Consider the following 144,179-nt stretch of genomic DNA (forward strand, 5'->3'; position numbering starts at 1 on the left):
TTTGCCTCAACACCAAGGAAACTCATGCTTTAATACATTATACATGACACATACATTATACACCATTCTAATATTGAGTTGCACCCCTGGTTTGCCCTCAGAACAGCCTCAATTAGTCGGGCTTGGTTTCAAGGTTTCGCAGGGATGCTGGGATGCTGGCCCATGTTGACTCCAATGCTTCCCACAGTTGTGTCAAGTTGGCTGGATGTCCTTTGGGTGGTGGACAATTCTTGACACACACGGGAAACTGTTGAACGTGGAAAACCCAGCAGCGGTGCAGATCTTGACGCACTCAAACCGGTGCACCTAGCACCTACTATCAAATACTGTTCAAAAGCACTGGAATCTTTTGTCTTGCCCATTCACAAACTGAATGGCACACGCACACACGTCTCAATTGGCTCAAGGCATAAAAATCCTTCTTTAACCTGTCTCCTTCCCTTCATCTACACTGATTGAAGTGGATCTCTCTGTACTTCGCTCCGTTCATCTTTCCCTCAATCCTGACTAGTCACCCAGTCTCTGCCACAAAAAAAAACACAGTATGATGCTGCCACCACCATGCTTCACCATAGGGATGGTGCCAGGTTTCCTCCAGACATGACGCTTGGCATTCAGGACAAATTGTTCAATTTTGGTTTCATCAGACCAGAGAATCTTGTTTATCTTGGTCTGAGAGGTGCCTTTTGGCACTCCACCATAGGTGCCTTTTGGAACTCCAAGCGGGCTGTCATGTGCCTTTTACTGAGGAGTGGCTTCTGTCTGGCCACTCCACCATAAATGTCTGATTGGTGGCGTGTTGCAAAAAATGGTTGTTCTTCTGGAAGGTTGTTCTATCTCCACAGAGGAACTCTAGAGCTCTGTCAGAGCGACCAGCGGGTCCTTTCTCCTGATGATCCAACGGCATGGGAGGGTGGAGCGGGCACGCGGGGGAGCAGAGGCGGACGCCTACCTCGGGGGCGAGGTCCGGGATGCTGGTTCGACGAGGTCATGGACTGACCCGACGTTCTGTGTCGAGGCTGATTTCCAGTCGGTCTGTTTGGGGGTCGACCCTGAGGTCGGGGAGCGGGGCGATCCGGACGGTTATGGTGAAATGGGTCATTTTTGGGTCGAGGATGTCTTGGTCGGGGACCCAGGACCGGTCTTCAGGCCCATAACCTTCCCAGTCCACCAGGTAGTGGATGCGACCTCTCAGGTGTTTGGAATCAAGGATGGCCCATATGGCGTAGGCAGGTTCCCCTCCGACGTCGAACGGTGGGGGCGCACTGTGGGTAGAGACTGGAGGATGAAGAGGACTGTAGGTGACTGGTTTTAACAGAGACACATTGAAAGACGAGTATTCCATTCACCCAGCTCAATGTAGCGTCAATTGGTTTAGGCTGCTACATGATACTCAGATTTTCCCTTTACCCCATCATGAGGTTATTACAAACTAGCCTATGAATGAAAGCTTACAACGTAGGTGCATAGGTCAAGAGAAAAATGTGAATAATCAAGATGACAGACAGTGACACATTCAATACCGCCTTGAACGCTCTTGCCTGCATCTAGCTGATCTAGGGTGTAATTATTAGTCCAACATTTGCAAACGAGTTTCTCTTGGACAAATTCAGGTATGTTTATCCCCGTTTCGATCCATTTACTTCCATTTAAGGAACGTTTTTCAATAGAATCGTCGGAATGAATACACCCCTGATCACACACAAACACAATTCACTTCAGCATGGTCATTTTTCTCATTGTATAATTCCTTATTGCATCTATGTGCTCTCCTCCTCTCACCTTTTCCCTTAGCCTGTGGACTTCAGAGCACAATACACATCAGTTGTCTGTAATCAGGCCTTTCCAAGCCAAACCTTCATATCATGACCGCTAACCGCTACACACAGCCTACATCATTGTCACCATAGTAGTTAACGTCATAGTCAACAAAGATACTAGAACTAAGAGGTTAGTAAAGCTGCTACAATCATGCAGTACAGTGTACAATCAGCAAGCAGTTTAGCAGCAGGTCCCGGTGGCAATGAATTAATAAAACCAAAAGCTTACCTTGACTTGGAAGAGTTCCAGTGTTGAATAGCCATAGCCAGCTAGCTAACATGGCATCCCTCTCTGTTTGAGCCAGGTGTTTGAGTAGGATAAACTAGCTAGCTGCATTCGCTAGCTAAGTTAAAGTGAAAGTGAAAAAAATACAAAATATCTCTCTCTCTTGCTTGTCATTCATTTTTAAAGAAATTAATTTATTCAAAACTGTTGTCTTTCTCTCTCTTTGAGTCAACTACTCACCACATGTCATGCACAGCAGTGCTAGCTAGCTGTAGCTTATGCTTTCAGAACTGGATTCATTCTCTGATCCTTTCATTCAGTGGACAACATGTCAGTTCATGCTGCAAGAGCTCTGATAGGTTGGAGGACATCCTCCAGAAGTTGTCATAATTATTGTGCAAGTCTATGAAAGGGGGTGAGAACCATGGGCCTTCTAGGCTTTCTATTGAAGTCAATGTACCCAGAGGAGGGTGGAAATCAGCTGTCCTCCGGCTACACGATGGTGCTACATGATGCTGTAGACCTTCATTCCAAAACAATGTGTTTTGATTAATTATTTGGTAACCTGAATATATTTTGTATAGTCTTATCTAAAAAAAGATAACTTTTGTTATGCTTCACTACTTTTATTTGTATGAAATTCACTGAGGAGGATGTTCCTCCCCTTCCTCCTCTGAGGAGTTTTCACTGAGTGAGTAGTAAGTATATGGTAATTGCTCATAGGTAACTATTTACAGTATTTCGGTAACGTACTATGTACTGTAGGTACACAATTATTACAAAAAGCCCTCAAGATACACTTCATTACAACTAGCTAAATCCTGTGTAACACCTAGTATTTGCATTTTACTTAGGCAGTTATAACATATACTCTGTGTTGTACTAGTGTTTTTTTCCTCCCACTAGTGCTTCCAGAAACTTTCAAATAAGGGCCAGGAAATTAGGATGGTTAATGTACATATAAGTACGCATTAATTACAAATAAGCACCACTCAAGATACACTTCATTTTAGCAAGTTTAATCCTGTGTACCTAGAAATTGCATTGTACTTAGGCAGATATTACATGTTCTCTGTGTTGTTCATCCTCCCACTTGGATGGTACTTTCGGAAACCTTCAAATGAGGACCAGGTTGTCAGCATGGGTAATGTACTATATATAAGTACACATTAATTACAAGTAATTGTGCCACTTGGATGGCAAGGAGGTTCAGGTTGTCATAATGGGTAAGGTACACGTTAATTCCTATATCTATATCCTATCTATATCCTATATCCTATATCTAAACTGTTTCTGTACACTCAACCAAGTTAACCCAGATGGTACACTTTTTTGGGGGCAAGTGCTAGTTACAACATTGAGGGGAGATTTTGAAGAGTGCATTCACAAGGAGGTAATTAGAGTCTATTGAGACTCCAACCTTTGTAATCTTGAACCCCGCACATCTGTCCACGAGAGATGACAAGCTTGTGACAGTTGGTTACTGTATCGAATGCAGCTGAGAAGAAACAGAACACTAAATTAGTGGAAACTTGCAGATTTACAACAAGTATGGTAACAAGCATTCGTTACTTGGTAACTTTGAGTTATTACAATCAACTTCAATAGTTATTAAATGAAGTGTTACCCATGTCACTTATGAAACCAGCTCCTCCTCACAAGGAGATATTGCTACCGTATGCTGAGCTATGAGCTTATAGTATCTCTGTGAATTGTTAGTGCTAGAAGTAGAATGTCTGAATAAGGGGATTTTTTTCATTCCTGTTTTCATCTTTCTGTTTGGATTTGTGTTTTACAAACTGTCAATGGCTCTTTTAATTTAATGCAAAAAAACATGTCCATATGGCCAATGGGTGCCATTTAACTGTTTAAACAACTCAGTGCCAGGATTGGCCGAAACCAGTTAGTGATAACACAGCCATGAAATTACGAATGGACTTTATCAATGATATGTCTCACATCACAATAGGACCCCAGATCCTATATGGGTCAACAAAATGCCTGTTATCCGTTGGCTGGTTAATGATCAATCTGAGTGAAACCAACTGTGCCATAGACAAACAACCGAGAGACAATGAAAATAAGTCATGTGACTCTCCATAAACTACAGCCACTCAATGATCACAACACAAGGCCATGTTAATTCTTCAAACCACTATCTTGAGAGCTGATTTCACCTTTATGTTATCCCCCGTGACGTCATCCACCTTTTCTATCTATTTAACTATCCAGGTGATAGGTTGAGACCTAAAAGGAATTAAGGCCAGGCACCACAGACAAAAATTACATTTTTGCATGTACTTTGGGGTATTTTGTTCCATTAATATTATTATTTTCAAAAAGTAAAAATGAAAATGTCAAAAGGGTAATGAAAATGTATATTTTCATTAGTTCATCATACTACATTCATCCAAATATTATACATTTTAATCCCTTTTAAATGGACATACATCCATAATTTCAAAACTCACTACAATGAACCACACATTTCATAGATAATGTTACAAACTGGACTATATGTAGTAACTCACTTTGAAGAGATGGTGATTGGGTCTAAATAGGTGTTTGAAGTTTGGTAGTCTAAAATTCAGTGTCCTTGTCTTTAACTGCCATTTCCTGAAAGTCAGACTCTTCCCACATGCCAACTAATTTTTCTCAGCCTCAGAAGCATCTGCATTCATCAAATTGCATGTGGTTGTCCTTAGACGTATTCTCCAAAATTGTTGTTATGTTTTAATTAGTATTTTACAGATAGAAAGATGGGGAAAAAAGTCTTTATCCACAATCGGCTATTTGTAAGTTTGGAATATCTTAACAAAATCAAACCAAAATATTTAGGCTGACTTTATCCAGCTTCCAGAAAAAAGTATTTGTGTGATTTGCAAATATGCACCTATTTAATGAGATCACCTAATTTTTATATTTTCTAATTGTATATATTTCAAATATATATATATATATATATATATATATACAGTTACTAGTCAAAAGTTTGGACACTCCTACTCATTCAAGGGTTTTTCTTTATTTTCTACATTGTAGAATAATAGTGAAGACATCAAAACTATAAAATAACATATGCCATCGTGTAGTTACCAAAAAAGTGCTCAACAAATCAAAATATATTTTATATTTGAGATTCTTCAAAGTAGTCTCCCTTTGCTTTGATGACAGCTTTGCACAATCTTGGCATTCTCTCAACCAGCTTCATGAGGTAGTCACCTGGAAAGCATTTCAATTAACAGGTTTGCCTTTTTAAAAGTTAATATGCGGAATCTCTTTCCTTTTTACTGCATTTGAGCAAATCAGTTGTGTTGTGACAAGATAGGGGTGGTATACAGAAGATAGACTAATTTGGTAAAAGACCAAGTCCATATTATGGCAAGAACAGCTCAAATAAGCAAAGAGAAATGACAGTTCCATAAAATAACTTTGAAAGTTTCTTCATGTGCAGTTTCAAAAACCATCAAGCACTCAGAGGAAATTGGCTCTCATGAGAACCGCCACAGGAAAGGTAGACCCATAGTTACCTCTGCTGCAGAGGATAAGTTCAAGTTCATTAGAGCCTCAGAAATTGCAGCCCAAATAAATGCTTCACACATCTCAACATCAACTGTTCAGAGGAGACTGAGGGAATCAGGCCTTCATGGTTAAATTGCTGCAAAGAAACCATTACTAAAGGACATCAATAATAAGAAGAGACTTGCTTAGGAAATCTGTCTGTTGGTCTGATGAGTCTAAATTTGAGATTATTGGTTCCAACCGCCGTGTATTTGTGAGACGCAGAGTGTGATCTCCACATGTGTGGTTCCCACCATGAAGCATGAAGGAGGAGGTGTGATGGTGTGGGGGTGCTTTTCTGGTGACACTGTCTGTGATTTATTTAGAATTCAAGCCACACTTAACCAGCATGGCTACCACAGCATTCTGCAGTGATACGCCATCCAATCTGGTTTGCGCTATGTGGGACAACAGGACAATGACCCAACACACTTTCAGGCCATGTAAGGTCTATTTGACCAAGAAAGAGAGTGATGGAGTGCTGCATCAGATGACCTGGCTTCCACAATCACTCAACTTCAACCCAACTGAGATGGTTTGGGATGAGTTGGACCACAGAGTGATGGAAAAGCATTCCAGGTGAAGCTGGTTGAGAGAATTCCAAAAGTGTACAAAGCTGTCATCAAGGCAAAGGGTGGCTACTTTGAAGAATCTCACATTTAAAATATATTTAGATTTGTTTAACACTTTTTTTGTTACTACATGACTCCTTATGTGTTATTTCATGGTTTTGATGTCTTCACTATTATTCTACAATGTGGAAAATAGTACAAATAAAGGAAATCCTTGAATGAGTAGGTGTGTCCAAACTTTTGACTGGTACTGTATATACAGTAAATATATAAAACATGTTTTAACTATTATATTCATTTAGGTAAAAGTTTATTGTGATATGATTAAGGGGAGGGTAGGAAGCATGAGTTTTTACTCACCAATTTAACAACACAGTGTGGCCACAGACTTAGTAACTTAGTTGTAGTCTGGTTACCTATAAGTACAAACATAGTTATGTTTTTGGTTATTAAAAATGTATTAAATTATTTCCCGGTTAACTTCTAAACTACCTCTAATGCACTCAACGTCATATGGAGGATCTACTCTGTGCTACCGAGTTCATATGCTAGCTCGGTAGCTATCTCAAGCTGGCTACCATTAGCCATACCTCAGCTGTGTTATCTAGTGAGAACCCATTAGCCGTCGGCTCAAAATGAAAGAGAAAATCATACCTACTTGCTCTAATTGTGTACTGTAGTACCTCGTCTGTTCTTTTTGTTTTGTTAACTTTTTGTCATGTTCTCTGTGAAGTAGGCTATGGGAGTTATGTAACCTTTTCCACCTTCGCTTAGTGCTAGCACGCTTAGGGTCCAACCTCTTGAATCTATTTATTTTGGATTACAGCCCTGTGAAGTGCCACCCCGTCACTTTGGTACTGTAGCTAACTCAGTCTGCACTGTCTTTGCTTTTGATCTGCGGTTATGTTTAAGTTGTGTTTTGTTAGTTGTGTTGTCGCTGGTCTCCTGTAGTTAGGCTCTAGCTTGCTGACCATAACCGTGATAGTTGGCTAATCTTGCTAGGTTAATAGTGTGTTGGCTAAATAATTCACGTTAACTGGCTGGATAGCTTGCTGGCTAGAATAACTGCATATAGGTAACATTCCTTTGTAACTGGTTAGATGGCATTATACATTTCCAAAACTTTGGTTTACTTTAATGTAGCTGTAAGCTAGGTGTTGATAGCAGGCTGGTAGGGCTAATGGTATCATGCTCGTAGGGCTAGTTAGCTAGAAACATTGCAAGTTGATTTGTAACAATACATTCTTAAAGTATTTACTTGTAAGTTGGCTGACAATGTCATTGAAACCAGCAGTCATGACTGCAAACTATTTCAAATCAAATCAAATCAAAATCTAATTTTATTTGTCACATACACATGGTTAGCAGATGTTAATGCGAGTGTAGCGAAATGCTTGTGCTTCTAGTTCCGACAATGCAGTAATAACCAACAAATAATCTAACTAACAATTCCAAAACTACTGTCTTATACACAAAAGTGTAAGGGGATAAAGAATATGTACATAAAGATATATGAATGAGTGATGGTACAGAGCGGCATAGGCAAGATACAGTAGATGGCATCGAGTACAGTATATACATATGAGATGAGTATGTAAACAAAGTGGCATAGTTAAAGTGGCTAGTGATACATGTATTACATAAAGATGCAGTAGATGATATAGAGTACAGTATATACGTATACATATGAGATGAATAATATAGGGTATGTAGACATTATATTAGGTAACATTGTTTAAAGTGGCTAGTGATATATTTTATATCATTTCCCATCAATTCCCATTATTAAAGTGGCTGGAGTTGAGTCAGTGTGTTGGCAGCAGCCACTCAATGTTAGTGGTGGCTGTTTAACAGTCTGATGGCCTTGAGATAGAAGCTGTTTTTCAGTCTCCCAGTCCCAGCTTTGATGCTTTGAAGGAGGGTGGGGCAGGGCCTTATATGCGTCGCGGAAGTTAGAATAGCAGTGATCCAAGGTTTTGCCAGCCCTGGTTGCGCAATCGATATGCTGATACAATTTAGGGAGTCTTGTTTTCAGATTAGCCTTGTTAAAATCCCCAGCTAAAATGAATGCAGCCTCAGGATGTATGGATTCCAGTTTGCAAAGAGTCAAATAAAGTTTGTTCAGAGCCATCGATGTGTCTGCTTGGGGGGGAATATATACGGCTGTGATTATAATCGAAGAGAATTCCCTTGGTAGATAATGCGGTCGACATTTGATTGTGAGGAATTCTAAATCAGGTGAACAGAAGGACTTTGGTTTAATTTATACATTAAGATATTTCTGTTCTAGTTTAGATTATAGAGAATAGGCTGTCTTGCCAGGTCCTCCATATTACATCACACCCCGGAAAAACATTTTCTGACATGACTTCAGCATTCTTTGAAATGCTGATTGGTTTTCTAATAACTACAAAAATAGAAAAGTGAGGTGTAACTATTGCACTATTGTAATTAAAGATGGATCGGCAATGGCTAGAAGACCGGTGACTTCAACCGCTGAACGCCAGCCGAACAAGGAGAGGAACTGACTTCGGCGGAAGTCGTGACAACTATTGCAAAAACCTACCCTTTAATTGTAGAGCACTGGGTCAAACATTACATTTTTGTGATGTAGGGAGTGATGCAATAAATGAGTTGCATACTGTATACTGAACAAAAATATAAACCCAAACATGTGAAGTACTGGTCCAATGTTTCATGAGCTGAAGTAAAAGATCTCAGAACTTTTCCATACGCACAAAAAAACGTATATTTCAGATTTTGTGCACAAACTTGTTTATAACCCTGTTAGTGAGCATTTCTCCTTTGACAAGATAATCAATCCACCTGACAAGTGTGGCTGATTAAACAGCATGATCATTACACAGGTGCACCTTGTGCTGGGGACAATAAAAGGTCACTCTAACATGTGCAGCTTTGTCACACAACACAATGCCACAGATGTTTAAAATGTTGAGGGAGCATGCAATTGCCATGCTGACTGCAGGAATGTCCACCAGAGCTGTTGCCAGATAATTAAAAGTTTATTTCTCTACCATAAGCCGCCTCCAATGTTGTTTTAGAGAATTTGGCAGTACGTTCAACTGGCCTCACAACCACAGACCACGTGTAACCATGCCAGCACAGGACCGCCACCTCCGGCTTCTTCTCCTGCGGGATCCTCTGAGACCAGCCACCCAGCCATACCGATAAAACCTAGCGGTCAAACAAGGAAACTGTGTTTTTCCACCGTTCATTTTTCCCATAAGGGATTTTAGAAACACTTCAAATAAGGTCTGTGTTTTGTGTAGGCTTACCCTGTCGTGACATTTTGATAACCGTATAAGTCTCTCTGGGACAAGGGGACTTTTATCAATATATTCGACTCTATCTACTCTCAGATTCAAAAATGTATTTACCCCCAAAATGAAATGCTAATCAGCTGCTAATGTTGCCATCATAAAGAACTACAAATGCCATGATCTGGACGAGACTGCCGAATTGAGGCAAAGGTAAGAATCTCTGGATTAACTATCTAATGTTAGCTATATTTAGTAATTAATAAATTGACTACATTTCTTTAAATTGACAATTCTGTGAACTCTCTTGTGCAAGTTTTAAATTGACACCATACCGGTTATCAAAGGTGTCAGCTAAAGATGACATGCAGGGACTTGTAGTCTTGCAGGATGTCTACTTTGATGCTAATTTGCATTTTTGAGTCTGAGAGTAAATAGAGTCGAATATATTGATAAAAGCCACCTTGTCCGAGAGAGATTTAGATGGTTATCAAAATGTCATGCCAGGGTAAGCCTACATTTCCGTGTTTGATCGCTAGCTTTTATGGGTATTATGACACCTCCACTGTGGGGCTCTATAAAGCACTTTTGTGGGGAAAATGTATTCTGATTGGCTGGGACTGGCTCCCCAGTGGGTGGGCCTATGCCCTTGCCCAGTCATGTGAAATCCATAGATTAGGGCCTCATTTATTTATTTTAATTGACTGATTATATAAATTGCACCTCAGTAAAACCATTGAAATTGTTGAATGTTGCATTTATATTTTTGTTCAGTAGAGCTATACTAACCAACCACATTAAGGATTTCCTTGGCCAACATGGGAAGATACTATTGCAGGCAATTTCTGGCCTTATTTACCAGAAGAAAATGTATTCTCCACTTACCCAGTCCTGCACATTATGTTCCTCTGGTGGCCTGAGCAGTGACTGGTCCCAGATCATGTTGGGTTTGCCATGGCGCCTGATCTTACTGCGGGTTTTGTAGGCATAATACGCAGCTACACACAGTGCCTCCACTACAAAGAACCCAAGCAACAAGCTGTTTGGGGAGTGCATGCTCCTGTTGGTGTAGAATCCATTGGAGGTAGTAGCGTAGGGAGGGCTACAGATGGGTGGGCTGTCATAGTGCCGCAGCTCATTCATGATTAAGAGAAAAGGGAGGCTTGCAAAACAAGAGAAATTCATCATATCATGCCATCCTAATATAGTATCATAATAAATCACATCTTATCACAAATTATATAAATCACATCATGACATCACATACTATTACAACCAATTGGAATGACACATAGGCTAGATCTAGAATGTCTCTCTTCTCTCCATGTGTTCGCCCAATCTAGGTTTGTTGCCAACGACGCTCCCTCTCTCTCAGTGAGCCACACAACTTATCAGTCCACTACAACTCAACCCAGTGGACCTCAATAATTCAGACAGACACCAGAAGCCAGCTGGAGCAGGTGCAATCATGCATGCACAGCGAATTGGCCATTGTTGATTTTTCAGTGTAACATTTCTAGTGTTGATTCAGGAGTTCCATTCACTCTGTAAGAGTGAAATTAACACGGTGGTGTAAAGAACCACCACTGTTGGTGTTAATAACCAGAGTTATTGTTTTACAAATTGGAGAGTAAAATGGTCCAATCAAAACCACACCCATCTCTATAGTATTTCCTAGCATGCCCTACTGCAGGTCGATTTTTTAGGATTGTTTTTAATATTTGTATTTATGCATGTGCATTGACTGATTGTGTCGTGGAAATTCTTACACAGGAACACTCAAAGTCAATCTTAATGAATAATTGTTTATTGTCAGCACGCTGGAGAGGTCCCAACCAACTCAATGCACCATAGTACACGTCAATCAGGAGCTCTGCCTGGGCAGACCAAGCAGTTGTCTTATATATGGCTATACACAGACAAGTTATATTTGCATGATTTAGCATAATTAATTAATCATTACCGGTTTGTTTCATTCATGTTACCGACTTATACTGGTTCATAGCATGTGACAGACCAATCAATACCTCAAGAGGCTTCTTTCTCTTTAAGCTGAGACCTTGAAACGGAGATATCTTTTGTTCGTTCTCAAAACACGGTCTGTGCGTACTGTCAAATTGCAGCTACTGATAGTGAGGATTTGTACAGTCAGCCACTTGCATGAACACATAAATGTGTTATTAGAACAGCACATGAATAGAAGACAGGCATTAGTTATAAGAAAAGCACAAACATTAAAATCCCCATTACAATTTATTAATCTAATGCAACACAAAGATAAATCATGTACATTTTTCTAAACTATGCAAATCAGTTAGTTAGATTTATTGCAACCGTTACTGAAATGGTTAAAGTAGTCTTCCTAACCCTGACAGTCACTCTGAATGCAGGTTGCGGATTAATAAAAATTATAATTGTTGGTCATCGTAACTCTGGCTGGATTCCAATAGGAATTACACCGCACTTTGCATGCCAGCATAATGTGACTTGCAGGCCTGAGGTGGCCTATAAACCAGGTGTTCCTTAAAACTTCTTATGGCTGGGTGTCACGCCCTGGTCTTAGTATTCTGTGTTCTCTTTATTATTTTGGTTAGGCCAGGGTGTGACATGGGTGATTTATGTGGTGTGTTTTGTCTAGGGGTTTGGTAGTTTATGGGATTGTGTTTAGTTAAGTATTCTAGGTAAGTCTATGGTTGCCTGGAGTGGTTCTCAATCAGAGGCAGGTGTTTATCGTTGTCTTTGATTGGGAACCATATTTAGGCAGCCATATTCTTTAGGTCTCTTGTGGGTGATTGTTTCCGGTCTTTGTGTTTGTTGCACCAGATAGGGCTGTTTCGGTTTGCCACATTTATTGTTTTGTATTATGTTCATGTTGAGTTTACCTATTAAAAAACATGAACTATAACCACGCTGCATTTTGGTCCACCTCTCCATCCCAGGAGGAAAGCCTTTACACTGGGGGGTAGTATTGAGTAGCTTGGATGAATAAGGTGCCCAAAGTAAACGGCCTGCTCCTCAGTCTCAGTTGCTAATATATGCATATTATTATTACTATTGGATAGAAAACACTCTGTAGTTTCTAACACTGTTTGAATGATGTCTGTGAGTATAACAGAACTCAGGCAAACCTGAGGAGAAATCAAAACAGGAAGTGAGAAATCTGAGGCTGGTATGTACTCAACACAGTTCCCATTGAAATCCCCTTGAGATATTAATGATGTTGCACTTCCTAGGGCTTCCACTAGATGTCAAGCGTCTATAGAAATTTGAATGAGGCTTCTTGTGGGACTGAACGACAGCATAATTAATCAGGTGTTTGGCAGTCAGCCATTTTCTGGTCACACACATTGCACATGATAGCGACCTGTGTTCCATGGCTCCTGAAGACACAAAGGAATACTCCGGTTGGAACTTTATTGAAGATTAATGTTAAAAACATCCTAATGATTGATTCTGTACTTAGTTTGAAATGTTTCTTTGACCTGTAATATAACTTTTTGAAGTTTTTGTGCGACGTAACGCTGACCAGAACGAGTGTTTGGATATGTATACCAAACGCGCTAACAAAAGTAGCTGATTGGACATAAATACCGGACATTATCGAACAAATCAAGCATTTATTGTGGACCTGGGATTCATTGGAGTGCATTCTGATGAAGATCATCAAAGGTAAGGGAATATTTAGCATGTAATTTATGGTTTATGGCGGCTATTTTGACTTGATTGTTCTGAGCACCGTCTCAGATTATTGCATGGTTTGCTTTTTGCGTAAAGTTTTTAAAAAATCTGACACAGCGGTTGCATTAATGACAGGTATATCTATAATTCCATGTGTATAACTTGCATTATTATCTACATTTATGATGAGTATTTCTGTTGAATCGATGTGGCTATGCAAAATCCCTGGATGTTTTTGGAACTAGTGAATGTAACGCGTCAATGTAAACTTTATCAAACAAAACATACATGTTTTGTGTAACATGAAGTCTATGAGTGTCATCGGATGAAGATCATCAAAGGTTAGTGATTCATTTTATCTCTATTTGTGCTTTTTGTGACTCCTCTCTTTGGCTGGGAAAATGGCTGTGTTTTTCTGTGGCTTGGTGGTGACCTAACATAATCGTTTGTGGTGCTTACGCCGTAAATCCTATTTGAAATCGGACACTGTGGTGGGATTAACAACAATAATACCTTTAAAACGGTATAAAATACATGTATGTTTGAGGAATTTTAATTATGAGATTTCTGTTGTTTTGAATTTGGCGCCCTGCACTTTCACTGGCTGTTGTCATATCATCCCGTTAACGGGATTGCAGCCCAAAGAGGTTTTAACACCACTGCATTTTATGATATAATTAGGTCATGTAAGTAAGGCCTTATGATTAACTGTATGTATTGTACTGTTATAGAGCTTACATTTAATGATAGCATTTACCTAGGTACTGACTTGGTGAAAGCCACAGGCCTTTAAAACAAATACAGTCATGGGTAGTAATTCTACAATTCAAAAGGCATGCTGGGAAATGTACAAATTAGGCTTTACACCATACAGTATTAAAACAACACCCAATTTTTTTTACTGAAACACTTCAGGTGTTCATTTCTTACACTCAGAAAGTCCCGTTAGCTCTAAGTGTTATGTTTTACACTGTAGGTGTTGAGCATTACGCTACAGTAGAGCTATGCAAACACCACAATCAAGTTAATTTGAACACTTTGAACGCTTTGAACACTTTGAAGTATTGAACGGTTTGGGATAGAGAGCCATTTTTCTACATTATATGGACACGGTACAGCAAAGCCAAGCCAGCCCATGTGTCACGTTCTGACCTTTATTTCCTTTGTTTTGTATTTATTTAGTATGGTCAGGGCGTGAGTTGGGTGGGCAGTCTATGTTTGATTTTCTATGATTTGGGGATTTCTATGTTTCGGCCTAGTATGGTTCTCAATCAGAGGCAGGTGTCATTAGTTGTCTCTGATTGAGAATCATACTTAGGTAGCCTGGGTTGCACTGTTTGTTTGTGGGTGATTGTCTATGTTGATTGCTTGTTTCAGCGCAGTTCGCATTAGCTTCACGGTTATTATTTTGTTTATTGTTTTTGTATAGTGTTTCAGTGTTCAGTGTTTTCTTTATTAAAATTCATGATGAACACATACCACGCCGCATTTTGGTCCTCCGATCCATCTCGCCTCTCCTCTTCAGATGAAGAGGAGGACGGCCGTGACACCATGCTTATGGTTCTCACAGGGCAAGTGAAATGATATGCTACAATGACTTTGCTCTATGGAGGACCAAATCTGCCATAATTATAAATAAATAAATGCACCAATACAGTGCATTCGGAAAGTATTCAGACCCCTTCCCTTTTTCCACATTTTATTACGTTACAGACTTGTTCTAAAATGCATAAAATACATTTTTTCCTATCAAAGTACACACAATAACCCATAATGACAAAGCTAAAACAGGTTTTTAGACATTTCTGCAAATGTATAAACTATTTCTTTTTTTTACATAAGTATTCAGCGGAGCCTTGTCTGGCAGCGAAACAATTTATTCAGCCTCATTTATTGCCTTTTTTAAAAACATAGCATATATTATTTTTATTTAACTAGGCAAGTCAGTCAAGAACAAATTCTTATTTTACAATTACGGTCTACTCTGGCCAAACCCTCCCCTAACCCGGACGGCGCTGGGCCAATTGTGCACCGCCCCTATGGGACTCTCGATCACGGCCGGTTGTGTTTCAGCCCGGGATTAAAGCAGATTCTGTAGTGACGCCTCTAGCACTGAGATGTAGTGCCTTAGACTGCTGTGCCACTTGTGAGCCCTGATATGGCTAACTTGCTTAAACAAATGTGGTTTCTACTGACAATTCAGATGTACAAACTACGGCATAAGGGGATGACAAGCGGATAAGAGGCAATCCGTAATTTTGATTAAGACATTAATGAGCGAGCTAGGGCGGACGTAGTCAATATAACTATTTGTACAGCACTTTTTAAATATACAGCGACAGAATTCAGAATATGGGCCGTTCTTACAGTGTTCTCCCTGTACGCCAAGTCAGAACCGTAGGATAAATAAAGGGGGCATATAAGCAGACAATGAAAGCTCTTATAACAGGTTATAGGCTACATGTGCACCACCAAGTCAGAACATTAGGCAAAATTAAGAGGGGAAAATATACCAAATTATTAGGGTGAGGCACATGGGCTACTAACAGCTTACTACACAACATACACTTAGTATTACTTTCTTAGCTACAGTATACATATCTCCCTGGCATATTACATAATTTATGCAACAGCATACAATACATTTTTGGACTCACCTTGTTGTGCTGTGCTCACTTGAACAGGAAGGTGGTGCGGCGGTCCTTCGTGGGTAAATTTTGCCAGCAAACTTTGTCATCAAAGTCTGGCATTCTCTGGATATATGGTACTTTCATGACAACTGAGAACTCTGAAAAAAACAAGGTCAAGTCATGATGATGTCAGTGATCTTCAGGTCGTAGAGCTAGAAAGAGGCCAGAGTTCTCGACTTACAATTTCGAGTTGGATGACTGTTCAAAATTTATTTTTCCAGTCGGAGATCGTTTTTTCCTGAGTACCCAGTTGTCTTGAACTAACTGAAGTCAGATATCCCAGTTCTGTGTTAACAGTTGTTTTGAGTGCAGCATACATCATGCTGGATTGACAGCATGGCCAATGTTGAATGTTTATAATTTTAAGCTTGGAAAGGTGATCCTATTCAACCAAGAATTGGGACCACACACCCACTTATTGTTGAATTTGCAATTTCCAACTTGTTGTGTAATGTTTATGTCCAATGGCCGATGAGCAGATACGTTTTATCTATAATTTCTCTTCATTATTTATCTTCATATGACAAGGATTAAAAAGGATTTGCCAGTAGATTGTCGGCTTGATTCATGATTATGACTGCTAGCTAAGATTTTGAAAGTGTGATGTTGACATGATCAGTCCAATCAAAGCTACTATAGATGTAACGTGATTTGACATCATTTTATTTGTGACCTTGAGCCTTCTTGGATGGGCACTGTATATATATACTGTATATCCCAGACAAGAGTGAATGGAATAAGTGAATGTGATAAGTGAATATAAGTCAGTGATTGTGTCCATAGCAGTTTGTATGAATTTGAGCGGTTACATACAATACATGTTAACAGCAGTTGAGGCTTCTGAGGGGAGAACGGCTCATAATAATGACTAGAATAGAGCGAATGGAATGGCATCAAAAACATGGAAACCATGTTTCACCTGTCTCACCCCCTCCAGGTGTCACCCATTTTACCCTGTGTATTTATACCTGTGTTCTCTGTATGTTTGTTGCCAGTTCGTCTTGTTTGTCAAGTCAACCAGCATTTTTCTCAGCTCCTGCTTTCCCCAGTCTCTCTTTTTCTCGCCCTCCTGGTTTTGACCCTTGCCTGTCTGGACTCTAAGCCTGCCTGCCTGACCACTCTGCCTGACCTGACCTTGAGCCTGCCTGCCATCCTGTACCTTTGCCCCACCACTCTGGATTATCGACCCCTGCCTGCATTGACCTGTCGTTTGCCTGCCCATGTTGCTGTAATAAACATTGTAACTTCAACACAGTCTGCACTTGGGTCTTACTTGAAACGTTATAGAAAATGGAAATTCACAAACAATATTAAGTTCATTAGCATTTACTAATAGGGGTAGGCAACCCTGGTCCTGGAGTGCTTCATGTTTTTAATTTAAGACTTGGAAGACCAGGTGTGCTGAATTTAGGCTATCACTGAACTGATCAATTAGCTCAGCAATAGAACGTTCAATTGAATGGAAGTGGTGCTGTACTGAATGACCACTTGGAAAATGGAGAAGTTGTGGGTTCAAAATGAACCAGTGCCTTTTAAAATATGTCACTCGTTGATTCAAGCCACACCCGACACACCCACTGAACGGAGCAAACGTAGCTAAAAGTCTGTTCAAGAAGAAGAAGTTCAAAATAAGTTTTGGGAAAACTGTCTGTTCAAAAGAAGTTTTGGGAAAGTGTGTCAATCAATATAAACCGTTCCGCAACATAGATAACATTCAAACGAATTGAATGCACCGCTGTTTTAGGGCCTGGTTGGAACAAAATCTTGCAGTACCTGCGCCATTCCAGGAACAGGGTTGCCCACTCCTCCTTGAGGGTCTTGTGGTGTCGCAACTGTTGTGAAAAGTATTGGGCAACAGCTTTCTTCCAGGGCCCATATTCACAAACTGTCTCAGAGTAGGGATAGTGATCTAGGATAACCTCCCCCTTGTCAATGTAATTGTACTCAGTGTGAAGGAAAAACAGATCTTAAAATCAGTACTTCTTTGTGAATATGGGCCTTGGCTTATCAGCATGCTGGCCTGTCAGCAATGCCACTCCACCTGAAATACAACAAAAACATTAATAAGAATTATCTTACTCGGTCACATAGATAATTAGGTAATGAAACACACATGTAAATGTGCACAAGCCTAATCAGCTAAATTGTCTGAAAACAACACAGCCTATTTGCAGTGAAATTAGGAGGGGCATTTCTCTTGCCAACGTTCAGTCACCAATAAACAGGCAGGGGAACAAAGTAGTTTGACTTAGACGGTTGAATATTCAGTAACTAGCTGGTCTTTAAACTATAGCTAAAATATCAACGCAACATGCAACAATTTAAAACATTTTTACTGAGTTTCAGTTCATAAAAGGAAATCAGTCAATTTAAATAAATTCATTAGGCCCTAATCTATGGATTTCACATTTTTGCACATTTATAAAAAAAATAATAATAATGATATTACATTTACATAAGTATTCAGACCCTTTACTCAGTACTTTGTTGAAGCACCTTTGGCAGCGATTACAGCTTCAAGTCTTTTTGGGTATGATGCTACAAGCTTGGGACACCTGTATTTCTCCCATTCGTCTCTCCAGATCCTTTTCAAGCTTTGTCAGGGTGGATGGGGAGCATCGCTGCACAGCTATTTTCATGTCTCTCCAGAGATGTTCAATCAGGTTTGGTCCTCCATATTGATCATGACGCATTGCAACAAATGATATCAACACCCCGAGGGCATTGAACACAAAATACGAATACAAATGTAACAACAGCACAACACAATAGATAAACAAGTTCCTTGAATTTCTTTTGCGGGTGCCTTTTCATTATAGGATAGACATTTGTGCTTTCTAGCTGCACCAGTCAAAGCATTGGAGCGTGTAGTGAAGCGAAACTTTAGTGGTTAAAAACATTAATGTCCCCCTCACATACTGAAATTGCATCTTTGTCCCGAGGCAACGAGGCAACGGCGTGCTTAAGGGCCATGCGGACGCCTCCGAGCAGTCGGGTAGGCTGTTTGGAGTGTTTATCCGACTGGATTTAAAAAAATAGTAATAATAATATTATGTCCCCCCCACTTCTAAAACCAAAGCTGCACTCCTGGTCAGATGTATATAGATTTTTAATAAAAAATGAAGTGAAACTTGACAAATTATCATGATGCAAAACGCATCATACTGGCTGTTTTCTATATTTTTTATGTTATATATCTTGAAAACTTGATTGTTGACATGCAAAACATTTTGGGACTATATCAAAAATCGACTAATGAAACAAATACCGGTCCTGCGTCATTTGAAGTGCATCTTATAAAGGCTTCATAAAGCTTTCAGTAAGGCTTCATAAACACTACATAGAAGCTTCACAAATCATCTATAACCGTATATCATGCTCTATAAAGATTCATAATGTGGCATAACTGTGTGAAATAACCATCCATTTATTTTTTTCACATTTATTAATCCTCTACAGAGCATTAAATACGGTTATAAATTATTGGTGGCCAATTTATGTAGTGCTTATGAAGTCAATCTCTAAAACTTATTACAGCAGAATTATAGCATTGAGGCAATTCCATGGTAACAGAGTGATGCTGAGACTCAGGTGTTTTTATTTAAAATGTATGTCAAACAAAAACCAATGATTGCAGGTAAACAAACCTTACATTTACACAAATAATAAAGATGTTTTACTGTCACATTCTCTGATAGGTGCAGTGAAATGTGTTGTTTTACAGGGTCAGCCATAATAGTATGGCACCCCTGGAGCAAACTAGAGTTAAGTACCTTGCTCAAGGGCACATACAGATTTTTCACCTTGTCGGCTCAAGTATTCAAACCAGTGACCTTTCTACTTTTATCAATTTCCACATACAGTGGGGAGAACAAGTATTTGATACACTGCCGATTTTGCAGGTTTTCCTACGTACAAAGCATGTAGAGGTCTGTAATTTTTATCATAGGTACACTTCAACTGTGAGAGACGGAATCTAAAATCCAGAAAATCACATGATTTTTAAGTAATTAATTTGCATTTTATTGCATGACATAAGTATTTGATACATCAGAAAAGCAGACCTTAATATTTGGTACAGAAACCTTTGTTTGCAATTACAGAGATCATACGTTTCCTGTAGTTCTTGACCAGGTTTGCACACACTTGCAGCAGGGATTTTGGCCCACTCCTCCATACAGACCTTCTCCAGATCCTTCAGGTTTCGGGGCTGTCGCTGGGCAATATGGACTTTCAGCTCCCTCCAAAGATTTTCTATTGAGTTCAGGTCTGAAGACTGGCTAGGCCACTCCAGGACCTTGAGATGCTTCTTACGAAGCCATTCCTTAGTTGCCGTGGCTGTGTGTTTCGGGTCGTTGTCATGCTAGAAGACCCAGCCATGACCCATCTTCAATGCTCTTACTGAGGGAAGGATGTTGTTGGCCAGGATCTCGTAATACATGGCCCCATCCATCCTCCCCTCAATAAGGTGCAGTCATCCTGACCCCTTGGCAGAAAAGCATCCCCAAAGAATGATGTTTCCACCTCCATGTTTCACGGTTGGAAAGGTGTTCTTGGGGTTGTACTCATCCTTCTTCTTCCTCCAAACACGGAGAGTGAAGTTTAGACCAAAAAGCTCTATTTTTGTCTCATCAGACCACATGACCTTCTCCCATTCCTCCTCTGGATCATCCAGATGGTCATTGGCAGACTTCAGACATGCAGGATTTTAATCCATGACGGCGTAGTGTGTTACTAATGTTTTTTTTGAGACTGTGGTCCCAGCTCTCTTCAGGTCATTGACCAAGTCCTGCCGTGTAGTTCTGGGCTGATCCCTCACCTTCCTCATGATCATTGATGCCCCACGAGGTGAGATCTTGCATGGAGCGTCAGACCGAGGGTGATTGACTGTCATCTTGAACTTCTTCCATTTTCTAATAATTGCGCCAACAGTTGTTGCCTTCTCACCAAGCTGCTTGCTTATTGTCCTGTAGCCCATCCCAGCCTTGTGCAGGTCTACAATGTTATCCCTGATGTCCTTACACCCTCTCTGGTCTTGGCCATTGTGGAGAGGTTGGAGTCTGTTTGATTGAGTGTGTGGACAGGTGTCTTTTATACAGGTAACGAGTTCAAACAGGTGCAGTTAATACAGGTGATGAGTGGAGAACCGGAGGGCTTCTTAAAGAAAAACGAACAGGTCTGTGAGAGCCGGAATTCTTACTGGTTGGTAGGTGATCAAATACTTATGTCATGCAATAAAATGCAAATTAATTACTTCAAAATCATACAATGTGATTTTCTGCAAAATCGACACTGTACCAAATACTTATTCTCCCCACTGTAAATGTTTTAATCTGAAAGCCCTTTATGCCAGGATCTGTTCTTATGGCCTCCGCCAGGGGTTCTATGGCTAGCACAAAAAGGAGCGGGGAAAGTGAACAGCCTTGTCTACAACCTCTAAAGACTGGGAAAGTGGCTGACATCATGACATTAGTGGTGAGCTTGGTTTGCAGTTTATAGTATAAAATCTTAACCCAGTTGACAAACGAAGGGCCAAAATTAAACTTAGCAAGGACCTTGAATAGGTATGGCCACTCCAGCCTATCAAAGGCTTTTTCAGCATCTAGAGATACTGCTGCTATACTGTATTAGGATCGCTCCTCACACTGGCCATGTGAATTACGTTGAATAATCTGCACAAATTATTGGTGGAGGATCTTTTCTGTATAAAGCCTGTTTAATTGGTGTTGGTCAAGTTTAGTCAACTATTGGCCTAATCTATTCGCAATCGCCTTAGAAATCGATTTATAGTCAGCATTGAGGACTAAGATCAGCCTATAAGAAGAGCATTGTAGGGGGTCTTTATGTTTCTTATTTATAACTTTTATAATAGCTGTGAAAAAGGAGTCCGGTAGGCTCTGTGTCACAGCAGCTAAATTTAGAACATCCATCAAGAGAGTAATAAGCAAATCCTTAAACTCCCTATAAAACTCTGGGGGAAAGCTATTATCTCCTGGTGGTTTGCCGGATTGTAGAGAGGAAATTGCCTTGTCGATTTCTGTTTTTGTTAAGGGATGATCTAGTTAGTTTTGGTCTTCCTGTGTGAGGTGCGGTAGTTCATTAGTAGACAGAAATGTGTCTATCATTGCTTGTTCCGTTCCATCAGAAGTGTATAGAATAGTATTGTTTAAATGACTCATTAATCTCTTCCGGGTTGTGAGTCACTTGACCGTTTTGAGTTTCGATAGAGTTGGTGGTTCTCAAATTCTCCTCAGTTTTGATCTGCTTCCTCTCCCAATTCAAAATATCTTTGCCTAGTTCTAAGAGTAGCCTTTTCAGTTTTGTAAGTACTTAGGGTATTATATTTTAGTTTTTTATTCACCAATGAGTGGTGTGTTTCTTTAGAGCCAGATTTATGGTGTTCCTTTTGTAGTAATAGGATTTTGTTCTCTAATTCATTCAATTCAGCAGTGTATTTATTTTTAAGACCTTTGCTATAGGAAATTATTTGACCATTAAGAAAGGCCTTCAATGTATCCCAGAGTACAAAACTATTACGAGAGGACAGACAGTTTGTTTCACAGAAAAACTACATTTGGTCTCTGATAAACTGACAAAATTCTGTCTGTTTCAAAAGAGTTTGGTTTAGGCACCATATACAGGTCCCTTGAACTCCATCCGGCATCCAAACAGAAAGCGTGAGGAGAGAATGATCTGAGATAGCTCTGGATAAATACTCAGTTTCCACAACTATGGGTTAACTGTGCTGATAGGAGAAAACGATCAATCCGGGTATGAGAATTATTAGGGCAGGAGTAGAATGAGTAATCTCTATCTTGCAGGTGGAGCTTTCTCCATGTGTCTATCAAATTGAAGCCTTTCATAAATTATAAAGTACATTTGGCTGACTTAGTCAATGAGGTTGCTTTAGGATCTATCCAGAATCGAAAATTAAAGTCGTCCCCAGCTAAGAGTGTTCCCTGAAATTCTGCTAATATATCTTGACTGAAAATATGCTCATCATAATTAGGTGCTTATAAATTTAGCAAGGTCAGAATACATTCTGCCATGGACCACTATATAACATCCCAGTGGATCAATAATTGTTTTCGGTACACAGAAGGGTACATTCTTATTGATAAACACAGCTACTCCCTGTGTCTTCGTGTTAAATGAAGAGGCAAAGACCTGTCCCACGCATTCCCTCTTTAACTTAACTAAATAAAATAAAATGTTATTGGTCACATACACATATTTGGCAGATGTTACTGCGGGTGTAGCGAAATGCTTGTGTTCCTAGCTCCAACAGTGCAGTGGTATCTAAAAATTCACAACAATACACACAAATCTAAAAGTAAAAGAATGGAATTAAGAAATATATAAATATTAGATAGAGCAATGTCGTAGTGACATTGACTAAAATACCGTAGAATAGAATACAGTATATACAGATGATAAGAGTATAGCAGTATGTAAACATTATTTCAACATCATTAAAGTGGAGGTGTTGTTTCCTACCTTCACCACCTGGGGGAGGCCCATCAGGTAGTCCAGGACCCAGTTGCACAGGACAGGGTTCAGACCCATGGTCCCAAGCTTAATGATGAGCTTGGAGGGTACTATGGTGGTGAATGCTGAGCTGTAGTCAATGAACAGCGTTCTTACATAGGTATTCCTCTTGTCCTGATGGGACAGGGTAGTGTGCAATGCAATGGTGATTGCATCGTCTGTGGATCTAATGAGGTGATAAGCAAATTGAAGTGGGTCTAGGGTGTCAGGTAAGGTAGAGGTGATATGATCCTTAACTAGCGTCTCAAAGCACTTTAAGATGACAGATGTGAGTGCTATGGGGCAATAGTCATTTAATAGTCACATTGGGTACAACATCTCCTACACACTTCCTGATGAACTCAGTCACGGTATCCGTGTATTCGTCTATGTTTTTCTAAGAGGCTACCCGGTCCACGTGATCAAAACAATCTTAAAGCATGGATTCCGATTGGTCAGATCAGCGTTGAATAGACCTTAGCACGGGTACTTCCTGTTTGAGTTTCTGCCTATAGGAAGGGAGGAGCAAAATAGAGTTCTGATTAGATTTGCCAAAGGGAGGGCGGGGAGGGCCTTGTAGGTATTTCAAAAAGTTGAGTAGCAGTTGTCCAATATTTTTCCAATGCGAGTACTACAGTCAATGTGTTGGTAGAACTTCGGTAGCGTTTTCCTCAAATTTGCTTTGTTAAAATCCCCAGCTACAATAAATGCGGCCTCAGGATATATGTTTTCCAGTTTGCATAAAGTCCAGTATAGTTAATTGAGGGCCATCGTGGTATCGGCTTGAGGGGGAATTTACATGGCTGTGACTATAACCGAAGATAATTATTTCAGGAGGTAATACAGTCGGCATTTGATTGTGAGGTATTCTAGGTCAGGTGAACAAAAGGACTTGATTTCCGGATGTTATCACAATCACACCATGAGTAGTTAATCATGAAACATACACCCTGCCTTTCTTCTTGCCAGAGAGTTATTTGTTCCTGTCTACACGATGTACTGAGAACCCAGCTGGCTTTATGGATGGGGACAGTATATCCCAAGAGTGCCATGTTTCCGTGAAACAATTCCTGATGTCTCTCTGGAAGGAGATCCTCACCTTGAGATCATCTACTTTAATATCCAGAGACTGAACATTAGCGAGTAATATACTCGGAAGCGGTGGAGGATGTGCACGCCTCCTGAGTCGGACTAGAAGTCCACTCTGAATACCTCTTCTCCACCGTCGTTGTTTTGGAGCAGCCTCTGGAATAAGTTGAATTGCCCTGGGGGGTACGAACAAAGGATCCAATTTGGGAAAGTCGTAGTCCTGGTTGTAATGCTGGTAAGTTCTCTCTGATATCCAAAAGTTATTTCCGGCTGTATGTAATAACACAAAAAAATAAATACTGCAAAGTTGCTTAGGAGCTAGAAGCAGAGCTGCCATATCTGTCGGCGCCATCTTACTCCATTATGTTCTACACCTGTTAAATGCGTTTCTTGTATAAACGCAACATCAGTCTTTAGCTTTTTCAAGTACATAAGCACTCATTTTCATTTAACAGGTCCATTCAGTCCATTGACTTTCAATGATGTATGATTTACTGTCTTAGCCACATTGTTCACTCATTACATGAATGCAAATTTCAGGAATATGTCCAATAAGGGTGTCGGATATTCTTTTGCCTATTTTCAGTGAGCCTGTAGTCAAGCACATAATATAAAGCAAACGTCTCTCAGAAAACATTACTGTAACATAATGAAAACAAAACAATCAGTTCCCTTCTTCCCCCCGGTGTTGTTCTTGAACGCGCCCAGCACAAATCTCACCTGTAGTGGAGCTACACTTCCTACGTCGCTATTCCTATATTCGATTTCTCACATGAAGGCAAACGTGAGCCTGGAGCTCAAAACCAGTAAATTAAAAAAACAGCATCCTTATGTGATACAAGTAAACATATCATGGCTCAGCCATACAAAAAGGTCTAGCACATCACAGTGATGCCTCTGAGGACCATGCCTGTCCCAAATAACAATGTAAAAACAAAGTGACACTCTCTGGTGAAAACGAATAGTTGTGATCTTACCTCATTGATCTGTCCTTAGCCTCTCTGTGATATTCGGAACGGTAGCGTCCCACCTCAACAACAGCAAGTGAAAGTGCAGAGTGCCAAATTCAAAACAACAGAAATCTCATAATTAACATTCCTCCAGCATACAAGTATTTTACACCATTTTAAAGACAAACTTCTCGTTAATCCCACCACAGTGTCCGATTTGAAATAGGCTTTACGGCGAAAGCACACCAAATTATTATGTTAGGTCAGCACTTAGTCACAGAAAAACACAGCCATTTTTCCGGCCAAAGAGAGGTGTCACAAAAAGCAGAAATAGAGATACAATGAATCACTAGCCTTTGATGATCTTCATCAGATGACACTCATAGGACTTCATGTTACACAATACATGTATGTTTTGTTCGATAAAGTTCATATTTATATCCAAAAATCTTAGTTTACATTGGCATGTTAGGTTCAGTAGTTCCAAAACATTCGGTGATTTTGCAGAGAGCCACATCAATTTACAGAAATACTCATCATAAATGTTGATGAAAATACAAGTGTTATACATGGAACTTTAGATAAACTTCTCCTTAATAACCTTAACCTTAACCTCCTTAAAACTTCTCCTTTTGTTGTCTCCTTGGGACAACAAAACAGCCAAACAGATATCTGCCATGTTGTGCAGTCAACAGAAGTCAGAAATAGCATTATATATAAATGTATAAATGTTTGATTTGTTCGATAAAGCCCCTAATTTATGTCCAAATACCTCCTGTTTCTTCCATGTTTAGTACACAATCCCAAATCACGATGCGCAGGCAAGTCCATGCGAAAGTTCAGACGAAAAGTTATATTACAGTTCGTAGAAACATGTCAAACGAAGTATAGAATCAATCTTTAGGATGTTTTTATCATATATCTTCAATAATGTTCCAACCGGAGAATTCCTTTGTCTGTAGAAAAGCAATGGAACGCAAGCTAACTATCACGTGAACGCGTGTGGTCAGCAAATGGCACTCTGCCAGACCTCTGTCTCATTCCCCTCTCATTCGCCCCCACTTCACAGTAGAAGCGTCAAACGAGGTTCTAAAGACTGTTGACATCTAGTGGAAGCCTTAGGAAGTGCAGTATGACCCCATAGATACTGTGGTTTCGATAGGGAATGAGTTGAAAAGCTACAAACCTCAGATTTCCCACTTCCTGGTTGGATTTTTTTCTCAGGTTTTCACCTGCCATATGAGTTCTGTTATACTCACAGACATCATTCAAACAGTTTTAGAAACTTCAGAGTGTTTTCTATCCAAATCTACCAATAATATGCATATATTAGCAACTGGGCATGAGTAGCAGGCATTTTACTCTGGGCACCTTATTCATCCAAGCTACTCAATACTGCCCCCCAGTCCCAAAGAAGTTATAGAATAATCCAGCAAAGCAGTCCTACCGGTTATAAAAGTAATAAGGCATGCTAGTGGGATACAGCCCAGCACAGGATGTTGGTGGCACTTAATTGGGGAAGATGGGCTCTTGGTAATGGTTGGAGTGAAATAAGTGGAATAGTATCAAATACATCAACCATTTCCTGAGCCGATCGCCTGCAGTCCACAGAGAAATGTTCCAACTTCTTTGGGCGTTTTGAAGAATCTTCTCTGTCCACCATGGTTGATTCTCATCGTTGCAGGTTGAAGCAGCGCAAAGGGAATGGTCTTGGAGGTAAATGATCTTTACACCTGGTAGAAGTCCTTCCTGCGTTTTACCATCCCGGGACTCATGTCTGGAAATTATTGAATTAACTCCCCATTGTATAGGATCAACCCCTTCTCTTTGAAATGTTTGGCCGACAACTGAGAACTTTCTCTCTGTCCTGGTACCTCAGGAACTGGACAAGGAAGGGTTGTGGGTTCTGATCAATGGATGGGCGAGTGACCTGTGTGCCCGTTTGATGATCAGGGGCTCAGCAAAATGTTCTTTGCCCAGAAGGAAGGGGATAATGGCAGCAGAGAAATCAATCGGGTCTATCCCTTCACAGCCCTTGCGGAGGCCGATAATTCTAATGTCGCTTCGCCTACTGTAGTTTTCAAAATGGTCGACCTTATTCATCAGGTATTTGTTGTTTTTTGCGCAGTTTCTGTAATTTCGTCTCCATGCCCTCTAGCTTGTCCTCAGCACTGCTGACACGCTCTTCAGCCTCTTCCATTCGTGACCCTAGCGTGATGATTGATGTTGTCAAACCTGAGATGGAGTTGTTGATTTCAGCCAGCTGTGCTGAGATGGAGCAGCTAATCTCAGCCGTTTTCAAGTTAAATTGTGTTGTGAGGGAGTTATTGCCTTCTGTGATCAGGATGGGGGCTAGCCTAGCTTCTTCCTGATGTGTAATGGCGCCATCTTGGGTTTCCCAGGAGGCTATTGTCAGAGGTTCTTTCTCCGTCGTTTTTTGGCCTGTTTTAGTGCTTTTCTTGCCTTTTTCTGTCTTGTAGGCATATCACCAGTTATCAAGTTTTAGGATAAATTTGTTAAAGATTCATCGGGAATTCTCAGTCAAGCTTCTTCCTAGCTTCTCTGCATCATGTGACCCCCCAGAGGTGTAGTTATTAAATTGCATTCCAAATTCCGTATCACCAAGCAAAAAAATGGTAGTTCCAACTGATAACGTTCACTTCCCTGAAAAGTCTGTAATGTCATGTTTCTTCTCGCATTATCGCATTGTTATATTTTAAAAGTTCCGAATGTATTTTAAGTTTAACATTACAGTTATTCTCGCTTGGAATATACTTTCCGAGGCTATCATCTATTTCTCCTGCATGTACATCTCCTCAAACTATCAAAAACATTAGCCATGTAAACACAAACCTCACCACAGAGCAGCAGAGCTGTCTGAGGTTGTGCCTAGGTTGCTATTTAGCTGTAATTAGGACATTTTCAGCTGACCTTTAAACTTGGCAATACTTTCTTTGTGTCTCTGTTTGGAATACACTTGTGTCTTATAAATGTCTGTGTGCAGTACTCCAAAAACAGGGAATATTCAGAAAAACATTGAATCCACATGTCCGAGGCCTCATCACATCGAAACGACTAGTTCCTGTAAAGATGCTCGGAAATGCTAGCTGTCACATGTGCAGCAGCTAAGAATGTACAAAACATTGATTTAATATACACTGCTCAAAAAAATAAAGGGAACACTAAAATAACACATCCTAGATCTGAATGAATTAAATATTCTTATTAAATACTTTTTTCTTGACATAGTTGAATGTGCTGACAACAAAATCACACAAAAATTATCAATGGAAATCAAATTTATCAACCCATGGAGGTCTGGATTTGGAGTCACACTCAAAATTAAAGTGGAAAACCACACTACAGGCTGATCCAACTTTGATGTAATGTCCTTAAAACAAGTCAAAATGAGTCTCAGTAGTGTTTATGGCCTCCACGTGCCTGTATGACCTCCCTACAACGCCTGGGCATGCTCCTGATGAGGTGGCGGATGGTCTCCTGAGGGATCTCCTCCCAGACCTGGACTAAAGCATCCGCCAACTCCTGGACAGTCTGTGGTGCAACGTGGCGTTGGTGGATGGAGCGAGACATGATGTCCCAGATGTGCTCAATTGGATTCAGGTCTAGGGAACGGGCGGGCCAGTCCATAGCATCAATGCCTTCCTCTTGCAGGAACTGCTGACACACTCCAGCCACATGAGGTCTAGCATTGTCTTGCATTAGGAGGAACCCAGGGTCAACCGCACCAGCATATGGTCTCACAAGGGGTCTGAGGATCTCATCTCGGTACCTAATGGCAGTCAGGCTACCTCTGGCGAGCACATGGAGGGCTGTGCGGCCCCCCAAAGAAATGCCACCCCACACCATGACTGACCCACCGCCAAACCGGTCATGCTGGAGGATGTTGCAGGCAGCAGAACGTTCTCCACGGCATCTCTCGACTGTCACGTCTGTCACATGTGCTCAGTGTGAACCTGCTTTCATCTGTGAAGAGCACAGGATGCCAGTGGCGAATTTGCCAATCTTGGTGTTCTCTGGCAAATGCCAAACGTCCTGCACGGTGTTGAGCTGTAAGCACAACCCCCACCTGTGGACGTCGGGCCCTCATACCACCCTCATGGAGTCTGTTTCTGACCGTTTGAGCAGACTCATGCACATTTGTGGCCTGCTGGAGGTCATGTTGCAGGGCTCTGGCAGTGCTCCTCCTGCTCCTCCTTGCACAAAGGCGGAGATAGCGGTCCTGCTGCTGGTTTGTTGCCCTCCTACGGCCTCCTCCACGTCTCCTGATGTACTGGCCTGTCTCCTGGTAGCGCCTCCATGCTCTGGACACTACACTGACAGACACAGCAAACCTTCTTGCCACAGCTCGTATTGATGTGCCATCCTGGATGAGCTGCACTACCTGAGCCATTTGTGTGGGTTGTAGACTCTGTCTCATGCTACCACTAGAGTGAAAGCACCGCCAGCATTCAAAAGTGACCAAAACATCCGCCAAGAAGCATAGGAACTGAGAAGTTGTCTGTGGTCACCACCAGCAGAACCACTCCTTTATTGGGGTATCTTGCTAATTGCCTATAATTTCCACCTGTTGTCTATTCCATTTGCACAACATTATATGCAATTTATTGGCAATCAGTGTTGCTTCCTAAGTGGACAGTTTGATTTCACAGAAATGTGATTGACTTGGAGTTACATTGTGTTGTTTAAGTGTTCCCTTTATTTTTTTGAGCAGTGTATTTAGGAATTTTCTCAGTTAAAAAAAAAATGTATCTGCAACTGGACAGGGACATTTATAAGATACACTTTTTTCACCAAATCGAGAATAAACAAAGTATCGCCAAGACCAGGTTAGTTGAAAAATTATATGGTGGTGTTTTACTTTAGCCAAGCCGTAATGTTGACTTTAGAGTCATCACATAACGACGTTACAAGTTGTAACTACAAGAATGTGCACCCTACCTTCTCTTGTGTCTGCTCCAAAACGACCGCTCTCTCCTTCAAAATGTGGAGGTATTTGGAAAGGTGGAAGAGATATGACACTTCTGGAAGATTTTGTAATTTGCACCTGCTGTATGGGCTAGCTGCATAATGCTTGACATTAGTACATTTTTATTCAACACAAAACAATGAAAATTGCTCAAATAAAATTCTTATTGCCCCAGCTAGCACATAATGTTATGAGAACCATATGTTTCTTAGAGCTTGGTGATAGCGTGGTGGTCCTGTAATTGTTTTGCATACAACCTTCCCCACACTTTCTGGGAATGGTGCAGGATAGTTGCTTGGCTTTGGAACATTCACAGCACATTTAAGGAACTTGACAAACAAACTTTATTTTCTTGATATTTTATTAATAGTATAAGTCATTTAGCAGATGCATTTACCCTAAGCGACTTACACTCACGCGTGCATTCATTTTATGTATGGTTGGTCCTGGGAATCAAACCCACTACCCTGGCATTAGAAGTGCTATGCGCTACCAACTGAGCTACAAATCAACATATTACTTATTACTTTAACATAACCTTTCCTGAAATGTCAAACATTAAATGTTGGTAATGTTCTAGGAATGTTTTCCAACTGGTTTGACATTGGGAATATTCTCAAATAGTTTAGAGAATATTAAGAAAAACAATTCTTCTGTGGGAATTTTAGTACTTCAGCATAACATTTTCTACGGGTTCCCTCATGGTTCTATTTAAAGTCATGTTCTCAAATTGTTCCAAGAACGTTAAGAAACAACATTCCTCTGTTAGAATTTCAGAACTTCTGCGGAACATTTTTTACATGTTTCTTCATGGTTCTATTTAAAGTTATGTTCTCAAATTGTTCAGAGAACGTTAAGAAAACATTCCATAAAAAACACAATAAAACTTTAGTAATGTTCAGAGAATATTCTAAGAATGTTATTTAAAAACATATATATTCCATTCTCAGCAGCAACAAAACTCTCTATCCTCGTTGTTAAGTGTGTTCAGGTGTTTTGGCCAATTAGTGGGGATGGCCAACACACCTGAACACACTTAACAAGATAGAGATTAGAGAGTTCTGTTGCTGCTGAGAATGGAATATATATATATATATATATGATCTTAATGAGTGCTTGTTTCCTTTGAAATAGGGTCTGTTTGAATAGACTAAAAGGGACAGCCTTTTATGAGTAAAAAAACACGTCATGCTATCTCCATCTTGGTGACTTAGTGGACTTATTCCAATGATCGAGAACAAAAGATTATAGGTTTGGATCTCACTGATACTGTGTCACAATACAAAATAAATGTATTTGCACGATTATTGCCTAAGGAAATACATTTCTATGTGTCTTATTTGTGCTTGGTGTTCAAAAAAGTTAACCCCAAAAAGCTAGTAGTGTTGTTAAAAGTCTTATTGAAACATTCAGTGAAAGATTTAAGGAAGTTAAAACCCTCCAGTTAACCTATAATTTCCATTATCAGAGCTGTAATAAAACCTCCCGGGAAAACATTCATGGAACCAGGGTAAAACGTTCTCAGAACCTCCCTGCAACCTAAAACTAAACGTTCCCAGAACAGGCGAAATTGTCACTTCTGTTCTCAGAGATTTCCTTTTTTTAAACGTTCAGTTTTACCGGTCAGAAAACGTATGGCTTCATCTCCACAACCAATGTGAAACCAAAAACATACATTCCCACAACTTCCAAGGAATCAAATGTGCTAGCTGGGGCATGTCATTAGCCTACTGTGTAACAGCTTCAAAATGATTGCTGGTTCTCGACTGCCCTTTTAGCATTTCATATTTTAAATTTCATATGAAAAACTCTCCAAGGATTTGATAGTGTATTGCCCTGTAAGCCTACAAGTGTAAATGCAATGCTTGCCGATGCAATCGGAATTGACCCTGTTAGCATTGTTCACAAAAGTCCAAAGGTATGTACACAACTGCGCTCCGTTTATGAGTTTACGAGGTCATTCACTTCATGACTGAAACTCACACACAATATTAGTGGGAAAGTCATCTTTACAGTAAGCACAAAAAGTGTTGCAGGCTATAATGTAACAACACACAGTTTACTGATTTGTACAGCCATTTACTGAAACCTACTTAAGTAACACGCCAAAAACACAATTAGTGCTGAAATAACAGTCTCACAGAGAAGACGTGACAGGAACAGAATAATAATGGCCCCTTTGTTTCCTCTGTGTACGTGCTATTTCTTCACGTCCGACCCTTTGCCATGGTGTCTTGGTCGAAATTGCGGATCCTGTTCTTGATGTGGCTTAATTTAGCTTTCAGATAGTCACATCGTTCCTTCTTCTCCAGGAAGGCAGGGTCCTGTGAAGTCACACAGAAACACACATCGTTTTGACTGCAGCTCTATCACTCCACAGCTTTCCCTCATAGCCCCAGATTTAGTTTGTGATGTATATGTGGTAAATTACAATTTCCAGAGGCCCCATTTCAAAGTGGCAGCAATATTATTCGCATGAACGGGCAGTTTTATTGAAAAAGATAATACTACCTGGGTGTTTACACAACAGTAACAATTCTAATAAATCTCAGTTGAATGTGAAAATGATTGCTGAATGATTTTTGGAATTGTCTCAGCGTGAGCGAGGAAACGTGAGAGGAATGTTAGGGACCTCTGCCCATCACTTACACTCTTTTTTTGCTCGTACTTCTTCAAAATCCGTTGGATTCTCTTCTGTTCCTACAGACAGAACAAACACCCGCAATTCAATTGGTTAAAAGGATGACAGATATTTATGTTTAAAAATAGTATCATCCAGTCACATGCTATTTTTAGTGGAAACCTTTGTTCAGAACATACCTCTTATTGATCAGTGGCCGTGACAGTGAGATAACAAAAATGCGACTTATACTGAGAAGTGCAGTTACACTTCCAGACAGAGGAAAGTTATCGTGGTGTATCTTATCATAGTGAGATCGAGAAAAAAACACCATCAAGCCTCCAGGCCCAGATTTAAAGTGGCAGATGAAATCACTCACCTCATGACTGTTGCCATCTTTGAGGAGTTTACTCATCATGGCATCCAGCTCTCTGAACTTCACGAGGGTCTCACTGATGTCTTTGTGAAGGTCCTTGTACTCCTGATACTGGTCGTTGAAGACAGCTTTGTATTTCTCCCTATCCTCCAAAGAGGAGATTTCTGGATACTTCCTTAAGGAATAAGACAAGACACAAGACTATGATAGATAACCTACCATACCTACCATACCTACCATACCATTATTACACCAAGCTTAATACATTTACACAAAATACGAGCGCTCTGTCATTTTAAAAGTCACTAATGACATTGAGTCTGTCTCTCCATATGCACCTCAGCTTAAGTGAGAGCCGGTCATCCTTGCTCAAAATCTGTCTCAGGATATTAGGCACAGGTCCTCTCACTCACATTACATAATCGGCGATGACTCTGGGCTTCTGGGCGTACCCTGTGGGGATGGCTCTGTTCCGGCTGCCTGGCTCCTCTTGCTGAAAGTCTGTGACGTGGAGGAGTTTGGTTGCCCTCATTGAGCTGTCCATCTCATCCTCAAACACAATCCTCTTGGTCTGCGGATTGGGAGATTTGGTCTGGGCCAAAGGGATGGGCCTCAGATTCTCCTGAAGCCAAAGTTGAAGCATAAGGTATCATTCAGCAACTCAGAGTATATTAGCTACCAGAGCATCCAAGGACACATGTACACTGTGCTGAAAGAGCGAAAGCAACCTGTTTCATTCTTACGCGATCACTCTACAGTAGGGATGGGCAACTGGCAGCTCGCTGACCCCTTTTGTAGGCCCGAGGATTTAAAAAAAAAAGGAATTCAGTTGGGGTTACAGTTGAGAGTTAGAATAGTACAATACAAAAGGTTAAATTGCGAAATGTTGTAGCGCATCAGCAGTTTTTCTCTTGTTATGTCAGTCACTGACTGACAGTCACTCAATTAGCCATGTCAGCTAACATTTTTTAGATTGGTAAATTAGTCTAGCCAGCTATCTAAACTAGTAGTAATTATGGTTGAATTACTGACCGGTGGACCCCCATTGATTTTGTTATAGTCACTCTCACTCTTAGATTATATCATATTAAAAACTGTGAGAGAAAGAATCTCCACCACAGGAGGTTGGTGGCACCTTAATTGGAGAGAACGGGCTTGTGGTAATGACTGGAGTGGAATCAGTGGAATGGTATCAAATACATCAAACACATGGTTTGATGCCATTCCATTTGCTCCGTTCCAGCCATTATTATGAGCCGTCCTCCCCTCAGCAGCCTCCTATAATCTTCACCCCGTAGCAAAATGTGTAGAATTGCAGGAAACTAGCTGTTAACTGCACATGTGGTTACTCAGACCCTCGAGCCACTTCGACCCTTCATGATGAGTTGAGATTTTTTTGTGGCCCCCACCCCCATCCCTGCTTTACAGTAACTGCAGCTGTGTGAAGTTATGTACAGTATGTAACTGTATGACATTGTTCAGCTTATCTAAATAAATCATTTTAACGGTCCAGAGATGCAACACGTATGGTAGAGAATCATATTGTTCCTATATGTTGTCTTCAGTTGGCAAACTAAGCATATTTGGTTACATTAGCTCAGCTGAATGACGCAATCGCCGTTTTCGCTCCTCACCTTCCGCCCGTGCTTATCTTATTAATGCATTATCTCTGTTGTTCTTTACCTATAGTTGGTTGCTGCGAGAACTGATATGCTGGACTATTTAAAAACAGTAATAAACTTGGGCTGTAACAGCCAGCTGCACTGCTATATGAAACAATGGTGTCCCCATACGTATCCACATGAGTAGTTTCACTGCTGTTGTTTTGAGACCCAAGGCATTGTTGGCTCATTCCCAGTAGTAACGGTACATTCCGTGACCTCTAAGTGCTGATTAATCTGACACCATTCCCACAACAACTTCCAGATGCCAATGGGCAAGAGAAATACCATGAGTCAGGTTCCTGCTGCAATAAGTGTCATACTCAAGTCAGAGAAAAGGGCAATGTAGAGAGTGTCAAATTAGATTAATACACTAAATGTACCTCACTTGAATGGTGAGATGCGTGTCTGCGAAATGACAACTCCAAAAAATAAAATAAAAAGATGATAAAGGATCAGTGAACACTGGGATTTAAACAAAAATCCAACCACCCACCTGGTTCTCAAAGAACTCCATCTCCCTGCGGGTGGCCTCGTGCCTCCACATCTTCAGACACACCAGGAAGCTGATGAGGTACATCAGCATGTTGATGAAGATGAAAGCCGTGCCAGCCATCTGGCCCCCGTCCACCCGACACAGGCTGGACGTTATGGGGTTAATACCTATAGTCATGTAACACAAACCCCCACGGTTGAGGTCATTCAGGTACACGATACCAGCAGCCATGTAGAGGAGGAACAGGGCGACGTTGATGACGCCTTCAGTGAGAGGCCACCAGGGTGAGTCCAGGAGGATGGTACGGTAGTACATAGTCAGCCCTATTACCAGTAGGAGGATGGTTACAATCCACGCCACCCCAACCACCGCTATCACGAATAGAGTCATAGGTCCCTTATAGGACTTCCCCGATGTGCCATATCCATTGTTATACGCACCATTGTACAGTCCATAGGAGTTCGACCACTCACTGTCCTTGTGGATGTAGGCACAGACACAGGCAAGGACCATACCGCCAAAGAGAAGTTCAAACCCAGCCAGGAGTCTCAGTAACCCAGGCCATGATTTCATATAGGAGTACTTCAGCTTGTAGACCTCCACCTTCTCAGCATAGTACTCAGCTGGATGGATACTGGTCAGCTCTGATTCCTCTGGAAGATAATGGAGTAGGTCATTGTCTATAGGAACGTCCCTCAACAAGGGCCTATGGGAACTCTTGCTGGAGGTCCCCAGTGAGTCCTGAGTGTCCCAGTACCTCCTCTCCAGTATAGGACTGACAGGTGGACTCACCCTGGTCCCATTGGGCACAATCTTGATCCCTGCGGAGCCCAGGTCAGAGTCAGCATCCCCATTGCTCCATTTCTGGAGAATACTGCCCCATGATTGGGGGAGGAGAGTTCTCAACCTGTCCTTAAGGGTCCCCTCGTCCCCACCACCCCCCACTCCTTGTACATATGGGGGAGTGCTGGATGAGTGGGCAGTGGAGTTTGCGTCATCTGAAAGGTCGTCATCTAAGGCCCTCTGAGGTGTTAGCTCTAGCGGGGCGTTGTTCAAGGAGTTTTTCTGCAAAGAGGAGTTCCCATCCACACTCTCCGGGTCTCCTCTCTTGAATATCTTCTTCCAGCTTTTCATACTACGGGCTGATATCCAGTAAGGGGGCTCTGGGTTTAGTTAATCATTGAGGATGGAAGAAAGATATAATTTCTTGTCATAGAGGAACTGTGTGAATCAAAGAGGAGCAAAAACACAACAGGGTTAGGCCTATCGTAATAAGGATTTTGCATTTTTGAATGCGTGTGCTGTGTATTTTTTTGCTTGTAATAATGGTTGATATTGACAAACTTTTCGACCAATTAATCCTATATGACATCATTTTCTACTCACTGCCCTTTATGCTGTAGCACAGATATGTTATATGTCAGCTGTAAATAGTGCTCCCTAAGAATCTTTGATCTTAAGAAAGAAAATGACCATGGTGGAATGGAGGAAAGCAGCATACAATAGCTTATCACAGGGTTCTGAGGAAAACTCATTTATCACATTGTACAGTCAAAGTCGCTCACAACTCAAAAAAGGAGAACACCAAATGGCTTTCTGGTCCAGACCCTGCATTTTTACAGTTGGCTACTCAACACACGAGACAGAAGAGACTTAAAACTGACCTTTGGCTCCTTCACAATAAATGTACACTTAGGCTTAACGTCTACACAAATGATCAACTTATAACTGTCAACATAAAACCTTCAAATAAAGTCTTAAATAAATCCCTTGAGGATTTTCTTTACAGTGAAAATCGGATTTATATAACATAATGTGGAAGTTAAAAATCTCCATTAAAATGTAGGCAGCTTACCTTGTTGTGGCTAAGGGCAAGCTCCACACTGGCCAGTTATGAGTTTAGCAGACATTTGAGTGCTGTGAGGCAAAAACCCTTCTCAAAATGGATGCCTCTACAGCAGGCCCAGCCAAACCTTCTTAGGTGACTCAGTTTTGTTATTGCAGGCTGTTGAGCTGAGAGGGAAGCAGAGCTTAAACATTAAACCTGAACAGCCTTCTGTTAATGCTGCTGATTGGCTGGCACCGCTAGGCTAATTTCTGTGGGAGAACAGCTATAAATATTTACATTCAAAAGCTAGAGCTTCCCAAACTTCTCTGACGCTCAGTGTATTTTACTTCAACAGGTGTTTGAATGTGTTTAAGAAGAGAACAGACGTCACATTTCCCTGTGAAAGAGTTACGTTTGTTCTGAAAAGGTTATCTCTGGTAATACAAAATACACGCTAAACATTTATCAGGGGCATCCCCTCAGTTTGATATCAATCAAATGGTATTAATCACATTACAACCACTATCTAAGATCTACAAAATAGCTTATCCCATTATCTATAATTCTATTATATTATCATAACCTAAACAGAGCCAAGTCTGGCACTAGAGGGCACCATACTCCAGTTCTGAGAGCACAACCTCAGCAGCCATGTTCCTGCCTCTCTTGCCTCTGTTTCCTCAGTCATGTACTGTGTAAAAAGGCTTTCAACTTTCTCCGTCTGATATGAACATGGCTGGACTACAGGTCTGTCTTTACCCACTTTCAGTTTTGTCAGGTGCGGTGCAGAGCCTGAATCCCTCCGTGCCTTGATCCAAACCAGCAGCTCGCCAGACCTCACCTGTAGTGAGGAGTTTCCCTCCAGGGTTGGAATGATTTAGGAAGTGCTGATGCTGAGCGAACTAGATTTTGCTTCCCCTGGAAAGCCTAGACTGATATATAAAGTAAGGCATGACATTTGGGCCCCATGCTCGCCTCTGTGTCTATGTTCTTCAGCATCTGCCGTGACTGTGACATTCGTCAAAACAATGGCCAGCGCCACCTGTATTGAGCCACCCATCAGTCAATCAATCCGATTCCACCCTGCACCACTCACAGAGGTTGATGTTACATTCCACACCATTTCTGTATGGAATAAGATTTTATTTTTATTTTTAAGTAATGATATCAAGATATTATCGTCTTCTCTCAACAATGCACATAGAGCAACTCCATTCCGTTGCACCTCACTGACACTCCAACTGGCACTATCATGAGTGTGGAGATGAGAGTGCGTTGCACAATGACATTGTTTTATCATCCAGCTAGCTTTTCCTCCATGGTCAACGGTATTGTACAATATTAAGAATGTACCCTAAGCTCACTCGACAGCTAGCTTGAAATGTCACGGGTGGAGCCACCTTCTGGTTTGAGCCAGGTATGAGCCGAATATAACGGGGAAGTGGTACTCGTTAAGCAAAGCAACGTGACGTTTGTTCCATGTGCACATTCATATGGGGAGAAACCTCAAGGCAAGGACATCTGAAGTGAATAGCCCAAACCCCCTCACATGCAACCTCCTACCCCCTCAGTGAGCACTGTATCCCCCCACGGTCTTACCCAGCCTCAAGCCACCTCATCTAGTCCTGTCCTCTGCTGTTCAGTTGGGAACACATAGACATGGAATGCATAGAATAGATATGAATCTCTTTTCCAGGTGGCAGTGGATCGTGTCTGTTATGTACATTGTACTTCTAGTCAGCTGCTGTTTATGTTGTGTTTTTGAGAAAGGTGAAGGTCACTTGTTCAGTTGAGAACAATGTTGAGAGCATTGCAGATAGAAATGTAACGTAGATAGAGAATGAACAGCTGGGAACTCTATTCCACATGACAGAGGATCAGATCTGTTCTTTACATTACGTTTCTCTGTAACTGATATTATGTTTTTGCTCTAAGTGACTTCCCTTGTTTATTAAACGGTATTGGTATCTCTGACTTTGATCACTGAGTAGAGGTTGTTGTAAGGGATGACAAAACACCAATTCAGATGGCTGCGGAGTGATGCAAGTGTTCGATGTTACTGTAAATGGACAATGAACAATATGCAACATTTTAAAATTGTGAGATATGATCATGGATCTGAATCACTGGCCTTGGTTGGAGTGATTGTGAGATATGATCATGGATCTGAATCACTGGCCTTGGTTGGAGCGATTGTGCCAGATGGAGGACATGTCCAACAAACATGCACACACAACTTCATGGCTCCGGCCCTGACGCATGGCTCATGGCACCGGAAATGGGCCTCTCCCTCTTCACAGCTAAAGGAAGCAGAGGAGCCACGGCAGCCTGCCACAGACAAGCTCATTTGTAGCGTTTCATCCTGTTTCCCTCAGATCTTCGAGTGAGCAGGATGATGGATACAGGAATGGGAGACGCTCGCTCAAAGAAACATCTCCACAGGAAGCCCCCTATACTTCTCCTCCTCCTCCTACTCCTCCTCTGACTCACCACTGTTTGTCTAAAAAAAGACAAATTCCTATCCTCTTTGATATCTCCAAGTGTATGCCCAACCATGTTAGTGGAAGGTGATTGGAGGAGTATTAGCATATTGCAGCTGGTAGTAGCCTCCAGGGCAGACAGGGAGTGGCAGTGGGCACATAATTCAATAAATGACTTCCTATGCCAGGGCTGATGTCCCAAACTGACCTTTTTACACTTCAAGGCCTCTGTGAGTGTTGCGTAATACCGAGGGGGGAGTGGCCACACTTATTGGAAAAAAAAGGTGTGTCATGACCTCTCCCATGATTGGCCACTCTGTATATAATTAGCGTCAGGGAATTGTTTTATATATGTAAACATAAATAGCCTCTTTAAGCCGGGCCTGTACATTAATGGGTGTGCCCCCGTAGCCTGTCCATTTGTGACGACAGCTCATAGTTCACCTTAGAATGGGGCCTAAGCAGCCAGATGTCCCCTGGAGGACTGTGTTTATGTTTCAATACAGACTCCGGTAATGTTTTAGGACATTCCCCTCCACAGGATTTATTTACAGGAGGAGCACACGTTTTCTGTGGCTGACACAGCACCATTCTGGCTCTCTGTCGGCACTTGGCACAGCAGGTTCCAGTTTCTCTGCTCCTGGGGGCTCCACTCAAAAACAAATGTGCTCATGAGAGGATGGAGGAAACTGTCAAATATGGATTTACAGAACTGATGCCAAACACACATTCCGTTACAATTACCACATGAAATGTGTTATGTTGATACCTTATTCTATCAAAAGGGAATCTGAGGTGCAGTATGTACTGTGGGTGTGGTTGTAGAGGTAGTGAGGGTGATCAGTACCACACACTTGTTTAACTTAGAAGTATTTACAGTACTATTTACACTGTCAAATGCTTTTCCTTCAAAATATTAGTTATCCCAATGTTTGTCAAAAATTGGAGAGCGAAATCATAGCTGAAGATAGTCTTTAATGACCAGATGTTCTCCTCATTGGGGTACAACTGTTACCTGCAAATGAAAGAACAACATACTGTATACAGAGCACATACTATCCCCGATTGCCATCCATTAAAGCTGGTTCATTCCGCTACTACAAATGCATTATGTGGCAGTGTACACATAATAATGGTATACTTTACTTTTCGGTGTTTTCATCCTGTTTAACCCAGTTTAAACATAGTCAGATGCCAGCTTTGAGAAGTAGCCTGTTATCTTTGAGAGACCTACCAATTCTTTATTATATTCAGATTATTAGCCCGAAACAGATATTATCAGCATATTAATATCAATTTCCGTCTCTCTCTTTGCAAATTTGTTGCATTTTTAGTGAGGGCTCCAATATCAGAAAACGAGGACTCTAGTTTGCTGTAACAGCTATTGTAATGGTGTTTCGGCAGTTAGCGTGTAGGAAAAACCCTGGGGCATGTCATAAGGAAATATACCATCTAGAACTGAGTTCTCTAGTATAATGTGAAATACAGAGAGCAATACCCTGTCTATACATTACTTTATTCTTTAGATTTCTGTAATGTTCTGAACATTGCGCCCCGCTGCATCTGCCCCTGCGTTATTACATTAGTCCCATTTGCTCTGTGACTTCCACAATGAGGTCATATTCACAGGACACCCACTCTCACTGCTTCCAAACCCCATGGGGCAAAACAGAAATCTGTCAGTAAATGAGGTACAGCTCTAATCTTTCTCTCTCTCTCTATTTGCTTCCTCTCTGCAAGCTGAAGCACCTCTACTCTCTGGAGAGGACATTCAAGCACCTCTGAGGTCTGTTTACTGGTGCTAAACTAAGTATCACATACTAAATGCAATGTGGAGAGGGACATGGGGGTTCCCCCATCTATTGACCAAATTTTCACGCCATCAAAACAGTTGTTGAAGCAAAAAAACATAATGAAAAATATCATTCATTGTGGAGCTTTTATTTTTGGTGATGACAGATGAAGGAGTTAAATCTCAAACATACAAGGAGGGTAACCCCGGTATGCTTGGAACAGGTGAGAGCACAATGGAGTAGCCCTCCAATCATCTTGAAGGTGCAACACTGATTTAAAGAGAGACTGTACGTAATGGAGTGATATCCCTCAGTTGGAGAGGATGGTTAGAGTGTTGGGGAGGGGGGGGGGGGGGGGGGGGGCAGAGAAGAGTCATGCTTGATTAAATCAAGTTTTTTTAAAAAAAGAAAGAAAGAAGAAGATTCACGCTTGATTAAGTCCAATTGACATCAACCTGAACATGTTATTAAACCAAGAGCTCTCTCTCTCTGGACAGCCTGACCGCTGGCGGACGCTTACAGGTACAAACTTGGTCAACTGGTCGGAGGAAGTCAGACTACAACGTCTAACAGACTTGCTGACATGGTTTTGTTCTCCTTACTAAAGCCATATCGTAATACAGTGTTCTCTTGAGTGATAATGTAAAAATATTTTTTTTTAAATGGGAGATCCATGACCTTTTTGAAGGAGGTCAAGGTAATGAGTATATTGGACACCTTGGTACTGTGAACCAATTTACTGTCTATAACCATCCAAGTATTTATTTAGTACTTGTTTATATATACAGTACCAGTCGAAAGTTTGGACACACCTACTCATTCAAGGGTTTTTATTGATTTTTACTATTTTCTACATTGTAGAACATTAGAAGATATCAAAACTATGAAATAACACATATGGAATCATGTAGCAACCAAAACATCAAAACGTATTTTAGATTGTTCGAAGTATCCACCCTTTGCCTTGATGACAGCTTTGCACACTCTTGGCATTCTCTCAACCAGCTTCATGAGGAATGCTTTTCCAACAGTCTTGAAAGAGTTCCCACATATGCTGAGCACTTGTTGGTTGCTTTTCCTTCACTCTGCAATTCAACTCATCCCAAACCATCTCAATTGGGTTGTGGTTGGGTGAAGGCCAGGTAATCTGATGCAGCACTCCATTACTCTCCTTCCTCGTGAAATAGCCCTTACATACCCTGGAGGTGTGTTTTGGATCATTGTCCTGTTGAAAAACAAATGATAGTCCCACTAAGCGCAAACCAGATGGGACGGCGTATCGCTGCTGAATGCTGTGGTAGCCATGCTGGTAAAGTGTGCCTTGAATTCTAGATACATCACAGACAGTGTCACCAGCAAAGCACTCCCACACCATCACACATGCAGAGATCATCCATTCACCTACTCTGCGTCTCACAAAGACACGGCGGTTGGAACCAAAAATCTCAAATTTGGACTCATCAGACCAAAGGACAGATTTTCACTGATATAATGTCTGTTGCTCGTGTTCCTTGGCCCAAGCAAGTCTCTTCTTCTTATTGGTGCCCTTTTGTAGTGGTTTCCTTGCAGTAATATTGGGGATCCCGAGTACCGCAGTGGTATAAGGCACTGCATCAGTGCATCAGTGCAAGAGGCATCACTGCAGTCCCTCGTTCGAAACCAGGCTGCATCATATCCTGCCGTGATTGGGAGTCCCATAGGGCGGCACACAATTGGCCCAGTGTCGTCCGGGTTTGGCCGGGGTAGGACGTCATTGTAAATAAGAATTTGTTCTTAACTGACTTGCCTGGTTAAATAATGGTAAAAAAATAAAAAATAATTGACCATAAATGATCTGAACAGGTGATGTCGAAATGTGTATCTTACTTGAACTCTGTGAAGCATTTATTTGGGCTGCAATCTGAGGTGCAGGTAACTTAAACTTATCCTCTGCAGCAGAGGTACAGTAACTCTGGGTCTTCCTTTCCTGTGGCCGTCCTCATGAGAGCCAGTTTCATCATAGTGCTTGATGATTTTTGCGAATGCACTTTCAAAGTTCTTGAACTTTTCCGGATTGACTGACCCTAAACTAATGATGGACTGTCGTTTCTCTTTGTTTATTTGAGCTGTTCTTGACAAAATATGGACTTGGTCTTTTCCCAAATAGGGCTATCTTCTGTATACCACCCCTACCTTGTCACAACACAACTGATTGATTCAAAAAGCACTAAGAACAAAATAAATTCCACAAATTAACTTTTAACAAGGCACATCTGTTAATTGAAATGCATTCCATTTGACTACCTTACGAAGCTGGTTGAGAGAATGCCAAGAGTGTGCAAAGCTGTCATCAAGGCAAAGGGTGGCTACTTTGAAGAATCTGAAATATAAAATATATTTGATTTATTTAACACTTTTTTGGTTACTACATGATTCCATATGTGTTATTTCATACTGTTGATGTCTTCACTATTATTCTACAATGTAGAAAATAGTAAAAATCAAGAAAAACCCTGCAATGAGTAGGTGTGTCCAAACTTTTGACTGGTACTGTATATATATATATATATATATTTCATTTTAAAACAGGGAATGCATTTGTTATACAGTAACACATTACTGAAACTCTCTAGATTTACAACTATAGAAATTCTAGTTTCCTAATAAAAAAGAAATCGCAGTAAAAAAAAAAAAAATACAACTAAAGTAGCATAAAATCTAAATGTAAATTTTCAAGCCATCCAAAAGGTTTTGCTCCATCGTCATTTTTGCACAGAACCATGCAAGGGGTGGGGTTGGTTTCTCAGTTCGGTCAGTGTAGTGTGCCTGTCGCTATTTACCAGCAGACTTCAAGCCATGCCATTGTCTGAAGACCTGTGGAAGCTCTGATTTGTAGTGATGGAAAAGGTAGACTACATTTCATAGTTTTGTGTGAGCATGAGTGCACAGCATCGAGCTTGAAGTGAACTCTCTCTCTCAGACACATTCTCACTCGTCTTTCTCTCTGACCTACTCAGATTTTAGTGGTTAGTATAAGTAGAAAAAGAGGGAAAAAAGTTTTCAAAACATTTAGAGATATTGTGTAATGGAGGCAATGTTATGCATTACATTAAGACAATTTCTTTGAGTTTTTGAAGAGGAATGTATCTGAAAAAGGAATGCAATGCTTGTATTCAGAGTGTTAACATCATTAAAAAAACTTGCTCTGAAATTAGTAATTAAATAACCCTCTACTATTTGTACATTCAGGCACTGAAAAATCATGTCAATATGTAACTAAAAAAGATAGTCACACTCAACTTTCCCTTGGTAAGAACAAGGAAACTGAAACTTTGAAATTGGCATTCGTGTAAATTTTCCTACTCAGTAGTAATGTCATGTGCATTCCCCTTGCTCTCCTTTTGTATGACCCCCCTCCCCTCCCCCTCCCTTTAAGTGCGTTTCAATACTGAACTGACGTCAGAGCTTTCAGAGGCCCTCTTAAACCGCCACCTTGACTTACGGGGAAAACAAAGGCAAATGTCCACCGTTTTTAAGTTTCCCTCCGTGCAGACGCAGGTGTCCTCTGTCCTCCAGGCAGCCCCCCCCCCCCCCCCCCCCCCCCCACCCCCACCCCCCACCCCACGCCACCCAGGTGTGATAGCCAGCTCTCACCCCAGCAAACCTGAACTCAGTCAGTTTAACTATATAAGGGCTTTTACAAAAAAAGCTAACTTGAACAGCCATACAATGGCTAAAAAATAAACCATATCTCTACTTGTCTCGGTTTAAGTCATTTAGGTTGTTGTTTAGAGGATGTGTCGAAGTTTTCGCTCATTCGCATTGGAGCAGTTTCCAGTTCAGTCCTGCCCTGGGAGTTCAGTCACAGCGGTGTTTGTTTTTGGATGCGAAGGCAGAGGGGGTTTAGGGGGGTTAGGGGAACGCTATGGGGCTCCAAAGGAGAAGTTGTAGTCGGGGGTGGTGCGGTTTAGGGCAGGTTCAAGGGCTAGCCGCTGTCAGAGGAGGTGTGTGGCGCCGTGGAGGGCGAGCGGCGTCGGCGGGCGGTGGAGGTCCAAGAGCGCTCTGAGCGTTCGGAGCGCTCTGAGCCCAGCGAGGCAGGCCGGAAGCGGTGCAGGAAACCGTCTAGAAATTCCTGCTGCTGCTGGGTTATGGCTTGGGAGATGAGGCAGGGCAGCGCCTGTAGGCTGCCCGTCACCGAGTCCAGCTTGTCCTCCAGCATGCCGATGCGCTTGTCTAGCTCCTCGCTGCGCTCCTGCAGCTCTGACACCAGGTCGTACATCACGTTCTGGGTCTGCAGGAGGAGGAGAGAGAGGTGGTGATGGATCTATTACGGTATACTGTATGCTAACTGAATTTACTGTGTATATAAAAATGTAGTTGTTTGACAGTTGTCATGAATTGCACTAAAAAGTTAATATTGTATTCTATCAGTATCATTGGTATGGTCCATAAATTGCACTCAAAGCATGTATATATAAATACTGTATTATATCAGTATTATTGTATGGTGCATCTTTCTGCCAAAGAGCCAAAGATAGAAATTAGCCTAGTAGCTTTGATCTCACATCAGTTGCGCATGACCCCTTACGAGGTAATAATGAACAAATGAATGAATAAATAAATACATAAATCATGTCAGGGTAAACAAGCAAACAACTAGAATCTGAATCTAAGGATCTCAATATCAGAGTTGACAGGAAAGAGAAATATATCTGGGGTAGAAGGGGTAGTAACTAGGGCAAGAACAAATTGATGGGGATCTTTTTTTTATCAGCAATTTCTAAACACTCAATCACTGGAAGTGTATTCATATACAGCAGGGTTCCCCAACTGGTGTGATTTTGTTTCAGTCAAATATGATATATGTTTGTGCTACAAGCGATCAATTTGCAGTCTACAAATGATCATGTTCCGGCACCCTAACCGTCCGCTCAAGAAAAGATCGTCTCGCAGATGAATCTAGTTGATGATCCCTGATATACATATGCATTTTGGAAGTGTTCTACATCTGTAAATTCCACCGGTCCTAGTTCTGGGACAATTCAGGATCAAGGATGTCTTGTCAAAACGTAGACTAATAGCCCTGCAGTTCAATTAATGAGAGAATACATATCTCTGAGCTAATTGGTCATTTTTCATCCTCATATATATCTGTCATTAACAGAATCATACGCTGAGGGAAAAATCTACAAACGACTTCACGGAAAAGCAAAGCCCTTCTGTGTGTTTAACTGAACGGGCTACTACCCAGCAAACAGGGGGCGTTCTAATGACATTAACTTCATATGGCTGCAGGGGCAGTATTGAGTAGCTTGGATGAAAAGGTGCCCATTGTAAAAGGCCAGCTCCTCAGTCTCAGTAGCTAATATATGCATATTAGTATTAGTATTGGATACAAAACACTCTAAAGTTTCCAAAACTGTCAAAATATTGTCTGTGAGTATAACAGAACTGATATTGCAGGCGAAACCCTGAGGAAAAACAAAACAGGAAGTTGCTACTATTTTGAAAACTCCATGTTCCATAGCCTCCCTTTGCTGGATTTAAAGGGATATGAACCATATTCCTTTTCCTATCGCTTCCTCAAGGTGTCAACAGTCTTCAGACATAGTTTCAGGCTTTTATTTTGAAAAATGAGCCAGAACGATAACATCGCGTCAAGTGGCCACATGAGTTTTGCTTGCGCAACAGAATTCGGACAGCCATTTCCTTTCCCTCTCCTACTGTGAAAGACATTTGCGGTTGATATATTATCGATTATATATTTTAAAAACAACCTGAGGATTGATTATAAAACACATTTGACATGTTTCTGTGGACATAATGGAAACTATTTGGAATTTTTGTCTGCGTTGTCATGACCGCTCTTTCCTGTGGATTTCTGAACATAACGCGACAAACAAACATTTTGGATATAAAAATCATCTTTATGGAACAAACAGAACATTTGTTGTGTAACTGGGAGTCTCGTGAGTGAAAACATCCAAAGATCATCAAAGGTAAACGATTAATCTGATTGCTTTTCTGATTTTCGTGACCGAATTACCTGATGCTAAGTGTACTTAATGTTTTATCGTGCGATCGATAAACTTACACAAACGCTTGGATTGCTTTTGCTGTAAAGCATAATTTCAAAATCTGACACGACGGGTGGATTAACAAAAGGCTAAGCTGTGTTTTCCTATATTGCACTTGTGATTTCATGAACATAAATATTTATAGTAATATTTATTGTATGTAGCGCTATGCTATTCAGCGGTTGTTGATGACACTTATCCCGATAGGGGGATTGCAGCCATAACAGGTTTTAAGCGACGTTCCTATAAGGTCCCTTTAAGGGTTTTTTTTGCGAGACATTATCCCACTGATGTTCTGTAAAGGTTCTAGGAACATTTGAACATGATGTTAACCTTGGGACTATAATAGGACGTTCAGTACAGGTTATTTTTATGTCCATTAGGGACTGTTACGTAAAGGTTCCTATTTGGTTCTGATAGGACGTTATCCATGGAACATTTAATGACCACAAGGGGACGTCGCATGATGGTCCCAAGGGAACCTTCTCTGGGGACCTTTGTCTAGTTCCCTGTAAGTTACCAGGACTTCCGTGAGGACCATGTCTCAGTTTTACTAGTATGTTCTCGGTACGTTGTGTCATGGTTCCCAAAAATCTCCAGGAGACCTTGACACAACATCCTAAGAATGTTCTAAAAATGGCCTCGGGGACATCCCCAGAACAAATCGGGAACTAGACAAAACCTCCAGGCGACCATGACACAACATCTCAAGAACATTTAGAACAAACTCGGGAACTAGATAAAACTGTTGTCACACCCTGATCTGTTTCACCTGTCCTTGTGCTTGTCTCCACCCCCCTCCAGGTGTCGCCCATTTTCCCCATTATCCCCTGGGTACTTATACCTGTGTTCTCTGTTTGTCTGTTTCCAGTTTGTTTTGTTTTGTCAAGCCTACCAGCATTTTCACCTCTGTTCCTGTCTATTGATTGTTCCTGTTTTTGACCTTTTCTGATAAACATCCTTGGGGACGTCCACGGAACAAACTGGGAACTAGACAATAACATCCACGAGTCAAAGATAAAAACATCCTAAAATCGTCCCTGGGGACGTTCCCGGAACAACCTAGGAACTAGACAAAACCTCCACAGGACCATGACACAACATCCCAAGAAAATCAAAAAATTGTCTTTGGGGATGTCCTGGGAATAAACCGGGAACTACACAAAACCTCCACATGACACAACGTCCTGATGACATAAGGCGACCATTTTGCGAGGTTCCGGGGACGTCCGAACAACTCATTTTTGTTTGCAGGGTAATGACTACTGATAAGTTTGAATAATGCACATACAGTTGCAGAGGTTACCTGTTATTTACATGGTTATCCAATGCTCTATCCCCTAGGACTAGACAGACTGCTTTAACCACATGTGTAGAGAGAGGGGTGGGGGTCCGGCAGTGCAAACACACATTAAAGCACTGTCTTCTGAACATTTTAGAACAGACACCTGGAGTGCAAATGCCACCCACATCAATGCAGTGGCTGGCGGCCAGCTGCGGCCCTTTGAAAAACCCCAGTCTTCTTACCTTCGCCAGGTCCACTAGCGTGTTGGCCTGATCGTTGAGTTTCCTCTGCTCCATCTTTACACTGCGTAGTCTGGGCAGAGGCAGGGGGGTTGGAGTGGGGAGAGAGTGGGGATAGAGGGCAGGGGTTGGTTGGTCGGTCATCAGGGTGAAGGTGGATGGGTGGAAGGGGGGGGGAAGAAGCAATACATCTTTGTCAGGAGAACGCTCTCTGGGAGCACGTTGAGGAGAGAGAGAGAGCCTGCATGCATATATAAGCATTCCCAGTCTTGATCATCGCCATACCAACACATGCAAAAAATGCAAAGAAATCTGAGTCAAAACAAAATAAGTCCCCCCCACACATTTCTGTCAATAAAAATGTATAAATAAAGCCTTTCATAAAGGTGACATGACTCTGTATGCTTCCAGCTGTCACACCTTTCCAGCTAGCTGAGTGGCAGGCCGTCAGAGAAACATCAGTCATTGGGTGAGCTTGCAATGACTTGTGAGTGACGTGCACTTATGGTGTGGAGGGTGCTAGTGGGGGAAGGGCCAGAGCCTGTGAATGTGACATACAATAATGCTTGCAGTGGCACTTTAAATTCAATCTATGGCACCGACCGATAAAACACAGTGGCTACCTTAAATGACTTTGTTGATTGATGATTTCGGCGTACTACTACTATAACACTGATCTTCTTGATCTGGTCGCCCTTGGAAATGAGATTCCTTGTCTAGGATAAGGTAAATAAAGGTTTGAGAATGGTGTCTCACTTTCAATGGCTACTGAAATACCTTTGAGATTTGTGCGTTGGTTTGGAGGGATGACGCCAGTCAATCAGTGGATCAACATTCTGGTGACTTGATCAGGTAGAAAGTCCTCTATGGGGCTAATTCTGATGCAATGACATTCAAGTACATTCATTCATGTGCAAATCGGGAGATCACAGCAAAGGCTCTGTTTTCGGGTTCATCTAATGAGAGAGGCTCAGTTTTGCGACTGTCCTTTCTAGCTTGTGCCCGTGAAGGAAAGGACCCGAGTGGGGTACAAAAAATATTCTAAAACTGTTTACCAGGGTACTACTATGGTGTGTAAAGATACCACTTGATTTGTGCTCTTTATTGTGAGTGTCTGATATGGCTGAGTGTTGATTTGCCGTTAAAAAAAAACAACACCCCAAAACAAAAACAGACTTTTTAAACTCTGAAGATATGTGTTTAATACAAAATCCGGAGCAAGGATGGGACTGCCAATGCAGGTTAATATAGCCTACATATTGTAGCTATATTAATCATGGTAACATCATAGATGGCGACTTCATTGATGAATGGACTCTGGCCAAGCCGACAAGCCCCAACAAGCTCATACTGCCAGATGCCTCTGACTTTCTTCAGACACCCCACTACCATGTCATCATCAGTGGTAATGTAGATGCTTTCTGTCATTCCATTCAGAGGATGAGGGTAAATGGAACATTAAAAGGAAACCAAAACAATCGGCATCCAGCATTTGAAGGTTCATGCATGTCAAACGTAGACATGGAGAGAGAGAATGTAGAGGAAACAGGAGGAACATAGAAGACTCAACTTACTTCTGAGCTCTGCAGTGATAGAGCAAAACAAAGACAGAACACAATACAAAGTTTTAAACCCCACAACATCCACGAAACAAGTGAACCATTACACTTCTCACTGTAAGCACAGGGTAAGGGTTGAGGAGAGGGGAAGGGAAGGGCAGGGCAGGGCAGGGCAGGGGAAGGAGAGCCATTAAAGTGCATTGTAGTTTAGACTGTGTGTGTGTGTGTGTGTGTGTGTGTGTGTGTGTGTGTGTGTGTGTGTGTGTGTGTGTGTGTGTGTGTGTGTGTGTGTGTGTGTGTGTGTGTGTGTGTGTGTCAGGTGCAGCTGCGTTTTATGTGTGTGTGTTATTATTTTTGTATACTATTGAATAACACAACTTGCTAACTGAACACATAGGATATCGTCACAGGAAATGGCAGCGAGAGTAGGAAAAGTAGGACATTATAACAAAGTGTGCTGCTGGCTAGGAGTGCTGTTAGGAATACACAAATACAGCTAAATACTGTTAGTATGATAGCAGTGCAACTAAAATCACTATTACTTCCTACTGCTTCAACAACAAATAACAATAAAGACAATAACATATATTTAACAACTTTGAACAGGTGGTAAAAAAAAACAACTAAGTGTTCACATAGGCTTCAGGCATGCCTACAAGGAAGTCATATTCTTTGGGAAATGGTACTTACTGATGGATGGCCTGTAGAAACTTCCGCTGGTGTTTGCGCACCTTAGCGTGATCTATCTTCTTGACCAGCTTAGTGTGTTTGTAGATGAGCCATGTTTCCCTGAGTACATTGGCAGCTGTGTTCTTTACCTGCGGAACAATGAGGAAACAAATGTGAATCCTTACAACATGGGCAAGGTGTCACGCAGTGTTGTGTTCGAGACCACCTAAAGCGAGACTGATTCAAGAACAAGACCGAAGCGAATTTAGTCTGAGTCAAGACCAAGACCGGAAGGAGGGCAAGGCTGAGTCGAGACCGAGACCAAAAAAATGCGAGTCCAATTCAAGACCATGATTGGAATTTTGTCAAATCGTCACCATAAGAGTTCAAAATGTCAAATATTTCTGTATTCATATTTCAGAACAACATATGGATTCTTTAGACATTCAGAATGGTGAAAAAAAGCATGCTGAGGGAAAATAAAGCCACTCTACACATTTTTACTAATGTAACAGTATAACTTTAGACCGTCCCCTCGCGCGAACCAGGGACCCTCTGCACACATCAACAACAGTCACCCACGAAGCATCGTTACCCATCGCTCCACAAAAGCCGCGGCCCTTGCAGAGCAAGGGGAACTACTACTTCAAGGTCTCAGAGCAAGTGACGTCACCGATTGAAACGCTATTTAGCACGCACCACCGCTAACTAAGCTAGCCGTTTCACATCCGTTACACTAACCCAAACACAGTGGGGAACAATTAGGGCCTTCTACACTTTAAGAGAAAGGCTAAGGATTTATAAAATAAAATATAGATATTTTCAATGATGTTCTGGTTTAATCTCTTATATTTTTGTTGGAAAGGAAAGGGTTAACACGGAATTTAAAAAATATCCAATCAGGATTTTACTTTGGTGGTCTCTGGGGAGATAATTCTAGCTAGCTAAGTCAGCCATTGGCTAGGCCATCAGAAGCTTGATAGAAGGCATCTGCCATTAACTGTATTAGGGCAAAATGTTGGAGTGACTGTGAAATCACTTCTCGAAGGCCAACAAGTCACTGTGCAAAAGCGAGCAGTAGCTTTCCCACGGTCTAGATGGCTAGCTTTTGTTGTAGGCTAGTTTGCAGCAGCTGCAGCAGGTGTTATCGAAGAGGATGTTGTTGCTAATTTGTTAGGTTCTCCCTTTTCAAGAATAACTTTCAACAAGAAGTTAAGTTTCAAATGATTATCATCTGGTGAATGGAACTGTGTTCTTTACTGCAACTCGCATGCTGTTAGCCATCTCTTTGAAAATAGCTTACGTGTGTAAAACATTTCTTACACTTTAGATCACTGGTTACTTTGTGTGCTATACATAAAAAAAAAAATTGCAATGGGAAGTAATAGTTGTCCATTTCGACTGGGAGATGCTTAGCCTAATGGTTGTGTTTTTGCATTATGATTGGGACCTACTGGCTTATTATGTCTCAGTGAATGGACTGCTTTCTTTCCATCGGCCCTATGCAGTGGTGTAGTGGTGCCTGGAGAAGTGTGTCCTGTGCTAAAAATCCTGTTTTCCTATGGAATTTTCTGATTTTCACTCTCAAAATCACACGTTTTGGGTGTCGTTGCCCTTTAATTCAATTGAGCAAAACAAATGTCCTCCCCATTGATACAAATCAGAGTTATATTATTCTGTCAGGTAGGCCTACATTGTATTCAACATTTAATTGGAGCGGTTTTTAGGGGAAAGCCTTTAGAAATATTCACGCTGTTGGATTCGGGGTGAAACTTTGAACATTGTTATACTCAGAGGTGGAGGAACATTAGTTACAAAAGAGACACGAGGGGAGCCATAATGAAGCTTGGGAGGGGCTGAGTGCAGGGAACACGATCGCATGTGGCAGTACTGATAAAGGGAGAAACCGTTGAAGGATCATGTCACTTAGCTCCCTGCTTAGCAAGAATGATGCAATGTCTAGCGATAAGGAGGAGACGCCACCCTTTGGGAAACATTTAACTTGGTTAAGCTTCTCTAGTGTCCGTGAGTTATTTACTCTGAAAATTAGAACCTAACAATGCAAACAGCCATGGTGACTGGATTACACATCACAAATAGCCTAATAACTAAGACTATGGCCCAAACCTTTTCAATATGTCTTTTACATACCCATTGTTGACTTAGTTAGCATTTACTGGTAAATATAAGTCAAAACGTCTTTCCTACCTACCGGCTAGAGATGTAATTCTTCTGTGAGCTGCTCCAGGGACAACCAGTTGAGAGCTGTGCGCTCTTGCTGCCTGCAGATGATATTCCGCTGAAACTTGGCTATGTGTGCTGAGCGCATGTAAATATATATTCTTTGCGATTGTGTAGGCTTAATAAATCGTATACCTCCACTACACTACTTTGATATGCAACAGTGGAGATGAACCTCTCTGGGATCGTTCGGGACGCTAGCGTCTCACCTCGCCAACAGCCAGTGACATTGCAGGGCGCCAAATTCAAAACAACAGAAATCTCATAATTAAAATTCCTCAACCATACAAGTATTTTACACCATTTAAAAGATACACTTCTCGTTTATCCAACCACAGGCTCCGATTTCAAAAAGGCTTTTCGGCGAAAGTGGAACATATTGTTAGGTCAGCAACTTGTCACAGAAAGCATTCAGCCATTTTCCAACCAAAGAGAGGTGTCACAAAAAGCAGAAATATAGATCAAATTAATCACTAACCTTTGACGAGCATTCAGCCATTTTCCAACCAAAGAGAGGTGTCACAAAAAGCAGAAATATAGATCAAATGAATCACTAACCTTTGACGATCTTCATCAGATGACACTCCCAGGACTCAATGTTGCACAATACATGCATGTTTTGTATGATCAAGTTCATATTTATATCCAAAAACCTCAGTTTACATTGGCGCCATGTTCAGAAATGCCTCCAAAACATCCGGAGAAATTGCAGAGAGCCACATCAAATAACATGAATACGCATCATAAACTTTGATGAAAGATACATGTTTTACATAGAATTAAAGATAAACTTGTTCTTAATGCAACCGCTGTGTCAGACTTCGAAAAATCTTTATGGCAAAAGCACAATATTCAATCATCTGAGAACAGCGTTCAGCCACAAAAGCAAGCCATACAGTTACCCGCCAAATTGTGGAGTCAACAAAAGTCATAAATAGCATTATAAATCTTCAATTACCTTTGCTGATCTTCATCGGAATGCACTCCCAGGACTCCCACTTCCACAAGAAATTTTTGTTTTGTTCGATTACGTCCATATTTATGTCCAAATACCTCCGTTTTGTTTGTGCGTTTAGTTCACTATTCCAAAGGCACAATGTGCGAGAGCAAAATCCAGACGAAAAGTCAAAAGAGTTCCATTACAGTTTGTAGAAACATGTCAAACGATGTTTACAAACAATCTTTAGAGTCTTATTATAATAACTCTTCAATAATATTCCAACCGGACGATAGCGTATTCATTACAGAGGAAAAAGAAGGAACGGCGCGCCCGCGTGACCGCGCAGTAAACAACTGATTGGCCTCAGCCTAGTCCACTTGTTGAAACAGCTCTTAATCGACACCCTTCCACAATAGAAGCCTCAAACAACTTTTGGAAGACTGTTAACATCTGCTGGAAGCCTTGGGAAGTGCAATCTGGCCCCATAGACACAGCATATTGGATAGGCAATCACTTAAATTAAACTACAAACCTCAGATTTCCCACTTCCTGGTTGGATTTGTCTCAGGTTTTAGAAAACACTCTGAAGTTTCTAAAACTGTTTGAATTATGTCTGTGAGTATAACAGAACTCATATGGCAGGCGAAAACCTGAGAGAAATCCAACCAGGAAGTGGGACATCTGAGGTTTGTATTTTTTCAAAGCTTGGCCTACCGAATACACATTGAGATATGGATAAAGTTGCACTTCCTACGGGTTCCACTAGATGTCAACCGTCTTTAAAAACTTGAATGAGGATTCTACTATAAAGGAGGGGCTCATGAGACCTCTTTGAGTCAGCGGTCTGGCAGAGAGCCTTGGTCTCATGACGCTCTCTCCCGACTTTCGTTCCAGTGCTTTTCTGAAGACAAAGGAATTCTCCGGTTGGAACATTATTGATGTTTTATGTAAAAAACCTCCTAAAGATTGATTCCATACATCGTTTGACATGTATCTAAAGGACTGTAACGGAACTTTTCCAGTTTCTGTCTGGATGAAGTGCCTGCGCCTCATGAAGATGGATTACTGGGCTGAACACGCTAACAACAAGTGGCTATTTGGACATAAATTATGGAACTTTATGGAAAAAATCTGTAATTTAGTGTCGAACTGACATTCCTGGGAGTGCCTTCTGATGAAGATCATCAAAGGTAAGTGGAATATTTATGGAGTTGTTTCTAACTTTGTTGATTTCAAAATGGCGGATATTCATCTGGCTGTTTTGGGTTCTGAGCGCTGTTCTCAGATTATGCTTTTTCCATAAAGTTTTTAAAAATCTGACACAGCGGTTGCATTAAGGAGAAGTCTATCTTTAATTCTGTGAATAACACTTGTATCTTTTATCAATGTTTATTATGGGTATTTCTGCAAAATCACCGGATGTTTTTGAATCAAAACATTACTGCACGTAAGGCACTAATGTAAACTGAGATTTTTGGATATAAATATGCACATTATCGAACAAAACATACATTTATTGTGTAACATGATGTCCTATGAGTGTCATCTGATGAAGATCATCAAAGGTTAGTGATTAATTTGATCTATATTTCTGCTTTTTGTGACTCCTATCTTTAGCTGGTAAAATGGCTGTGTGTTTTTTCGACTTGGCTATGACCTAACATAATCACATGTTGTGCTTTAGCTGCATTTTTGAAATCGGATACGATGGGTAGATTAACAAGATGTTTATCTTTCATTTGCTGTATTGGACTTGTTAATGTGTGAAAGTTACATATTTCAAAAAAATATTTTTGAATTTCGTGCACTGCCTTATCAGCGGAATGTTGTCAAGCACTAGAAAGGTTCATGGTTATATGTAGGAGCCAGATGGCTTTGGAATGTGCTGGGTGGATGTGAGGAAGTCACAGGATCCCTATAGGGGATACGGGTGGACATCTGTGGATTAGGCAAATGAGGGGTTGAGGCCAGGTCAGATCCCCTTAAATCTTATGGTTTATTACCCAATTACTTCGTCTTCCTGTCGGAGCATAATTGATGTAAGGATTGGAGAGAAGGAGGAGTGCCTAAATTGGAGTATAAATAATTGTTGTGGTGGAAACAACATGTTTTGTCTAATACAGCTATATTTATCCTCTGGTCAGAATAAACTTGGTTAAGCTTTCATAATGTCCGTAAAGTTTTTTTAACTCTGAGAATTAGAACCTAACAATACATTTTACGTATGGATTGTCCCAGCAATCAAACCCACTACCCTGGCATTAACAGTAGTGTAAAGTACTTAAGTAAAAATAATTTTGTCATTTTTTGGGGAATCTCTACTTTACTTTACTATTTATATTTTTGACAACTTTTACTTTTACTTCACTGCATTCCTAAAGAAAATAATGTACTTTTTACTGTGACACCCAAAAGTACTCGTTACATTTGGAATGATTAGTAGGACAGGAAAATGGTCCAATTCCTCCCTGGTCATCCCTACTGCCTCTGAGCTGACGGACTCACTAAACACACATGCTTCGTTTGTAAATTATGTCTGTGTGTCGGAGTGTGACCCTGGCTATCTGGAAATGTTTTAAACAATAATGGTGTCATCTGTTTTGCTTAATATATATTAATTTTTATAATTTTTATATATAATATATTTTTCTTTTTGATACTTAAGCATATTTTAGCAATTAAATTTACTTGTGATACTTTATAGAAATGTTTTGATTTACATATTTCATGACTACGATCATGTCTCATCACTGCAATTCCCCAACGGGCTCAGGAAAGGCGAAGGTCAAGTCATGCATCCTCCAAAACATGACCTACTTGTGATACTTAAGTATATTTAAAACCAAATACCTGTGAACTTTTTAAGTAGTATTTTACCTGGTGAGTTTTACTTGAGTCATTTTCTATTAAAGTAATTTATCTGTACTTTTACATGACAATTGGATACTTTTTTCACCACTGTTCATTACATGCGCCATGGTCTCCCAACTGAGCTACAAAGGACCACCAGGGACATAAATTTGTTTGTACTTTTTAACAGTTAGTAATACCGTGTTCCATCATGAACCATAAACGACAGTTCTTGTATTATTTTTAGACAACCTACCATACAGTAAGTGATGTGACATTTACTTTAGTGCGTGAGCGTGAGTGACTCACTCGTTTGCAGAGTTGTGTGTCCATCATGAAGTTGTGGACATGCTTCTCAGCCTTGGTCAACTCCAACTTCCTGGCTACCACGGCGACCACCAGCGCAGTGCAGCCCGCTCCCTATTGGTCAGAAACATAGTCAGGGCCATTAATCAGTTAATACTCTGAAAGGTGACTACTGAGTTGGGTCATTGTGTTAGTACTGTATGGGTGGTGACCGTTGGGAGGAAATGTTAAGTTGTTCTAGAATAAAGCAAGTTGAGGAAACACAAGTTTTCAGATTTCAAACGTGGCTGTTATGTGGAATAATATGTATATTAGTCATGAAATAGTGCATGAAACAAACACACAACCTCATTTCCAATGACCGATAACATACCATGATCCCTGTAAGCAGACATACGCCTTTCCCACAGTACGTGTTAGGTACCATGTCTCCGTAGCCAATGGAGAGGAAGGTAATAGAGATGAGCCACATGGCTCCCAGGAAGTTACTGGTCACTTCCTGTGTGTCATGATACCTAAAGTAAGGAAGAGAGAAACAGAGGAAGATACCCATCAGTGACACCCAATACTGTAAAGGGAACCTGAGCATGCTGGAGAGGCCATGAACTAACAGAGGTGGTTGCTGTTAAAGAAGCTATACAATATGTGCAAAGTGTTTCACCTTTCGTCATGCCTGCACTAAATATCTAAAAGGCACCCAATCCATGTTGGAAACAAAATGGTCAAACGTTATGACGTTGTGCCATTGCATTCCAAACTACCATAGTTTTTTTTTGTCAATTGCGCTGTGGTAAATGAAGTTCAACAGTCAATCATTCAATGAGTAGCCAAATGAAAATGAAATGGAAGAGAAAACATAATTGATTTCTAGAATCCTTTTAAAGAATCAGATCAAATGCCGATGGTGGTTTGAGAATTCTCCACAGCAAAACACTGAACATATACTATATGTATCAGTGTCTATCAATCAACATGAGAAGATAGATGATTTCAATTGAGAAGCATTTAAAAATGGACATCAATCCAGACGTACACCTGAAATTACAAGATGATTGGAATGAGGAAGTAACATACAGTAAGTTATGCAGCTATGCATTTAAGCGTTATGAGAACCGCAGGCAATTAACTTGATGTTTTACAGGAATTTAATACAAAACTAACCAGTGGCATTCTAAAATACTATAACCATTTTGATCAGCACTCATCTCCCAACAAATACAAAATCAATGCATCAAAATAAAATTGACCATCGACATAATTTTGGAGAGTCAATTCTCGTTTCTTCCAACATGATAGTGGAAAAAATACTTTGGATCGCTAATGTGAAGAGTTTTAACTACCCCAACAAAGGTTTGGTTATGAACATCATCCCTTCAAACTGTCATTTTTTGGTTTGTTCAAAATGGCAGACAACCATGCGATAGCCAAATGTTCCCAAAAACACAGCAGATATATCATTGATTGAACATTGATAAAGACATTCCCATTCCCTTGCATTGTGGAGAAAAGTCCCAAAATATGCATGTCCAGCCCAACCCTCCCTTTCTTTACATAACATTTCCCTGGCTAAGCAGCTGTCTAGGAGGAGTTAAAATACTGAGGCTCATTGTACAATTGGATTACTAACAACTCTCAAAAGTACACAGGGTGACTTTTAAGGATATAGAGCAAATGCCAAATGGGCTGGTCCATTTTTTATGTAGTGGACCTGTAAGTTTTTTTTGTGCAAAATAAGAATTATCTGGAGAATGATGGGAGCCTCAAGGAAATAAATGGGCCATAGTGGGGGCCTTAAGGGAAAAAAAGGGCCAATGTTTTGAAATGCCAGAGATGACTTCTGGTCTGAGTCCGCCCCTGATATAGAGGATGATGTTTTCTGCTCGCAGAGATTTTATCCGAAAGGGACCCTTGTTATACCAATTAGGAATATGCTAATGCATCGATTATGCAGTTGTGACCCAGCATGTGGAATTCAAATGGCCGGAACAATTCCACCTATTCAAGGCAGAAATAGAGTTTGGAACAGCTGGGGCAGATGAACTACGTTGGAACTCAAAGTTTCCTCAAAAGAAAGGCTTCTTAAAAAATCTCCTCCTAGACAGTTCACTTTCATTAACCAACTAGTCATGCCTTCAGCAGCTGTTAAACTCTTATCTGCTTAACTCAACTCTGGTTTCATGCCCAATGTCAGGAAAAACAACATGATCCTTTTTTCCTCAGAGTGAATAGTGTGGGTTCAAGCCACCGTATGGCATGCAAAAAAAGCAAGTCGATACAATACCATGCAGGCAATAAAAAGATGTCCGCATCCTGCATGCTGAAAAGCCAGTATATTGAGAGCAAAGAGAGCGAAAACAAAGCCTGAGATCTATTTAGAAATGAAAACCATCCTTGACAAATATCGCAATATTGTCAAGTTGGATTGGGGTTGAATATTTACTTAGACAGTGTTTTATCTGCAAGCAGCTGTAAAAACGCATTAAGAAGCTCAATGTTTTTGACGTCCCTGTCTCTTTCCCCTGGACTCTCCGCCTTCAGTAGCATGCCGTCTGACAAGGCTTTGGAGCAAGGAAGGGGGCCGCAATAGTGACTAATTTGCTCATTTTAGACAATCTACGATTTAAAACGGGCAGAGACATGAGTCATTCCAGGTCACAAATTATGTGACAGAACCTGATGGAAGTCGTCCGTCAACATAATACATGGATTCCTATTTTACCCTCTGATTAATGTGAAGTTAAGTAGCAAAGCAGAGGTGAAATGTGTCCTTTAAAAGTGACTTGCTTCTACGTCATGTTAATTGTCTAGTGAATCATGATGAGTTCCACTCAATCAGCTCGGTTCATCGGGGGTTGGGTCGATGTGTCGTTTGCACACAGGAACTGTCTCAAATTGCATGGATGCTCTTGACGGCACCAGTGACGCCTTTGTAGGAGGAGTATTTTAAATGCCGTAGTGTCCAAATGATTCCAGGCTGGTGAAAGTGGTTAGAGCATTACACAATGCGAGAGGTTGCTAGAGGGTTCTCAATTTCCGTAATGGTATAACATTGCACAGTGTATGTTTCTCTGTATCGGGATATGTTTGCTTTAAGAATACGTCTTATTGTGAATCTCTACATTTAAGGCTGGACTACGTTGGATGTGGAATTAGGTGGAATTAGGTTTTGGAATTAGGTGGAATTAGGTTTTCACAAAAAATCTATGAATCTTGAAAAGGACACAAATAGACAACTGTCCATAGACTACAGTGATGTGGGCACTAGAAGCTACGGAAGCAGAACCAATTGATGGCATTTTGAAGCTCTCAATATACTGTGTAGTGTTGGCATAGCATGGAGAAGAGCTGGCACCACTTTCGACCTAGTGCGAGACAATTGGAATTGTCTGAAACAAGATGTCTCCCACCCTTGCAAAATATCCCATAGAAGTAGGCTTTCAAAACATCCTTTTGTTATAGACCTTTCATTGTTTGTATGATCACTCCATCAAAAAATTCTGCATTTCCTTACTTCGTCAGCAACTCTATTTGCAAGTACACACAGCTGAGAAAACTAGATATAAATACACCTTCCAAAAAGGGCTTTAGAACATGTGAATATGGGAATATCACTTGATTCACACGGTTGAAAACAACCTAACCTGTGACATCATCATATATCTACCGCATCAGCCAACACAAAAGAGACCATTGAAGAACGTAACTGTCATAAACAACATCACTGTCCTGGGTGGTGTTGAAGTACCAGCCTGGTCTCATGGACTAGATGTAACATAATAAATGTAAATCCGGTACACTCAAATTAGTACAATATACAGTAAGTTACATTTGGTATGGTTACATACCTCAGAATTTTGGCAATGAAGTCCTTTACCATTTTTATGCCTCCGTGCACAGTTAGATGGAAGTTGCTAACTAGTGTTGGAATGGAAGTCTATTGGTACCTGCTAGCAAGATAGTAGATACCATAGACCTCCAGTCATTGTGCTAATGCTAGTTAGCATTGGCTTGGAAACTACCTCTAACGTCCTTCATACTGGATGCAGAGACATAAAATAGAAGTAGATAAAGGGCTTTATTGCCAAAATCCTGAAGTATCCCTTTAAGGCAAAAACAAAAGGAGGGTTGATGGGGGCATAAAACGTGAATGTCTAGCAACCCAAAGGTTATGTGTTCAAATCTCTTCAGAGACCACTTTAGCATTTTAGCTAATTAGCAACTTTGCAACTACTTACTACTTTTGAGCTACTTTGCAAATACTTATCATGTTAGCTAACCCTTGCCCTACCTCTAGCCTAGCTAACGTTAGCATTAGCCATTTAGCCACCTAACTAACGTTAGCCACAACAAATAGGGATTTGTAACATATCATACGTTTTGCAAATTCGTAACATATTGTACTAATTGCAATTCGTAACATATCATACGAATTGTGTTTCATAACATCTCATGAAATGGATGATGGACATCCATAAATGAATACATACCACACGTAACATATCATACTAAATGGAGGGAGACGGATTTAGGTATAGATCAGGTTGGAAGTACACAACTCATCCCTGATGGGAAAGGGTTAAAAATGGATGCAGTGATATGGCCGTGGGCTGCTTTTTCCTCTTTGTGTCATCTAGCCTTTTAACCTTGGCCATCTCCCCCAGCTTTCTTTATCTCCCTCTCTCACCATGTTTGGATGAGCTCATGCAAGAGACAGATGGTTTGTCCCGGGGATATACAGTAGCAATAACTGACAATGCGTCCTCTAAGCTATTGGAGGGATTTCATGAACAAGGGATAAAATCAAAAGGCCTCTCTCAGTCATGAGTATTCAAAACTTCCCAAAATCCTGTTGTCGGTTCTATGTAGTAATAAAATTTAACATATATACATTTACCAAAAAGATTGGTTGGAAAGAATTGTAACTGTTACATACAGTATAAAGACAACATTACACAGTAGACAATGATAATGCCAAATAAAGCATTATTTGTTGCTTGTATGGCATGCTGCATGCAAGTCTGATTAAACCTGAAATTGAGAAAAACGGGTTTAACCGGCAATTGTGGACACAATACTGTATATGGAGCAGCAAGCAGTATTTTTTGACACGTGTTATATTACAGACACTTTAATACATACTTTTAAATTAGATTATGTGGGCTAAAAATATAAATGTAATATAAAAAAGTATACTTTTTTAAATTACTAATGTTACTGTCCCCACTACAATTTTTTGGGGGGTTTGTAATTTTGTCTTTGAAACATTTAATTCATTTCTATGGAGGAATGCTTTTACTGGGGAGTGCCAATATGACCGACCTGTGGCTTCAAAGCCTCTCGGTGGCCAATACATAGCATCAGCGATCCATGGTTTATAAACATCATTGCAGGTAGGCCATATGATCCTACTTGCTCTGGACTTCATAGGAGTGACAACGTGACATGATATCCCCAGTTGATGTTAACTGCTAACATTAAAGACTTTCAGCTCAAAATGCAGATGTAAAACAGTTTATTTCTGTATCGTGCTTTTTGAAATCGCAATGACCGTTTATGGCTGAAATGACAGGCTACATTTGCATAGCGATTTTGCGCTGGAGTTTACCCTGTGTGCGCGTGCGTGGGCTGCAAGCTTTGAACCACGCCATTTTTGGGATCGAAGGTCAAACGTTTGAAAACCACTGAGCTAGTGAACAGATTGCTGATTTGCTGTACAGCTACAGTGGGGCAAAAAAGTATTTAGTCAGCCACCAATTGTGCAAGTTCTCCGACTTAAAGAGATGAGAAAGGCCTGTAATTTTCATCATAGGTAAACTTCACCTATGACAGACAAAATAAGAAAAAAAATCCAGAAAATCACATTGTAGGATTTTTAATGAATTTATTTGCAAATTATGGTGGAAAATAAGTATTTGGTCAATAACAAAAGTTTATCTCAATACTTTGTTATATACCCTTTGTTGGCAATGACAGAGGTCAAAAGTTTTCTGTAAGTCGTCACAAGGTTTTCACACACTGTTGCTGGTATTTTGGCCCATTCCTCCATGCAGATCTCCTCTAGAGCAGTGATGTTTTGGGGCTGTTGCTGGGCAACACAGACTTTCAACTCCCTCCAAAGATTTTCTATGGGGTTGAGATCTGGAGACTGGCTAGGCCACTCCAAGACCTTGAAATGCTTTTTACGAAGCCACTCCTTCGTTGCCCGGGCGGTGTGTTTGGGATCATTGTCATGCTGAAAGACCCAGCCACGTTTCATCTTCAATGCCCTTGCTGATGGAAGGAGGTTTTCACTCAAAATCTCACGATACATGGCCCCATTCATTCTTTCCTTTACACGGATCAGTCGTCCTGGTCCCTTTGCAGAAAAACATCCCAGAAGCAGGATGTTTCCACCCCCATGCTTCACAGTAGGTATGGTGTTCTTTGGATGCAACTCAGCATTCTTTGCCCTCCAAACACGACAAGTTGAGTTTTTACCAAAAAGTTATATTTTGGTTTCATCTATTTTGGTTTCATCTGACCTTCTCCCAATCTCCCAATCTTCTTCTGGATCATCCAAATGCTCTCTAGCAAACTTCAGACGGGCCTGGACATGTACTGGCTTAAGCAGGGGGACACGTCTGGCACTGCAGGATTTGAGTCCCTGGTGGCGTAGTGTGTTACTGATGGTAGAATTTGTTACTTTGGTCCCAGCTCTCTGCAGGTCATTCACTAGGTCCCCCCGTGTGGTTCTGAGATTTTTGTGATTTCTTGTGATCATTTTGACCCCACGGGGTGAGATCTTGCATGGAGCCCCAGATTGAGGGAGATTATCAGTGGTCTTGTATGTCTTCCATTTCCTAATAATTGCTCCCACAGTTTATTTCTTCAAACCAAGCTGCTTACCTATTGCAGATTCAGTCTTCCCAGCCTGGTGCACTTCTACAATTTTGTTTCTGGTGTCCTTTGACAGCTCTTTGGTCTTGGCCATAGTGGAGTTTGGAGTGTGACAGTTGGAGGTTGTGGACAGGTGTCTTTTATACTGATAACAAGTTCAAACAGGTGCTATTAATACAGGTAACGAGTGGAGGACAGAGGAGCCTCTGAAAGAAGAAATTACAGGTCTGTGAGAGCCAGAAATCTTGCTTGTTTGTAGGTGACCAAATACTTATTTTCCACCATAATTTGCAAATAAATTCATTAAAAATCCTACAATGTGATTTTGTCTGTCATAGTTGAAGTGTACCTAGGATGAAAATTACAGGCCTCTCTCATCATTTTAAGTGGGAGAACTTGCACAATTGGTGGCTGACTAAATACTTTTTTGCCCCACTGTATATGATCGGGTGCAGCGCAAACTTCAAATTGCAGGGAGAGAATAAATATGCATCTCCAGAAATTGTTTGGTGATCAAGAAAATGAACTGTTTACTTTGCAAGCTCACCAGCAATGGGGCATCATGCAACAATTACTAGCATAGGCCTACCGGTCTTTTGGTATTTCAAAATTGCTTGAAATTAATCATTTACTATTGTAGCTTGCATTTAGAAATGGTTGTTAAAATGTATTATTGCATAATCAAAGTGTGTTGAAGACAAACTAATATATGTGTAGTTGAACAAGTCATTGCCTGTATAGAAATTTCTTCACTTGACTTGAAAAAACGTATGACCTGACTTGACTTGCTCTTAGAATGCACAACTTGGACTTGACTTGGGAGTCGCCCGTTCTACTTGTGACTCAACTTGGAGACTTGGACCTTGACACTTGAGACATGCTTGTGACTCAAATGATAATGACTTGGTCCCACCTCTGCCCAGAGCAGGCAACATTTTGGACAGGCTAATTTGCTCCTAATATAAAGCCTCTGCAGGGGATAGAACATTCAAATGTGACTTGTCATATGCCTTAGCTTGTCCGTGTAAAAACAGCAGCCCTTTTCTACAGTAATTCATCATACAAGCAACAGAAAAATCGTAGCACATTTAAGGATTTTTAACGGGTCTCCTTGATTTTGAGCAGTGGCATAGATTATTTTGGGACAAATATGTTGAAATGTAAGAGGGGAGGATGTCAACGGCAGTAAACATATACAGATAGGTTTGCAGTCGAGTTTAATCCTAATTGTGTTTGCACATCAAGCCAAAATGCAAAGCAAGCACTCCACAAGGATTCTAGCAATAATTTCAAGCATTCGAGAAATGCTCTCTTTTCATTACCATTTACTGAACGAAATTGTAATTAAATCTATTTGAAACTAAGTCTCATTACGCCGCAAGCGAAACAAGCCATACCACAGCAAACGCAACCCCCAAAAAATAAGAAAACCAAGCAAAAGTATCAGATAGCACAAGACAACACAGAACATATCTCCTTTAAGCAGCAATTTTGGCCTCATGGAAAAGTACTGTAGTGACTACAAAAGCTATCTTTGACAAACATAAACATCCTCCATGTTTCGGAATGTTGTTAGGTCAAGCTTGTCCATTGTCAGTAATAATACTACATGGAATATCAATGGCATGATAAATACAGAGAGTGGGGGTATATTCCAATAGTACACAAAATACAACTCAGAATAACTTCTCTTGAAGGTCTAGAAGTCTACCTGGACCATCTTTCTCACAACATACAGTGTGTTCAGTTTGTGTGTGTGGAGTTAAATGTTACATCACCACATAATGAGAACATGTTGAGAGTTTATGAGCTAGGCTAGGCAAATGAATCCAAGAGGGCCAATTCTGAGCCCGAGCTGCATACGAGCAAACTTGAACAGACCCACATATCCTTCACGAAATCTTTGTGGAATTTCAAAGTTTCACACACATATCTCTCAAGTCAGGATATGGCCTGTACTTCATTAATAACAGCCAAATCCAAACTTGAGAAAAGTACACAGAACGTGAACTTTTTACCCAAACACAAATGTGTGATTTACACGAAACTTGAGTTGTCGTGAAAGTTCAAGTTCAAGCAAACATGTATCTCAAGTTAGGATTCCACCCTTGCTGTGAACTGTATCTTTCGACCGAGTGACAACAACACACACTGGATATCAGTCAGTCACCGGCTAGTAACTCAACCCTGTTCATCTGTGGCAAGGGAAAGTCTCCTGACTTTCCAAAGCTTGTTACATGGCCAGAGGTCCAAAGGGAGACCGGGAAGAAAAACAACGGTCTCATGTAGCCTCGAAGAAGAGTGTTTCGTTTTCAGAGCGAGAGAGAGTGAGGGGGAGAGAGTTGGAGAGAAGAGATAGGACCGGAAGGGAGACAGGCAAGGCATGCAAGTGTATCTGAGTTCTGACTGGATTAGGCCTGCTGGTTATGGATAAGGAAAGAGAAATAAGTGGGGAGGATGAGGAAAAACTGCAAGCATGCCACGTTAGATGGTTACACTAGGAGGATATCCATAAAGGATCATGACGTAAAAGGGAGGGAGTTTGATAGGAAAGCCAAAAGACTGAGGAGCTTAGATAAAGTAGGGAGCTCTGGAGCTGCAGTGACCAGCAGTGGTTCCATCTACTGTACCGTCACGGTTCCTGCCAACTCCACCACCCACCCCTTCCCTCCACCCACCATGTATCAACCCCCCCCCCCCCCCCGTCTAGGTGTATTGCAGATAGACTCTGTGCTTGTCCAATCTCACATCGTTCTGCCCTTTGGCTCAGGAGCGTGGCCAATGTAACAGCGCAGCAGCAGATTCATTTCCTAACTCACACCCAGCACTTTGGAAAACAAGTGCCTCTTTTGGGGTGAGTTGGAATGATGTGATGGAGAGCAGTAAACATGAAGACTCCCATGCTGTTTCATTGTTTACCACAGGTGATCACTCAATCCATGTTTTGAAACCTCAAACTGGAGACACTGCCTTTGCCTCGAAGAAAACAATCTCCTCATGACTCCATTTTTGAAACGGTGCTAGAATGCATAGCAACACTCTCACTATTTCCCATCCTAGCTGCAGAGCTTTTCGTATAATGTTTACGGGTTAATGGGGTTATTATAATGTGGTTAGATGTTAGAACTTTGGTTAACAAATGTGTCCAAATCAAGCTCAAATCCACACTAACGATTTTGACCAGCCAAATGACTTGACATTTATTTTCACCTCAAGTAAGCACGGATGTCTTGTGTGAATATTTATCTCAGATGAATTTCCTTTGCCACGTCTGGAGCAAACTGAATCAGCTGGTGAAAAGTGACAAAAGCCTGTTGAATAACTAACCATTATGACATCACTCAATCAATTCTGTGAGGGGAGACACATAATGAAATGGTAATGTGTGTGAACCCAAAGGACTAAAAAGCTTTTGTTCCTCAGCAAAATCTTTGAAGTAGATGCTGGAAAGAGTGGGCACATTATGGATCTATAACAATTGCATAAGGAAGAGGAATACATTTTTTAAAAACGAGAATTGCTCTCAGGCTTGCTCGTGAAGGTGACTTGAAGGAGCTGCTCCATTTTTATCACAAATTCCCTCCGCCTCCGCCTCCTCCTCCTCCTTTTTGCTACCATAAAACAGTTTAGAAAGAGACGTTTGGTTCAAAGTGCTGTTCAAATCATAGGTTTCCCCTATGCTCCTAGCCACTAAAAGCCAGGATGTTTTTTTTTCTGATCACATTTTTTTATTTTTTATATATATATATATAGGTGCCACATTCATGCCAGCTAATAGGGAAATACCTAGTCCTCCTTTGCCATACTCTGTTTGGAAAGGATAGCAGTTTTTTTGGGGTGGCTGCCCCACGCCATTCCCCCCCCCCCCCCCCCCCCCCCCTCCCTCCCCACTCAGGGCAGCAGTGGCGCCAGCTCGGTGCAAAATGATGCGTTTTCCACTAGAGAGCGAGAACTCACATGGTATCCCTATGGAGCAGCATAATGGGGAAATAGAAAGTACAACATAACATTATAGACACACGCGCACACACACACACACACACACACACACACACACACGACAAACACATACACACCCAAACACACGTAAACATGTTACTTTCAAATTGAACCCATAATTGGACTGTCTCATATAACATGCACTGCTGCGGACTAGTTTGGCACGGAGTGGTGATGGGGATATCATTTCTCCTGACCCTATTAGCCACTCTATTGTGTTGACCCCAGCCGCATGTTGGGCTCAAGTACCATACACATTCGTAGTACCATAGATACCGTTAAATATTTACTAAAGAGCTTGGTTACATTTCTCTGTGGTTCTATGGTTTTCCTTTGTAGTGTTGGGAAATTACTAGACAGATAAAACACCATCAACAATGCCATCCATACTTTCGATTCATGATTTCCACTGTATTTGGCAACACATGTATCTCTCATTGTTAAATTAAGACTTAAATACCAGTATATCCATCCTTGTGAAAGTACCACTTTAAAATGGTGTCATGCAAGTAACTTCAGCAAAACGCTATTCGTTCCTGTAGACTTTGATGAATAGAGTGTTCTTTTGAATGTGTGCCAACAAAACTACTTGGTGAACTAGGATGCGAGTTGCGCCTCACCCTACTGCTTTCCTTTTTCATGTGGAGGTGGACCCAAAGGTCAAACACTCTCTTCTCTGCTGGACCCTATGGCTCAAGGGTGCAGGGGGAATTTGTTAGTGGTGTTAACAGAGGGAGGAAGTACGGGAGGAAGTGTGAGGGAAAGGGAGAAAATAAAATAAAAAAGCAGGCAAGACGTAGGAGAGCAACTGACCGAAAGACTGACTGACAACATGACAGACTGACAGTGGGCATTCCTGTTGACTGATTTGTCTTTTGGACTTTTTGACTTGCAGCCCTTTTTTCATAACGAGACTTACGGGAGCTGACGTCAACCCATCCCACCTCCCTCAGCCCCTACAAACTAAACAACTTAACATCAGATAAATTATAAACTTCAAATTTTCTCGGCATAAAGCGCGGGGTCTGAAAAAAAAAAAAGTACGCTCTTCCCTCCCTTTTCTCTGAGAATCTGTGAGAATCCCCACCGCCCCCTTGAGATAAAGCCTGATGTGCAGTTTTGGAGGGAACGGGGATCCTTGGGGCTGCTCAGCATTACCAAAACAAACCATTCAGCAAACAAACAATTAGACACTCATGAATTATGGAAAAGCTGCTAAAATAGCATAAAAACAAGGAGTAGGGACTCGTGTAGTGATCGCTGAGCTAATGAAACTCATGTTTTTTTTCTCTCTCACTCAGTCAGTAGTGTGTGTGTGTGGGGGGGGGGGGGACAACACAACAGGACACCGATAACAGAAAATGAGACTGAGGGAGAAAGAGAGACAGGGGAGTGCCGACACACACAGTGCACAGCGGTGGGGCGTGCGTTTCTGTGGCGTGCGGCAGTGGTTTTCCCTCTCTAGGGAACTCCCTAGCTGTTGTTTACCTCTCGCAGACGCGCACCGTCCAGGCGGCAATGATCCAGGAGGAGATGCTGAAGACAAGCAGCACGGTGCCGGGGCAGATGGTCATGAGGGTCTTCATGACGAAGCGCGTATTGAAGTTGATCTTGTTGAGGGCGCCGATGCTGCGCGACGAGGCGTCCGTGAAGAGCTTGCTGTGCAGCAGCATGACGCGGCCGATCAGGTAGAGGCGCAGGAACATGGGAATGGAGAGGATGATGTCCACGTCGGCGTTGGCCGTCGACGGCGTGTAGGTGAAGGCGATCCGCGCCGTCCACGTGAAGCGGTAATGGCCCGGGATGGGGTGGATGGCGCACACCAGCAGCTCCAGCACGATGAAGAAGATGCGCTCGTACGTCATGGCTATCCTCCAGTCGTCCGCCCCATTGTCCACCATGAACAGCTGGAGAGGAGCACAAAATAGCTTGGTTATGCTTTATTTGACCGTCTTCGTTGGTCACACTTAACAGATGCGGCGCTAAACCCATGCATTTACCAGGTAATTATATAAGCAGGTAGTTTCTTACTGCAGTGTGGGTACACATTGCTCCACCGTGCTTAGCTTTATGCCAGGTTTTGAGACCGTACAAACGTGATCAAATATTTAATAGACACCCCTCCTTATTTAAAAAATGGTCTTAAAATAAGTACCAGAGGGCACCTTGTTGAGAGTACATTGCATTGTTGTCTCACAATTTCTTAGTAAATATCATCATATCAATCAACTGAAGAAGGACAGTTAAATATCTAATGTGCCCAATTAAGCTGACCTGTGTAACGGTTGAATCCTAAAAAAAAATCTATGAAAAAAACTTCAAATATTACGATTTATTAATAATAGGCATCATAATCAATGCAATAAGATAATCAAACTCAATTACACTGCATGCATTACTGCATCCATGAAATGTCATTTTCGAGCAATTCAGGCAATCACCACACCACCACATAAATGACGGCATAATGAAATGGTATTTCCTGCAACATTGTTCCATTGTTTCGACTCACCTGGATTTCCCGGGCATGGTACATTATTATAAGACCAAGCAATATAACAGTGGAAAGGCTGATAAGGCATTTCAGTGCAAATGAGTACGAAGATTCCTGCAGTGAGAGACAAAGACATAAAATATTTTTTTAGAGACAGTAATATTGACGACAAACATAAATACAGAAAATATATGAACAATATATTTAGTTCTTTATTGATGATTCGTGTAGAACCTATGTTGACTTTCAGAAGACTGGTCATACCTGGGTCATACCTAAAAGCATTAATATAAACTGTCTAATAAATCTTCACCTGTGTCAATCAGTCTCAAGCAGTCTTAATGGGGTGGCAGGTAGCCCAGTGGTTAAAACAGTGTGTTGGGCCAGTAACCACAAGGTTGATAGATCAGATCCCCAAGCTGACAAGGTAAAAATCTGTCATTCTGCCCCTGAACAAGGTAGTTAACCCACTGTCCCTAAGCTGTCATTGTAAATCAGAATTTGTTCTTAACTGACTTGCCTAGTTAAATATAAAAAATGGTGGGCAAAGCATGTTGATTTCAGATTTCTAGTTGGATGGAGCAAATAAGTCCTTCCAACTTTTAACTTCTTTGGAGTGACTGTAGTAGCAGAGAAACACTGACAGCGCGGGCAACAACAAACTGGTGAAAACCACCTTTTATTAGCTTAAAACCTAACGAGAGAGCCCCACAAAGTGTTGTCTCAAACATGGCAGTGGCAGAAAGCAAAGGTGAAACATTGGCTGTCTACAGAATGCTAACTACTAATACATAAACGCTGCCACTAAGAGGGGAGAGAGGTATTTTCAATCTAATAGTAGATGCAGAAACGGCGCAGTTCTGTTGTGCATATCCTGGCATTAGCAAGACGTGACCCTGGATGAGTGGTGCGAGTGATGAATTGGTCGTTTGGATGCTAGAGCTGCAACGCATATAAAGGAATCATAGATCTTTGGAATGAGGGCCTGCACTACTCGAGTTCCCTCTGTGGGTAAAAAGCAATTTGATAAATCAGCTGTAATAGTGGTGGGGAGTAAAACGTGTTATGGTAATGACGTGGGGTTGTAATCACGATCCTGACAACGGCGACAAAAACAACAACGGGAATCATTCATAAATGTCACTAGCGATTTGTAAAAGCTGCCCATTACTAGGTTGTCAAGGCCCTCAGACGTCCAAGTCGTTGTAAATGGATATTGACATGCTCTCTTGGGGTGGGGTCAAGGAAGCATGCATTAGAATGTGAGCCATTACACTGACCATGCAGCCAACAGACATAGTAGGCGGAGAGAAAATTAGCGAATGTATTTTTAGCAATCAACTAAATTGCTTTGCCCCTCAGGTCTCTGGTACCTCCCAAGACACCCTAATGTCTGAAATTGTTTTGAGAAGTCCCCAGTGAAATAACATTGAGTAAACCAATTAATCCACCTGCCGGAAGTTCAAGGATTTTTCAGTCCCAAAGCTCACTCCCTTTAACGCATTCCCCTCCTTAAGGGCTCGGAAAACCTTGATGCCCATGTGACATGCAAGATAGAAAATGGCTCATTCGTCTTGTTGCCCGTCTTATGTGGGAGGAGTGCCCTGTCGCTCAGGGATGGGGTCAGTTCAATTTCAACTTAGGTCAACTCCGAAAATGAATCTAAATGTTCTAAAACAATTTGTTAACACCCAGCAAACAGGGGACGTCCTAAGGAAATTAGGTGACATTCCCATTAGGTCCCTTTAAAGGTTTTCCTTCTGAGAATGTTCTAGGAACAGTAAAACATGTCGTTTACCTAGGGACCATAAGAGGACGTTCAGTACAGGTCTGGGTTTGGTCGCAGTATAACGTAATAATGAGGTATTTTGATGTCCATCAGGGAACGTTACGAAAAGGTTCATATTTGGCTCTGAGAGGACGTTATCCATGGGACATTCAATGATCACAAGGGGACTTTTTGTGATGGTCATGAGGACGTCACATGATTGTCCCAAGGGAACGTTCTCTGGTGGGCCTTTGTGTACTGTAGTTCCATTTCATTTATCAGGACGTCACTGAGGACCATGTCAGGACCTTTTTAGTACTTTCATTTTACAAGTATAATAATAATTAGGAGGGCACTTTTATCACTATGATAAACATAATACTTTCTCTTAAAGGTAGACTCAGCGGAATGACGTTGCTACGAGCAGCGCCGCAGATATTGAGATGAGCGAGATGCAAGATGTTGCTCTCACACAGTCACACACGGTCCCACAAAATATCTGCGCATGTGCACGGGCTTGCTTCATGCTGTTACAGCGTGGTAGCCATAGGACCAAAGAAAGCAGCTGAGAACCAAGAGATTGTGAGGTTAAATTCAAGATGAGGACACGTTGAATAATAATGACTGTATAAATAAGACAAAGAGCTGTGAATGGATCAGAGGTTCACCAATCAGGTCCTTGATGGGATTGGCAACAGTAACAAGGGGTGAGTTCTAATGAAGCTAGGGTGCCCATTCCCTGTGTATAACTTAATTTTTTGAGAGCATCTGCAGAGAGGAATGGGAGAAACTCTCCAAATACAGGTGTGCCAAGCTTGTAGCGTCATACCCAAGAAAACTCTATGCTCTAATCACTGCCAAAGGTGCTTCAACAAAATACTGAGTAAAGGGTCTTTCTTTGCAACCATCAAGTGACGTCCCCGGGACTAACCAGGAACTAGACAAAACCTCTAGGCGACCATTTCGTGAAGATCTGGGGACGTCTTAACAACTTATTTCCGTTTGCAGGGTAGAAACCTTATAAACACCTATAGGCAATATTGGATTCATCAATTCAATTCAAATCAATTTATGGAATTGGCTGGACTTGACCAACACATTGCTGCTGTATCTTTACCTCATGCAGTTGTAAAAAAAAATAAAATAGAGTAGCCATTCCAGCTATTACTTAGGGCAATCAATGCTGGCTCGTAGCATTGACTATGTGGTGACGCTAGCCAACAGTGCAGCCTTGTAAACATTGGGGCCGAACCTTTCCCCAAGTGCACTGTGAAAAAATGTCTGGACAGAAAGCACTGCCCAAATCCAAATTGATTGGTTGATAGAGCGAATGTTAGCTTTGGGAGTCACGACCAGGCCGATGCGACTCTTTGAGTTTATTGAGTTTATTTTATTTTTACAGGGACTGTGCACATTAATCAACGTTTCAGTAAAAGTGCCGGTTTTAGCCAGCCAGCTAATTTTCAACCGCAGTCCCTGGGCAGGTTATTAAAAACAATTACAATATAGACAATAGCAACATAGGACAAGCAAGACATAGCATACAGACAGAGCAACATAGGACAAGCAAGACGCAGCATACAGACATAGCAACATAGAACAAAAAGCAGCAAGACAAAATTCATAAAAGCATAAAAGCAACAAAGTGTTTTCACACCTCACAAGCTACAGACAACAGACAACATGGAAAGCGGCAACACACAGCTAGGGACCATGTTCACAAATATGATTGACCTTTAGCCATGTCTTCAAGCATTTTGTGAAAGTGTGATATGTGGTGCAGTTATGTGTGTCTGATGGCGGTCTATTCCAGACAATGGAAGCTCTCACAGAGAAAATGGATTTACTAAAGGTGCTTTTCCTTAAGGGAACAGTCACCTCTCATGGTAGACCTTGTGGATCTGCTGCCATATGTTTGGGTTTTCTGTTTAACAAAAATACTGAGTGGAGGGGGAGCCAGGCCATTTAGGATCTTGAATACAAGACATGTGTCGGTGTATTGCACAAGATTTTCCCAACTCAGGAGCTCATGCTTTCTGAGGATGTAACAGTGATGATGACTATTGGGCTTCCTAACAAGCACTTTGAGAGCCTGTTTGTAGACAGACTGACTAGGTCTTAATGTTGTGCAGCAAGCTTGGGCCCAACTAGTCAAGCAGTATGTTAAGTGGGGGAGTATCATAGATTTGAAGTACAGTTTTGCTACCTCTGTAGTCAAACAAGTTTGTATAAATCGAAAATTACTTAGGTTGAATTTGGTTATTTGAATGACCTTTTTCACATGCTTTTTAAAAGAGAGGTTGGAATCAAGTATGATGCCAAGGTACTTAAAATCAGATACCACCTGGAGCTTCTCCCCTGACACATAGACATCTGGCTCAGTAGCATCTGTTGCCCTCTTTGTGAAGAACATGCAAACAGTTTTTTTCACATTGAGATGCAAACATGAGTAACTGAGCCACTTTGTAACCTGGACCATTACAGTAGTGAGTTCTTGTGCAGCTTGTTGTTTGCTCTTTGCATGCACATATATCACTGTATCATCTGCATACATTTGAACTTCAGACCCAGTACAGACAGAAGGCAGATCATTAATGTACAGGCTGAACAGGAGGGGCCCCAGTATTGACCCTTGGTGCACGCCCACATCATAGCTAAGAGTGGTCGACAACTCATTGCTCACTCTGACACACCGAGTTCTGCCTTCAAGGTATGATTTCATCCATCTCAAGGCATCAGGGGAAAAGTTGAACTTGGACAATTTTGTGATGAGAATCTCATGGTTAACAGTATCAAAAGCCTTCCTTGGGTCCAGAAACACAGCCCCAACAATGCCCCCTTTGTCCATCTTGGACTTCACATTTTCCAGACGAAAGCAGTTGGCCGTTTCAGTGGAGTGTTTCGCTCTGAAGCCAAACTGCATGGAGTGTAATGTGAAGGGGCTGTTGTTGAGGTGGGCAATCAGTTGTTCTGCTATACACTTTTCAACAACCTTTGACACCACAGGTAGTATACTAATGGGCTTGTAGTTACTCATGTCAGCAGGGTCGCCTGATTTAAAGATGGCCATTATTATGGCTGACTTCCATACCCTTGGAAACACACCGAGACCAATAGATGTGTTGGTGACCTTAGCAATTGGGGCCAATGAGTGACTCTTTGTAGTTTTTAAGAAAGGTAGAGTCCAGCCCAAACACATCTTTGGCTTTAGAGTTCTTTAGTGAGCTAATCACCTTGTTCACCTTTGACTCAGAAACCTCCCTTATGCTGAAGGCAGGTTGAGCGTCATTCACTAGCACTGAGCCCAAGAAACAAGTGGAGGGGTTCTGTGTCAGTACCCTGACAGAGTCAATAAAGTAGGAATTGAAGGATATTGTTATTTCGACTGCATCCTGTGTTAGATTGTTATTCACCATGATTTCTGCAGTGTTACTATGGTCTTTCCCTGTTAACTTTTTTTAGATTCTCCCAGATCAGTTTAGAATTTCCATTTGCTTCACCAATTATGTTAATAAAAAAACTGTGAAATTACAGCAGCCCATGTTGGGTTGTCCTGACACTCCCATGCGCTGGTCAGAGATAATGTCCCAGCAAATACTGAACGTCCTGAGGACATTCGATGACCTTCCCATTAGGTCCGTATACGGTTTTGCCGCTACATTATCTTGTTATCACATCGCGTGATGGTCCCAAAGGGAACGTTCTCTGGGGGACCTTTGTTTGGTTCCCTGTACGTTTTCAGGACGTCACTGAGGACCATGTCAGGACCTTTTTAGGAGGTTATCAGGGCTTTAATTTGACTAGTTCTTAGGACATTGCGTGATGGTCCTAAGGGAACGTTATTTGGGGACACAATGTCCAAAGAATTTCCTAAAAACGTCCTCAGGGATGTCCACGGAACCAACCGGGAACTAGAGAAAACCTGGGGACGTCCTAACAACTCATTATTGTTTGCAGGGGTCAGACACTTGGAAGTAGCTCTCTCTATTGTTTGATTGTGCAGCGTCTTGTTTGAATTCTCAGGATACCATTAGCAGCCTAATGAAGACAGTCGATTGGCCAAGCTCTGCCCTCTGATACGGCAGCAGTTGTCTATTCCAATACGAAATCAAACCATTCAAAAAGGCAATCCTTTTTTTGTTTTTGTTACTTTAATACACATATATCTTTATGAAATTGACTGCGTGTTCACCATGTTTAGCATTACTACATATCTACACATAGCATAGGAGGGTCGTTCCACCAATAGAGTACGTTTTGGGTAGTGAAGTTTAAAAAAAGAAACTGAAAAGAAAAGTCACCTAATTTTAACATTCTGACAAAGAGCAATTTAATAAAAAACATGTTTTTACCATCTCAAGACGTTGAATAAAAAATACAACGAGCCAATAGAGTGCCAAATTAAATAACAGGGTTGATGTTTTCATCTTTAATCAGCCATGAATCCGCTTGTGACATAGGGAATGGAAGCTTGTTGTGTACAACAGGGAGGGGCAATTCAATACAAGCTTCACCCCCCAAAAATGTGTTGTTTAAATATTTCTAGCTTATCCTATCTATCTATTGAGTAACAGGTTGGCATGTTATGTTATGCTCGACGCACCGAGTTTTCCACCACAAAACACCAGAAATGGCTAAAATGAGTAGAAATGGCTCACCTGCATTTATTATACAGTGCCTTGGGAAAGCACTCAGACCCCTTTACTTTTTCCACATTCTTTTACGTAACAGCCTTATTCCAAAAAATGAATTTAATAAAATAAATTCCTCAGCAATCTACAGACAATACCCCATAATGACAGTGCGAAAACAGGTTTTTTGATATTTTTGCAAATGTATTAAAGATAAAAAAACAGAACAGAAATACCTTATTGTGTGTAGATGGATGAGGGAAAAAAACAATTTAATACATTTTAGAATAAGTCTGTAACGAAATGTGGAAAAAGTAAAGGGGTCTGAATACTTTCCGAAGGCACTGTACGTTCACAACTGCAGACCACGTGCAACTACACCAGCCCAGGACCTCCACATACAGCTTCATCATCTGCGGGATCGTCTGAGACCAGCCACCCGGACAGCTGATGAAACTGAGGAGTATTTTGGTCTGTAATAAAGCCCTTTTGTGGGGAAAAACTCATTCTGATTGGCTTTACCCCTGCCCTGTCATGTGAAATCCATAGATTAGGGCCTAATGAATGTATTTCAATTGACTGATTATCTAATATGAACTGTAACTCAGTAAAATCGTTGAAATTGTTGTTTATATTTTTGTTCAGTATACTTAAAATATCTAAGGGACGCTAAACGTGCACTATATGTGGAACGACCCAATAGTATTGGAGGTAGGCAACAAACAAAAAGACCACCCACACTAATTACCTTGCCGTAAACTCCCCAGGACAGTTCCGTCTCCGTCACCATGACGACAATCCCAAACATCCCGAAGATGAGGGCGTAGTCACTGAGTCTCTTTCGCTTCTCAAAGAGCGCCCTCCGGTGGCCGAGTCTATAGCCGATGTCTTTGTTCTTCTTCACAGGAGCACCGTTCCCGTCCCTGACCAGGCTCTCGTTGGACGCCTTGCCGGGGTCCTCACTGTTTCCCTTGGAAACAACCACCTCCAGGCCAGAACTGTGCAGCGTCTGGAGGGGCTGTGTTTCGGAGTCGAGCTCTGCTAGGTTGCGCCGCGACGACGCCAGGCTGCCCAGTGGTCTCACTACGCCGCCATTGTGCTTGCAGGTGTTCATGGCTATCTGTGGGAGTCGGCCGCTGCTCTCGGAGAGGGAGGATCCAGCATGGCTCAGCTTCTTTTGCTCAGTGGTTGCCTGGTGGGAAAAAAGACAGGAGGATGTTAGAGAAACAGAAACCAAACTCAACAGTGCATCAGTGTCTGAGGGTGGAGGGATATCTCACCAATCGGTCTGGTGTCAGAGATTGGGAAAATACAGTATAGTTCTCTTTTGAGGACTATTTGAGCAATATCCCATGGGCCGGAGTCAGAAGTATGAACTAGAAACACTGCTCTGCACTAAATCAATGCTTAGGGATGACAATATCTGCGTTATTGTTCTGCTGCACATGGCACACATCAACTGTCCCTCACAAATAATGCATCCAAATCAACAGGGCAAAAAAAACACGAACAGTGAATGAAGATGGATGCATAAATAAAGCCATATAACTAATAGTGGACCCTACAAAGTGCAGAACGTTTCATCTTTGTGTGGCACAAATTTCAGTATGAAAGATTTATGTGCTGCATGACCATGTTTCCTGTTAAAGAAACACTTTTTCCTGCAGAGATGGGGTTGTCCAAAAGACTGTGCGACTGAGTTGCTTTTCTTTAATCAGACAAAGGGAAATCGAGGACATTCTTCAGCCAAAGACGCGTCTTCGTCATCTGTTTGTCAAAAACAGCATCTAAATTGAAGAGGACTCCTGCTCTGACCTTTCGGTGCTATCTTTGAACCAGAGTGTGATTGCATTGCATCACTGGTTCAAGGAGAGGCAAGAGTTAAATGGGGTGAGAAAGCAGAGGAAGTGCAGAAAAATTTACAGTATGTACTCCACCGTTCAAAAGTTTGGGGTCACTTAGAAATGTCCTTGTTTTTGAAAGAAAGGCACTTTTTTTGTCCATTAAAATAACATCAAATTGATCACAAATACAGTGTAGACATTGTTAATGTTGTAAATGACTACTGTAGCTGGACACGTCAGATTTTTTATGGAATATCTACATAGGCGTACAGAGGCCCATTATCAGGAACCATCACTCCTGTGTTCCAATGGCCCGTTGTGTTAGCTAATCCAAGTTTATAATTTTAAACCCTTTTGCAATTATTTTAGCACAGCTGAAAACTGTCGTTCTGATTAAATAAGCAATAAAACTGTCCTTCTTTAGACTAATTGATTATCTGGAGCATCAGCATTTGTGGGTTTGATTACAGGCTCAAAATGGCCAGAAACAAAGACCTTTCTTCTGAAACTCGTCGGTCTATTCTTGTTCCGAGAAATGAACAGCGCAAACTGGCTCTAACCAGAATAGAAAGAGGAGTGGGAGGCCACGGTGCGCAACTGAGCAAGAGGACAAGTACATTAGAGTGTCTAGTTTGAGAAACAGATGCCTCACAAGTCCTCAACTGGCAGCTTCATTAAAAAGTTCCCGCAAAACACCAGCCTCAACGTCTGCCTTCTGGGCAGAGTTGCAAAGGAAAAGCCATATCTCTGTTCAGCGTCTGTGTTCTTTTACCCATCTTTTCTTTTTATTGGCAAGTCTGAGATATGGCACAGGAGTGATGGTTGCTGATAATGGGCCTCTGTATGGCTATGTAGATATTCCATAAAAGAATCAGACATTTCCAGCTACAATAGTCATTTTCCAACATTAACAATGTCTACACTGTATTTCTGATCAATTTGATGTTATTTTAAAGGACAATAAATGTGCTTTCCAAAACAAGGACATTTCTAAGTGACCCAAACTTTTGAACGGTAGTGTACAATGCTAGCTAGTAGAGTACTACCCTGGCGTGCATTCCAGTGGCATCTCCACAGCTCTTCAGGCAGTTCACTCAGTTTCTCATTAATGGCTTGTAAAAGTTGACTTCACATGGAACCGTGCATTTTCCAAAATAACGGGGGTGTTTGACAACACTGCCTTTTATTTGGCTTGAGTGAGCTCCCTAATGCCTCTAGATGTGTTTGGAAATAAAGTCTGATTGCCCACAATGGAAATGTACTAAGTCGGGCCCAGTGACACTATCGCCTAACACAGACCGGACTAAAGGTTAAGGATTAGAGGGGGCCAGGGTGTTCTAATCCCCTTTACTGTATTAAATAGTTTTATCATTGTGTCATTAAGACCCCTTTTTGAAATGTATCTCAGATAGTGGCACATTCCTACCATAAAACCATAAGGTTGCTTGGAATTGGAAGACCTCAAACTTCATTATACACTGCTCAAAAAAATAAAGGGAACACTAAAATAACACATCCTAGATCTGAATGAATGAAATATTCTTATTAAATACTTTTTTCTTGACATAGTTGAATGTGCTGACAGCAAAATCACACAAAAATTATCAATGGAAATCAAATTTATCAACCCATGGAGGTCTGGATTTGGAGTCACACTCAAAATTAAAGTGGAAAACCACACTACAGGCTGATCCAACTGTAATGTCCTTAAAACAAGTCAAAATTAGGCTCAGTAGTGTGTGTGGCCTCCAGGTCCCTGTATGACCTCCCTACAACGCCTGGGCATGTTCCTGATGAGGTGGCGGATGGTCTCCTGAGGGATCTCCTCCCAGACCTGGACTAAAGCATCCACCAACTCCTGGACAGTCTGTGGTGCAACGTGGCATTGGTGGATGGAGCGAGACATGATGTCCCAGATGTGCTCAATTGGATTCAGGTCTGGGGAAAGGGCGTGCCAGTCCATAGCATCAATGCCTTCCTCTTGCAAGAACTGCTGACACACACCAGCCACATGAGGTCTAGCATTGTCTTGCATTAGGAGGAACCCAGGGTCAACCGCACCAGCATATGGTCTCACAAGGGGTCTGAGGATCTCATCTCGGTACCTAATGGCAGTCAGGCTACCTCTGAGGAGCACATGGAGGAAAGAAAAAGAAAAGAAAAAGAAATGCCACCCCACACCATGACTGACCCACCGCAAAACCGGTCATGCTGGAGGATGTTGCAGGCAGCAGAACATTCTCCTGTCACATGTGCTCAGTGTGAACCTGCTTTCATCTGTGAAGAGCACAGGGCGCCAGTGGCGAATTTGTCAATATTGGTGTTCTCTGGCAAATGCCAAACGTCCTGCACGGTGTTAGGCTGTAAGCACAACCCCCACCTGTGGACGTCGGGCCCTCATACCACCCTTATGGAGTCTGTTTCTAACCGTTTGAGCAGACACATGCACATTTGTGGCCTGCTGGAGGTAATTTTGCAGGGCTCTGGCAGTACTCCTCCTGCTCCTCCTTGCACAAAGGCGGAGGTAGCGGTCCTGCTGCTGGGTTGTTGCACTCCTACGGCCTCCTCCACGTCTCCTGATGTACTGGCCTGTCTCCTGGTAGCGCCTCCATGCTCTGGACACTACGCTGACAGACACAGCAAACCTTCTTGCCAGAGCTCGCATTGATGTGCCATCATGGATGAGCTGCACTACCTGAGCCACTTGTGTGGGTTGTAGACTCCGTCTCATGCTACCACTAGAGTGAAAGCACCGCCAGCATTCAAAAGTGACCAAAACATCAGCCAGGAAGCATAGGAACTGAGAAGTGGTCTGTGGTCACCACCTGCAGAACCACTCCTTTATTGGGGGTGTCTTGCTAATTGCCTAGAATTTCCACCTGTTGTCTATGCCATTTGCACAACAGCATGTGAAATGTATTGTCAATCAGTGTTGCTTCCTAAGTGGACAGTTTGATTTCACAGAAGTGTGATTGACTTGGAGTTACATTGTGTTGTTTAAGTGTTCCCTTTATTTTTTTTGAGCAGTGTATATACTACCACCTCCCTTTTCACCTAGAAAAGGTGGGACAATTACAGTGCCCTAGCGACGCCTATTTGTCATGATTCATTTCCCCAATAAGATTACCCTTCTGAGGCCGAAAATAAAACACAATGACAAAGTTTGCTTTGTTAAGTGATTAAAGGACAATCGATCAAAGCAAATGGATATGACTGCCGTATCAGACCAAAGGAGGTAAACAGAAAGGAGCCATGACAGGTTATTCCAATAACATACTGAACAATATTGATGTCTCCCCTTGGCTCTCGGTCACCATTTCTGACCATTATGCTGCAGGCTCTTTTGGTGGCTGAAAATATACCACTGACCGCTGACTGACTAACTAACTCCTAGATGGGGGTGTCCATACCATATAGGAGACGGCGCAAGAGAAATACAAGAAGGTAAGATGGAGGTACAGTAGCACAATCTTTTTCTACAGGCAAATCCCACATGGATATCCCAAAAGAGCTCATTCTGTACCATCCTCCCAACTCACAACACATCATCTATTCCATTTTGGCATTTGAACTACTGTTCCTCTATTCTGATGCGTTTCATTACGGTGAATCTCCATGCATTTCAGTTCATTGTATTTGACTTCCATAGAAGAAATCAAAAGTATCATCATCATGTCATAACACCCGACTCTTTGCCGTGCAGAGAGTGCTCTCTCCCGTTTTCCACAGCTGAAAAGATTGTGCGTCCCAAATGTCACTCTATTGCCTAAATAGTGGACTACTCTTGACCAGAAACCACACCCAGCTCTTTACCATGCAAACGGGTGCCCTCTCCCGTTTCCCACCCCGACAAAAAGTGTGCGTCCCAAATAGTGCATTACCCTATATAGTGCCCTATTGGCCCTGGTTAAAAGTAGTGCAGCATATAGGGAATCGGGTGCCATTTGGGACGTGAAAGGGCACAACAAGCCGCGGTTGCCTTTGTCCGCTGATCATCCTTCAGAAGGAGACATGGGGTAGTTGTCTGTCCCGGCGAACGCTTCCATTTTCATTCTGAATGGCACACAGCATCCAGCCTGTATGAAATGGAGCCTCTTAATCAAATTGAAAAGCCACAGTGCAGAACAGTTGAAATGAAGCACTGCAACTCACTGCCTATCTCCTCCTCTAGCTCCCTCCCTCCTTCACTCCCCTCTCCAGCCGGCTCCAATCTAATAGAATACCCTCCTTCTTTTTGAATGCACACACACAATCCCTTGGAATTGAAATAGTGCACTGTACAGCCAACCCATGTGTGTGTGTGGGGGTGTGTACATGTGCATAAGAGTGTGTGCATCACAGGAGGCTGCTGAGGGGAGGACGGCTTAAAATAATGGCCTAAACAGTGCGAACAGAATGGCATCTACGCCTGCATGGCTGCCTGCCAGCCTGTACGCCTGCCTGCCAGACTGTACGCCTGCACGCCTGCCTGCCAGCCTGTACGCCTGCATGGCTGCCTGCCAGCCTGTACGCCTGCACGCCTGCCTGCCAGCCTGTACGCCAGCCTGTACACCTGCCTGCCAGCCTGTACGCCTGCCTGCCAGCCTGTAAGCCTGCCTGCCAGCATGTACACCTGCATGCCTGCCTGCATGCCTGCCTGCCAGCCTGTACGCCTGCATGCCTGCCTGCCAGCCTGTACGCCTGCATGCCTGCCTGCCTGCCAGCCTGTACGCCTGCCTGCCAGCCTGTACGCCTGCCTGCCAGCCTGCACGGCTGCCTGCCAGCCTGTGTGTATTCGGACATGAGGCGCATGTGTGAAGGAGGGCCGACTCAAACAAAGAAAACGGAGGGACACGAGGGAGGAGGGAGAGAGGGAGGAAAAGAGAGAAAGACAGGACAGACCCCTGGGGACCTCCCCAGCCTGCTCCTGTTGAGACAGAGAGCTGTAGGCTATAGTTGCCGGTTTGTCACATTGCACAGACGCTGTCATATTTCTGTGACAGGCCAGCAGGCACCAGGGCTGGGCTGTCCAACCCGACCAAGAGCACCAGCCAGGATCTAAGCACGTCTAATTAGTAAAGATGTAACGCACCACCGCCTATTCAGACTAAGCCTGTCTGCGTCCTTGCCAGAAAATGTTCTAAGGAAAGATCTTAATGTACTTTGATGCAGTAAAACTACAACGCTTCAATGTAAACACTGTAACCAATTACTTACAGGATCCTTGCTGTATACTTTACAGTATACACAGTAAACAGTATAAATTCACTGTATACTGATATATGTTTAGTCTTTCTAAGGCAGTACAAGAGGAGTTTTCCTCAGTGGAATCAGTATGGGCCGTCCTTTGAGAAAAACCTTTGGTGAAAATTACAGCAGTTTGATAGCAGGCACAATTACAGGCTTCCTGAAGCAGCATTCTCATCCCCTTCTCCTCCTCGGAGATGAAAAGAAAAATGAATTATGGCTTAAACAAGACAAAACTCCCCACGGAGACGACAAGACAGGTATTTTGCCGGTGTTGAATGGCCATTGTTAGAGCTAATAATGCACTAGGCGTTCAACAGCATCACAATAGTGCACTAATTAGTATGCACCAAGGTGTCACAGTAGACACAGAGAATAATACTGAGATCCGAGTGATATAACCAAAGGGTTTAGGACTCCCTTGGGAGACAAATAGGACCTCATTAGTAGCATGTTTAACGTGTTCAATTCCAGAAAATTTGTAGAATGAATTGGAATTCAGTTCTTGGTTTCAAAAATTGTCCGTAGATCTCGTGAAGTCATGAATTAAAATTGTACTCAGTTCTGGAATTTACTGGAGTTGATAGTTGACTTGACTCCCTGAATGTGATTAGTACGTAAGTCGATTGCAGAATGTAAATGTAAACATAGATCATGCTAGTGCGCACTACCCGCGTATTAGTACATACAGATGTTGAGCCAGTTTGCTACAGCAGGAAAATAATCCTGCAGAAACAGGAAATGTGAATTATTATGTGGATTATAATTAATGGATATTTTTTGTAGGGGTTGATATATTTTTCATGGGGGAAAATCAGGTAAAAAATGTCTAAGTGGAAATTACAAACATCAGAAGCCTTTGTAAACCTCAAATAAACTACAAGTTTAAAATGCCCTGCATTGCAGGACTCTTCATCTGTACACTATAAGACATCTATCTGTACACTGTAATTTCAACAGTAAAGCACTGAAAAATGCACAGTAAAATACCCTGAATATGTTTTATAGATTTAAAGCTGTAGCTTGCACTGCATGATGGGTAAAATGCTGAAAAATACTTATTATTGTTATTACAGTAAAAATGTATATTACAGTAATAACTTAGGCCTACAATAGATTCACATTTTCAATTGCAGGCGAGGTGAATGAAGCTCAGAAATTCATTAAGATGAAAAAGATCACCTAGATAATAATTGTTGTAATGATTAGGCTTTCGCTATACTGCAGCCTCTGGGTGCCACAGTGAATAAACGGACTGTTATGTTTGCACCATTACTACAGAGGAAATGGTAGTATTGTATTTCAAATGGCACTGTAAATCCACCCCACAGAATACAGTACCCTACTGTATTTTTGGAGCACCAAAAACATTTGACCACTAGTGGGTGCATGGTATTATTGTGTCTGGCTCATTAACATATTGAGGCATGCCTTGCATGAGGTTACATTTATTTCTATACATACAGTACCAGTCAAAGGTGTGGACACACCTACTCATTCACGGGTTTTTCTTTATTTTTACTATTTTCTACATTGTAGAATAATAGTGAAGACATCAAAACTATGCGTAACGGCCGTTGTTGATGGAAGAAGGTGAGGACCAAGGTGTAGCGTGCTATGTGTCCATTTTTATTAAATGAACACGGCAATAACAAAAATAACAAGGAGAACGACTGAAAACAGTTCTGGCTGGTGCAGACACAACAGAAAACAGAAAATAATCACCCACGAAACACAATAGAAAACAGGATCCCTAAATATGGTTCTCAATCGGGGACAACGATTGACAGCTGCCTCTGATTGAGAACTATACCAGGCCAAACACAGAAATAGCAAATCATAGAAAAACGAACATAGACAACCCACCCAACTCACGCCCTGACCATACTAAAACAAAGACATAACAAAAGAACTAAGGTCAGAACGTGACACTATGAAATAAAACATATGGAATCATGTAGTAACCAAACTAGTGTTAAACAAATCTACTCTCTGTTCATCATATATGCAGAGTCACTTTAACCATACCTACATGTACATACTACCTCAATAAGCCTGACTAACCGGTGTCTGTATATAGCCTTGCTACTGTTATTTTCAAATGTCTTTTTACTGTTGTTTTATTTCTTTACTTACCCAAACACACACACACTTTTTTTTTCTTTTTTTTTCCGCACTATTGGTTAGAGCCTGTAAGTAAGCAACTCATTGTCTGGTGCACCTGTTGTTTTCGGCGCACGTGACAAATAAACTTTGATTTGAAAATAGATGTTATATTTGAGAATCTTCAAAGTAGCCACCTTTTGCCTTGATGACAGATTTGCACACGCTTGGCATTCTCTCAAACAGCTTCATGAGGTAGTCACCTGGAATGCATTTCAATTAACAGGTGTGCCTTGTTAAAAGTACATTTGTGGAATTTCTTTCCTTCTTAATGCTTTTGAGCCAATCAATTGTGTTGTGACAAGGGGATGGTATACAGAAGATAGCCCTATAGTCAATCTTATGGCAAGAATAGCTCAAATAATCATAAAGAAACGACAGTCCATCATTACTTTAAGACATGAAGGTTAGTCAATGCGGAACATTTCAAGAACTTTGAAAGTTTCATCAAGTGCAGTCACTAAAACCCTCAAGCGCTATGACGAAACTGGCTCCCCTGAGGACCACCACTGGAAAAGAAGACCCAGAGTTAAGTTCATTAGAGTTACCATCCTCAGAAATTGCAGCCCAAATAAATACTTCACAGAGTTCAAGTAACAGACACATCTCAACATCAACTGTTCAGAGGTGACTTCATGGTCGAATTGCTGAAAAGAAACCACTACTAAAGGACACCAATAATAAGAAGAGATATGCTTGGGCCAAGAAAACACGAGCAATGGACATTAGACCGGTGGAAATGTATCCTTTGGTCTGATGAGTCCAAATTTGAGATTTTTGGTTCCAACCGCCAAGTCTTTGTGAAAATCAGTATAAGTGAACGGATGATCTCCGCATGTGTGGTTCCCACCGTGAAGCATGAAAGAGGAGGTGTGATGGTGGGGGGGTGCTTTGCTGGTGACACTGTCTGTGATTTATTTAGAATTCAAGGCACACTTAACCAGCATGGCTACCTCTGCATTCTGCAGCGATACACCATCCCATCTGGTTTGTGCTTAGTGGAACTATCATTTGTTTTTCAACAGGACAATGACCCAACACACCTCCAGGCTGTGTAAGGGCTATTTGACCAAGAAGAAGGGTGATGTAGTTATGCATAAGATGAACTGGCCTCCACAATCACCCGACCTCAACCCAATTGAGATGGTTTGGGATGAGTTGGACTGCAGAGTGAAGGAAAAGCGGCCAACAAGTGCTTAGCATATGTGGGAACTCCTTCAAGACCGTTGGAAAAGCATTCCAGATTAAGCTGGTTTAGAGAATGCCAAGAGTGTGTAAAGTTGTCATCAAGGCAAAGGGTGGCTACTTTGAAGAATCTAAAATCTAACTTTTATTGTGATTTGTTAAACACTTTTTTGGTTACTACATGATTCCTTATGTGAAATTTCATACTTTTGAAATTTGTCTTCACTTTTATTCTACAATGTAGAAAACAGTAAAATTAAAGAAAAACCCTTGAATGAGTAAGTGTGTCCAAACCTTGTCTTCCGCCGGAGTCGGTCCCTCTCCTTGTTCGAGCTGCGTTCGGCATCATGGCCTTCTAGCCATCGCCGATCCACTTTTCATTTTCCATTTGTTTTGTCTTTATTTTCTACACACCTAGTTTCAATTCCCCCATTACATGATCATTATTTAACGCTCTGGTTTCCCCCATGTTTGTGTGCGTGTTTGTTTTATTGTTCAGGATGTTACTGACAGCTGGTATTTTGTTGCTGGGTTTTGTTATAACGCCCGTATTTTTCGTGGTACCGGTATTTTTTCCACACCATAGTATTGTGTTCATACTGGTGATATCTTGTATTAAATACCTTGTCCACACATCTCAGCTCTCCTGCGCCTGACTCCTTTCACCAGTTTACCCACAGCCTTGACAGAAACACGCACCCACTCGGAATGGAGTCAGCAGGAGCAGGTGCTCTTGCAGGAGGGGTTGAGGAGCCAGCAGCACGGGGTTGAGAGAGTCCAGCAGCACGCTGCCATGCTACAGCATCTCGGCAGCGCCATGGATCGAGTTCTACAAACCATGTAGCGCTGGGAGAGAAGAGTCCCTCCAGTACCACCAGTCTCGCCATCACTCACCCCTCCTTCACCCGGCCCAGTGGGATTCGGCTCGCCCTCCTGAGGGAGTATGATGGAACGGAGGCGAGTTGTCAGGGGTTCTTGCTCTAGCTAGAGCTCTACATAGCAACCGCCCACCCGGCTCCTTCAGGCCGTGAGAGCGTGGCTGCCCTCGATTTCTGCCTCTCAGGGAAAGCCCTGGAGTGGGCCAATGCCGTATGGGGGGAAGAAGAAGCGGTGTTGGACCACTTTGAGGATTTCACTCGCCGCTTCCGGGCAGTCTTTTACCAACCGCCTGAGGGTAGAGTGGCGGGTGAACGTCTCGTCCACCTGAGGCAGGGGACGAGGAGCGCACAGGAGTTTGCGGTGGAATTCCGGACCCTGGCCGCTGGCGCAGGATGAATCGATTACTACCGGTGCAGTCTGATAGATTATTTGCCCATAGTTTAGGGATCCCCATTGTTCCTGTGGATATGCCCTTCCCTGTGCATGCCCTAGATAGTCGACCATTAGGGTCAGGGCTAATTAGGGAGGCCACCGCTCCACTGGGCATGGTTATGCAGGGGGGTCACAAGGAGACAATCAGTCTCTTCCTTATTGATTATCCTGCCTACCCTGGTTGGCCTGTCATGACCCCACTATTTCGTAGCAACAGAGGGCTATCATGGGGTGGTCACGAAAGTGCTCGGGGAGTTGTTTAGGGGTTTCCGTCGGTGCTACTACGGTGGAAAGTCCAGACCAGGTCTCCACCGTGCGCATCCCCTCTGAATATGCCGATTTGGCTCTCGCCTTCTGTAAAAAGAAGGCGACTCAATTACCACCCCATCGACGGGGGGAATTGTGCGATAAATCTCCTGGTAGACGCAGCACTTCCCAGGAGTCACGTGTATCCCCTGTCACAAGAGGAGACAGCGGCTATGGAAACATATGTCTCCGAATCTCTGTGTATTGACTTTCGAGCCATCAACCAAATCACTGTGAGATACAGTTACCCGTTACCTCTCATAGCCAGTGCGATCGAGTCAACGCTTCTTCACAAAATTGGATCTCAGGAGCGCTTACAACCTGGTGCATATCCGGGAGGGTGACAAGTGGAACACGGCATTTAGTACCACATCAGGGCACTATGAGTACCTCGTCATGCCGTACGGGTTGATGAATGCTCCATCAGTCTTCCAGAACTTTGTAAACAAGATTTTCCGGGACCTGCACGGGCAGGGTGTAGTGGTGTATATCGACGACATTCTGATATACTCTGCTACATGCGCTGAGCATGTGTCCCTGAGGCGCAGGGTGCTTGGTCGACTGTTGGAGCATGACCAGTACGTCAAGGCTGAAAAATGCCTGTTCTTTAAACAGTCCGTCTCCCTCCTAGGGTACCGCATTTCCACTTCAGGGGTGGAGATGGAGAGTGACCGCATCTCCCACCACGGTAAAGGAAGTGCAGCGGTTTTTAGGGTTTTCCAACTACTACCGGAGGTTTATCAGGGGTTTTGGTCAGGTATCGGCTCCCATTACCTCACTGCTGAAGGGGGGACCGGTGCGTTTGCAGTGGTCGGCTGAGGCGGACAGGGCTTTTGGTCACCTGAGGTCTCTGTTTACCTCGGCTCCGGTGCTGGCCCATCCAGATCCCTCTTTGGCGTTCATAGTGGAGATGGACACGTCTGAGGTTGGGATAGGAGCTGTGCTCTCTCAGCGCTCGGGTACGCCACCAACGTTCTGCCCCTGTGCCTTCTTTTCAAAGAAGCTCATCCCGGCGGAACAAAACTATGACGTGGGGGACCGGGAGCTGTTGGCTGTCATCAAGGCTTTGAAGGCATGGAGACATTGGCTTGAGGGGGCTAAACACCCTTTTCTCATCTGGACAGACCACCGCAATCTGGAGTACATTTTTTTTTTACATTTATTTTACCTTTATTTAACTAGGCAAGTCAGTTAAGAACAAATTCTTATTTTCAAGTTCCATGGATCCCATACCCATACTCCCGGCCTCTTGCCTGGTGGCACCGGTAGTGTGGGTGCTGGACGCGGACATCGAGCGGGCGTTACGTACAGAGCCCACTCCCCTCCAGTGTCCAGCTGGGCGTCTGTGCATTCCGTTTGCTGTCCGCGACCGTTTGATCTATTGGGCCCACACGTCACCCTCCTCTGGAATGGCCGATCCATCAGTGGGTGCTCTGATCATTGGGTGTGCTTGCTCCCACCTGCCCCCAGCCCAAAGGAATTTTCCAAGGGTGGGAAGGACTAATCCCCGGCAGATGCATGGGCGGGCATGGAAGCGAGCGCGCCAGCACACACACCGCTCACAGCATAAAACCAAAACAGAAAAAATTAAACACAAAATATACAATAATCACATTCCCACCCTCACCCCTGATTGGAGGACTTCAAACATTGATACTGTGCATGTATTTATTCCCACACACATTAATTCCAACGTTCAGACAGCCACAGATCAGCCCATCTTTCCCAGGAAATTATCATTCTACCATTTCCATCTGCAAAACATCCCTCTATTATACCATGGTGTGTCATTAGGGACTTGAACCTCCCCATCTGCAACATTTCTGCTGAAATTGCCCCCCAAATTGTAAAAATGTACCTAAGAGCACAGTGATTGTGGCTGTGGTCCTTCAAATCCCCTAACAATACAATTTGCAGGTCCAACCACGCCCTGACATGTAAGGGATAAACGTTGACGTTCTGTACATTACCTTGGAAATAATGGACGACCCAGCGAGATGAGGGGCGGCAGGGTAGCCTAGTGGTTAGAGTGTTGGACTAGTAACCGGAAGGTTGCGAGTTCAAACCCCCAAGCTGACAAGGTACAAATCTGTCGTTCTGCCCCTGAACAGGCAGTTAACCCACTGTTCCCAGGCCGTCATTGAAAATAAGAATTTGTTCTTAACTGACTTGCCTGGTTAAATAAAGGTAAAATAAAATGAGGTGGAGCCGAGTCCCAATATCTTTTCCAACTGTCCCGTTATCTGGTTTTAATGTCCATTCTAGAATGCCCTTCTGACCAATCGGAAATGAGTATTCAACAATGTTGTGGTATTGTTGAATATTTTGTCTCGGGCCTAACAACACCCATGCCAATATATCCTCCAAACAATACCCCATAATGACAAAGCAAAAAATGTTTTTTAGACAATTTTACAAATGCATAAAAATACAAATAAACTTAAATATCACATTTACATAACTATTCAGACCCTTTGCTATGAGACTTGAAAATGAGCTTGGGTGCATCCTGTTTCCATTGATCATCCTTGAGATGTTTCTACAACTTGATTGGAGTCCACCTGTGGTAAATTCAATTGATTGGACATGATTTGGAAAGGCACACACCTGTATATAAAGTACTACAGTTGACAGAGCATGTCAGAAAAAAATACATGTCATGAGGTCGAAGGAATTGTCCTTAGAGCGCTGAGACAGGATTGTGTAGAGGGGAAGGGTACCAAAACAGATCTGCAGCATTGAAGGTCCCCAAGAACACAGTAGCCTCCATCATTCTTAAATGGAAGAAGTTTGTAACCACCAAGACTCTTCCTAGAGCTGGCTGCCCAGCCAAACTGAGCAATCGGGGTTAAAAGGGCCTTGGTCAGAGAGGTGAACAAAAACCAGATTGTTACTCTGACAGAGCTCCAGAATTCCTCTGTGGAGATAGGAGAACCTTCCAGAAGGACAACCATCTTTGCAGCATTCCACCAATCAGGCCTTTATGGTAGAGTGGCCAGACGGAAGCCACTCCTCAGTGAAAGGCACATGACAGCCCGCTTGGAATTTGCCAAAAGGCACCTAAAGGACTCTCAGACTATGAGAAACAAGATTATCTGGTCTGTTGAAACCAAGATTGAACTCTTTGTCCTGAAGCTAAGCATCATGTCCGGAGGAAAACTGGCACCATCCCTACGTTGAATGATGGTGGTGGCAGCATCATGCTGTGTGGATGTTTTTCAGCGGCAGGGACAGGGAGGATAGTCAGGATTGAGAGAAAGATGTACATAATACCTCAATTACCTCGACTAACCGGTGCCCCCGCAAATTGACTCTGTACCGGTACCCCCTGTATATAGCCACGCTATTGTTATTTTACTGCTACTCTTTAATTATTTGTTACTTTTATAACTTTTTGGGGGGGTATTTTCTTAAAACTGCATTGTTGGTTAAGGGCTTGTAAGTAAGCATTTCACTGTAAGGTCTATGTTTTGATATTTAAATATCTGAATTCCTCACCACCCCACTCAATTAGTGATAATTTTGATTAACCTTCGATGAACAGATTCATTTCAGGAATGCTTACCACATTAAATAAATAGTTAAAACAATTCTTTATACCTGCTTTTCAAAACTTTTCAAATTAATTTAGAGAAACATCAAATCTATTGTTCTCTGTAAAATATTAAATGTTGATTGTATGAATCTGAAACTTGTTGATTTATTGAATGACTTATACATAGAATTCATTATATTGCTAGATGTTTATCTAGGTGTTGCAGTGTCAAGTGTCAATCATAGAGATAAATGGAGGACTCTAGATCGGTATAATGGGCTCCCGAGTGGTGCAGCGGTCTAAGGTACTGCGTCTCAGTGCAAGAGGCGTCACTATAGTCCCTGGTTTCAAATCCAGGCTGTATCACATCCGGATGTGATCGGGAGGCCCATAGGGTGGGGCACAAAGGCCCAGCATTGTCCGGGGTACGCCATCAATCTAAATAACAATTTGTTCTTAACTGACTTGCCGAGTTAAATTTTAAAAATATAACTCATTTTAGTATAGACATTACCACTGAGGGCTTCCACCATTTAAAAGTAGTCAACTGGCTAGGGATTCCAATGTGTTGGGAGTGATTAGCCAGTTATCATAGAGCATTATCCTCTTCAAATTAGGTTACCTATGCTTTGTAAGCCACAGACTAAGGTAACATCCAGGAGCCAAGATTTATATCAGGACAATGGCCCCAAGATCCAGACACAGACCCAGTGAGTTGAGACCATGACAAGTTAAAGACAGAGAACAGTAGAGGACAGTAAAGCACCTCAAAGCAACAATCCAGTACAGTATAACACAGCACAACAGCAGTGGTTACTAAACAGCACACTTTTCCTAACATTCACTCACTTATAAACGTGACCTGTGGAGTGCACCAGTGCCATTCGGATAATAAATTGAACGGCACATGGTTAGGCTACATCTGTGTCGTTGCTTCAAGTCCAGTGCGCTCAGGCTGTTGTTAAATGTGTATCATTTGAGGGGCGCGCATCACAAGCAAGTCATTTATATAATTTTACTTTGACTGTGAGAATCATTAGTACGGCTTAGGCTTAGCTGTACCACAGCCTCTGCCATAGAAACAAATGGGGCATGGCTTTGTTTCTGTGGTTGCACCTTTACGATGCAGAAAACTGCTCAAACCATTCAAAACTCAGTAACTATTTTACAGGAGCTGGCGCAGGTTGCGGGAAATTAGTCATAACGAGTAAAAATGAAATTAGTTCAAATATAGCCTATTTCATCTATTTGAAAAAAATTGTCACAGAAAATAGATGATTTGCAATATGGATCAGATGAGATGGAGGTCATTACAACTAAATAAATTAATTGTAGGTGTGCTGCAGCATTTTTTTGCCTATCAAAGGGTACATTAAAGGTTGGGAACCACTTCAGTAGAGTACAGTATAGTACAGTAGAGAACAGTACAGTATAGCACATTATAGATGTCTAGATTTTGTCAAAATAATGTTTGGCCTCTTGGAGGGTCGGAGCTCCCCTGCTGGCTATGCATCTCAACACTCTACATTTGTGTGTGCACTTGTCCGCTATCCACATGGTGGTCCTCTTTAGCTCAGTTGGTAGAGCATGGTGTATGCAACTTTAAAATGGAGATAGCCTCAAAGGTACTGCCCGTGCTGTCACAGTCGCCACAATGGCACAGATACATAGATGAGACCTCTATGTATCTCTATGGGGTGAACGTTTTGGTCAATTTGGGTGAATTATTTTGGACTTTAAAGAAGTTAACATATAGCTGGCTATCTTTCATTTGCTCATTCATTCACTTTGAAAATAATATTTGCAGACAGCCTACTCACCATGTGGCCATGCTGGAGAGGGGTGCAATCCCATCACCTGGTGATATTTGTAGGTGTGTGGCGTAAAGCACATTTTTAATTCTGTATATTTGTATTCTTCTTTTCACTCTGTCATTTAGGTCATTATTGTGGATTCACTACAATGTTGTTGATCCAGCCTGAGTTTACTCCCATCACAGCCATTGAACGCTGTATCTGTTTTAAAATCACCAATGGCCTCATGGTGACATCCCTGAGCAGTTTCCTTCCTGTCCTGCAGCTCAATTCAATACCATAGTTATTAACTTGACCATGATTAAAGAGATATTCAATGTCTGATTTGTTACTAATAACCATCTACCAATCACTGCCCTTCTTTGGAAGGCTTTGGACTTGAAATTCAATACTTAACTGAGGGACCTTACAGATGTTGTATGTGTAGGGGACAGAGGAAGGGGTAGTCATTCAAAAATAATGTCAACCCCTATTATTTCACACAGTGAGTCCGTGTAACTTATTATGTGATTTGTTAAGACAAATTGTATTCGTGAACTAATTTAGGCGTGTCTTTGCAAAGGGGGTGAATACTTATGCAACAACAATTTTATAGTTGCTTAACTGTTTTAATTTTGTTTTAATTATTGCGCGTTAAAAATATAATACAGCTGTGTTGCTGTAGGCTCATTTACAGTATAATGCTGCATTGTATAATATAGTACGGTTTTTCTTATTGTAAAACATATTACAGCATCCCTACTGTAAATCAAAAGTACAGTATTTAGCTGGCAACTCAGCGGCCAGTATAATGCTGTAGATGTACAGGGAATAGTTGTACAGTGTAATGCTTCACAGCTCTGGACTGGCTTGCAGAATTTTTCTAGGTCCTCTCAGAATTTGGAATTGGAACGTGACAGAATGTGACAAAAACAAATCATGGCTTTTCTCACTAAACTAAAGATTGATGTGTGACCCCAATCCTCATCTAATTTAGCCTTGCTGTTGAATATGTAAATGGCATGGGGCCAGCATTTTAATGCTCTGCTTATCCTTTCTAGCACGTTCCTCTTTGCCTTTGCTAATCTGTGCTATTTGCCCATTCCCCTCCATAGACTCCAATTACCGTGTAATTGCTTGATTGATATAGATACAGTGCCTTGCGAAAGTATTCGGCCCCCTTGAACTTTGCGACCTTTTGCCACATTTCAGGCTTCAAACATAAAGATATAAAACTGTATTTTGTTGTGAAGAATCAACAACAAGTGGGACACAATCATGAAGTGGAACGACATTTATTGGATATTTCAAACTTTTTTAACAAATCAAAAACTGAAAAATTGGGCGTGCAAAATTATTCAGCCCCTTTACTTTCAGTGCAGCAAAACTCTCTCCAGAAGTTCAGTGAGGATCTCTGAATGATCCAATGTTGACCTAAATGACTAATGATGATAAATACAATCCACCTGTGTGTAATCAAGTCTCCGTATAAATGCACCTGCACTGTGATAGTCTCAGAGGTCCGTTAAAAGCGCAGAGAGCATCATGAAGAACAAGGCAGGTCCGAGATACTGTTGTGAAGAAGTTTAAAGCCGGATTTGGATACAAAAAGATTTCCCAAGCTTTAAACATCCCAAGGAACACTGTGCAAGCGATAATATTGAAATTGAAGGAGTATCAGACCACTGCAAATCTACCAAGACCTGGCCGTCCCTCTAAACTTTCAGCTCATACAAGGAGAAGACTGATCAGAGATGCAGCCAAGAGGCCCATGATCACGCTGGATGAACTGCAGAGTTCTACAGCTGAGGTGGGAGACTCTGTCCATAGGACAACAATCAGTCATATATTGCACAAATCTGGCCTTTATGGAAGAGTGGCAAGAAGAAAGCCATTTCTTAAAGATATCCATAAAAAGTGTCGTTTAAAGTTTGCCACAAGCCACCTGGGAGACACACCAAACATGTGGAAGAAGGTGCTCTGGTCAGATGAAACCAAAATTAAACTTTTTGGCAACAATGCAAAACGTTATGTTTGGCGTAAAAGCAACACAGCTCATCACCCTGAACACCAATCCCCACTGTCAAACATGATGGTGGCAGCATCATGGTTTGGGCCTGCTTTTCTTCAGCAGGGACAGGGAAGATGGTTAAAATTGATGGGAAGATGGATGGAGCCAAATACAGGACCATTCTGGAAGAAAACCTGATGGAGTCTGCAAAAGACCTGAGACTGGGACGGAGATTTGTCTTCCAACAAGACAATGATCCAAAACATAAAGCAAAATCTACAATGGAATGGTTCAATACTAAAAAACATATCCAGGTGTTAGAATGGCCAAGTCAAAGTCCAGACCTGAATCCAATCGAGAATATGTGGAAAGAACTGAAAACTGCTGTTCACAAATGCTCTCCATCCAACCTCACTGAGCTCGAGCTGTTTTGCAAGGAGGAATGGGAAAAAAATTCAGTCTCTCGATGTGCAAAACTGATAGAGACATACCCCAAGCGACTTACAGCTGTAATCGCAGCAAAAGGTGGTGCTACAAAGTATTAACTTAAGGGGGCTGAATAATTTTGCACGCCCAATTTTTCAGTTTTTGATTTGTTAAAAAAGTTTGAAATATCCAATAAATGTCGTTCCACTTCATGATTGTGTCCCACTTGTTGTTGATTCTTCACAAAAAAATACTGTTTTATATCTTTATGTTTGAAGCCTGAAATGTGGCAAAAGGTCGCAAAGTTCAAGGGGGCCGAATACTTTCGCAAGGCACTGTAAAATCTAGATTAGGTGGAATATCCTACCAATACACACAGGCAGGTAACCTGTGATACAAGTCAGTATTCAACGGGCATCGGGAAATTACGTGGAAACCGGCTACTAGGGTCAATGGTGAGTGCTGTTACCTTCAAGTAGGCTTTGGTTTTGAAAGAATGTTGTGGACAGGAATGGAAGATGGGCATAAGTATAAGCATCTGCCTCTGGTTCCAAAGGGCCAGATGCATGTTCGAATTCAGCGATAGAGATTTGTTTTTTATAGGTATTAAGAGACTATGCCTGAACTTAATCCTAACCCTAAAATTATGAGTTAATGCCTAAACTTAACCTTAAACACTTTGACGTTTAGAACAACTGAGCAATTTGACATTTCAGAAACATGAACGACCGTCTAATTCTGACATGAGACTCTGAGACATTGTCGATATGCACACATATGCACACACAGCCACCTTCATCCTGACAGTCTCTCCCTGTGTCCCCGTCTGTTTTGGCGGTACACACATTTTAGAATAAAGACATTCAGGCACACACATGCACATAAGCACACACACTCGCACACACATGTACACACACACACACACACACACACACACACACACACACACAAACACACACTTCATACCAGTAAAGGCCCCTCTGCTTCTACACATACAAACACTTGCCGACCCAGTAAACTACATCATCCTATTACGCAGCCCTCGTGACTATTTGACATCATAGGGACAAACAGTCATAAATTCTACTCTGAGATTATTACAACAGGCAATATCCTTCATTGGTGCAATCGCACAACTTTGTCTCACGGCGCCAAATTTACTGTCTCGGAATGCAATGGCAATGCATAACAATCCAACTTCAGAGTTCATTTTGAAGGATGTAAGTCATTTTTGGAACGAGCCTCCACTAAATTCCCGACAAAGGCCGTTTCTTTCTCTCCCAAGGCAGAGACATCAATACCAAGGGAGAGTGCAGCACAACCTATAGCATAGGATGGATCAATACCATAACAAACTCAGTCAAGATTGACTCGAGAACTCTGTGGATCCATCCAGCCTTAGATTGATGATGTGAGGAGGACAAGACGACAGAGTTTCAGCCAAGCGAGAGAGAGACAGAGAGAGTTCTCTCCATGGTTCTGAGAAGAGAGAAAAGTATCATGGAAACTCTCTGTTTCAAAGAGCAATGCATTAACATGGAGATAATACCCAGGTCGTACTTAGCGTTTCGCACCTGTTTTTGTGGTATGTTTTACCTTAAAGGGATACTTCAGGATGTTGGCAAATGAGGTCCTTTATCTACTTCCCCAGTCAGATGAACTCGTGGATACCATTGTTATGTCTCTGCATCCAGTTTTAAGAAAATTCCTAACTAGCAATAGTGCATTGCGCTAATGCTAATTAGCATTAGCTCACAAATTTAACTCTTACTTCCTTCATACTGGACACAGTTCATCTGACCCGGGTGGAAGTAGATGAAGGGCCTCAGTGCCAAAATCCCAAAGTGTCCCTTTAATGCCTTATTCCTTCACATAACATTTGTTTGACTTTTTTTTTACACATTCTATGTTCAATTTTCTTGGGAAAAAGACAGCTGCAAACCTTTTTCCATCTGCAACTGCAATCCCCTCCATGGTGCATCTGGACCCTACTCAGACAACGGCCGCAATGCCTCCGAGTCCAGAAGGAAAATTACAGAAACACGCAAGTTGAAACACGATATCTGTCCTCCAAGGCCTAGTCTAAGAGACAGCCCTGACCATATGTCACGTAACATGGCTCTGACTCCGGCAGCACCCAGTAGAAACTAATTGAATTTCCCTATCTGCTTTATAACCCTCTTTTTCTGCTAAATGAAAGAGAAGCCATTTGGAATAGCGGCACATTTGTATTCACCTGCCCCCCCCCCCCCCCCCCCCCCCAACCCTTCGCCCAGACACTTACAGTCAGTTCACTAACATACTGTACTACTCGCTCAACCCGCTGTTGTTTTGAGGTTGTTGTATGGTTGGGAGGCCCACGTATAATACATGCGGCTATATCCCTATATGCTCAACAGGATTCTTCCCATGCCCGGCTATTAAGTCCGACGAGATAAAAGTCCTGGGAATTGTGGTCACAGCCCTCAGATACAGTTTGCTTCTATGATGTTTTTTTTTTTGTGTGTTTTTTTTTTGTAAAATTAAGTGCTGCGGTTTTTAATGCCCTCGGGGTCCTTTAGTGTAAATTGATTCTATTTAAAAAGGTTTTTTTACTTGAGAAGAGAAAATAGATGGCTGCAGAGAGAGAGAGAAAAGGCAGTTAGAAAATGGACTCTCCCCGGAACTGGTCATGAAAGGTTTGAATAAAAAGGAGCTAGTGAGGTGACCAAAGGAGCCGGGACAGAGTCCATTAAGGGGTTAACAATCAGACGACCCTAATGAAGGGCTGTGCAGCTGTATGTACCACGGAGCCACAGGGTGAAACCACAACGGGGACTTTCGCTATAGAAACACAGTGAGGGGGGTTCCTTATTCTTCTCATGTAGACTATACTTAGTGTCGCACAAGACAACAAGATATTAGAGATGGAAAGGTCTATAGCCACACTGTTCACAATAATAATATACTGAACCACACAGCGATGAGCATCACCGTGTGTGTTCACAAGAACAGATCAAACTACATAGCTGTGTGTGTGTGTGTGTGTGTGTGTGTGTGTGTGTGTGTGTGTGTGTGTGTGTGTGTGTGTGTGTTCACACTAAAAACAACACATCAAACCACATAGCTATTACCACCATCATGAGAAATCGTGTCGAAAATCCCTCCTTCTTGTGAAAACGTGAACCGAGTTGCATACGGAGGCTGTTGTTAGGACTCGGAGGGGAGAATCTCCCCAAAGACAAATGAAACGCGTCACAACGTCTTTGTGGAGAAAACTGGTGTTTCAACAGAGTTTGTATGCCCTTTACGCCTTTTAAGGAAAGATTGTGGCATGGAGATGACAATGGTATACTAACAACTCTCCCTCCCACTCACTCACAAGTACACACACACTCTCTCTCAGTATTTGTCTTTCTCTATCATGCACACACACACACACACACACATGCGCGCACACACACACACACGCACAATATCTAGTGAGAGCTCTCCTAAACAGATACTGTTAGGCACTATTGCAGTGAGAGAGCACATACTGTACTGCAGTGCTTCATTCGACTGAGACCGTCGATCAACTGAGTCCCATTCAAATGACGTGCAAATAAGGACAATAATTTAAACACTACGCAAACAACGATTCCCCTACTGGTACTCATTACAATGGCATGCATTGTACGTTTGTTCTATGACAGCTACACAAATACACGCACGCAAATATTGTTTTCATGATGAATAATTATCATTTGCATTCTATAAATTCAAATAAATGCCACACAACATCCATTCTCTATAATAGCTAAGTCCTTAGCTCTATGGCAGAACCAGCTAATACATATTTCAGTGTGAAAGTGTTCAAATATGCCACACAGACTGGACACCCTCCTACTGGCACACATCTCTATGGAAAAGTCAACACATTCATATTCATGTTCTTTGTAAAAAAAAATAATAATAATAATAAAAAGTGGTTCAAGGCAGTTTCTGAGCGTGAGAAGTCCTCTTTCCGCTCAATGGCGCCTTCTGTTTTACACAGAATATTTATTCATCTGTCCAAGGGTTTTTTGTGAGGTTTACAGAAACGGTGATATGTTTGATGCGAGAGAGAATTAAGTGGTGCAGTCTCTCCAGTCAAATCCAAACCTTAGGGCACCAGGACCTTAGCCCGGGGTTAAGACTTCAAACCAAACGGGTCAAATACAGTGAGTGTCTGGGTATCCGCACAATGGGGGGGGGGGGGGGGGGGGGGGGGAAAGCTACAGTACACATGCGCTAACTGGGTTAAACGGTAAATCACAGTGGTGAGAGATGCTTTCAGACGTGCATATTATAGTGTAGTCAGGGAACCATGAGTTGATTTAGTGTAAGATGTACAGCACACTATCTCTGCTGTAAAGGCGATCTCATTCATTCTCACAGTGAATTGCAATTTGCTGTAATATGAACTATAATAGCGTTACAGTACTTATTCAGTAACACCTGCCAACTGGTACGGTTCCGCGATGGCGCCAGAAACACTGAACATGATATTCTAGCAGATGTAATGAAACACATCACACTGATTACAATTGGAGCATATCACAAGTCTTTCCAGACTCCATATCATGATGAATGATCAATATCAAATTACAGTGACATTATTCATACTCTCCAGGTTCCTGTCCTCTGATCATGCCATAACCCAAGGCAAGATCAATAACATAATTAGCCACCAACCACATGCATGGCTGTGATACATTATATGGCTGACACAACTTGGCCACTATCGCGCAAAAATTACCATATGAAGGAACCTGGGTCATTTATCGAGCAAAGCGGCATCTGGGCAGAGTGACAAACCCCAACAATTATGGCATGTTACAGCGTGCATTAAAATGGGAGCGCAGCAGAGGTCTAATACAGGCGACAAATTGCACTTGGGTGACCGGAGAAAAAACACCTGGCATGTAGAGCGATGGTGGTCTACGGCAGCGTTGCTCTGGGCTACTGAGGAACCCCCCCCCCCCCCCTCAGATAAAACACAAGAAAGTCATGTGAACTGAGCACGTGGAGAGGATAGGACGCCATCACCTATTAGAAGAACCGTAGCAGCTGTCCTGTGTGTGGGTGCGTGCGTGTGTGTGCGTGTACAATGTATGTAAAACCTTGGAGGGCATTTCTTCCCTTCATTCTCTGTACGTAGGCAATGTCTTTAGAGAGGCCCAGCTATACAATGTCAGGTTTTCCTCACCATAGCAACAAACATAGAAACATAAATCTATTTCAGTTACCAAGTGTGGAGTAGCAGCACTTAAATGCAGACCCCCCCTAATTCAATGTGAATGTGTTATCAGAGATCGGGCCATTCACTCCCAGCATACAGGATATGGCTGGGTTCCACCCCCGTAATGAATGAGGGGGACATTTCTTCATTGGTGTGTGTTTACTTACAAGGTGTTGGCTGCCCTGGGCCTGAGGATGGGAAGGTAGCCAGTGGAAACATGCACAACACTGCACGCCCAATCGAGCTAAAACAAAGTGCCTTGTAGAACAGGCCTGGTGAGAACTGATTGAGAGAGTCAGATCAACAAATGTTGTTTCCTCTGGCAACGGATGGAGCCTTGAACAGCATCGCTAATCATAGCAAAGCAGGGGATCTGTTCGACATTGCAGGCTCGTGGGTCACACAATCGCAATTACCGAAGTCTAGTCGTGTAGCCTGAATACATGCTGCCCTAATAGCGGTAGCCATGAAAAGACAACTCTTAGAAAAAAACTAGTCTTGCCGAGCCTATGCGATTTTGGAAAAGAACATATTCCTTTGAGATAAAAAAAAACTCTCTCTAAAAACCCCCGAGCCAAAAAAGGCAAAAGCCAACGAAGGTGCAAAGACAGCAGCACAGCCGTAATGTAAATCCAAGCATTATATCATGTCATATGGCATCAGGTTGGTGGCAGTGGCACGGTGACGTATACCCTACTGACCTCCTATGGCTCACATAGGGTGATTATGACCGTGTGCCACTCCAGTTTGGCACCAGCGGTACAAAGGCTTTAGTGTAATAGCTTTCCCCTTCGTCTCTCCATCCATCCTGCCGATGACACGCGCGACCCCATCTTCCCTTTTAGAGGTATATAGGCTGGCAACCGGAGCCAGTCTGCAGCCGGAGCCACTCACTTGTGGGGGTGGGGGGGTGGGGGGGTCGCTATCAATAAGTGGCAGGGGTTCAAGAGTACTTACACGAGACTCACAATGGGGTCAGCAAGTTACATTTGCACATACACATGTTATTGAAGCTGGACACAATATCACAGTGCTGTCAATATGGAGCAGCTAGTGAGATGGGGGGGGGGGGGGGGGGGGGGGGGTGTTGCAGGATACTGTGATGGTATACACTGTATCAGTCTCGCGCTGTCACAATTGTTTTGTTTAAGGGATTTCAAACAGGGGGAGCAGACTCGTTAAGGGCAAGTCAATAAAGTAGAACCAGAACAGCTGCGAGTGTATCAGAAAACGTGTAGTAGTTGTTCACGTCTGATGGACTAGGGACTAGACAAGCATTTAATGCATATGTATAAAATAGGGAATTCAAGCATTGTTATATTCAGTTTTGCTATGGTTATTTTATGATGAGCCAGGGTGTATGCATAATATGGAAATGCATATAGTTTAATGTAACAGCAATATAAATTCAAGAGGTACATTTTTTTAAAGGATTTATTAGCAGAGATTACATTTTAAAAAAGATATCACTTAAAATACCACAATCTCGGATGAAAACATATTTGAGCATTTATTTATTATTTACTGTTGGGCTACATATCCATTATGTCATGGGTTGGCTTTTGCACAGTATTTGCATCCAACCCGTTCATTAGTTTGTACGTTGCAGTACAAAGGATCCAATGAAAAACTGGACTCCGGTAAGGTGCTTCAAAGCAAAATGTTTTGTCATAACTGTGGCACTATGCCAAAACGTGTAACAGGAGAGAGTCGCCTACTGTGAAGATTTAACAGACAGTTATCTCTGGCTGCGAGAGAACAGATTTACATTTTTCAACGCGCAAAAAAAGACTCGCTGTTATTGCAACATGGAACAGGTGTGTGTGTGTCCGTGCGTGCGTGCGTGTGTGAGATTCTAGGAAAGAGAGGGTGAGTGTGAGAATGAGAGAGCGCGTTCGTGCGTGTGTGCGTGAGGGGGGGGGGTGTCATAGGTTACATTCGTGTTTTTTGAAGAAGCAGTTGCAGTTACATAGACCCTTACGAATGTTACCTGTGAAACAATATGCACTAACACATACCTATCCATCCATCCAAATAACCCACATGAAACGCTGTTAGGCCGATATCAAATAATCATGTGACAGGCGTGGCCATGTAATGTTAACGTTATAATAGCCCATTTACAGGTTACAGGTTTATCAGACCCTGTAATTATTTGTATCAATGGTGCATCAGCAAATGTGAAATGTACCTGATGATGATCGATGAGTATCCTCTCTTCTCCCTTATGCGGGCTCTCGGGCCACAGGTGATAGCTGGAGCCGTAGTTAGGGCTGCTCTTGCTGCTACTGCCAGTCGCAGACGAGCTCCCTCCGTACGGCTGCGTTGGTGAGTTTACACGAGAGTCGCGGCAAATTTGCTGCGGCTGGTTGGGGTGCTGTGGCTGGTTGGGGTGCTGTGGCTGGTTGGCTTGGTTTGTCCTCCCTGGCTTATTGCGGTCTTGGTCACAGTGCTGCGGACGCCCCTGTGCGTCTTGCTGATGCTGTTGCAGCAGTGTTGCCTGGTTATTCCGACAGAGCTCTCCTGAACCGTTGGCGCAGTAGTAGACAGGGAAGCTGCTCCCCACCAGTAGCTGTTGTTGAGCTCGCAATTGTGGGAGTTGCTGTAGCTGTTGCAGGTCCTGAGTCTGGGACTCGAATGCTCGCCGATTAGCCTCGATTGACTCACATACATTTATAGTGCGCCCCTTCTGTGAGTTTGCTCGGGTTGTTTCAGGGGAGGGGTCCCTGTGTTGGAGTCTGCTGTGCTGCTGCTGCTGTTGCTGCAACAACTGCTTCTGGTCTCGGTGCCCTCCTCCTCCACCTCCCCGGTAGCGTTCCACGTTGCTCGCCTGTTGATAATTGTCACTGCTTTGCAAATTATCCCCGTGATTAGATTCCTGCAAAAACAGCAGAGAGGACGACGGCGGCAAAGATGGGGAGGGCTGCGGCGGGTGAGTGAGGGGCTGGCGCTGGCGCTGGTGAGAAAGGCTCGCCTCCTCGGAAAAATTGCAGTGGCAGCTCTGAAAAAAAGGCTGCTCCGACTGCGGATGGGAACCGGCTGCGGCCCAAAGCTTCTGCTGTAGGTGCGCTGGCTGCCCTGCGGGTTCACAGACCCGGTGTGAAGGTCGCTGGGCGATGTCGTAGCTTGTTAGAGGCGGGGGGTCGCCGTGCTGCGGCTGACAGGCATGGATACCTCTTCGAGAGGGCTTGCTCAGACAAGGCAGTTGGTGGTGGTTCAGGTAGTGCGAGGTGGTAGTCGAACGCTCTCTGAAAGACGGAGGAGGGGGCGGCAGACTGAAAACTGGAGCGACTGGGTTTGGGTCTTGGCTCTGCACGCTGCCTCGCTCTTCGTCGGGGATTTGGTGCTGATAGACAGCTCCCGCGTATCGATGCCTCATCCCCTTAATAGCCGCGTCTTACTGTGGATGCTCCTTTGCCTTGTATAGCTCGGACACCCGTTCATTGCGATCAGTCCCAGCAGAATAGAGCCGACTCGTCTCATTGGTAGGTTTGACCAGGACCTGCCTTAAAACGTCACCGTACGGCCAAAACACCGCCTTCGTTAGAATATTGGTAGCCACATATGCACACATGTTAGTGTATAGAGCCTCAACGACAACAATGCGCGCAACTGATTTAGTTGACGCGACAACCAAATGGGGATGAAAGTGTTAAGATCCTTTGCAGGCTTGATCTATATGGCCAATAATTTATAAACGCATTGGATCTTGACTATCGAATATCCACTGTTGCCACAACCACCATGCATGTCATCGGGCGATCACTTTTCCTCCAACTGAATCTGCTTTAGCTGTCTACCCTGAGAGCTATACCATAACTAGGCTTAGCCTACTCGGTTGTGTCACTACTCGGTCTATAGGTCTACAATACGAGGTTCTATAAAACTCTACTTCCAACCACTCATCATAAGCATCAACTGAAAGGCCTAATTAAAAAGTAATGTAATGCAACACCTCAAAAGACTTCACATACTTGGTCCATAGAGTCCATTCGATAAAATTGTTTTTAATAATGGTCGATAACCCTCTCCTATCTTATCGTTGAGACTTGCAGGTCAGTGTTTAATATTTCATCATGAGTAGACATGGTTTTGGATTACCAGGCAGAAAAAAAATCGGCATGATATCATGCACAGTGGTTTTGAGCATAACAAAATGTGCAACCATAAGAGGTGCTCACAAGGCCTATGTAAAAACACTGTAGCTGCTGTCGGATTGCGTTACACACAAAGCATAATGATATAAAAGCATTTGGTTGTCTGGCAACATGGTAGGATTTGTTGTGCAGGCCATTTTAAGACAACCTGCCGATAGATCCGAGGGAGGGAAAGAGCGAGGGCGTGAGCGAGGGAGAGGGGAAGGGCAAAGAGGGGGAGAGCGCTGCCCAAGCTTCTGAAAGAGATAGCTGGTGAGCGAGCGACAAAAATACTCACCAGTGGCGGTTCTAGCTTGTTCCCTGGGCGAACCCCCAAGGGAACAAAAACATAAGTACCATCCTATATCACACAAATACACAAATAGAATAACACAATTATAAAGAAGAGAACCTGATTATTACACTACTAATTGCATTACTGATTGCATTAGTACTGTACAAAGTTACAGGTGTGCTATTTGATAGATTCCCCCGCTCCCCCTACCTCGGGCTTCCAGTGGGGAGACCTGAGGTCAACCTAGCCCCACCCCCTCCCTATCTCGTACTTCTGAGTGGGAAAGGCATGATGTCGTTAACGTGACGTGCAAATGAGCGATATAAAACCGATTGTGCAAATATCACCATTCAGAATATGTTTTTCAATTGTTTAAATGTTATTATTTGTTATTACTATTATTATTATTTTCCGTGTGGGCGCCCCGTGCCATCCTGGGCAAGATCCCGCCATGGGCGGCTGCCCATGTCGCCTATACCTAAATCCTCCACTGCAACTAACTGAAGGACAGCGACCAAGGAGGGTGGAAAGGGAGGAGAGGGGGAAACCCAAAATTATATGTGAATGATGATCTGTGTTTACGGCAAAAAAAGGAAGGGGGTAGTGGTTAACTATCCATTTCGAAGGGGACAAACACATTTCAAAATAAAACTGACAATCGCCTATAGGCCTAACTTTATAAAACTGACATAAGTCATAAAACTCAAAAATGACATGTTGACAGTTTGCGTAGAAGCTGGAGAGAGTGGGTGGGCAAGAGAGAGGAAGCAAACTCATGTTCCTCATACATTAGGAGTACTTCTTAATAAGTAATACTTTCCAAAGCTGGCTCAGCCATTTTGAGTTTTGATGGGCCTCAGACTGCAGATGTAGACCCTTTCGTCAATAGTTGGGGGGGAAGGCTTAGGTACACTCTGTTTTATAGCTCCTGTGAAAAACTGAAGGAATTTGGAGTAGCCCTGGCCAGCATCACATTAGAAACCTGATCATTTTCATTAAGTAATTGGTCGTTGTGACCTGTGTGGGTTCCTTGGCAAGATGGAGTTTCATTTGGTCGTTTGGGATGCAATGTTACTGCTGCCATATAAATAATTAAATCAAACTTTTACAACTCTTACACAAACACAAACGTCCACGAACACGAGTGTTGACACACACAAGCACAAGAGTGCGCATTCCAAAACACACACGCTCGCTCGCACGCACACTCACTCACTCACACAGACACTCCACTCCTCCCACCCTCTCTCTCTAGCAAAAAAAAAAAGACTGGCATGCCTATTTAATTCCTCTTGGATTTAGCCCACATACCAGAACCCATCCTTCTTAGCTTGACTATTTGCATTAGGAAGCCTGTTGTGTGTCTAGCCTTGGTGACATCCCATAAGAAATACCGTGGAAGCTCAGTGACACATAAATGGTAGTGTAGAGAACACGGGCAATGGGGAAGCAGTTATACCTAACACAGGAAGCAGTTATACCTAACACAGGAAGCAGTTATACCTAACACAGGAAGCAGTTATACCGAACACAGGAAGCAGATAAAAAGACCGTAATCACAGATTAAGTTGTATATACACTGAACCAAAATGGAAACACAACATGTAAAGTGTTGGTCCCATGTTTCATGAGCTTGAGGCCCATTATCGTGCCGTTCATCCGCCACCGTCACCTCATGTCTCAGCATGATAATGTGTTGCCCCGTGTCGCAAGGATCTGTTCACAATTCCCGGAAGCTGAAAATGTCCTAGTTCTTCCATGACCTGCATGCTCACCAGACATGTCACCAATTGAACAAGTTTGGGATGCCCTGGATTGACATATAAGACAGCGTGTTCCAGTTCCCGCCAATATCCAGCAACTTCGCACACAGTGGTGGAAAAAGTATCCAATTGTCATACTTGAGTAAAAGTCTAGATACCTTAATAGAAAATGACTCAAGTGAAAGTGAAAGTCGCCCAGTAAAATACTACTTGAGTAAAAGTCTAAAAGTATTTGGTTTTAAATATACTTAAGTATCAAAAGTAAATGTAATTGCTAAAATATACTTCACTATTAAAAGTACAAATAATTTCAAATTCCTTATATAATGCAAACCAGATGGCACCATGTTGTTGTTTTTTGATTGTCTTACGGATAGCCAGGGGCACACTCCAACACTCAGACATCATTTACAAAGTATGTGTTTCTTGAGTCCGCCAGAACAGAGGCAGAAGGGATGACCAGGGATGTTCTCTTGATAGGTGTGTGAATTAGACCCTTTTCCTGTCCTGCTAAGCATTCCAATGTAATGAGTACTTTTGGGTGCCAGGGAAAATGTATGGAGTAAAAAGTACATAATTTTCTTTAGGGATGTAGTGGAGTAAAAGTAAAAGTAGTCAAAAATATAAATAGTAAAGTACAGATACCCCAAAAAACGACTTAAGTAGTACTTTAAAGTATTTTTACTTAAGTACTTTATACCACTGTTCGCACAGCCATTGGAAGAGGACTTGGACAACATTCCACAGGCCACAATCAACAGCCTGATCGACTCTGCAAAGGAGATGTGTCACGCTGCATGAGATAAATTGTGGTCACACCAGATACTGACCGTTGCACCAACAGATGCATATCTGTATTCCCAGTCATGAAATCCATAGATTAGGGTCTAATGAATGTATTTCAATTGAATGATTTCCTTATATGAACTGTAACTCAGTAAAATCTTTCAAATTGTTGCATGTTGTGTTCCTATTTTTTTTCAGTATAATAAGAGCAGGTGCAGGTTAGAGAAAATAAAACACATTCTATTGAATAGAGGGGAAATGGAAACTATCTTGTGCTGTGGTCAACGAAGTCAACAAAAATAAGGATTCAACTACAATAGTACAAGGGAAGGGGAAATAGTAACGTTGGATGCATCTATCCGTTCTCCACATCTTCTGTGTGTATGACCTGTAGGTATGCCCTATTGCATTCTGCAATAAAGATAGCGTTTTCACTACGACCCAAACCCGCCAATGTCTCGTCAGACTCAACACCTATGCATGTGTAGCATGACATGATTTGGTTAAACAGTGCACACTCTGTGCCTGTCTGTTCTCTGAGTCCAACAGGCTCTGTGTGAATCTATCCATGTGTAATGAGAGTTGCCTTCTCCCTCGTATTCTCTTTGTGCTCACTGTGAGAAGCGGTGGAGCCGACAGCTGTTGTGGAAACAGGAGAGCGAGAAGAGCCTGTGTTGGGAGGCTGTACTTTTTACATTTAAAGAGACAAGCCGCGTTTCAAATAAATCCCTGCTCCTCTGCCTTATATAGAGGGGAGTTCTCATGTGATGGACAGGAGCGACGGCCATCTTGGATTGCTGTCTGTCCATTCAAAGCAACTTCGTACGACTTCACTCGAGTACGATGACTAACAATGGTGATTCTTACAAGCAGTGAGGGGGCGAGGGTCCTTGGTGCAATGTTATGACACACAGAGGAGGTGACATCCAATAGCAGTGATGCATTTGTACAGCATTGCCAATAGCATGATGAATGACCCCTGAACTCAGAGATATGAGACAGTGACTCAAACAGGCCTGCCAATCACACACCACACAGAGAGAGAGAGAGAGAAAGAGAGAGAGAGTGATAGGCATACCCTGGCATTTTCATATGTAGTACATGTTAACACCACCCTTTCACATGTGAGGAGAATAACATGTTTTCACCTCACATGTGAATTGTGTTTTCACGTGCGAAATTTGCATTTTCACACGTTTCAACACGGGGAGTTGGTTAATGGATCACATTCAACTGGCAACATAGTTCTGCTGTATAAAGGTCACTGCCTGTTAAAGGGGCAATCCTTAGTTGCTACATACACTTTTGGACTTGTAAATTAATAATATGAAGCCACGGAACCTTTAGGAATAAAACATATAAATGCCTTTATGAGCTTAGTTCAACTGTCGTAACCCATCAGAACCCAAGGCATAAGCTTGTTTTACCCCTATGTTTGTAAACAAAGTAAATGTAAAGCACCACTGTATAGCCTAAACACATATTTAAACCATCAGTTTTGATATCATGCATGGGCAGTACTTGTATGCATAGCGTGGTCTATGGATTTGAGAGTGGTTGCATTTCTCCAGCCCCATCCCTCAGCTTTACTGAAACTGTGGCGGGGAGAAGACTTTCAACACTTTTAATAGAGTAATAGCGTTATGGGATGCAATCCTCAAGTGAGTGAGCAATCTTTTTTTCTATTAATATCATGGAACGTTCTGAAGGCGAGAAAAAATGGCATCGTATTGTAAACAAAAATAATGGTATCGAAAGCTTAACACAAACCCAAAAGTATTGATAGCAAAACAAAATATTACAAGGAAATCCTTTCCCAATGCGAAAACAAATGAATTGTAAAAATCATTTTCAGTGATTATTTTTTATGATAATGCTATAAAATAGCACGCTTCCTTCTTTCCTGCCATTTTCCCTATCTTTAGTTATGTTACCCTGGCCTTTGCTTTCGCTGTCTTTTTTCCAGTTTTGGCACATTCATTCCAGCGACATAGCGCCCTGCATCCCACTGCTGGTTTGCCTCTGAAGCGAAGCAGGGTCTGTCCCGGTTGTCCCTGGATGGGAAACCAGATGTAGCTGGAAGAGCTAAAGAAAATATATATCACGTGTGAGAAAGAAATAAATGAGGGAAAACCATGTGTCTGATTCATGTAAAAAAATAAATACATGTTTTGTAAGGGTAGGCACCGTCGACCAGATAGATACTGACAGGCAGCGGCACTGACAGCCAAGCGCCCAATGGTTGAATAGAATTCCTCTGACAGCTAGATCATCAGTTAGATTTGCTAAGGCTACTCAAACGACTAAGCATCCCGCCATCATTCAGGGCAAGGCAGGTACATGGCAAGCCGCTGTTAAATATCAGTTTGCGTGTTAGTATCCAAGCCCCCATAAATGAATGGACCGGCACTGGGCGGACAACTTTGATTAAGTGTTTTCCATTGCAGCCACAAAGAAGTGGGCCGCCGGATGATAAAGTGCCACATGCAGGCGGCGGCTGTAGTACAGCACGCTGGCGCCGGCTCAGCCAGATCAGATCCGTGTTAAAGGGATATTCTGAGGAGCATTCAAGTTCATACGCCACTGTGAAAGCGCCGTGAGAAAGAAAGCCTGTAACTGTTACTGTTACTCCATGTCGTCATGCGCCAGTGCAAAGATAAGGGACCAATAACCAGTTAGTTACCATGGCCGAGGGGATCGCATCCAGTACTCTAACAACGACACAGGAGCTTCCCCTGATGCTCATCATTTGACCCCCCCTCCCCCCAAGGAGCCAAATCATCAGATTCCCTCCACTGAGCCAATATTGTGGTCCCAGAGGAAGCAGGTTGGAGGAGCGGTTAAGGACAGGAGAATGGACATGTTGAATGGGATAAGGACAATGAAAGAGAAGGCCACTCTGAAGGGGGTCTGAAGCTTGTGATGTCAGAGATGGCCAGGAACGAGCTCCGTGCACAACAGTGCTTTGAAAGTGTGTATTGGTAGAGAGTGTGTGTGGGTGGAGAGGTCTGTGTGGAATAGAGGGTATCTAGGTGAAATATGGAAATGAGAGGTATAAGAGAAACTCATCATTCATGCAAGGTTCAAAGACTCACCCGAGCCTCTCATCCCTTCAGAGCCACAACAGCAACACAAAGAAGGGAACTGACCACAGCAAGCAAGCACTTAGAACCGTGGAACCATATTGTTAGCTTGGCCATTGAAAGTAAACAACAGCCTTCCTGATTTAAGTGCTACACATGTACTCCCCTGTGCAAAATCATATGCCAAGCCTCTAGGTCAAAACATTGACTTTGTAACTGCTATCACAAATGTTCTTCTCTATTCAGCATAATTCTATGCATTTTCTTCATTTCACTATACTGTTATTCTAGTAAAAAAAATATATAATTTATCTCAATATAATGTGAGAGAAATAGCATCCCTGATTCGTCTGTGGGTTGTGCAGACTTCTCCAGGAGGAAGAAACATCAACGGAGATTATAAATGACAGTAAGAAAATCAATGATCATACTTAGATATAGTACTTTGGGTGTAGGCCTTTAGGCTCTGCTGAAAGTGTTTTGTTGTCTGTGCCAATTGGGGCTCTGGGTAAAATAACCCGATGAAATATTGTTACCAAGCATGTTTGACTGTAACATTGGAATTGTAGCGTCATTGGTCAAATTATTCACAACGTGGGTGTTTAATAAATTTTTTCTCTCTTGTATTTTTTTCCATGGCACTAGCTTGCGCCACTTGCATGTTTACGACAGACTTCCACTGCATAAACACATTTTTTTTTTAAGTGTGGGGTTTGCGTGTCTCCATTATAAAGGATTATGTCCACCGTCCTGAAGTGAAATTAATTATAAATCCAATCCAAAAAACAAATATTTGACAGCGAAGATGGGTCTCTTAAAGAAATGCTGACAGTTGCTGTAATATACGTGACGTTCTTCTTCTAAATGAATGCAGGGATTCCTGGTTCTATTTTTAGGTATTGGCGGTAGAGAGCCGTGCGCGGGTGGGTGGGGAAGGGAGGAAGGGGCGCGGAGGTTCCCATGCAGGCAGGCAGACTCCAACTGCAGCACGAATACAAAGCTCCCCACGGCGAATCTTTGAATCGTGACCAGGTAACCGGATCAGAATTTAAAAACAGAAAAGTGTCATTTTCACAGAGCTTTTGCGTCTTTTGGCTGGCGTCATTGCTGTCATTTTGCTCATGATAAAATGCTGAAATGTGGTTGGTTTTGAAATGTCGAAAACAATTTAAGTTTAACGCAGTATTTTGATATAAATAACATCATTTTTGGGGGCTGACTGCAAGCCTGGCCTAATCGCCCAACATCAGTGTCTGACATCACTAATTCTCTTGTGGCTGAATAGAAACATGTACCTGCAGCAATGTACCAACATCTAGTGGAAAGCCTTCCCAGAAGAGTGGAGGCTGTATAGCAGCAAAGGGGGACCAACTCCATATTAATGCCCATGATTTTGGAATGAGATGTTCGATGAGCAGGTGTCCACATACTTTTGGTCATGTAGTGTATCTTGAATGTGAAAGGGACACCTTGCTGCAAATTAAATAATTAAACATTTTTTTTATTTTTTTTTTACAAATTCACTCGATTGGATACCTTAGTTTATTAAGTTCAAGCTTCAGGACCACTGAGTCTATAAGCAGAACTGAGGCTCAAAATTCTAATTAAAACCCCACAAGCCCCAAAAGAGCATTCCATCCTGCACTTTGGAGAGAAGAAAATAGAGTGGAAGAAGAGGTCCAATGAGGTAAGGGATAAAACAGGAGGTAGCCTGATGGGGAGGAGGGGGGGAAACGGATTGTATTAGGAATGAGGGAGGAGAGAGATAGAAAGTGACAGGGGGGGGGGGGGGGGGGTAAATTCAGATGTTCTGGACGATAATACTGCCTTACATCCTATGAAAAACCCCAGATCCAATCTGGCCCCTGAATGTTTTTATCCTCTCCCCTTGGTAGGAGAGAGTATGTGGGGCTGCTGTGTGCTCCTCCTGAAAGGTTTGGCTGAGTAATCACAGTGGCGGATTAGCTAGCTCTCTGCCTTAGTCTTCTCAAGGTAGTCTCGCCTGAGACACTGACTGGATTCTGCTCTTCAGTCCCTACCCCAGAGCACTGTAATTAGAAGTGCTTGCAGGTTTAAAGTTCGATTTTCTGCTTTTAAAGAAGAAGGGGTGGTTTGGTAATTAGTGATTGGGGGTTTGGGGAAAATAAAGCTTTGACACTGCCTGATAATCTGATTACAGAACTTTCTGAACTGATAAGCAGACACTTTTTAATAGATGATCTGTCTTGTCACACCGAAATACTAATTTGTTACATAAATTGGTGATGGACTAGCCTGGTCCAAGGTCTATTTGTGCTGTCTTGTCAACTCTTATAGTTATTCTCATGCCAGATGCCTGATTAACAGCATCTGAGGCATCATTCCCATTCTTGCTGGAGAAGTCATTATGGGTGATCAATCAAGAACACTGCCAAACGCACTACAGCTTTGACTACATAGCAGTCACATTAGTCTATACGAGATTAGGGGCTAGTAAATGATAAAAATGACATGACCATTTATGCTAATGATCACATCACACCGAAACTGTATATGTGATTGGAAAAGCCAAGAGGGCCAACAGAAATGTGCTCGTCCAGCTGTCTCACGACCCACAGCATCTCCATTTGCCCTCTATCACTTCACAGCCCTGTTTCTCTTTAAAATGTGTATTTTTTTTCTCCCCCCCCCCCCACCGTTATTTTTTAATCCCTTTTCCTCTGAGGAGTGAAATATGATTTCACAGGACATTAAGTGGATGGGGGTTGATCTGGCCTAATTATGGATGTTGGTGACTTTCCCTGTGAGTGTGAAGGGCAAAAGGAGTGTTGCTGAAATCATAATCCCCCTGACTTTGACAGGAAAAGGATTAGTCGAGCGCTAGCCTGCGTGTCCATGTGCAGGCTCCCACTGCATCGTGTGTCTATTTCTACGCCGAAGATTTTGACTCTGAAAGATTATATTCAAACATCAAGAGAGTTTCGTAAAAGAAGCCTTTCAATGTCCTAGGGCTTTGTGGCCGAATATACATAGCCACACAGAAAATATATATATATTTTTTTACAATCTAATCTGTACTCTACTGTCTCTGCTCTGTATGTCTTTAATATAGTAGTATAATGCAATTTAGTATAATCTCCTTTGTATGGGACCAAGTGGCATGGTGACCCCTGTTGTCTATACAGTAGTGTTTTACCCATACCATATAATAGAGGTGACCCCGTGTTTTCTTAAAGGCTCTGACCCAAGTGTCATTGCGCAGGTAAATGAAGACAAGTCCAGCCAAATGTACACAAAGTGTTCCCTTCCACCTAACAACCCGGAGGCCAATTATCTCTCAACCCCTCTGATATTGTACCTCGGCACGTGGGAGAAGCAACTTCTACCAGGGTTCAACGCCATTCAAATGACGGATGGCGGTGAATGTCTGCACAACCTCTGTGGCGGTAAAGGGATGGTACGATGGGAATCCAGCCGAGCCCACCGCGGCGTATCGGGCATGAGAGGTTGGCGGCGGCGCAGGACCGATGGTTGATTGATGACGCACCATAACAACCTCTCGTTACGGGTCATGCTGCACAAGGGTGCCACTTGGCACGATGATGGACGACCTCAAAACTCCACACAAAAATCAAACCCGATATAAAACACATTCCCCAGTCTTTTCTTAACCGTAATGTATGTGAGAGAAATCTGTTTCACGATTCATTCCGTGCAGATGGTGATGGATTGCGAGAGGGAGATGGAGAGAGGGAGTGAGTTTTCTTTTATTGTGTGTGTGGACGACAGACTGTGGGAATGTAAGTTAGAAAGAAGCCCCCTGTCGATTCACGCCAGTCGCACCATCACCTCTCTCTCTCTCTCTCTCTCTCTCTCTCTCTCTCTCTCTCTCTCTCTCTCTCTCTCTCTCTCTCTCTGTCTGTCTGTCTGTCTGTCTGTCTGTCTGTCTGTCTGTCTGTCTGTCTGTCTGTCTGTCTGTCTGTCTGTCTGTCTGTCTGTCTGTCTGTCTGTCTGTCTGTCTGTCTGTCTGTCTGTCTGTCTGTCTGTCTGTCTGTCTGTCTGTCTGTTGAACATACACACACTAAGAAGTGTTACGAAATGCCCACTCACAGACAACATCTGCTCTATCACTGTATTTCTAAGAAAGCAGCTCTCATGCTGTTCATGCAATGACACTGATAGTACGTGGTATGGCACCATACCGTGGCATGGTATGGTATGCCTGAATGTTACTTACCACATACTGTAGGTATGTATGCATACAGAGTTGGCACCACAGGTTCAAAAGTGGTGTGGCAGAATTCATACGTGATTTTTCTGGGGCCTGGAATTGTTCCTGATCTCATGAACTGGTCTGGTAAAACTCTGGATCTTATTCGTAGGCTATGCCAAAATATTATTATTATAGATAGCTTCCCTTTTCATCTGTCCTTTGACTATAGGGCTGGGTTTTTCTTGTCAGATCATGTGAATTGGAAACACTCCTGGCCAAAGGTGGATCAAGCCCTATCAAACTACCACAAACCTTGTTAATATTCATTCTGAATCTGATATCAAAAGAGCCAGAGACAACAACTTCAGTGAACATCATACTCTGTAGTTTAGTGAACTACACTGAACAAAAATGTTTTGATCCCATGTTTCATGAGCTGAAATAAAAGATCCCAGAAATGTTCCATACGCACAAAATGCTTATTTCTCTCGAATTTTGTGCACACATTTGTTTACATCCCTCTTAGAAACATTTCTCCTTTGCCAAGACAATCCATCCACCTGACAGGTGTGGCATATCTAGAAGCTGATTAAACAGCATGCTCATTACACAGGTGCACCTTGTGCTGGGGACAATAAAAGGGCACTCTAAAATGTGCAGTTTTGTCACACAATACAATGCCACATATGTCATAAATGTTGAGGGAGTGTGCAATTCGCATGCTGACTGCAGGAATGTCCACCAGAGCTGTTGCCAGATAATTTAATGTTAATAAGAAAACGTTTTGTTTTCTTCTATATTGTTTGTGGTGAGTTTCATATTTATTAAACATGTGGAACTCTAAGTACGCTGCGCCTTGGTCCATTCATTCAGACGATCGTGACACAGACTAAGTCCTTTCTAAAGGAATTATGAACTCCTCCTCTCTCAAAAGAGGACGCCACCTCGCTGGGAGCCAAAATCTCTCTCAATTAACTCAAAAGGGCATTGGATAGCATGAATAAAAGCAAAATCACCTGGATGGGACGGTATTTCTCCGGAGGTCTATTTAATATTTTGGAATCAATTAGGTCCACTATTGCTCAAATGATTAATACAGCCATTCACAACGGTTCATTTGGGTGAGATTTTTTTAAAGGTAAGGATGTTAACGTGTTCTCACTATCGCCCCCTATCTTTGATAAGCACACATATTAAACTGTTTTTGGGACTTACCTAAATTGGTCCACATGCGAGTTTGTTAAAAAGTGTTTATCCTCGGATAACCTCTGTCAACTATTACCTACAGGGAGCTTACATGCTTCATCAAAAACAACAGCTCTTTGGGCTGTATTATTTCTCAATGCAGAAAAAGCTTTTGATAAACTAGAATGGTCATATATCTGCTCTGACTTGGAACACATGGGAATTGTCTCCAGTTTCATTAATATGATTAAAATACTATATGCCAATCCATCAGCCATAGTTATAAAAGGCAATATCTGTTCTGCTCTGTTCAGAATCACCAGAAGCAGCAGACAAGGTGATCCAATTTCGCCTTTCCTATTCTTAATATCCATGGAAGCCCTGGCCCAAGCAAATTCATCAATCGAAGGAAATAACAGAAATTACTCTAAAATCTACAGATCATTTCATCTCATTATACGCAGTTTATATTTTACTACAGTGCATTCGGAAGGTATTCAGGCCCCTTCACTTGTTAGAAATGTGTCTGTGTGCTTCAGGTCGTTGTCCTGTTGGAAGATGAACCTTTGCCCCAGTCTGAGGTCCTGAGCACTATGGAGCAGGTTTTCATCAAGGATCTCTCTGTACTTTGCTCCATTCATCTTTCCCTCGATTCTGACTAGTCTCCCAGTCCCTGCCGCTGAAAAACATCCCCACAGCATGATGCTGCCAACACCGTGCTTCACCGTGGGGATGGTGCCAGGTTTCCTCGAGATGTGACGCTTGGCATTCAGGCCAAAGAGTTCAATCTTGGTTTCCTCAGACCAGAGAATCTTGTTTATCATGGTCTGAGAGTCCTTTCTGTACCTTTTGGCAAACTCCAAGCGGGCTGTCATGTGCCTTACTGAGGTGTGGCTTCCGTCTAGCCACTCTACCATAAAGGTCTGATTGGTGGAGTGCTGCAGAGATGGTTGTCCTTCTGGAAGGTTCTCCCATCTCCACAGAGGAACTCTCTTACTCTGTCAGAGTGATCATCGGGTTCTTGGTCACCTCCCTGACTAAGGCCCTTCTCCACCGATTGCTCAGTTTGGCCAGGCGGCCAGCTCTAAGAAGAGTCTTGGTGGTTCCAAACTTCTTCCATTTAAGAATGATAGAGGCCACTGTGTTCTTGGGAACCTTCAATGCTGTTGACATTTTTTTGGTACCTTTCCCCATATCTGTGCCTCGACATAGTCCTGTCTCTGAGCTCTATGGTCAATTCCTACAACCTCATGGCTGGGTTTTTGCTCTGATAAGAACTGTCAACTGTGGGACCTTATATAGACAGGTGTGTGCCTTTTCAAATCATGTCCAATCAATTGAATTTGCCACAGGTGGACTCCAATCAAGTTGTAGAAACATCTCAAAGATGATCAATGGAAACAGGATGCACCTGAGATACATTTTGAATTTCATAGCAAAGGGTCTGAATCCGTTTATAAATAAGGTATTTCTGTTTTTTATTGTCAATACATTTGCAAAAATGTTTTTAAAAAAATGTTTTGGCTTTGTCATTATGGGGTATTGTGTGTAGATTGAATGTGGAAAAATGTATTTAATAAATTTTAGAATAGAATAAGGCTAACGTAACCAAATGTTGAAAAAGACAATACACTGTATATCTAGAGGGTTTCCCAAACTCGTGCTAGGGCAAAAACCAAAATGTGCACTCAGAGTGGGCTCCAGGACCGAGTTTGGGAAACCCTGGTCTAGACAATTGGTGAGGACTGAGAATGTGTTGACTTTTAATGGATTGTTTTTGTAACTGTAACCCCCCTTTGAAAAAAAGACAAACCTAACCAAAAAGTTGGTCACAAAAAAAATATGACCACCGGCCCACCAGAGGTTGGTTCCCTGGTGCTCACGGTAGGAACTGATTGCCTGTAAAAATCCATATATTCTATCGATAAATCAACTACTTTCAACATTTTAATTTAAAATAATATCCCCCTTTTCAAGTTCATACCAATAGGTGTCACTATGCACTAGCTAGTCAGAAAAGACTGACGCCATTACGGCTGCCTGTCTCCGTAGGCCTATTTGTTAAAGATATGGTGGCGCTACGATCCATCAATTCTCTCTTTCTGCATTAGCCATCCATCTGTTATGGTTGGATATTGTCTGTGTAGACTGTTAGCGTTAGCTGCTGGTAGAATGATTGCATCAACCTATCTAGCTAATGTAATCTAGCTAGCGATCTAGCTAGGCTCCTAAAGCTAATGTTAGTAGTTTTGTTAGCTAGCTATAGATTGGATCTTTCTTGCTAGTTTGAAAGGATGCCTAAACTGCTTTTATTAATGCATACCTCATTTTCCATTAAAATTTGTGTTGGCTCTCTTATGAGGCAGGCAACTAGACAGATAGGAGTGGAGCATGAGCGAAGAATGAAACCAAGTACAGAGTCAAACAATGAGGTGCTGGTGCAGCCAGACATAGTTATTGAGAGGCGTGGTTTTTTATTTTATTTTACCTTTATTTAACTAGGCTAAGTTAAGAACAAATTCTTATTTTCAATGACGGCCTAGGAACAGTGGGTTAACTGCCTGTTCTTGTCAGCTTGGGGATTTGATGAGGCTCTGTAGGCTGTAGCTAGGAGACCACTGTGACTGACAAGTGAATCCACCTGTCACAGCGGACGTGGGGGTCACTACGTGAAATCCCAGGGACAGGGTTGTATTCACTAGATAAAACAGAGGCAAACAGTCTTACATTTGGGGTGGTACTATGCACTGTCAACTTGTACAATAAGAAATGCCTGCTTTAATTTTTCCCATGTTTTTCTATGACGTGAACTAATGAATATGTCTGGTAAACACGTTCGGTGCTGCTGCTTTGAAAAATTCTGCTCAAGTTCTCAGTAACATTCTGCCCACTGAGTGTAAATCCTAAAGATGAGGGACATTTTTTAGATGCAATTTATGCAAATAAAAACGCATTTAAATCAAAACGGCCACACACTCAGACCCAAGCACACTCATGCACACAGTAAGATACATACACACGCACACACACACACACGCACACACACACACACACCTGTGCATACTCTCTCTCTGTCTCACACATATACACACCACCCACAGAGTATTGTTAGCCTATCAAATTGATTCCTTGTCAGGAATATCGCAGCAGCTAATAAATATTAGATAGGAAGCGGATGAAGCCTCAACCCAGGGAGGCTCCCAGTAAGACAGGTGGTGATGCACACTCAACAGTGAAGCGCTGCCCACAGAGATTCCCCGCCAGTTATGAATTCCCTCACAGTGTGTGTTGTGGGTGGATGTCATGTGGCTGAAAGAGAGATGTATTCATCTGTATCTCCATGAAACCTCCAATTGGATTTGCCTTCTCATCATGAACTGCGCAGGATTGTAATTGCAAAGCCTCGACCGTACAGAGGGATTTCAGGGCTTAAAAGTTTACTTCCGTGAGAAGAGAGAAAGAAGCTGTGCATCAGCAATTCGGTGTGTGTGTGTCTGATAGAGCACGGGGCGAAACACTGAGCATACATTTGACATACAAGTGCCCAAATAGCATCTCACGGCTAAGCCAGACCTTTAAGAGAAATGTAGAAAATGGAGTAAAGTCTTGTGTGGGGTGTTCCCATTACCAATTTTGTCTTCATGGGCAGAATCCTAATTTGAGTGTCGCTTGTGTAGCCTAACTCTGATTTAGGCATGAATTCAATTATATCAGTGGGAGATGTGAGTGAACATTTTAGCTATGCACGTTTATCTCAAGTTACAGTGCCTTGAGAAATTAGTCACACCCCTTCGCTATGACTCTCCAAATTGAGCTCAAGTGCATCCAATTTCCTTTGGTCATCCTTGAGATGTCACTACAACTTGATTGGAGTCCACCCGTGGCCAATTCAATTGTTTGGATGTGATTTAGAAAGAAACACGCCTGTCTCTATAAGGTCCCACAGTTGACAGTGCATGTCAGAGATGAAACTATACCACAAAGTCCAAGGAACTGTCCGTAGATCTCAGAGATGGGGAAGGGTAGAAAACAATTTCTACAGTGTTGAAAGTTTCCAAGAGCACAGTGTCCTCCATCATTGGGAAATGGAAAAAATATGCAACTACCCAGACTTTGCCTAGAGCTGCCCGTCCGACCAAACTGAGCAACCGGAAAAGAAGCACTTTGGTCATGGAGGTGACCAAGAACCAAATTACCACTGTGACAGAACTACAGAGTTCCTTGGCTGAGATGGGAGAACCTGCCAGAAGGACAACAGTCTTGACAGCGCTTCATCAATCTGGGATTTATGTGAGATTGGCCAAACGGAAGCCACTCCTGAGAAAAATGTACATGACAGGAGTCTGCATTAAGGCACGTGAAAGACTCGGAGCATAAGGAAAAATATTTTGTGGTCTGATGAGACAAAAGCGCTATGTCTGGAGAAAACCCGGCACAGCTCATCACCCGTCCAACACCATCCCTGTCATGAAGCATGGGGGTGGCAGCATCATGTATGGGTATGATCTTTAGCGGCAGGGACTGGGAGACTAGTAAGGATACAGGGAACAATGATTGGAGCCAAATACAGGCAAATCCTTAAAGAGAACCTGCTTCAGAGTGCAAATGACCTTAGACTGGGGTGAAAATGTACATTGCAACAGGACAATAACCCCAAGCATACAGCCAAAGCAATGCTGGAATGACTTCAGAATGAGAATGTGAAAGTCTTTGAGTGGCCCAGCCAAAGTCCAGACTTGAATCCAATTGAAAATTGGTGGAAAGACTTGGAGATTGCTGTTCTCCGCAGCTCCCCATCTAATTTAACAGAGCTTGAGAAAATCTGCAAGGAAGAATGGGAGAAAATCCCCAAATCCAGATGTGAAAAGCTGATACAGACACACCCAAGACGACAGACACAAAGCTGTAATCGCAGCTGCACATTAATCAATTTAAAGACATGTTGACGGTTTAGCTGCACGAACATTATGTACTTTAGCTTTCCCAGCTAGCTAGCAACAAAATGTCAGACTCAAGAGTCCATTGTCGTGTCCGCGCGTAAACGACATAACAAAGTATTGACTCAGTGGTGTGAATACTTATGTAAATTAGATATTTAATTTAAAATAAATGTTTAACAATTTCTTAAAACATGTTTTCACTTTATCATTATGGGGTATTGAGTATAGATGGGTGGGAAAAAAATCTATTGAATCCATTTTGGGACTTCCGAGTGGCGCAGCGGTCTAAAGTATTGCATCTCAGTGCTAGAGGCATCACTACAGACCCTGGTTTGATCCCAGGCTGTATCACAACCGGCCGTGGTCGGGAGACCCATAGGGTTGAATCCATTTTGGGGCTTCCGAGTGGCGCAGCGGTCTAAAGTATTGCATCTCAGTGCTAGAGGCATCACTACAGACCCTGGTTTGATCCCAGGCTGTATCACAACCGGCCGTGGTCGGGAGACCCATAGCGTGGTGCATAATTGGCCCAGCATCGTCCGGGTTAGGGGATGGTTTGGCCGGGGTATACCGTCATTGTAAAATAAGAATTTGTTCTTAATTTACTTTCCTAGTGAAATTAAAAAATTGAATTCAGGCTGTAACAAAACACAATGAGGAATAAGTCAAAGGAAAGAATACTTTCTGAAGGCACTGTAGCATTCTGCCCCATGAGAGGAGAGAGTATACTAACTCTTTGTCGTAGGGAAATGTATTAATCTCCACTATATTGCTCTATACAGTATTGCATTATTATTACAAGGATTAGAAACAGTTTCCAGACATGTTTGTACCTCAAAGTCCATATTCCATGCCATCTGTTGTGTAAACGCACAGGGAGAAATTTGCAGGCTTAATTTCCAAATAAATGGGAAAGATTGGCACCATCTAATTAGCATAATGCAGGCTAACAGAATCTGCACAACAGATGGCACAGAGTATGGACTCAGCTTGCCTATAGACCACAGGGAAGTATGTAAGCTTTTAACAAACTTGATTTGGGGGTGAACTATCCCTTTAATGCACCATGACTATCTCTTTAATATACTATTGATATTCATATCTCCATGGCTTGATGATATAGGACAAGACATGATCAGAACCAATATTCAGAGTTTCTAAGTGATTAGGTGTAAGGGTTTACTATATAGCATACCTTCAGTAACGCTGTATGGTAAAGAAACAGGAATGTTATTCCCACAAAGCTAAAAGGGGAAGATTGAATTTGAAATTAATAACCACCTTGGTCTGACACCTGGCTAACTAGATTATCTTCTTCTGGTAATAAGCTGGTGGAGAGAGGCAGGAAATGCATTAACTGATAAACTGTGCCTTGCTGCCCTAGCCTGTGTCCAGTATACGGGCCACCCATCATCTGCAGGCCTGCATTAGGTCCAGGTCCAGGCTCTTGCTACGACACCACAGCAGCAGCTCCTACATTGTGTATTGATGAGTGCGGGTGGATAAGATGACAGTGTTAAGTGAAACCAGAGCCCCCCGCAGTATCAGGGGGTGTGATTGAACATTTGAACGTGCTCACTTGATGAGACAGACCCTTCTCTACTGTAAAGGTCTGGGAGAGAAGTTAAAGCTTCTTGCTCGCCCGTCGGCAACCACCACCACTGCAGGGAGAGAGAGAGAGAGAGCGAGGGAGAGAGAACACCTCCACTCCACTGAAGCCTTAATTATGCATGGGAGCCAGGGTGAGCAAGCAAAAAGAGAGAGAGAGAGAGAGAGAGAGAGAGAGCACCCTTGAATTGAAATTGAATTGAGAGAGCATCCAATGCATGTAGGATGATGAGGGGGCAGAGGGGTGAGGAGGTGGAGGTAGGGGGAGTGTGGGTTGTGTCCAGACCTAGAGCTCAAGGGCGATTGTGGGGGTGTGGGTGATGAGCCATGGGCCATGAGCCATGGGCTGTGGACACACACAGAAGAGGCCCATGCACTCTACCCATAGGTGATTCTATTACACTGCGTTTATTTCTAAAGGAATATGAGAACATCAAAATCATAATATGAAGAGTTTGTGCAAAACTATATATACATTTTCAGAAATATTGGTGAATTAACTTTTATTGTTTAACGAAGTTATGAAAGGGATTGGTGTGTTTTTTTCACTCTCTAATTATGGCATGGGGTTGTTCAATGACCGACATATTTGTTTCAAATCTATTTCTTGTTGGTTTCATAAACTTCCGACTTCAACTGTATATATATATATATATATATATAAAACATGTCTTACCGAGCCTTTCCAGAAGTCCACGGCAGTTTCTTCAACCGTCTTCTGACTGTGATTAGTGCGATGTTGATGTTGTGCCGTGATGCCAGCAGATTACAGATTGGCCTTTGCCGATCGCTTATCATCTTCATTCATCAGTGAGTCGATGGCTTGAATAGTCTCGCTGGAAATGGAATAGAATGTAAAAATGTGCAGCATACAGTAAAGACCAGCAGTCGATTTATTTAGGCATTATTAGGCCTACTTTACGTTATTGTTGCCTACTGTACCTGTTCATTTTCCTGGGCTTTTGAGTTCGGTGTAAAACAGGCATCTAATAATAGTGTTTGCGAATAGCACTGTCCGTGACCAAAATCCCCAAGTCTACCTGTATTTTTGAAATGTCTCCAGTAGATTCTTATTTACCTACCCCTTCCTCCCTGTAAGGGAATTGAATCCCGGTTTCCTGCGTGCCGCATTCTCTAGTAGAGATATGGCCTGCTCTTAGGCACTTTCCCATGTTTACTACAGTATGTATTGTAGGTTATGTTTACTTGTCAGACTGCACAGTAGCCTAATAAACCAATGCAGTTGGCTTATACAGTGAGGGAAAAAAGTAGTTGATCCCCTGCTGATTTTGTACGTTTGCCCACTGACAAAGAAATGATGTCTATTATTTTAATGGTAGGTTTATTTGAACAGTGAGAGACAGAATAACAACAAAAAAATCCAGAAAAACGCATGTCAAAAATGTTATAAATTGATTTGCATTTTAATGAGGGAAATAAGTATTTGACCCCTCTGCAAAACATGACTTAGTACTTGGTGTCAAAACCCTTGTTGGCAATCACGAAGGTCAGACGTTTCTTGTAGTTGGCCACCAGGTTTGCACACATCTCAGGAGGGATTTTGTCCCACTCCTCTTTGCAGATCTTCTCCAAGTCATTGTTTCAAGGCTGACGTTTGGCAACTCGAACCTTCAGCTCCCTCCACAAATGTTCTATGGGATTAAGGTCTGGAGACTGGCTAGGCTTCTTCTTGAACCACTCCTTTGGTTGCCTTGGCTGTGTGTTTTGGGTCATTGTCATGCTGGAATACCCATCCACGACCCATTTCAATGCCCTGGCTGAGGGAAGGAGGTTCTCACCCAAGATTTGACGGTACATGGCCCTGTCCATCGTCCCTTTGATGCGGTGAAGTTGTCCTGGCCCCTTAGCAGAAAAACACCCCCAAAGCATGATGTTTCCACCTCCATGTTTGACGGTGGGGATGGTGTTCTTGGGGTCATAGGCAGCATTCCTCCTCCTCCAAACCCGGAGAGTTGAGTTGGTGCCAAAGAGCTCCATTTTGGTCTCATCTGACCATAACACTTTCACCCAGTTGTCCTCTGAATCATTCAGATGTTCATTGGCAAACTTCAGACGGGCATGTATATGTGCTTTCTTGAGCAGGGGGACCTTGCGGGCGCTGCAGGATTTCAGTCCTTCACGGTGTACCGTGTGTTACCAATTGTTTTCTTGGTGACTATGGTCCCAGCTGCCTTGAGATCATTGACAAGATCCTCCTGTGTAGTTCTGGGCGGATTCCTCACCGTTCTCATGATCATTGCAACTTCACGAGGTGAGATCTTCCATGGAGCCCCAGGCCGAGGATGATTGACGATTCTTTTGTGTTTCTTCCATTTGCGAATAATCACACCAACTGTTGTCACCTTCTCACCAAGCTGCTTAGCAATGGTATTGTAGCCCATTCCAGCCTTGTGTAGGTCTACAATCTTGTCCCTGACATCCTTGGATAGCTCTTTGGTCTTGGCCATGGTGGAGAGTTTGGAATCTGATTGATTGATTGCTTCTGTGAACAGGTGTATTTTATACAGGTAACAAACTGAGTTTAGGATCACGCCTTTTAAGAGTGTGCTCCTAATCTCAGCTTGTTACCTGTATAAAAGACACCTGGGAGCCAGAAATCTTTCTGATTGAGAGGGGGTCAAATACTTATTTCCCTCATTAAAATGCAAATCAATTTATAACATTTTTGACATGCGTTTTTCTGGATGTTTTTGTTGTTATTCTGTCTCTTACTGTTCAAATAAACCTACCATTAAAATTATAGACTGATAATTTCCTTGTCAGTGGGCAAACGTACAAAATCAGCAGGAGATCAAATACTTTTTTCCTTCACTGTATCTTCAAAATGCTTTATTATCCAAATGTAAAAGCATATACTGTACAGTACTGTATTTCTTCATCAGCATCTTTATGCCTTCGTTAATAAAATAATGATAAAAATACTATTTCAAAATGCAGATGTTGATTTAGTTATGGATCCATAACGAATTACTATTGGATAAATATCACTGATTTACAGAAATATTGGAACAAAGTTATCTAATGAAGGCAATAAATTTAGAATCCTCCAATGTCACGTTGTACAGCGCCATATTTTCCATTCCATCCTAACGGAAACCCTGAGGGTTATGTTTTTCTCGGAATAGAAACACCATAATGTTAATGAAATTAATTAAGCCACATTTCTTAAAATCAATCCCATATGCTATGTTATTACAAAAAAAGGTTTTAAATTCTCTGGTAATGCCAATATGGAAGACTATCAAATGCTTCTCAAAGATGCCCTCTGGTGGTCAAACTAGCACTAACTTGCATTAACAGAAAAAATGGCTGACCATTAAATAACATTTTGCAGCAGCCCGCAAGGTGTGCTCCAGTGCGACGCAATTTTTAAAGGAGGAACCACTATATATGGCTCTGACCCATTCGCGAACATCCTCAATATGATACATTTTTACATTTGAGTCATTTAACAGACACTTTTATCCAGAGGGACTTATACTTAGTGCATTAATCTTACTCTAACTGCACTGTCCAATTTACAGTAGCTATTACAATGAAAGAAAACCATGCTATTGTTTGAAGAGAGTGCACAATTTTAAACATGAAAAGTTATTAATAAACAAATTAGGTACATTTGGGCAGTCTTGATACAACATTTTGAACAGTAATGCAATGGTTCATTGGATCAGTCTAAAACTTTGCACATACACTGATGTCATCTAGAGGCCAAAATCTAAATTGCACCTAGGCTGGATTAATACATTATGGTCTTTCTCTTGCATTTCAAAGATGATGGTACAAAAAAAATACAAAATAACTTTTTTTTTCTTTGTATTATCTTTTACCAGATCTATTGTGTTATATTCTACTACATTCCTTTCACATTTCCATAAACGTCAGTGTTTCTTTTCAAATGGTACCAAAAATATGCATATCCTTGCTTCAGGGCCTGAGCTACAGGCAGTTAGATTTGGGGATGTCATTTTAGGTGAAAATTGAAAACAAGGGGCTAATCCAACACGTCAGTTGTAGTCAGTACATTTTTCCTCAATACATAATAATAATCAGCAAAGTCAGTTGTAGTAGGAAAATATGATTTAAGATCAGTGGAGGCTGCTGAGGGGAGGACGGCTCATAATAATGGCTAGAATGGAGTTAATGGAATGGTAGCAAACAGTTTTCATGTGTTTGATACCATTCCATTGACTTCATTCCAGCTAGAACACTCCATTCCAGCCATTAGTATGAGCAGTCCTCCCCTCAGCAGCCTCCACTGTTTACAATACTCTGTGAAGAGGTACTCTGATTTGTTGAAAAAACAATACGGCACTGACTTTGTGTTGAAACGTTAAGTGTCAGGTGTAGTAAGTGTCAAAGGTGGAAAATGTACAGGCTATTTTGGATCCCCAGAACAGACAATACTGCACAAAGGGTAGCTGTTAAATACACAATCTTTATTGTAGAAAATTCATAGGGAGTAGACAGTACTCGTTGGTAGGGCAAAACAAAAACTAACACACATGGACAGTGGGGCCACCTAGGGCCCTACAGTGGCAAGAACTGACCCTAACAATGACCAGAGGTACAGACAGGCAGTGTAAACCAAAAGGGCAAATTCATGCAGCAAAAAGTAAATATCAAACAGCAAATCCCAAACTTGGGATGCAAAACCACAAGATTCTGTTTCAATAAGGAGCACACTAAAACACAAACAACGCAACACACTATGGCACAGCAAACTATGCAACTTTCTCAATATCACACGTGAGAGTGGCAAACAAGCTACCAAAACTAGCCGGAGGAAACCAAGCATAAAGCATCTATAGCCTAACCTCACTCTTTAGAGATGTTGACAAGTTTGAGGACTATAAATAAGTGCAGCCAATCAGGATACCGAACCAGCCACCACAGGCTAGATTCACGGTGGCTAAATAGGTGTGAATGTACAAAGTAAAGGTACTTCCTCTCGTTCACAGTCAGAGCCGACCAAAACATAATACATTATTACACTGCCCATCTCACCAGACCAGAAAAGCCTCAGATTGATGGAGTTTCTAGAGTCCGGGTTGCAGGCTTTTGGGGATTTATTTACAGTCTGTTTGGGGTTCTTCTCTCGCAGTGGCTGACTTCACTCTGCTGCGACAGTCTCCGTGGTAACAGCGGTAAACACGGAAGTGGCGCTTCCGGCTTGCTTCGTTCGGCAGTTAGTAGTGACTGGAGGAGCGAACACAAAGCAGGGTTCAATGGAAAGCCTGACAAACAGACAGTAGAAGAGACTCACGCATTTCCGAGAGACAATAGGAAGTGCGTTGTCGCTTGTCCCTTCTCAACTCCCTCGGCTTTGCTCTCTCCGTAGGCGGGTGCTTCAGCATCTCTGTGGGCGTCCGAATCCAGACCAGCGGAGATGACTTGGAAGGAGCAGGACAAAGCAAATGAATACTCAGAACACTCGAATGCAATAGAGTCTCATTCAAACGTGACTTTAGGAAAGGCTTTGTCTGCGTTGAGCCCCACTCCAGTTGTCCTCGGCAGCCGTGTTCCTCCCTGGAGTGGCACGTCAACTTCCTCCTTCCACCGGCGTCCTGGATGAGTCTCTGCTCGGCTCTTTTATTTCGGCGTCCGCCGGATCTGGCGGCTAACAAGGGCTGATCTAATCTCTCCTCGTCTCCGGGGACAGATTGCAGACGAAGAATTCCAATTAACTCGAGGAAAAGAGACAGCAAGAGAGAGAGCGACCGGTACAAAACAACAATGCCGTTCTCCCCTCATGCACTATAGTCCGTACATCCATCCCACAGTTCTAGTCCTTTAGGCTACTAAAATCAAATCAAATTGTATTGGTCACACACACATATTTAGCAGATGTTATTACGGGTGTAGCGAAATGCTTGTGTTCCTAGCTCCAACAATGCAGTAGTATCTAACATTTCACAACAATGCGCACAAATCTAAAAGTAAAAGAATGGAATTAAGAAATATATAATATTACATTGAGCAATGTTGTAGTGGCATTGACTAAAATACAGTAGAATAGAATACAGTATATATATATATGAGATGAGTAGAGCAGTTTGTAAACATTATTTAAACATTATTAAAGTGAGTATTGTTCCATTATTAAAGTGGCCACTGATTCCAAGTCTATGTACTGTATATAGGGCAGCAGTCTCTAAGGTGCAGGGTTGCGTAACCAGGTGGAAGCTGGCTAGTGATGGCTATTTAATAGTCTGATGGCCTTGAGAGAGAAGCTGTTTTTCAGTCTCTCGGGCCCAGCTTTGATGCACCTGTACTTGCCTCTCCTTCTGGATGATATCAGGGTGAACATGCCATGGCTCAGGTGGTTGTCCTTGATGGTCTGTTTGGCCTTCTTGTGACATCGGGTGCTGTAGGTGTCCTGGAGGGCAGGTAGTTTGCCCCCGGTAATGCATTGGGCAGACCGTACCACCCTCTGGAGAGCCCTGCGGTTGTGGGCGGTGCAGTTGCCAGGATGGATGCTCTCAATTGTGCACCTGTAAAATTTTGTGAGGGTTTTAGAGGCCTCAGCCTCCTGAGGTTGAAGAAGCCCTGTTGCGCCTTCTTCACCACGCTGTCTGTGTGGGTGGACCATTTCAGATTGTCATTGATGTGTACACCGAGGAGCTTTCCACCTTCTCCACTGCGGTCCCGTCGATGTGGATAGGGGCGTGCGCCCTCTGCTGTTTCCTGAAGTCCACGATCAGCTCCTTTGTTTTGTTGACGTTGAGTAAGAGGTTGTTTTCCTGCCACCACACTCCCAGATCTCGTCATTGTTGGTAATCAGGCCTACTACTGTTGTGATGTCTGCAAACTTGATGATTGAGTTGGAGGCGTGCATGGTCACACAGTCATGGGTGAACAGGGAGTACAGGAGGGGGCTGAGCACACACCCTTGAGGGGCCCCTGTGTTTAGGATCAGCGAAGTGGAGGTGTTGTTTCCTACCTTCACCACCTGGGGGCGGCCCGTCAGGAAGTCCAGGACCCAGTTGCACAGACCTGTTCAGACCCAGGGCCCAAGCTTAACGATGAGCTTGGAGGGTAGAATGGTGTTGAATGCTGAGCTATAGTCAATGAACGGCATTCTTACATAGGTATTCCTCTTCTCCAGATGGGATAGGGCAGTGTGCAGTGCGATGGCGATTGCATCATCTGTGGCTCTATTGGGGCGGTAAGCTAATTGAAGTGGGTCTAGGGTGTCAGGTAAGGTAGAGGTGACAATATCATTGTCCATCACCAGTGATGTAATGTATTTACGTAAAAATACTTTAAAGTACTACTTAAGTCATTTTTGGGGGTATCTGTACTTTACCTCACTATTAATATATTTTTGACTACTTTTACTTTTACTTCACTAAATTCCTAAAGAAAATATTGTACTTTTCACTCTATACATTTTCCCTGACAACCAAAATTACCTGTTACATTTTGAGTGCTTAGCAGGACAGGAAAATTGTCAAATTCACGCACTTATCAAGAGAACACATGGTCATCCCTACTGCCCCTGGCCTGGTGGACTCACTAAACACAAATTAATCTTTTGTAAATAATCTTGGAGAGTTGGGGTGTGTCTTTGGCTATCCGTAAATTTAAAAAACAAGAAAATTGTGCTGTCTGCATTGCTTAATATAAGTAATTGTAAGTGATTTATACTTTTACTTTTACTTTTGATACTTAAGTACATTTGAAACCAAATACTTTTAGACTTTTACTCAAGTAAAATTTTACTGGCTGACTTTCACTTTTACTTGAGTAACCTTCTATTAAGGTATATTAAGGTACTCAAGTATGACAACTGGGTTTCCACCACTGTTTTATATTTATTGGCCAGTCTGATATATGGCTTTTTCTTTGCAACTCTGCCTAGAAGGCCAGCATCCCGGAGTCGTTTCTTCGCTGTTGACATTGAGAATGGTGTGTCGCAGGTACTATATAATGAAGCTGCCAGTTGAGGACATGTGAGGCGTCTGTTTCTCAAACTAGACACTCTAATGTACATGTCCTCTTGCTCAGTTGTGCACCGGAGCCTCCCACTCCTCTTTCTATTCTGGTTAGAGCCAGTTTGCACTGTTCTGTGAGGAGAGTAGTACACCGCGTTGTATAAGATCTTCAGTTTCTTGGAAATTTCTCAAATGGAATAGCCTTCGTTTCTCAGAACAAGAATAGACTGATGAGTTTCAGAAGAAAGTTATTTGTTTCTGGAAATTTTGAGCCTGTAATCAAACCCACAAATGCTGACGCTCCAGATACTCAACGAGTCTTAAGGCGGACAGTTTTATTGCTTCTTTAATCAGAACAACAGTTTTCAGGTGTGCTAACATAATTGCAAAAGGGTTTTTCTAATGATCAATTAGCCTTTTAAAATGATAAACTTGGATTAGCTAACACAACGTGCCATTGGAACACAGGAGTGATGGTTGCTGATAATGGGCCTCTGTACGCCTATGTAGATATTCCATTAAAAATCGGCATTTCCAGCTAAAATAGTCATTTACAACATTAAAAATGTTTACACTGTATTTCTGATCAGTTATTTTAATGGACAAAAAATGTGCTTTTCTTTCAAAAACAAGGACATTTCTAAGTGACCCCAAACTTTTGAACGGTAGTGTAAGTGTTAAATGAATAGTAATAAGTGTCATTTAATTATTCCAGATCTGATTGTCATTTAAAATAATAAAAAATAAGTGTTTAAAGATTTGTATTGAAATTAATCCACTATTATGACATAGAAAGAGACAGACCAAATGAATAGCAAACAGCACCAGCTAAGCACCAGCATTCAGGAGTATTTTCTCAACATCCCACTGGCAGTAAACAGCTCAGTCACAGGAGAGATGGAAGGTGCAGTGGTGCAATGGGGAGCAGCTGTGACAGAGCAGCTGGGGTAATCGTGTCTGGGGCCTTGCCCCCCCCCCCCCCCCCCCCCCCCGCCCCCCTCTCTCTCTCATCCTCCTCTCCCCTCATTCCCTCTTTTGCTCCCTCTCACTCACACACACACACACACACACACACACACATACACACTCTCCCTTCTCTCTCTTCCCCGCTCTCAGAGTCTGTGGCAGGTCACATCGTCTAGCGAGAGGTGAAGGCATTTCCCTGGCACGGGCGCCCGCCACCGCATTCCAGGGCAGATGCGGGCACAGCTGAGTCTGTATGACCTCTCCAATCAGTATCAACAGTAGGCCCCTCAGAGAACACACCCGCCACGGCATCAGACATTAGAGCGAGCACAGGGCTGGTTAGTAATTGCATCACATTAAGAGCTGGCGCTGCCAAGTGAAATGGCATCACGTCGGGAGTTATCGCAGCATACGGAGCGATAGCATCACTGTAGAGTAAACATAGAGGCAGAGAAAGAGAGAGAGAGCATAGTATCACAGTTAGGATACAAAAACAAGGCAATAGTGAGCACCCTGTTAACCATGTTAGTGGTTGTGGAGAGAGCCGAGGATAATAATGGCGTTAGCCACATCACAACAACAATACTCGAGGAATACCCCTCACTTAGTCCTCCCTACCTTATTGGTACAGAAGGATAAGAAGACTGGATGGGATGCCACCACATTGCTGCGGTCAGGTAGCTGTTATCTGTCAGGCAGTTTGCAATCAGTGGCTATGGAGGAGAACATAAGAGGATGCTATTTACATAAAGAAGATTGTGACATTGGTCTATCGCATTACACCTGTGCGTAAGTCAGTCAGGGCACGAGCGTCTGCTAAACAGATCAGATGTAACGTGTCCTATAGCTGATACAGCATAGGGCAATAGCATCAGATGAGTCTTGGGGCAGCAAGGAGCGATTGCATCACGTTAGAGCAAAATGGGCCTGCAGTAACAGTAGTCCGCTGCTCCCATACTGCCCTCTACCAGCTCAGTCTATTAGTTCAGCATCACTACCTCCCAGTGGCCAAGGTTATTGTAAGGCACTGATAATGTCTTAGATGTGTGTGTGGACGTGTTTAACTATTCCTGTGGGGACCAGAACGAACAAAAGTATGACCAACCGGGGACATTTATTTTAGTCCCCACGAGGTCAATTGCTATTTCTAAGGGGTTTAGGGTTAAGGATAGAATTAGTGTTAGGATTAGAACGACGTTAAAGGTTAGAGTTAGGAGCTAGGGTTAAGGTTAGGTTTTTGGGTTGAGTTTAGGGTAAGAGTATGGGTTAGGGTCAGGTTTAGAGTTAGAGTTAGGGGTTAGGGAAAATAGCATTTTGAATGGAACTGAATTGTGTGTTCCAACAAGACTGTGTGTGTGTGTGTGTATATATATGTATATATACATGTGTTCCGGCATTGTGCTGACCTGATTAACTGGATATAATGACTTGCATATGGATGAACAGACTATAGGGCCAGAAGGGATTAAGGGAGTACAGTTAATTAATTGATTTTGGTCTGTAGTGGTAGTGGGGGGAGCCTATAGGCTATAGTGTAAAGTAATAGGGTGGAAGGGCTACTTAGACTTATGGTACGGTCCCCGTGCATCAAGTCTATTCATCTCCCCCATTATAGTACCTCACCACTGGGATCTGTACAAGTACACCAAAAAATGAACTATTAGACAATTGTGCGATGATTCCCTTCACCCATTTCCATCCTCAAAAAAATATTGCTTTGAAATGTCTTAGAAATGTCACATCAAAAGTGTATCTGGACATTACAAACTGTATTTAACCAAATTAAGTGGATTCATAAATCCCTGGACATTGGATGGTTGAGCAGGCAGGGACGTGGGCAACTCGTCTTACCGAGGGACCCAACAAGGCCACTGTTACCTTCCTGTGATCACGACGTGTCATGACCAGCCAGAGCCCACCATCACTCACCAGAGGCCATCCTGTAAACTAGTGGGCACCGTCATCCACTTGATAATTTCATTGTCACGTCCTTCCGATTCTAAGATACTCGTCTTGCATGACACCAAGTCCGTCTCAGACTGCGGCAGCCCTAATATGGACACCGTAGCAATGGTTTCATCTTGCGTCCTATGACGTGTTTCACCTTTTTAGGCCTCTTGAAAGACTAACCCGATGCTGGGCAAAAAAAAAAGATCCTAAAAAGACCCATTCGTATGATATGCGCCAAAGATGTTTTCAACTTCTAGTGTTTATTAGGCGTTATATAAGGCACAGATAACACAGTCCTAGCACCTCCAGTCATCAGTGCATATCAAAACAGCCTGAGACAGGGCTGCAGGTAAAACTGTCCCAGTCTGCTGTTCTGCACCTGAGGAAGAGATTCCCTAGGGAGGCATGATCACAGGATGTTCCTGCTGCAGCTGTCACTGGTCATGTCTTTTAACAGTCACCACCGAACACAGAGCCCAGGTAGAGAGAGGAGAGATAAATTTAGTACACTTTGTGTACCCATACATGCATTCCAACATGCTTGCACATACTCTACATGTATACCTAGGCAGACACACACACACACACACACACACACACACTTCTAACGTTTCTAACCAAGACACTTTTACTGTTGGAAACCTGAGTCCTGTGAGTCATTTCATTTACATGAAAATCGACACCCGCCATTCCAACGTACTCTCCTGGCTCGTGTGTGTGTGTGTGTGTGTGTGTGTGTGTGTGTGTGTGTGTGTGTGTGTGTGTGTGTGTGTGTGTGTGTGTGTGTGTGTGTGTGTGTGTGTGTGTGTGTGTGTGTGTGTGTGTGTGTGTGTGTGTGTGTGTGTGATAGACTGGGCACTAGGAGAAGGTGCTATTCTCTAATGCAGCCTTCTTCAACTCTAAAACTTGGGCAGCGTTATAGAGAGTTTCCATTCATTACCATTGCAAGTTTAGAACCTTCAGTGTGTCTCTCAAGAGTAAGAGTGTACAGAGGTAGTCGTCTAAATCAAATCAAACTTTATTTGTCACATGCACCGAATACAACATGTGTAGTAGACCTTACAGTGAAATTATTCATTATACAAGCCCTTAACCAAAAGTGCAGTTCAATAAAGAGTTAAGAAAATATTTACCGAATAAACTAAAGTAAAAAATAAATTAATTAAGTAACACAATAAAATAACAATAACGAGACTATTTACAGGGGATACCGGCACCGAGTCAATGTGCGGGGGTACAGGTTAGTCGAGGTAATTTGTAGGGGTGAAGTGACTATGCATAGATAATAATCAGCAAGTGGCAGCAGTGTAAAAAATAAAGGGTGGGTGGGAGGTTTCAATGGAAATAATCCGGTGGCCATTTGGCTGACTTGGCTCTCCGATACCGCTTGCCGTGCGGTAGCAGAGACAACAGTCTATGACTGTGACGAATCTTATCAAAAGCTATTTAATGTTGTGTTCATTATGAATAATTACTGGCTATACTGATGATTATCTTACAATCTGATTGGAGATTTTATCAGGAAGAGATCAAGTATCTAAAGGTAAATGGCACTGTTATATGGATTGTAGAAACAAACTATAGACAGGGCGGACATTGGTAGCAATTAGATATAGAAGTGACAGAATGAGCTCAATATCTGGCAAATCAGTGGTTCTCAGTCACTCACTATTTGGTCAAATAAGAGCAACTATAATAGTGAAATGCAGACAACGCAATGTTCATATACAATAGATATCTGATGCCCTCTGGTGGTCGACAACACACTGCAAACACACTACTTGCCTTTCCAACCCCAATGGTCACGGCTAGAAGAGATACAGCGTTTGTCAAATTAACGTGAAAGAAATCTGACGTTAATTTGACAAAAACTGGATACCTTCTAGCCATGAGCCAACCCAACCAGTATTGGTTGTGGACGGTTAATCCCATTTAATATCACTCATTTCCGGACATGACAAGAAATTCTCAATATATTTGTTTCTCTCTCACGTTAATCAACCTTGCAGGAAATGCAGTAGGCCTAATATATAGGGTTCAATTTAAAGAATTGCTGGTTACCCCCCAGAGGCACCCCCATTAGTGTTGAAATATAAACATGTGCACCCCTATACAATTTTGGTTCATCACAGAATTTATAGGGCACCTTCAAAAGTCAATGTGCAATTTGAACCGCAACTGTGGGCAATCAATGTGAACGGTGATCATTCGATATTAGGCTTATTGGGATGGATAAATTCAGTGAGTCAATAACCTACTACGGGAGGTGAAAGTAAAATGAGATGTGTTTTATTTATTTAACTAGGCAAGTCAGTTAAGAACAAATTCTCATTTACAGTGACAGCCTAGGAACAGTGCCTTGTTCAGGGGCAGAATGACAGATTTTTACCTTGTCAGCTCAGGGATTCGATCTAGCAACCTTTCAGTTACTGGCCCAACACGTTAGCCACTGGGCTACCTGCTGCCCCTTTTAACAACTATCCCCTGGTTTTAAGCCAGGAAACCAACCATCCGTATTTTTCCATATAGCCACTTCTAACACACACCAAAATAGAGCTCGCCAGTTTGTAGTCTTAAAAAACGGAAATGATTCACCTCTGCTTCATTTAGCCATTCCTATGAGCAAAGAAAGGAAAATGCTTTTGGGATGAACGCCGAAAATAAGGTCGGAGGTTAACACAGGCTTAGGAGATCTTATATGTTTTGTTCTATGAGATCATATCAGTCAGTTAACATGACCTTTAGGAGTTATGAAGCCTTTTATGTGCTTTTTTTAATTACGTAAATGCTTCAAAATTCGCAAAAAGGGATGTCTGCTGATGAAGATAACCCTAACCCAAACGTACTCCTAAGCCTGTGTTTACCACAGACCTTATTTTCAGCGTTTATCCAGTAAGCGTTGTCCAACAAACCATGGCCTAGTTAGTGCCTACATAAATACACCATTCCTATTTCTCTGTATACAGGTAGGCTCCAACTTGTTTCCCAATAATCCGGCAGAATTGAATTGTTGTACATTCTAGCTAACCCTAACCCTTTCTCTAACCTTAATCTAATTCTCATAACCTGATGCATTAATTGTCCTAAACTGCTGCATGAGTTCTCCTAACTTGCTACGAGTCACTTCTGCTGTACTCCATCTAGTCAAAACCGGCAGGCCTGCCCACATAACAGCTTTGTGCACATAAAAAATGTCTTTAAGGCAAGTCGAAGTTCGGCAGCCGATGTCTACACCGCTTCGTCAGTGATTGGTCAACAGTAGGGGTGGGAACTATGGACGGGATTCTTCAATGAAGTGTTTGCTGTCATTCAACAATGAGAGAAGATAAATTGTAGAATAGGTGGGGTTTAGCCACTTTGTGGCTGTGGTAACTAGTTTTCATCCACATTTTTTCACTGCACCAAACAGTTTAGCTAGATGTACAATTGCGCGACTAAAACCGCCAAAATTAAATCCAGATTTCTTGATTTATCTTAGATTAATTCAGACTATTTTGAAGAAGTGTTACTGGCTATCTTGTTGCAAAGGTGGCTCAAGAAGGACAAACAACGGTGATATTGCGTTTTCGGGTCTTTAGGGAGTCTGCGAGCACTGACGTTCGCTTCGCCTAGCCAAGTTCTATGTATGGGACGCCTTTATAGCCTTCCCCCTTGGGTTCTCAGTTGATACGGACCACATCTGGCTAATGTGAACTACAATCCCAACGCTATGTTTTAACGTTTAGAAACGCTATTAAATCCTCGCTAGCGTTACGGTTTTTGAAACCTTGCCTGGTGCAACTTTGCTAAACTGCAAACAGTAAGTTTATCTTTTATATTAAAAATAGTATTTCTTGCTCACATGAACGTTAAGTTCCAAATGTTTCCAAAACTGTATTGCAAGCGATGCGTATTCGCATATAGACAGAGCATTTGGGCAGCATTGGTGTAATGCAATGGAATTGGAGATATTGAACAAAATCCACAGGTGATTATACATTTTTTAGCTCAAATTAGCCAATAAATTTGGCCAAAATGAAAGGATACAGCAAGATACAAATGAAAGGATACGATTGGCATGGTTGAAAACTGTATCTCTAGGCCTGCCTGGTGTCTATCACTGCCAGTTCCACCTGTTAATTAGTGACCGGCACCATGTTGCCATTAACCCCTGAAATGCTACTCTGCTGGTGAAATACAGGTAATCACCAGGTGTCACAATAAAACAAACAAAAAAAATGGTTTTATAAAGAGATTTATTTTTTCCAAATAATGTTTTCTATACATTTCATACAAAAGTATTATGCATTCTGTAATATAATTTCAACACATTTTATTTTCATTCAAATTGGCTAACACCATCTGAGCTGACATAACACTACAGTAACCATATATTAGCCCCTATTCTACAGGCTAAATGTTCCACTATATAGTGGCATCTGTAGTGCTTATCATATCTGATGGGATATTAGCAGGACACCCCCCCCCCCCCCCCCCCCCAAACACACACTGTGCGGAGCTGAAGCGGTTAAAGGGATTTGTGTTATGGTGTCTTCGTTGGAGCACTTGGCCCAATCCGATTCATCCTTATCAGAGAGCGTCAACTGGATTTCGTGTCTATTCAGACCGAGTATGATTTGGGAGCTGTAATCTGGCTACTGCCATACAGACGTTTGAAGGGATTTTCTCTGCCTTTTTCCATGATGTACACTGATGAAGATTGTAATGAGAATGGAAATGGTTTCAAGTGGAGTGAGAGGGCAGGCGGATAATTTGATCTTTACTAGAGGGGGATGCTCTGTGGGGGTGATGCCTTCTCTATGACACCATGGATCGATTGCATTTCTACTGTATAGCACATGTCGCTATAGGTTTCAAAGCACTTTCAACATGGCATGGAGCTCGCAACACATTGTGGAGAAGTGAGGGGTTATTGTCCCTGTTTGAAGTCAGAAAAGCATGGTTTGCAAAAGACAGACAACTGTTAAGTAACCTCCACTCACCGATGATCTTCAAAAGCTTTATTACATTGTGTTTCAAGATGAACAGGAAGGTTTCTTGACAACTCTCATTTGGCATTCATTGTTGTCCTTCATTGTGCAGGTGAGAATCAAGTATAATATTAATGTGATAAATAATACAAATTATTATTATGATAAATAAAGCCTCTTTCGACAACATTCTTTCCGTCTTGATTTTATCATTACACAAATCCTTCCACAACAATACTCTAATGATTAGATTAAAACACAATTCATGATATCAAGAAAACAACATGAACATTTCTGTAGAACTAACTGCATTAGCTCTAATGCAAAGGTTTGGCAACTGCAAAATGGCCCTTCAAACATCCCAACGAATGTAAATAAACCTGATTTTAACCTATTCCGTCATTCCAATGGCTAACCAAGCAATGGCTGACCAACAATTCCTTGTGAAATGTTATTCTTGCCTAGCATTAGCCTACCATTAGCTTTAGCTTAGCAATACTGGACCAGCTCGCTCATGGTGCAGCCGGATCGGCAGCACACCCCAGCAGGCCCCACGTCTCGGCGGGTACGGGAGGACACGGTGTACCCCAGAGGGACGGTTGAAGGCTCCATGTCCCCCTGGACCTGCGGTGTGCTGGGAAACCCTGGATGGGTCTGCTGGTCTTCTGTCATACTCTCTGTGGAGTCCTGGTCATCTTGCTGTTTCACCACATCTTCACCAGTCTCTGAAGTCCTCAGGTTGGAAAACTGATTGCTGTTCAGCCAATCCAGAATTACCCCTGTAGAAGGAAAAAACAGAATTAGGCATCATTCACAATGTAGGCAGATGTCAGCAGAGGTGTCATGCCTATAGGGGGCACAAGAGCACATGCCCCCTCAGAATTGAATTTGTTATTTTTATTTAACATTTATTTAACTGGGCAAGTCTGTTAAGAATACATTCTTATTTACAATGCAGCCTACTCCTGCTAAACCCGGGACTCGCAATCACGACCGGTTGTGATACAGCCTGGAATGGAACCAGGGTCTGTAGTGATGCCTCCAGCACTGAGATACTTAGACTGCTGCGCCACTCAGGATTTGTCCTGTTTTGACATTTTGTAGATGTTAAATGAGTTACTAAACTTAATTTCTAAGCCCAAGTGTTATCAAAATTGTTTATAAAAATATCTGTCAGTGGTATTTTGTGGAGGGGGCACTCTGGCTGGAACCCCCTACTCTCCCTAGTAAGTGGTTACTACGAAGGTGCACCACAGAGCAAGAAAAAGAGTTAAGAGTGACACACAGGGTTTGATTTGATTTTAGTAGTCAGTGATGGGTAGCACTCGCAGGAGGTATGTTTGTAAATAAATTTGATCAAGCTATGTAGCCTATTCATTCCTTCTTGATGAATAAATAAAACAAAAATGTTTCTTTGTTTCTCTGAAATGCTACCACCTATAAAGTTGGCTTTAGCTAGCTAGCCAGATAGGTTCCCAATCTCCCGACCTTCTAACAAGCCCTTTCAGGCTATCAATCAAATTAGAGTAGATTGTCTAACTATCTTAGCTATCTGTTGGAAGGTTGCTAGACTTTAGCAACCAATTACTAAATGTACTGATTAAGACTTACATTCCTTTAAATCATTTAACCAGATTTTGCAGAGATACAGAGTAAACATATTTAGTTTCTTGAAAAAAGAACCACCAGTCAGGAGGATACAGACAGCTCAAGAGGTAAGCTTAGATATGCAGAAAAAATGCTTGTTTTAAATGTAATCTGGCACGCTAAGTGTTTAAATATCATGATATTATTGTATGAATTATGACTCCATGATATGTGCCTGTATTGATGATATGTGTTATGATCCCATGTACTGTTTTGTAACGTGTATATAATATATTAGGCATGTTATTGCTGTATATTGAGATGTGTGATTTACAGTCAGAAGGACACCCTCATTAAAATGACACTGGGACAGGTGAAGAAGATATGCTGAGATAACCTATGCAGAAAAAAATAATGATGATTATGGCTCTGTTCCAGGTGATTGAAAAATGCTCAATTCTACAACTCCCGTAAGGGTTCTCGGGAGGGGTTCTCCAACTCTGTCCTCATATACTTCGTGCTTTGGATGTCAGCTTGTTTGAGAAGAGGATTCCATTTACCTCCAACCTCCATTCTCGTCCCACTGGGCACAGACGTCAATTGAATGTCTATCCCACGTCATTCTTTGAAATGACGTGGAAACAATGTTGATTCAACCCGTGTGTACCCAGCTGGATGCGTTTCAGTATAAAAAATACATGTATGCCTTTCGGATTCAACTAAACTCAACTCCGGCACAAACAGCAGCATAATAAACGTATGAAAACAAGCTATTAGGTCCTTGAGAGTTGTACTCACTGTGGTGGTTGACGGGGTGTTGTCCAAGCGTCGGAGTGGAGCGCCTCAGTCTGGAGCTCCCACATGATGTGACTACCATACGGATAAACTCTCTCCCACACAGCTTCACCCTGGCATCCTGCCCGTGGGTCCCATACACCCCAACCATGAGAACTACCACAAGAGACACAAGACACTTAGCATCCATGATGTTGATGAGGATGTTTGCGCCCAAGTAAATCACACAAACAGCAAATCGATGCAGCAGGTATGGTACGATGAGGAGGGATGTGATGCTTGTGAGAGCTTCCTAGAGCCTTATATAGTGCCCTGCTGTCTATGCCAGGCCTGGGATTCTCATAAGGAGCCATTCGCCCTTGGCCAAGGAAAAGGATGTCCTGATCTTGAGATCACTACATGTCAAAGAGAGTTCCCCTCAAGGCTGGAACTCTCATTTGAGATAAATACATGTCAAATGGTGATCTATAGCATGGGGTTTATGAACTGAGGTTAGTGGTGCAAGTATAGGAAAATGAATACTTCCAGGTGATCTGAAATTGTTTTTCCTTTTCATTATAAAGATTAAGTTTACTCATATTCAAGAAAAGCCTCTTATGGCCCCAAAACCATAGGGTGATCCATATATTGACCTGATGGATAATACATCTGATTTTTGTTATAGGTAGCCCAGTGGCTAAGGAGTTGGACCTGTGGCTGAAAGGTGGCTGGTTTGAATCCTGGGCCAGGCGCTGAGAAAAAGAGAGTGGGTGGAAGACTCATTTCCATTGTTCTCTGTAACATATGGACAATGAAGTTGCCGTGTTGTATCCTACCATTATGAAATATTTCATTATCTAACCCTGATGAGCCTCTACTGTGAAAAAACTTGGCGCATAACTTACTCCGTAAATCTTCACATTTAGGGACTTTTTATTTTTTATTATTTGAAAATGTTGATATGTGTATGTATTTTCTGTGATTAGTTTGCATACTTTCTTTGAGAAGTGTTATTTACCAACTGTGGCTATGTGTCTGGACTTATCTAGAAGAAGGGGAGCTAATAAAATCAGGATGCAGGTGCAAAACAAAGTCAAGGATAATGACTTACCATGCGCATTCATACCACAGCTTCATATTTCAAACATTTGTTGAATACGGACATTATGCGGTACTTGGCATTGAGCTTCAGTTACATCTTGTTTTGTTCGCCTTAAAATAAAATATGCAGACAATAAAATTCAAAGTGCATCATATCTAGAATAGCAATATCAAGGAGTCCCATGGTGGAGTCACAGCCGTCACACGGACTCCTTTCTGTGTGTGTGTGTGTGTGTGTGTGTGTGTGTGTGTGTGTGTGTGTGTGTGTGTGTGTGTGTGTGTGTAGCCTTGGGTGCATTCC

The 144,179-nt window shown here is 42.2% G+C and overlaps 3 protein-coding genes across 8 annotated transcripts; all 3 read right to left on the bottom strand.

Moving 5' to 3' along the window:
* Window positions 1–32,033: 32,033 nt before the first annotated feature.
* Window positions 32,034–37,563, bottom strand: ocel1 (occludin/ELL domain containing 1). 2 transcript variants are annotated; one of them, XM_021612947.2, is made up of 6 exons: window positions 37,387–37,560; window positions 35,532–36,752; window positions 33,788–33,996; window positions 33,378–33,549; window positions 33,028–33,078; window positions 32,034–32,702 (listed from the first exon to the last, which is right to left on the bottom strand). In XM_021612947.2, the coding sequence occupies exons 2-6, from the start codon at window positions 36,663–36,665 to the stop codon at window positions 32,586–32,588; spliced, it is 1,683 nt and encodes a 560-aa protein (XP_021468622.2). In that variant the 5' UTR covers window positions 36,666–36,752; window positions 37,387–37,560; the 3' UTR covers window positions 32,034–32,585. The 2 variants fall into 2 exon arrangements, 1 of the variants encoding a protein (XP_021468622.2); XR_002474481.2 differs by lacking the exons at window positions 32,034–32,702; window positions 33,028–33,078 and having other exon boundaries at window positions 33,438–33,549; window positions 33,713–33,996; window positions 37,387–37,563.
* Window positions 37,564–44,076: 6,513 nt separating this feature from the next.
* Window positions 44,077–106,156, bottom strand: LOC110530934 (small conductance calcium-activated potassium channel protein 2). 5 transcript variants are annotated; one of them, XM_036985672.1, is made up of 10 exons: window positions 104,779–106,152; window positions 78,294–78,737; window positions 71,165–71,260; window positions 70,141–70,559; window positions 58,151–58,292; window positions 57,781–57,891; window positions 51,462–51,589; window positions 50,787–50,886; window positions 49,216–49,285; window positions 44,077–45,902 (listed from the first exon to the last, which is right to left on the bottom strand). In XM_036985672.1, exons 1-10 carry the CDS (start codon window positions 105,964–105,966, stop codon window positions 45,607–45,609), a joined length of 2,994 nt encoding a protein of 997 aa, XP_036841567.1. In that variant the 5' UTR covers window positions 105,967–106,152; the 3' UTR covers window positions 44,077–45,606. The 5 variants fall into 5 exon arrangements, with proteins under 5 accessions (XP_036841567.1, XP_036841569.1, XP_036841570.1 ...); XM_036985674.1 differs by having other exon boundaries at window positions 50,787–50,795; window positions 104,779–106,150; XM_036985675.1 differs by lacking the exon at window positions 50,787–50,886 and having other exon boundaries at window positions 104,779–106,150.
* A 34,034-nt stretch (window positions 106,157–140,190) lies between these two features.
* On the bottom strand, window positions 140,191–142,988 carry insl3 (insulin-like 3 (Leydig cell)). Its single transcript, XM_021614230.2, has 2 exons — window positions 142,802–142,988; window positions 140,191–141,195 (listed from the first exon to the last, which is right to left on the bottom strand). The coding sequence occupies exons 1-2, from the start codon at window positions 142,986–142,988 to the stop codon at window positions 140,906–140,908; spliced, it is 477 nt and encodes a 158-aa protein (XP_021469905.2). The 3' UTR covers window positions 140,191–140,905.
* Between the last annotated feature and the right edge of the window lie 1,191 nt (window positions 142,989–144,179).

This window comes from Oncorhynchus mykiss, chromosome 8 (assembly GCF_013265735.2).
Source record: "Oncorhynchus mykiss isolate Arlee chromosome 8, USDA_OmykA_1.1, whole genome shotgun sequence".
NCBI classification, from domain to species: Eukaryota; Metazoa; Chordata; class Actinopteri; order Salmoniformes; family Salmonidae; genus Oncorhynchus; species Oncorhynchus mykiss.

Bases quoted from the DNA above. Each gene is read 5' to 3' on its own strand.
- LOC110530934 (XM_036985672.1), bottom strand. From the start codon at position 105,966: ATGAGGCATCGATACGCGGGAGCTGTCTATCAGCACCAAATCCCCGAC. The intron at 70,560-71,164 runs GTGAGTCGAAAC...GCTCCTCTCCAG, and splicing joins ACCATGCCCGGGAAATCCAG to CTGTTCATGGTGGACAATGG. The intron at 57,892-58,150 runs GTATGTTATCGG...TCTGACCAATAG, and splicing joins GTCTGCTTACAGGGATCATG to GGAGCGGGCTGCACTGCGCT.
- insl3 (XM_021614230.2), bottom strand. From the start codon at position 142,988: ATGGATGCTAAGTGTCTTGTGTCTCTTGTGGTAGTTCTCATGGTTGGG. The intron at 141,196-142,801 runs GTGAGTACAACT...TTCCTTCTACAG, and splicing joins ACACCCCGTCAACCACCACA to GGGTAATTCTGGATTGGCTG.
- ocel1 (XM_021612947.2), bottom strand. From the start codon at position 36,665: ATGAAAAGCTGGAAGAAGATATTCAAGAGAGGAGACCCGGAGAGTGTG. The intron at 33,997-35,531 runs GTGGGTGGTTGG...CTTTGGCTTCAG, and splicing joins TGGAGTTCTTTGAGAACCAG to GAGAATCTGAGGCCCATCCC. The intron at 33,079-33,377 runs GTGAGTGATTTC...TTCTGTCTGTAG, and splicing joins AAGATGGCAACAGTCATGAG to GAACAGAAGAGAATCCAACG.